The following is a 144,179-nucleotide window of genomic DNA, read 5'->3' on the forward strand; positions in this document are numbered from 1 at the left end:
GTTTGTATCACCAACGTAAGTCTGATGTTACTAACGCTCACATTGACATTACAGAGATGAAGCAATCACAATAGCAGGAACAGCTTTATCATTGTGATGATAACAGTGCCCGTTCACTGAAACAAATAGCGAACCAGTAATTTAAGGGTATTAAAATAAAACTTCAATTTGTCATTGCGCCTTTCACATTGGGAGGATGTCAATCTAACGAAAATAGAACATTTTAAAGCGATTACTGTGCTCACCCAGTCGCCGTTTTCATTCTAATCTCTTTGCAGGAGCCACTGACAAGAGTTACTCGTTGAGTGATCGTTAGTCCTGTGTAGCACTTGTAAGGCCCATCAATACTCTACCTTGTCGTGAGCAACCACGTCATTCATTACACTGCTGGCCCATATTCAGCTGAAAGAAAGACTCAGTTCAATGAGAGGCCAGTTTCCGAGAAGAATCCCACACGCACATACTTACGAAATAATCCTTGTGTTGCATATTACTTTAACTCAAAGCATATCATAGGGAATCGGTATCTGTGACTCTGTATTTGTAGATAATTGCAGCAGCCAATTTGTGCACAGCAAGGTTGATTAACTTGAAGTGAATGACCACTTTATCTGGAGGTTTGTAGACCACAGGACACCAGGAGCAACTCTGTTCTCTTTGTTGCAGTTCAGAGAGAGGACAGAAAGTTACGCCCGACATTTGTTCAACAACAACAGTAAAATTACTTCTGTAAAGCACCTTTCATATCAGGAGGGCATCCCAAGGCACTGAACAGTCAGGGATCTGGACCCGAGCGTGGCGGGCAGGTTTGGGATGAGGGAGGGCAGAGGGGGTAGGAGGGTACCTGAAGGCGCGGTCAAAAAGGAGGGTCTTGAGTCGTGCCTTGAAGGAGACAAGGGAGGGAGCGAGACAAAGGGATTGCGGAATGGAGTTCGAAAGAGTGGGGGCAGAGAGGCTGAAAGCTCAGCCGCTGATGGTAGGGCGGGTCGGGCGGGAGACCTGGAGCAGGCTGGAGGATTTTGAATTTTATACTCTGAGGGATGGGGAGTCAGTGGATCCGGGTGGGGGTGATGGGGTCACAGAACTTGGTGCGGGAGAGGACATGAGCTGCAGAGTTTTGGATGATCTGCAGCTTGTGGAGGGAAGAGTTGGAGAGGCCGACAAGGAGGAAGTTTCCGCAGTCGAGTCTTCAGTGTTATTACGAAAACATTTTAAAAATGGACTGTCTTGGAAAGCTAGCATTTCTTGGGAGTCACCATTGATTATTCTGTAAATCAATGTGTGCTCAGTAAATACTGAATGAATTGTAATAATTGCACAATTAAACAAACAAAAGTTTGGCCTCACACCAATAAGCCTCTTAAATAACAACTGTGGGCAGAAGAGTGGACGCAATAACAGTTGTATAATCTGCAAATTAAAATAACTCTGTCTCTAAACGCACATCAGTTTTTTAATTGCTTTCAAACGGTGTTGATAATCTCTGGAAACCAAATCAAAATCAGTTACTGAGGAATTGCTTGCTTGTTTTGAATTGCGTGATTCATATAATTGAGGTACTATACTGTGCATTTGAAACAGATGTTTACACTGAGTGCATTCCAAAGCAGCAAAGGACACTTGCCTAAAAAGTCACTCTGTTCTGTTTCTGACTACAGTTTACTCCTCAGAAAAACGTCTTAAATGAAATGTCTTAATGCTTCTTATTTATAGACAGCGTTTCAATTGTATCCATTTGGAATCTCCGTTTCATTCCGTTCATTTCATATTCATAGTCATATTTAACATAGATTCTCGTGTGGAGTATAAACATCAGCTGAACTGAACGGGCCAAATGTTTCTGAGCTGTACCCTCTATGAATCTATGCTTTTTATCCATAGTTTGGTATTTTCTGATAAATTACACACCAAGGTTAGATAAGTTAATGAGGATGAAATGAATGTACAATGGTATCATACAGTAGATTAACTTCAGTCGACAAAAGCCAAAATGTTAGTTTTAATACAAATAATATTAAATACTAAAATATTATTTTCAGAAAGAACTTGCATTTCATAGCCCCATATTATATTGAAATATGACAAAATACAACACAAGTAATTATTGTCAAGTGTAGGGACAGCTTAATAATTCAGAGATACCTGAATAAAGATTAGAGTTACGAAGTGCCATTCCAGGGCAGAAATCCAGAAGTTTTTCTTTACTCAGAGAGTACTTAATTTTCGGAACAGGTTGCCAGGAAGTGTGGTTGAGGCCAGAGCACTGGGATTTTTTTTGAAAAAAAAGCTTGAATTCAAGATGAGAGGACAGTAGGTGGGTATTCTGAAAGGATGAAAACAAAAGGGCCTTCTTCACCCAAACCACTGTTGAATACGTTAATGGTTTTATAGTGCTAATTTGTATCATTATTATAGATACTGTCACAGTAACCTTTACCTCAAGCATTGTACCTTTTGACTTTTTTTACTCAAAATGAATTGATAAAGAACTATTTAAATCTTTATATTTTTCGCCTCTTACAGGGTGGAATTTATGTGTTTACAATGTTGGACCAGTTTGCTGCAGGGACGTCTATCCTTTTTGGAGTATTAATAGAAGCCATTGGAGTCTCATGGTTTTACGGTATGTTTTATTTCATATTTCAATTGTAACCTGCCACAATATCCTTGCTTTATATTATGTTAAGAGGCTTGAAGTAACGTTTAAGTCTTGCACACTATTCCGAATTTGCAAGCATCTGTAATAGGTGAGTAGCAATGACTTCCTTGATCTCTAGCAATATAAATGGTGCCAGAAAAAGAATAGAAAAGGGTCTGTAATGATCTTGGTAATGCAGCATGAAATGCGGATGGAATAGATTTTTCAAGGAAAGCTCATTCCATGAACCATTTTTTTCTAAAATGGACTTTGACGTAAATGTGAATGCAGCAATGTTCAGAATCTCATTCCCTGAATCTAGTTGTTGTGCTCCTTGTGCCATTATTACTGTTACTGCGTTTCGAGTCACACAGTTGTATGCAGTTCTTAAAGTGATATTATGCAGCGGTGTCATTTGAGGCTGTTGATCAATGTTTTAACTGACAAGAGATGACCTGGTGAAAGACAGATGATATTGCATTGTAGCCCTTGGCTTTAATTAGAGTCTGCTGTTGATGTGATCTGGCATTTCTTCTTCCACCTCTTGACTGAGAATGGACCCTAGTAGTCTATCCAACCCAATGGGACTGTTGTCATGAGCCTCAAGGCATACATGACATTTAAAGAAAGTGAACGTTGTTGAGAGATTTGGATTTAAGCTAATCTTAATCATAAAAGTCATGTAGAATGAAACAGCCACAACTGCAAGTGTAAATATCACCTTGTGTGGATGTGAACGGAGCTGTGTGGAAAATCATCCGTTCACTAGGATCACTGGGAAGACAGTAATGTGTATTGCCAGGAATTTGAGCTGAGCTTTCAGTGAACAAGTCGTAAAAGAAAAATGTAGCATTTAAAACTTTCAGTAAAGGAATTGAAATCTGAATACACATCACCTGACTTAGCGCTTGTGATGCAGAACAGAAATGTTAACCGCATTGTTAACCTTCTTTGTAAATAAGCTTGTGGTTCATGCAATTTTAATATTTATATTGAAAAAGATATTTCTAATATTTATGAGTCTCTCTTCCAAATTATTGAGTAAAAGTTATTTTCTTTCAAAAAAAGCAAACAGTGTGAATTGGAAGAATTTATACTATTCAACTTCACCATTTTATGTTGCAAAAAAAAGCTACGATTCCAAAAGCGGAATTTGTGGTTTTAAACATAATATAAAAGTATTTCAATGGTTCAAATATCAAAAAAAATCATCTAAAAATTCATGCCAAAAGTTTAAACAGCTTATTTCTATCCATTCAAACTGCTGGCCTTTGTTTGGTTGAATGTTTTATAACTACCCTTTCAGTTAATGGTCAAATCAATCTTGAAATTGAGGAAACACATCTCAGCTTGCACTGAATATCAAGTTGCAATTATATAGCGCCTTTCGTGAAGGATGAACATCTCAAAAGCACTTCATAAAAGCAATGGAATCATCGCACCTGAAGGGCTTTGAAGTCGATCTGAAGGCATAAGTGGGATTTTGAAAGTAAGGAGAGAAGATCTAAGTTGAAGTTATTTTTGGGTTACTGTTAAGTTTAGGAGAGAGTTCCAGAGAGTGTGGGTATAGTGGTTGAAGTCTGGGTCACCGATGCTGGAAAGGAGGGAATGAAGAACAAGTATTAGACCATAGTTGGAAGAGTAGAGAACATGGACGGAAGAGAAGAACTTGATAGGTCGGGAAATACTGCTGAATTATAAAGAAAGAGAGAGACGAGATCATGAAGCAGTTTGAAATTCAGGGTGAGAATATTAAAGTGGATCTGCTGAGCATATGTTGATGAATCCTTTTAAGACCAGTTTTTTTAATACCCTTTTTTAAAGTTGGTTTCTGCATTTAGAGAAATTACAATGTCCATCTAGATTCCTTTTTTCTCTTGTGACTTGAAATAAAGTTCCCTAGTTTTTACCTGCAACTAAATTGAAAGGGAAGGTGAACTACCCACCAATGTTTCACCGATTCTCTTATTTGTTCTGTGTTTTTTCCCTTTTCTGTTAGGAGTTGACAGATTCAGTGAAGATATTGAGAGAATGATGGGTTCCAAACCGGGTCTCTATTGGAGAATCTGCTGGAAGTTTGTTAGCCCAGCATTTTTACTGGTAAGCAAACAGGAGGGTAACAATTTACTAACAATTGATCCCCAACCTCATTCAAATGTACACGAGTAAGGTCACTAAATGTATCAAAATAATATGCAGTGGTGTAACAATGGTGCAGTAGGTGGCAGAGAGGATAATTCTGTTTTTCAGAGATAAACTGGATTTATTCTAGATAACATAATTAGGAGGAGTAGCCAAGGGTCAAATCTCAAAGGCTACCTAACCACTGAAAGCTGCGAACCAACCCGTTTAGATTGTGTTTCATGAATGGCAACATGAAAAACCTCGAACCTTCACCGAGTTATAAGAACATAAGAAATAGGAGCAGGAGTAGGCCATTCAGCCCCTCGAGCCTGCCCCGCCATTTAATAAGATCATGGCTGATCTTCTAACCTAATTCCATTTACCCGCCTATTCCCATATCCCTTAATCTAATCGGTGCTACAGAACAGCCTCATTGCATGAACGGAACAAATCAGAACTTAGTCAACAGATTTAATTGGAAAATCTCATGTGGAATTTTGTGATTCCATCAAGAAGTATATGATCTGGATTGACGAGAACCTAACTCATTTGATACAGATGCAAATATTGTCAGTTACGTGTAGGTACAAATGATAATAGAAGATGACCTGCCAGAGCAAAGTAATGGTATATAACACTGATCCACTTCACTAAATAACCTTGCTTTAATACAATGGTTTCAATATTAAAACACTTTGCAGAAATTTGAATAAACATCTTTTATAACTCAAAACAAGCAATATAAGAACATGCAATAGGTGTGAAGAACAGGGCATTAGTAGATGTTTTATGACATTAAGACTTAAAATAAAATAGAAGTTAAGGAGCAAGCAAAGTCAGTGTGACACTATAAACTGAAATACTGAAAACCCGGCTTATTTTTATCAATTAACATATCTTGAATTGCATACATTTTATAAACAGAGAGATTAAATGTATCTGTAAGCAAATCAACAGAAAATTTTAGGGCAAATTTTGCACTTAAAAGAAATGGAAAGTATAAACAGAGCTGCATTTTACAAAGAGGATCTTGTAACCTTTCCTTAAGGTTATGAAATTGGTCGCATTTATTTAATCAGAAGCAACATGCTTTTGGCAGGAGCCTGGATGTGCAGCTGGTAGATGTCAGAATCAAATCATGAAGTTATGTTTCATGTGTCTTATTGAATTTAGTTGCATTGGCATTTCCCTGGCTACACCTTACCTCTTTGCAAGAGAATATGTGTAGCCTTTGACATTCAATTCTGCCAGTTCTGTTAGGTAACAAATTTCATATGACAGGGCTGGAAATTACATTGTGGTCGTTGGTGCACCAAGAAATGGAACAATTAGTGAACAATATGTGATATTCAAAAAGATATTGAAAATCCATACCGGACAAAAGTTTCTGCTCAAATCTGGATTCATGTTCTACATAGTATTTCAAAGGTAAACTGAGTGTACGACTAGCACATCCCTTGCCATCCAACTGGAAGAATGTAGGTTTGGCTCCCAGCACTATCTGCTTGTTAAATGTTCTCCTTCAGCAAGCCGACTCTGGCTGAGAATAACTAACTCAGCACGCACTAAGGAACCAGCTGGGGACTTTCCACCTCTCTACGACTCAGCTTCACTCTATGCATTGGGTTAATTAACTGAGCCATCAGCCAAACACTGAATCACTCATCATTGAAGCCATCGTACCACACTTTTATATACTTTATTTATTTTCAGACCTTCATACTACCAATGGCTGAGCCCCATCTTATTGCCCATGTCTTTTCCCCTTTCCCTGGATGCACTATACGTGCTTATTATTAGCATTTAATAAATGTTAATAATATTTGCATTTGGTTTAGCGCCTTTCACATCAGGAGGATATCACAACATGCTTCACAGGATTTACTGTGAAGTGTAATGGCTGTGTATTTTGTAGGCTGTAAATAATTCACAAATCACATGCCTGACTATTGAGACCTCTGTTACACTGACTTGTGCCTAGCTACATCCTACCCTCCTATCATATACTAGGTCCACCCCAGACTCCACCATCTCATTTACTTCACATAAACTTTATTTTGGAAGTCGGATCCCACACAGCCTCCCTTACAATCTCACTATCCTGCCAATTTCCTACAACATGGAAGCTATGACTTCTGATTGCTGCAATAAAAGTGCCAGATAGTTTTGACTAGATTGGAAGTTAATAAGTCAATTTCTGTCTTGTTCATTGGTGATGTAAATATCTAAGCTTTTGCGTGTGTATTGGTCAATCTTCATTCGAAAGCTACAATTTGTCTCATTTCATTCGCTACAGTACTACTTATTCAATCAACCAACTTCCAGACAAAGATTACCAGTATGAATAACCTGCTATGTTTTACTCTTTCAGTTTGTAGTGATTGTCAGCATCGTGAAGTTCAAGCCTCTAACCTATGATGAGTACGTATTTCCAAACTGGGCAAATCTTATTGGATGGGGAGTTGCAATGTCTTCAATGTTACTGGTGCCAGTCTATGCCATTTACAAACTGCTGTCGGTTCCTGGGACCTTAAAGGAGGTTAGTACCAGAATCAGCTCCCAGGCTTTAATAATCCAAGGTTTGCTTCTAGAGCTAAGTAATTCGATCTGGAATTTATCAACCATTTCCATTTCTGAGGAAATCCTGTATTATTATTATTATTAAGAATGATTTGACTTTATATAAGCTCCCTTCATGTAAAATAAATGCCTCAAAGCACTTTGTGAAATAAATTTGAATTAACCTAATATAATTTTTTGAAGAAGGCTGATGATGTGGAAATAAATAATAATGTATTTGTTATGCAACCAACATATGTCTAATTCAGGGGGTTAAATAATTATACTGATCCTTGAAAAAAATGTGGGATCATACTTTTAACTAAATTAGATTGATCTTTATCCAGAACAATGTCAATTAATAACCCTGTTTCTAGGTTCTAACAGATTAATAATCAACACAATTGTGAAACACTCACTATACCTGTCAGAGAAAGCGTTTGTAACTTTCAAAACCCGACAGTCTAGTCCAACATTCATCTAATTGTAAGAAAGGTGTTTTCTAAGAGATCATTAGCTAAAACATGTAAAGTGAGCAAATTCTAGAGAGTTTATTTTTTTACAAATGATTACAATGGATAATGTTTTTTCTCCCTTAGAGAATAGCCTACTGCGTCACTCCTGAAAATGAACATTATCTTGTCAAACAGGGGAAAGTGCGACAATTTAAAGTAAGTGAAACTGGTTATTCCTTCCACCTTCCTACCCATCCCCCCAAAATAGTTTAAATGAATCCAATTTCCATAGTTACTTAGAACTATGTCTGTGTCACTTTAGATAAATAATAATAAATTGGTCACTTCAATCCACGACTGTGTCTCGCCCACAAATACACAGTCAATTCACTTTACTGTTTATTCTGTGAAGTGCTTTGCGACGTCTAGAAGACGTGAAAAGCACTATATCAAACACAAGGATTATTATTATTAAGTAACGTTATCATTTGATCACTTCCTAGCTCAAGCATTGGCTCACGATATGACAGCTGAAAAAAAACTTTACAGGGGACTCACTGCAATGGGTGAAGAAACAACAAACTCCTGGATTTTGAACACTTTTTTTCTATTGAAGTGGCGGAGATGTCAGATTCCATTATCAATACAACTCAGTGGTGTGTCTGTCCTATAGCAGTGTGGCTGGCTTTTACCTCCTGACTTCTGTGGCTAATTGTACAGGAGTGTGGGGGATTGCTGCTGGCTATCTGCCACTGATTGTGTACCTTTGGATATCTCCACTTCTTTCCTTAGCAACATGCACACAGGGATTTGGTTTGGAATTCAAAAGCACCTGCGCGAGCAATATCACCTGGCACGCTTTCTTCTCATTGCATCGAAGGTTTAAAACAAAAAGAGTAGTTTGTTTGCATTAAAAAAACGTCCCACAGTTATGAGCTGGCCCAGAACTCCACTCCCTGGACTAACACTGCTTTGCCTACAAAGATATTCATCTATATCAACCAAATTATCTTCAGCTATATTATATATTCAAGTTCATAAGTGTATAAGAGGTCAGTTTCTCTCGCCTAACTGTGGCTCCTCACAAGACTAATTCCCTGGTGCATCCGAAGCCTTAAATTTTGCTAAATGTAGCTTCCACTTTTGAGTTGTCATGAGATATTTTGAAAGGAATTTTCCCCCCTCAATACCCACGCTACCTTCCTTCCGTCATAGCATCAAGCTGTTTTTCTTTAAAAGAGAGTGTTGCAGGAGGCACCTGTAAATATCACTTCCTGTGCACGCATTCCATGTGCAGGAAGCACCACTGAAGGCAGCCATTTAGTGGGACCTGGTTTATATCACTGAGTCTGGGGTATTGAACCCAGCCAATGAAGTTTTGTGATATTAGAAGAAAATGTCTCAACTTAGTTCCTATAGTTTCAATATAAGTGACAAATGTTAATGATACAAAAAGGCCTTCATGACAATAGTCTCAATCTGTGTATAAATATGGCTAAAAGTATTGCATTATTTAGTATTAATGGGTCTTATAAATACTTAAGAACTAAAATATCACTAATAAATAGGCTAGAACTAAGTGAGGGTGTAACATGGCCTTCCCCCTCACCCATTCTTCCAGTTGGAGGAAAGTCCTGAACAGATTACCCTTGAAATCCAAAGGTTCTCGAGCATCAACTGTAGAAATTTCATCCCTCCCTAAGTCTCCACTAGTCAGTGTGAAGTCGCTTTCTTCCACAGACTATCTTTCTGATCCCAGCAGCACTGTGTCCTGTGCAGTATTTCTCTCAGTCTCCACCTACCCCTCCGTACTTCAGTATTGTTCCAAGCAAGTATTTATCCATTTTTTAAAAAGAAGTTAATTTGACAGAGCATCGGCTGCATTTGTTGTGTAGGTGTGTGTGTGTGTACCATCTATGTGTGGGGGGAAAATAATGTATCCTAATCTTTAGCAATGAACTGTTTTCCGAATATGCCTCAAACCGCAATGAAAACATCAATGGAGTTAATTGAGGCATTTTCATTACCAGTGTCCTTTGCAGTTGCTTAAAGGTTGGAAATGTTGATAAGCATTTGGAACCGTTAGCGCGTCAGATTTTCTTCATAAATGTGTTTAGTTCCGTTTCTTGAACTATGTCCTTTCAAACAACACTTCAAGCTTTATCGTGTCAGCTAAACATTTTCCAAAGCAAACTGATGACCAAAAAAAAACACACGGATAATTTTACTGAGTAGTTTTCTTCCACTGTTTTTGTATATTTTTTTAAAAATAACTCATTGATTTTCTTAGGTTAGACAACTTTTAGCATTAAAATCTTATGCATTAAGATTTTTTAAAGCATCTTGTACATAATAGTTTCTAAATTGTAATCAGTTGTATGAAGTGAAGGAAAGAATATTAATCTGTCTGTATTAAAAATGAGTAGTATTCAAGTAACAGTAATGTTCTTCTTATAAAGATCATTGCAACTATTTCTGTGTTACATGTTTTCATATGTTAAATACACAAATGTATTTATCAGAAGTGTTTATAAAATGTGATTGTAAAATCTATATTTTATTGTATACCTACTGTTACATTTGGTCATGTGCTTTTGTGTAAATATGAACTGTTTGGAAGTGTATTATATTGAATTCCAAAATATTAAGATATAATATTGTGTACATTCCAAGTTCTGTTTAAAGTGAGTGAAAACTTATATACAGTAATGTAGTAAAATACGCACAATGTAACAATAAAGTGTATGCCCATCTGTTAAGCAAGTATCTCTGAAAGCAAATTCAACTGTATTCATCTTTATTACACCTCCCTTTGTTACTTAAACCAGTCCCAAGACATAAATGATCACTAATAACATTGCATTTTCATAAAACTTCAAAGCTCACTGAAACTTGCTGTAGCGCAAAGAACAATTTCATGAGTGTGTTATGCAATTTCCTCTCCAGGATTTAACATATAGTTTCAGCACAAGCACATGCTGATTGATGGCTGTAAATCTGAATACCAGAATATTAAGATAGAATTGTGTACATTCCAAGTGCTGTTTAAAGTGAGTGAAAACCTATATACAGTAATGTAATAAAATACGCACAATGTAACAATATGCCCATCTTATTATGCAAATATCTCTAGGTATGAAATTACACGTACGCTATCCTGGGCAAGAGCACAGTAAGATTGATTTCTCCTTAGATGTGGTGGTCATTTTCTACAAGCTATAGGACAACGTACAGTTTAGAGTATGCCTTCGAACACACTGGAATACACAAATCTCTAGAATATATGCAAATAGAATTATCTCAATCCATCCCAAATAGCCTGGGGCTAACATTGATGACGAGCCATAAACAGAGTCAATCCCAGCAACCAGACTTCTCGACCTTGATAGAGTGTGTCAGGAATAGGGTTTATTACAGAAAAGCACAGGTTTGAATACAACAGTTAAGGCACAATTGGCATCAGCAGCCCTGAGTTAGGAAAGGAAATTTGGGCAAAGCTCCCATTCCTGACTGGTCTAATAATCTGATTCAGTCCCAAACACTCTAGAGCAGAGGCCAACAGTGAAGCTTCACACACACCTTCCCTTGCCTATGAGTTTTCTCCCAGACAATGTTATACCCTTCAACCTTATTCCCTGTATGAAGCAGTTCAAATGTAATGTTAACCATCTGTGGTGAACCAGAGCTGCTGGAATATGACTTTGACTACAGGAAATCTGCATCAAGCCAATTGAAGGCACAGTGTAAGTTCTGTGCTCCCTGTAACCACTGAGTTTGGTTTGGTGAGTGATCTTGTTCATTATTTAAGCTGCCTCCAGCTATCGCTTTAACTTATGTAAAGATGGTCATCTTGACAGCATCCCGAGTCCGATGAAGGCACAGAGCAGTGAGTCAATAAGTGTTTAAAGAATTGCAGCATAGTAGTGAAGACAAAACTGATGTGTGGTGTTAAGGTTTTACACAGTTAAAGTCAGGGCTGACAAAAATGACTTGTCTATAGATTTACACCAATAATAATAATCCTTACATTTGATTCAGCACTTTTCATGTCAGAAGGACGTCTCAAAGCACTTCACAGGATTTATGGTAAAGTGTACAGACTGTGTATTTGTAGGGAATACAATTAACAATACTGTGAGTTAATAATTTTATAACTGGGCTTCTATTTGCGTATCCTTACAGGAGACATTGAAGGACTCTATAAATGCGTTGTTCGGAAGTGTAAAAGTCATGTTAGTTTCTGGATAGGCTTTTGAGCAAACCAAAGGAATTATTTTGCAGATAACTTTAACGTTCAAAATCCCCCAAGGTGTTACAGGTATCAAAGTGCAAAGGCAGACTGGAAAAATATCTGCAACAACAACAAATTACACTTGTATAGCGCCTTTCACGTAGGGAGGACCTCCCAAGGCACTGGATAGCAAGGGATTCGCACCTGAGTAGGGATTTGGTTTCAGGAGGGCAGGGAAGGTAGGAGTGGGAGGGTGACCTTAGAGGAGAATCTTGGGACGTGCCTCGAAGGAGGCAAGGGAGGAAGAATGACGAGGAGACTGTGGGTTGGAGACAGGAATTTACATAGCTATTTTCCCAGTGCCCTTTCAAATGTATGTTAAAGAAACTGTAATGAGAAGCTTGCCAACCTCTAGGTGAACTTTTCTAAAAACAAAGCACAGCTACTCACTCGTCACATGAAGTAGGTAGTTCTCATCATAGTGCGAATGTACACAATCTTAGAAGGCTTTCATAATATACGAAGAATCCTTGCATTATGTAAGGATTATGAAATCCAGATGCCATCTGCCACATAACATTGATATGATTCAGATCTTGCTGTAGAGTTAAACAAATTATTCTGTGCTGTCTAAACGAAGGAGTGCTTTGAATTCTAATACCTATTATTTCCAGCGTTACATAACCGTTCTGCTAGTTATCCTTTATCTGCATCTTTGATGTAGGAACAGATTTCTTTAAATATAAAAATAGTATTTTAACGGAAAAGCTTTCTACTTGGTGCCGCTTGTTCGGGCCATGCTGGGTGTCTGCCATATAACTGTGGCAATAACTTGCACTCTAATTCACTAAATAATAATAATAATCCTTGCATTTGATAGAGCGCTTTTCACGTCTTCTCAACGTCTCAAAGCGCTTCACAGAGTAGACTGTAAAGTGAATTGACTGTATATTTGTGGGCGAAATGCAGCAGCCAATTGTGCACAGCGGTGTCCCACAAACAGTCGTGGATTGAAAATGACCAATTTATTATTGTTTTGTTTTGGAGGGATTATTATTAGGGGTGTGGAGTAAGGAAACTCGCCCAAGGTTTCACCCTGCCTGGAATTGAACCCAGGTGTCTCGCTTGCAAGGCGAGTGCTCTAACCACTGAGCTACAGGACTCCACTAATATTGAATCTTAATGTAAGAAACAGCCTGCCAATGTTCTCACATTCGTGCAATAGAGTCTCTCTGGAGTTCAAGTCATGTTTCGGAGACACATTCAACCTTAGTACTTGTTACAATCCTTTCTGGCCCCTTACGAAGTTCAGACAGAGTACAAGGTTTAACATTATTCAAAACAAAAGCAAATTCTTTCCAAACTCAACAAAATGGTCTGCGCAATTGATGTGAATCCAATAGATAAATGCTGCATTGTGGACTATTCCTGCGCCACTTTTTCTATTCTAATTTTTTTCTCAACTCAGCTACTGAATGGATAAGACCATCAAGGAGTGCCCTAAGCAATGCCTTTATTCTACACATCCTCAGGGTTGTTTTCAAAAGTGCACAAGTATAGTACTGTATTGCTACACAGTTCAAGTACTGGGTGTTCGAGTTGGTATGGAGGAGCAGAGTAGAGATACATGAAAGTTAGCCTCTACTCTGACTAAGAGTACAGTTGAGTTATAATTTCTTCACTGAGATGTAAAATGTACAGTTTACACTGTAATCTAAATTTTAGATCTTTCCTAAGCATTGCGTATAAGGAGCAAATTCTTCATTAATTGTACGTTCCAACTGTTACCAAGTCAGTGACTACAAATCACACAGACTTGATGGGCCAAGTGACCTCTGACTATGCCAAAGATTTCTACGTTTCTATGATACTTTAGCTGAACTGTTGTAATCCTGGCTTTGCAGAATTTCTGATACGTTTTGTTGTAACACAATCCCATCATTAGGCCTTTCACCCGAAATGTTACTGTCCCTTCCTCCCCCTTTCAGACTCTGATTGACCTGTGGTATATATTTGGCATTTTCTGTTATTATTTCAGATTTCCATTCCTTTGAATTATTTTCATCGCAACTGAAGATCCAACTTATTTTTACAAAGCAGACAAGGACTCTATGCCACAGGGATTTGAACTCGCGAGCAGGACCAGTGCACATGGGTTCAAATTGGATGGTAAGATGTTAGCCAAAGGTCCCTTGTCAGATCTCTCTGTAGCTTATTAAAAATATTTGTACCGTTCCTAACTCTTTAGATGAGGCAGTGGTGTCACATGAAACAATTATATCATTATAATCAACTGGCTTGTCACATGAACAGGCTTTTTGGTTTTTAATATTGTGCAAGATATCAGGGGCAAGTTGACAATGGGAATCAATGAGAGCGAGTGCTTTGCTGTTCAATGCAAACTGGGTTCCGCAAGTCTCTATTTAAATCTTGCAATTCTCTGTGAATTTCTATGGCTTTTAAGCAGAAAATGCCTTAACAATATAGGCAATGTAAACTTCCTCAAGATTTGTCACCAACCCAGCCACAGGGTAATCAAAAGACTGTTAGAAATCCCTGGAGGTGAGTGTGGGGCCAGATAAGCTGGATGTGAACTTCTATTAACTCAGAGTATTTTCTTTGTCCCGTGCCAGGAACCACCGCAGTGTAGATATCTTGACCCAAAGCCCCTAGTTGCACTTTACAGCTGGGCTACTGAGAAGGTCAGAAGAGACCATTCACTTCTCCGCACAGGGAGCCAAGATCAATAATAACCCTGTGCTGTGCTGAACCCTGGCTGTCAACCAACACCCCCCCCTCCCTCCCCCCAACCAACACATGTTTCCAACAATTAGATTGGAGTTTTTTTGTGCACATGACCTGCAAAACATTTGATATTTTGGGGATTGTTTCAAATTCAGTTTATTATCAAGGCAGAGAAAAATGGTTGTGGCTTACTAAATGGTATTCCAAATAGGAAAGAAAAGCATTCGCAAAGCAGAAAGCATTGTTTGCTATGTTGTTTTTAATTGATGGTTAAGGCACGTGCTTTAATATTTTTCGAAAAGACACTGGAATGCCATTTAAAAGTACTTCAACTGACATTTCCGCAGTTCATTAATGGTTACCTGAGGTTTTCTAAACTCAATGTTGAACCTGTAAGTACAGCCCATAAGGTAATGTGTTCCAGCATCAAGATAACCCACAGCAGTGTGAATGGTGCAGAAGCTCTTACGAATCTTAAATCTCCACCGTAGGGGTATGAAACGCAGGCGGTCATTCACCAGCACTATTTTGCACAAGGGTTAATTTGTGACTTTGCTGAATCAAGTGGCTTGGTTCAATGATGCTTTCACTTTGGCTCATGAGAACATCAGCTGTAAAATAGTTAAGTGTGATAACATTTGAGCAAGTATCCAAAGCTGCAAGTAAGAGGATAAAGAAAGCTTGGAATCAGAACGGTTCATCAAGCCATCTCAATACGCAAGCAATGGAAAATCTCAGTTCTCTGAGAAGGAGAGGAAAAAAAGATGAGTTTGCAGGGTTATATAATCATGGGCTAACTATTTTGTGAGAAAAATAAACAAGGTGAAGAAAGGACAACATGGTTTAAAATGTCAGAGGATGAACTTCAGTGGAGGAATGAAGAACAGTCATGTTCTGTTGTTTTACAAGATCTGAGCCAAGTAAAATGACTTCAGTTTATTGTGGAAAGATTGTACCATCCCGTTTATGCAATAAGGTCAACATGTGTTTATTCTAAATGGTTTCCTGCAGAACGTCAGAAAAGTGTGCTGTTGCAGTCTGGGAACTTTTCTTGCATGAAATCGCATCAGAATGAACATCAAACAACCACTCCAGTTAATAGACGTATCATAATATTTTGAGTGTACCAGTCAGCCATTGATCTATCAGTTATTTATACTTTATTAATAATGATAATAAATCCTTGCACTTGATATCAAATCACTGAGTTGTCTCAAAGCAGAATTTACTGTGAATTGTTTTGTAAAAGTGTAATTGAGTTGTATGTAGTAAGTAGTGAAATACTGCAATTTGTTTAATTGAAATACCTATCATGCTGTTTCAAACTAGATAATTTGGTGAACTTTATTCATGAGATAATGCATGGATAACGGTACTTTTGTTGAAGCTCCTACTTTAATAACAATTGTGAAGATTAAAGATAAAGCTATGCCTATACTCAGCATAACTCCCTTTATTGTACAGACTATAATTAATATGCACTGGTTCAAGTAGATGTGAATATGTTATAGTTAGTAGTGATTAGAAGGTTTCCTCTTCATAAACTGGTTAGCACACATCTATAATGTTGGAGGTTAACAGTAGGGTTACTATAAGAATTGCCTTTTTTTTATTCCTTACGAGCAATGTTGTCTGTCCAGGTAAGGACAAAACTCAATCCACTTAAACTCTCCAACAATCTCTTGCTTTGTGCTTTATCATAACACAGCTTGTTGATTTTATTTCCCTATCTCGATCCAATTTTTCCAATTAATTCTACTTTTCTCTTGCTGTTTCGCTCTTGTGTAACGCGCCATTTTGTGGCCAAGAGGTCAGACAGATATCTTGATCTGAAGCCTCAGCCACCACTGCTATTGAGACAGCAACAGATGCCTTTGATTTTCCATCTGCTCTGCTGATGGAGAAGAGCCTGGGGCATCTCACAACTTTAGGAACTCACACTGTTCAGAGGAACTTTAAGGAAAAGCAACACTCACTAACAGATATTTTTTTCCTTTCCCCACTAAATATTCGTCAATTTTATGCTCATCAAAATAAAGTCCTTCCTGAAAAGTCTTCCCCAGGTGTGGCACCCATTCTGAATATGGAGACGGCCAGATCTTGTACAGCACAAGTTGATGTCAAGTGAAATTCACTTGATCCCAATGAAGTAACTCAGCAGAGTGTCCTTTACTGCAGCACAGTTCTACAGTCACACCAGTTGTCCTTGAACTCTCCGATAAAAACAGCAGATATCAGTGCTGAATCGGCAGCAGTGTTGCACATTTGACTCACACCAATTCCAGCCATCAAAAAGAGGAGAATTTTATCCTATCAGTTTGGAGCACGTTCAAACCTAGATTCCAGAATAGTAGTCTAGCCTTCTGCATCACCCATTCCCCAGTGAAGGTTTTCTTCCTGATGTAGAGGATTTAATCTTTTGGAAAAAACAGTGAAGTCCTGAATGTGGATAAGTCCAGTGAAGCTTCTTTTCTATGACATTGAGTGTGAAAGTGTGTTCTAACTTTTTACCTCATGATTGCATGAAGGAATGTGAGTTCATTAAACTTGTTGGGCTGATACAAGAACAAGCAATAAAAAAGCATAAGGAATCTTGAAGAACAAATAAGCTGATTTAAGTGGTCTACAGCAGGATGATACAAAAAGAGGTTAGTAAACTTTTGTTTTTTCTTTCCTCAAATGGGATGTTCTTCTATATTTGATGAAAGTACTCAGCCTCTGATGTCAGTGTTAAGTGCACAAAGTTCAGTGAGTTTGCAATCTGGTAATTCAAGTGCAAGATAAGATCTACATATGGGAAATGCTTGTGAAATGTATAATAATAATAAATCCTTACATGTGGTATAGCGCCTTCAGGTCGAGAGGATGTCTCAAAGCAGTGGCTGTATGNTTTTTTGTGGACAAATGTGGCAGCTAATTTGCGCACAGCAATGTCCCACAAACAGCCATGGATACTTCATTAAAGGAAGCCTATTCTGATTGGGAAGAGATGCACAACATTATAAATCATCATCCATTTCTGCCATTTCTGCTTTTGCAGGAAATGGGATATTCGTATAGTGCGTCTGTTTTATTTGTAATATGCAGCATTTCATTCGGTAAGTTTTAAATCACTTGTTCACTGTTGGTGCTTTGTACAACGATACAAGGAATGCAAAAGAAAATGGACAACCGTGGGGTGAGAGCTGCAATATATCATAACTGATTTGATGTGATTATTACACAGAATGTGCAGCAGATTCACTATAGATCGAATCTGTTATGAAATGTCAGTTTTCACTTCCTTATCGCAGTGAATCAGATTGCATTTAATCCATCCATGTTGACATCCCATTAAACCTATGTCAGAATTTTACTATCAATATCCTCTGCTGAATCGTTGTATTAGTTGTATTATATTCAACAGTGTGACAGGTGTACAGCACTCCTAATTACAGTAGCTTGCCCTTCAGGGAGAAGGTCCACCATGGACTAGATTTACTTTATTTTCATAGCATTTCGGAGCGTCCAGAAATTGCCAAATTGATGAATTCTGTCTTAACTCTTAAGCTGTTTTTTCTGTAGTTCTTCAAAGAAACTTATAAAAGCTTGGCTTCAAAACTAAAGCAGTATTTAAAAATCTGTCAAGTTCGTGATACTCGGAAATGGTAAGAAAATATAATAATACTTATTATGGAAATAATAATCCTTGCATTGGATATAACCAATGCTGATATGCTAATCTGCAATTAGTTGTTGGGAAGCAACATGTCTCTGATCACCTCCCTTCCTGCAGCCAAAGTGTCTGGCATCTAATTCTGGATGGTGTATCTAAGACCGAGATTTCACCATGCAGAGAGTAACAAGTATGAACCTGTGTCCTGAACTCCCGGCACACTGTAATTCAGTTTGTGTATAATAATAATAATAATCCTTGCATTTATCACGTCTTTGGGACATTTCAAAGTGCTTCACAGAATATACTGTAAATTAATTAATTGACTGTATATTTTGTGGGCGAAGCACAGAAGCCAATTGCGCACAGCAGTGCTGCACAAAGGGTCGTGGACTGAGTGACCAAATTATTATTTTTTTTGGATAAAATTGGTCATTCACTTCATGGCTGCTTGTGGGATATTGCTGTATAGATATAGCCTGCCACATTCGACTATGAATACAGTCATTGCCCTTTACAGGATAATCTATGAAACGCTTTGAGATGTCCTCCTGACATGAAAGGAATTAAGAATTATTATTTTTGTATTCAGCATTCACACCATTTATTCCAAGTTCCAATCTCTAGCAGAAGGTCTTTTTATCTTTATTTCCAACTGTACTTTGAATGACAATTCAATTCCTGTTAACAAAAGAACAGCAAAACAATTTGTGAAAAAACTCTGAGAGAACTCAACACATAAAGTTTGGAAACTGAACAAATTACCCTATCTTTTGATCTGAAACCATTGGCAAGGCCATCAAGGCAACAGTTGTATCCAAGTTTGCCATGTTATATAAAGTACACAATCTATCAGTTTGTCAGAGTGTATGAAAGGCACAATCCATCATTTTGCATGGCAAAATAATTTTGGAAGTTTGTAGCTTTTACCTGCGCTTCTTTGGTCATCTCACAAAATGATCTGTCCGCAGCCTCACTTTTCAATAAATACGTATTAATGTGAAACTCGCAGTATGCTAGCAGAAGATCAAACTTGGTTTAGGTTGAAAATAATTTCTAGTGATTTGGGACTCTCAGAATTGCCCTGAAGCTGAGTGAGTGTTACCATGATTGTATGCGGCAATGCAACCTGACTTTCATTAGACTGTATGCATGTGCATCCACACAAACAAATAATCCATTGGATCCTCTGTAACAAAAGGAGCTGAATGAAATACTATAGAATTACTGCAGTCAAAGCTGTGTCTTCCTGAATACATTCCATTCACTAATTAATGAAAAGAATGTGTTTAGGAATACCGCAATTTTGGCATCATTCCCTTCTGGATTTGAGCCTAAAAAATGTAAAACTGTTTGTTGTGGCGTTTGTTGTGGTACCTATATGACTAAGGTTACTGTATTTATAAAGTCTCCTTAAACTCTTGAAGAAGTGGACTAACTGTAGTTAAAACTCACCACAAAGGGGAAGTGTAATTTTTCCATTTTATAATCTGAAAGCATTCCAGTAATTACTGCAGGATTTCAACATAGTTGTAATAGCATCATTAAGTCAGAGAGATCATAGAATGGTGCAAATGAGAAGGGCATTCAATCCATCATGCTATTACTGCCACAAAGATTTGTTTTAATAATAATAATCCTTACATTTGTAATGTTTGTTTTTTTAAAATATAACCATTTTTTTGTCTCATCTGAAGGAGAAAATGTCCTGTAGGAGAACATCTCAAAGTGCTTCACAGGCTATACTGTAAAGTGAAGTGACTGTGTATTGTTGTGAGTCCCTATTTCGTACCCGATGTGACTATTTTTCTTTACCCATCTGAAACATATATCTTCTTAATCCCTCATGGATCAGGAATTGATCCCAATTTCCATTTGAATGAACTTTCAACGGAATCAGGATTCACTGCACTTGGTGGCAGTCTTTTCCATAAATGAAGAACTTGAAGCACAAAAAAAGTTATTGCTTAGGATTTTAGCCTGTGCCTCGTTCAGCTCTTTTGGCTTGGAGTTCCATAAAAGGTAGTGAGGAATCTCTGGTTTACCTCTGGAATATCTGGTTCTCGTGATAACTCTGGGAACTCTTTATCCGCGTTTTACAAAAAGGGCTAATTATTTTGCATTGCCTTTTAGTGACTCATAGCTGTGGACAGTTGTGTCATCACTGTAAGCTGAGTTGAAGTGTTCTACATGCTAGTTTTAAGTCTGGTCTGTTAATGTGCTATTCGTGGAAGGATCAATATTCTGTTTAAAATCAGACAAGGCTCCTGATTGCTCTCCAGTGGTGGCTAATGGAAAGTGCACACATCTAGGTAATGTAGTAATAATAATAATAATAATAGTACCAGGAGGAGGCCATTCAGTCCATCGAGCCTGTTCCTCTATTGTATTAGATCATGGCTGCACTGTGAGGCTTCACGTTGGTCAACTAGTTCTGACAAAGCTCGCTGTCTAGTTCTACAAGGGCAGAGTGGCCACTTGTGTGAGATAACGTAGGGTATTTGGTGTCAATGAGACCGCACCTCAAAATGGGGCAATACCTTTAGAAATGGAGGAAAGAAAATAGGAGTGTGTGTGGGGGATATAGGATGGTTACTCAAATCTTAATTAAGCAGAGTCAATTTAATGTGATCAAAGAAGAGAAAGTTTAACCAGGTTGATTTTGTGTGGCTTAGGAACTCCTGCAGATTGATACAGTCAGTATTCTTTGGTCCAGCAGCTAACTGTTTCGAGACTTGTTTAGACACTCTTGCATCAACATAAATCTTCTGCCAAATATTACGGAACAATTTTTTTCAGTCTTACACATAGCGACAATTGTTTCTCCATATCCTTGGCTTGGTAGGGCTGAACTAATCAGCAGGACATTTTTAACATCTTGTATAAGATTATCAGCTTCACAGGGTGCAGAATAATTTTACAGCTGACTTGCTTTGCTGTCAAAATACTGCACAATTTTTTTGTGTTGTGCTATCAAAGGATGAAGTCGAACAGTAAGCGGTCAAAATTCAAGACAATTATTTTGCAGAAACTTTACGAGGAAAATGACGTTTGTGGAAATTTTTACTCTTCGAATCCAAGAACCATAAAAGCACACAGCAAAATATGATAGTGAACTTTGACAAGGAGTGAGGAAGCCTGAAGTGGAAAAATACCAGTGGTGGACTATAGGAAACATTTTAAAGCTGCAATCCATTGTGCCTTTGTCCAAGCCTACACTTTGCGTCCTCTGCTATATTATTTTCCTGTCTAAAAGGACCAACCACAGAACACAATAAGCCCCACAGACTTATTGGTCTGTGTTACATGGCCAATTTGTTTTAAATACTGTAGTTTAAAAACTTCCACTGTGAAGCACTCCGGGTCGCTACCCCACATGAAGGACGCTATATAAATGCAAGTTGTTGCTGCAGTTTACTTTCTTTGGAAAAAAATGATTTATCGACCTCAGCAATAGAGACTAAGGCAACTGCTCATTATTTTTAGAGAATATCTAAAGTACAGCTTATGAATATATTGGGGGTTGGAGAAGTTCAGAGAACGTAGAAAGGAAACTTGAATTGAACTTACAAATGTAAGCAATGTCAGCCTGGCTCAGTTGGTAGCATTCTTGACTCTGAGTCAGAAGATTATGGGTTCAAGCTCCATGTCAGGACTTGGAATTCATATAGTCTAAGGTAACACTCCAGTGCAGTGTTGAGGTGGGCTACATTGTTGGAGGTTCCGTCCTTCAGATCTGTTAAGTGCTGTTAAGGTTAAAAGTCAATTCATTCCAATGTAAAGATGAACATATGAACTGATTTACAGTTGGCAGTTGTACTAAAGAAACCATTTGAATTCAATTCTTTTTGCCTGAAATAGCAAAAACGATACATGTTCCAGAACTTAAGAAAAATCCATTAACGAGCTCAAGTAGTTTACTTTCAAGGTAAAGTAAATGATGTGGTGTTAACAGATCTGAATGCATATGTATCACTTGAACTCATTTTATTCAAATTCTATTCTATCCAAATCAATCATCTCAACTGGTGTGCAGTGCTGCTTAGCTCATTATAAAGGCATTCACTTTGACCCTGGGTCAATCTCTGGAGTCATAAGTACAAACCAATCTTAGCATGTTATGCAGAGATTGTTAGTAACTTTTATGAAGAGCTGTAAGCTGTCTTGCTGCCTTGCAGATAGAAGCCAAAAGAAATAAAATACATAATTTTTAAAAGCAAGAAATTCACATGCATCGTGAGAATTGTTGATTTTATTTGTAAGATATTTTGGACTGAAATTTACTTTAGTTTAGTCTTAATAGGAGGCAATATACTTTCTAAGAACTTTCCATCCCCAATTCGTAAACAGCTTCAAAATGATTTATGAAGGTCAAGTGATGAAACTCCAAATAGTTTTTTCATAAACCAGTGTTATTTAATATTTTCTAAACTCTTCTAAATTTTGCGTCATTTAAAGGTCAATTGTCTAGGGCATGTTTTGAGTCCTAGTTTTCGTGCGTATATGCTAATCGACTAAACCTTTCTTGTGAAAAATAAATAATTATTCGAAGAGTGCTTGATTCATTTCCTCCCCACTACTCGGAAATCTGCCAGTGACACACTTGAACCACGGTTGTTAATAAATCAAGGCCTAATGTGAATGCCCCCCCCCCCACCCAAGTTTCCCTTCTTGGTGAAGCTCTGCTTGGAACTTCATTCAATGATTTGAAGGGGAGATGGCTTGCAATGTCGGAAGCTCATGTCCCACTTTTGTATGAAACTGATGTAGATTGTTCTGCAGTTTCCAACATGGAACTATTCAAAAACAATGCCATCCATAAATGTTGAAGCATTTTTTGCTTCCAATGTCCCAAATTATCCCTCAAATCTACTGGGCAGCAAATCCGTGAACTGAGTTTTTTGTCACCAGTGAAATAAACTGACTCTTGCAGTCTGTTTCGAACCCTCTGTTTCATTTACGTTTCATTAAGTTCTCCCATGTATGCTGTTCAATATGGATGGTGCATTCATCATTCTACTGTTTGACAATGAGATTTGTTTTGGAGAGGGAGGGGTGTAAAAGCAAAGGATGGGCAGGATCAAGAGAAGCATTTCAAGCAAACCAAATCTTTTAATCCAACCAACGTGCAACGTGTATCTAGAATTATTTCAAATCAACCAGGTATGCTCAGCCCTGCACTGGAGAGGGAGTGCAAGAGCTGAACTGGAGAGTGAGGTAGTCTCGCAATTCAACCGACCTGCTTGTAACTTGTTCCAGTGAAGAAAGAACAGAATATTAACTCTCCTTCGAAGTTTGGTTTTCAGACCCCTCCTAAAGGGCAATGTTTAATTTCTGTCCCTACTGAGGGAACAAAGGTGGTGCAATTATTATCATCTATATTGATTCATAACTTTGTACAAGCAATATGAGCCCTTCTCTTGACATGAAAGGTTCTGTATAAATGGAAATTGTATTCTCAACACAACTTCAGCCTGAAGAGTCTTAAAACATGATTCTCAAGTCACGGCATTGAATTTAGTTTTTGCTTGTGATACAATGTATATTTGAAGTGGAAATTACATGCCTCACTCCATTCAATTACTTCAACTTGTCTCTCATTCAGACATAGCTCAAATGCGTTATGTATCAAATCTCACTTTCTGATCATTGATAACAAAGGTTTGATGAATTCTGAATCAAACAAACGTTATATAAGTAAGTAAAAAGTAAACCTTGGATTTGATATATTGTTTTTCAACTTGTAAGAACCTCTCAAAGCACTTCACAAGACTTACTGTCGCGTGTAGACTGTGTTTTGCAGGTGAAAGCAGCAGCCAATTTGCCACAAGAAATGTCCCACCAAAAGCAATAACTGGACAGATTAAATCCTGCAATTTGAAAGAAATATTTATCTGATTAAAATTAATTTTATTGTCAGTGGAAAATTTTCCTATCTAACCTATCAGAGATTACGTAACCAGATTTGCTTATATAAACACTCAGTATTCACTGCATCATTGAGTTTATGGAATTTGATTTCCTCTGTGCTCCAAATTGGCGGTCATCAGTCATTGCTGGGATGAAATATTGCTTCCTTTACATCTCCTCAACCTTTTAAAGCAAGCCCTCAACTCCCACATGGGTCGTCTGTTCCCAATAGCAGCTCATAAGTTTCTTTTCTCTAAACACCAGTTTTTTTTAAGTGGAACATTATTTTAGAAGTTTTAGTTTGAGAAATCACATGGAGAGTTAAGGAAAATTCATTGATGGACTCAAGAAGACCTTGGATATAGAAATCTCTAAGCGCATCTCTGAACTTGTACGTGAATGAAGCAATTCATTATTGCTGAGTTGTGTATGTTATCCCTACACACGCAAACAAGGCTATAAGACCTTTGTGCTTTCAAAATTAACACCACTTTACATTGGGTTCAAGTAACCATGTAAACCAGCATTAAAGCATCTTTTTTTACAATCTATTCTAAACCCATATGTTTAATATTATTAAAGATCCCATGGCACAATTTGGAAACCGAGGGAAGTTTCTCCCAGTGTTTTGGCCAACAATCCCCAAATAAAATTGTTCATTTACGTCACGGCTGTTTGTGAGATTGGCAAACGAGACATTGGTTTAATGTCTCATCCAAATGACGTCGCCTCTGGCAATGCAGCATACCCCAGCACTGCATTGAATTTTCATCTTATACTAGGATTTCAAATGCTGACGTGGGGTTTGAACCCACAACCTTCTGACTCAGAGACGAGAGAGCTAACACTGCGGCAGGCTGACACACGTTTCATATTTCATATCCAATAACCGTCTGTGTAAATAGGCCTTTTTTTTTACCCAGACTTGTGCAGCTTTAGTTTTTGGAGTTTGTAGTTTTGATTCTGAAACAAGGAGTTAAGTTTGTTTGAAGCACCAGCAGACACTTCTCTCGATCAGCCTTTCTTCCTGCAGCCTTCAGCCGTTTCACATCAGGCTTGGTGTTTACTGCACACTAACATTTCATCTTTCTTTGCTAACCTTTGCGACCTTGGTGATGTATTGCTCTGTGGGCCTTGACCTACTCTTTCCTAGGTTCTCACTAAAAAAATAAAATCTCAGTAGGAAGCCTCTACTCCAGGCAAGAACACACATGTTCCAACATTGCAGGCATTTGTCGTTTGGACTTTAATGGCCGATCCACCAGATAACTTTGTGATTCACTTTGTGCCTGTTTGTGGGACCCTGCTGTGCAGAAATTGGCTGCTACGTTTGCCTAAACATACAGACACCGCTCTTGACCACAATTTCCTGTGAAATGCTTTGAGATGTTTTCTCATTTAGGTGCTGTATCAAATGGGAAGATTACGAATCGCCTACAAAAACAGCCATTACATTGCACAGTAAAATCTTGTGCAGCTATCTGAGACGTGTCGCTGACGGGATCGAGTGCTATATCAAAAGCAAGTTCTACTCTAGGGTTTAATTAACTCCCTCCCTCACCTCATTCCAGGTCAAAATCTACCTCTTTAACGATGCCTTTGATCAGCTGTCCTCTCCCCACCCGCCTTAGCTCCCACTCCAGCTACAGTGTTTAGCCAGCTTTATGAATGCTATTGGACGTCTGATGTCCCCTTACGTCAAAGGCACTACATAAGTGTAAATTTGTATTTAATGTAGGATCTTAAAACATGATCGCCAGGATTTACTGGCTACTGGCTCATCAGTTGGATTCTTTCTATTTGTGATCAATGTCGCTCTTTGCAGATATTGTTATTAGAGACAGGGCAACTAATTGTTTGGTATTTTTCTTTCAAATATATTTGCTGGACAGGTTTAAGTATGAAGCCCACCCTTTGATGAGCTAAATAAGGTGTAATTTGATGCAATGACAATCTAGTGTTATGCGAAGGTTTGTTGACTAAAGCTGTTCAATGTTTGAGTGACATGAAAGGTTTTATGCTGCTTAGCTTTACCTCCACCAGAATCAAATTGCATGTTATATGGGAATAGCACCGCTTTAGGTAGCATTAGGTAGTAGACTGCTCGTGGTCGTAGATGGTAAAACTGCTACTTGAACATAATTAGTCTGGCTCTACAGTATAATCTCTGGACGTTTGCTTGCAAAATCAGTCACTATACTTGACAAGAATTACTTGTGAAGTACTTTGAGATGCTTTCTCATAATAAAGTGCTATAAAATGCAACATTTCTTTTCTTTATCTTTGCTGTGATCTACCCATAGTCAGGTGCAAAACCATAGAATGATGCGAAAGGGGATTAGGTATTTTTCAGTTCTAAATAATGAACATTTACAGAAATTACATCAACCCATTTGTTTTGTGCTTACATTGGCCAAATTGACTAATGCTACATAAGGTTATGGTAGATGTGGGTATTGTTGAGACTTATGCCCATAAAGTGCTATTTTGGTCACCGCAGATAAATTTGTGCACACTCAGGAAAAACTATCTGATCAAAGGGCTGATTACTCTGAAGGTATATTGATTGCAGCTATTGACAGGGTATATGCTATCCCATTTGTTCCTTACAGAATAGTACTGTGGTTTATATTGGAAGCTTCCCTCTGGTTTCCATGCAATGGAAATCCAATGAACCTGTTAAACTTAACGTGCCCTTATTCATCCTGAAAAATAATTATTGAAAAACTAAACTGAAGCTTGTAGGCACCCAATTCTGCTAAACTACAGGGAAAAAAAATCATTGCTTCAGCATATGTCTCAGGTTCTTCACACCTGAAGCAGTCTTATGATTGTGCTCACTAGAAAGAATCATCTACTCATTCCTCTCTTGCATAACTCTTGGACACTCTTGTGTAACTGGCTATAGATCGCAGTGGCAAGGCCTTGGGAAAAAAGAACTTGGCTGCCTCTGTGAAAATAGCACTTGGCACAGCATGGAAAATTTTACTGCATTTCACTTCTCACATTTTATAGACTTATTGAGACTGACATGTTATGTTGCAAGGCATCTTTTGTAAGTACCAGCATTGTCTCCCCTCTGATAAACATTTCAAATCACACAGGAGAACAATTTCAGGGCAAACGCCAGGAAGTATTTCTTTATAACAGAGGATAATCAATGACTAGAATGGTGGCGTCCTGTAGCTCAGTGCTGTGGAGTCCTGTAGCTCAGTAATTAGAACACTCGCCTCGCAAGCGAGAGACCTGGGTTCGATTCCCAGCAGGGCGAAACCTTGGGCAAGTTTCCTTACTCCACACGCCTGATAATAATCTCTCAAGAAAAAAAACAATAATAATCTGGTCACTTTAATCCACGATTGTTTGTGGGACATGACTGTGCGCAATTGGCTGCTGCATTTCGCCCACAAATATACAGTCAATTCACTTTACTGTATATTCTGTGAAGCGCTTTGAGACGTTTAGAAGACGTGAAAAGCGCTATATCAAATGTAAGAATTATTATTGTTGAGGCCAGGACATTGAATTTGTATGAAAAAACAGTTTGATGCTGTAATGGAAGGATGGTAAGGTGGGTGTTCTGGAAGTATGAGATCAAATGGGCTGAAGGTCCTTCTTCATCTGAACCCCTCTTTTGTGAGTCAGTCTCTCTTCAAAGACGATATCAGGTAGGTATATATAGCAATCACAGTGCAAGTTAACAATCACAGCACCATATATAAACTGGAATTGTGGTGATCAATGAATAGGATAAAGTAGAATTTTGAGAAAATTACTTTGGGCAATGACATTTTTTTAATGTGTTTTGAAGATGTAATGATAAGAATTTAACCATCAGATAATCTTTAAAGATTGGAAAGTCTAAGGGGGTGAATTTCCACCTGGATCTAGATTTACTCTGTTTTTTTAGCATTTCAGATTGTGTGGAAGTTTAGCAAATTGTTGAATTAACTTTGTAGCCATTTCTCTGTAGTTCTTAAAGGAAGATCCCAAAAGCCAGCATGAAAAATTAAGGCTGCATTTAAGAATTTGCACAGCTCTGGATATTCTGAAATGTCAACAAATATCGAGTAAATCTAGACCCAGGTGAATTTCCTCCCCTAAGTATTTCTGAATCTGTGAGGCAAACCAACTGAGGGACTGGTGCGTATTAACCTCATTAATTTGTCTCATAATTTAGCATCGTAGGAAAAGCTAATTGGACTGGCTTGCTGTGAAGAGACAAGAGCTGCAATTACAACACTATCAATAGAACTAATAACCTACAGCTGTGGCCATAGAAAACTCCAAAGGGTTCAATTAATAATCCTCCTGATATGGTGAATGACAATTACTTTATTTTTAAAAAATACAGTATATAAGACTGGCATAAAATGCATTGACGCTCACGCATAGTTCCAAATGACTTCCTTTTCGTTTAATCTGGAGATGAATAGTTTTTTTTGTTTAAAACTATTAAATCGAGGCATCATCTAAACAACCGTTAGCCTTGTTCTTCATTCTCATGGGGTTTTTTTGAGCAAACAAAATATAGTGCATTGCAGGGCAAATCGCATACCATTGTCAAAAATTGGTCTGCAAATTGAAAATCAATTTTAAATGTTTCAATACACAATATAATAGGAAGAATAATCCTTGCTTTACCACATCCTCGAAAGGTCAAAGCACTTCACAGGATTTATTGTAGAGTGGAGTGACTGTATTTCACAGTATTTTTAAACTGTAGTAGATACATGGAACAGTAGGACTGGTTTAGTATAAGTATGGGAAGGTCGTTTCAATGAATGATTTGAGATAATGGGAGATGGAGACCAGCTCTGTCTGTTGACAATGACCTTTGGAAAATGGTTGAATTCATATTAGGAATAAATTTACTGTAGTATAACAGAGGATTTTAACAGAGGAGATTAAAACTGGGTTTACTAGCTGAAGGTGAGCTCTTCACTTACAGCAGTTTTGCATTTCTTTAGATGTTAGATAAACATGAGGCTTGACGTTCAGGAGCATATCCTTTAATGGTTAGGGTGATTGGATTAAGCACATTTCATAATAGTCTCAGAAAATAATTAATCTTTGATGACTTGTGACACAAGTTGTTTTGTCTTGTGAGTCTTATTTGTTTTATATTGATATCTTGCTTGTTACAGTTACAATATTTGGAGACGTTCTTAACTCATATCATTCATCGAGTTACAAAGGAAGATTGTGGATCTGATATTTTGATAAGCTGAAGCTTGAAAGGGAAATAGATATGCCAGACTGTGCTATTCACATTATCACAAGAAGTCCCAGGTCAGAAGAGCTGCAAAATTAACTTACAGCTGCCAATATACAATATGAGTCAGATCTTTTATAGACTGAGTAAATAAGATTAATTCTTCTTCAAAAAAGACAGTAATCTTTCCTCTCATCCTAAACCTGTTTTATTCTTACTTACAATGCTTCCTCTTGTGTGTCAGCTTGACTCGTGGTAGCATCTCGCCACTGAGCAGCAGGTCAGGATTTGAACTCACGTAGTCTAAACTGATGCTCCGATGCAGTGCTTGGGGTGTGTTGCATTGTTGGAGGTGACTATTTGAAAAGAGAAGGATGTTTCTCCCATTGTCCTGACCAACAATCCCCCAAATAAAATTGGTCGCTTGTTTCATGGCTGTTTGTGAGACACTGCAGTGCACAATTCTGCTGCCACATTTGCCTCCACAGTGTCTGATACAAATGACACAATCTATTTTATAGTTAGAATATATTTTATAGTTAAATAAGCACACTTTGGGGAGGACAGGGTTTGCAGGGCTATGGGGAGAGAGCGGTGGAGTGGGATCGAATTGGATAGCTCTTTTCAAAGAGCCCGAAAGGCCTTCTTCTGTGCTGGAATAACTCCATAGAATATATTTTATGGTTAAGCATGTCTTGTAAATGAAAGCAAAATGGACCAATGCATTGCTGCTACTGTATAACCATACTCTTCCTATGAAATTAGTTGATAAATTGCACACACTCCATTATTTCATTTAGTGTCTTTAGCTTCTGGCAATATAATCTATTCAAACTTATTTTTTTCACCTCCTCCCCCCTCCCTCCCTCTCCACTTTCAACTCCCACCTTAAGACTTAATTATTTGATTGCACTTTTGGGCATTCCCTCCTCCTGCCTCCCTACCCCCGCCCCTGGCCCAGCCAGCTGTACAGCACTTTAAGACATCCTCCCAGTGTGAAAGCTGCTATATAACTGTAAATGTTATTGTACCACGGATTATAATACTAAATAATCACTGCATTTGATATAACAGCTTTCATATCAGACAGACTCTTCGAAACATTTCATGAGATTTACGTTAATGTGGAGTCACTACATTTTTGAGGTGAGTGGAATTCCACACATAGCTGGCTCTTCTGAAATGATTCTTTATTCTGATCCATGTTGATCACTTTCATCAGGCTTGAAAATCTCCAGGACTTCAGGAATAATACAGCTCTAGAAGGTGTTAGGCATGCTGAGGGTCATGGAGAAAAGGCAGGCACGTGGGACTGAATGGGTTGCTCTTTCAAAGAGGCAGCACAGACACGATGGGCCGAAAGGCTTTCTCCGCTGGGAATTTTTCTAGGACACAATTTGAGACAGTCAGGGAACACCCTTACCCATGATGCTAGTTAATGAAACTGAGGTTTAAGGAAACTCAGAACAGTCAATGATTATTGTTTTTGTAGTAATAATAATAATCCTTGCATTTGATATAGCTCCTTATTACTTCTTCTCTGTGTCTCAAAGCGCTTCACAGAATATACTGTAAAGTGAATCGACTGTATATTTTGTGGGCGAATTTTGTATAAGACACTGCTGTATTTCAGACCCACGAGAATGGTAAAAGTGCCACAAAATCACCGTAATGGATTGTGTTTTTAAGGAAAGGACACAAGACGTGGATGACAACTGCAGACCAACACCCTGAACTATGCAACAGCTTGCGTTCTGATGCCAAAAGAAACCCATGATTTACAGACGTATTTTGCAAATGGTGCTGCCCATATTTTGTCTTCTGGTTGGCTGCCAAAAGAAAGTAGACTTTGTTCCAGAAGTTTCAAAACACATTCTCTTGATATAAACCAACAGGGTGCTGGCTCTCCTGTTTGTGCAGCTGTGCAGCTGGGATGTCGTGGCTCAGGGACACGTATTAAGGTGTTTGTTTTCACTTCTCAAACTCCTGTGGGTGATTTCTTTTGTCATTTGCTCATCAGAGCAGCCCGCATTTTCCTAGAAATAAGTCACATTTCAGCCAGCGTCTGACACGAAACACTTAATTTGACTTAAAAAGATTGTGGCAGCTGAGTATTACTTGTCTGTCTAATTGTCAAAAGACTTCCCCCCCACCCCCTCCCCTCCCATCTAAATCACGTAAAAATGAAATTAGGAAGGAACAAGATGAGCCAAGACACTTGGTAAATAACAGCCTGCAAGCAAAAAGATCAATCTTTGTAAATTAGAGGTTTCAGTTGCTTGGAGCTAGGACCTTTAGTAAGCAGATAAAGTGAGGGTAATGAGTTATTCATCTTGTGGAAATGGTCAACGGCATCTATGTGCTTGCCTGAGGTGCTCAGCTGTCACTGGGCTTTTGAAAATTTCGCTGAGAATGTATTTGATGCCATCCATTTATTATTTAAAACTTAGCAAAACACCCACAATTGTATCGTGATGAATAGGCGATGAAAATGGTAGAATGCCACTGTTTATCTAATGCAGACTTGGATCTGACCTTCAAGTGGAAAATGATATTTTATGTTCATGAGTGGAAACAAACGACTGAATTATACCATTATTGTTTCCATACCCACAGAGGAGCGTGTACTTAGGAGATTTTACTGCCGTATTCAAGTTCCGACATTGCCTATTCATGCTCTAAATGATAATAATCGCCAGGAAAGCTTATTGTATAATAATAATAATAATGCTTGCATTTATCATATCGCTGAGACGTCTCCAAGAGTTTCAGAGAATATATTGCAAAGTGAATTGACTGTGTATTTTGTGGACAAAACTCGACAACCAACTGCGCACAGCAGTGTCCCACAAACAGTCGTGGATTGAGTGACCCAATGTATTTTGGGGAGAGGGATTATTACCTCTGGAAAGCAATCTGTCAATTGACTAACAACTGGGTTCCTAATTCCTGCTAGGTAATTGTGGAGTAAAGAAACTTACCTAAGGTTTCACCCTACCCAGGAATCAAACCAAGGTCCTTTCACTTGCAAAGCGAGCGCACGAACCATTAAGATGCAGGACTCTAAAGTTTTATCTCTGATCCAGTTAGATGGGTTAAAGAAAAGGATCTTAAAATTATTGTGAAATGTGGGAGAATAAGAAAGTTTGTACATACTCATGGAAATCTGGGAATCAAATTCCACAGGGATGTGAAATATTTGTTTATATCACTATCACTCTAACAACCTCTTAGGTTTAGGAAGTAGTAATGAAGATTACGAGTAGAGTGAAGGAAATTGTTGAAATAGTTCAAGAACGTCAAATTATCGTCACTCAAACTTTTGTTTTTGAAGTCTTAGAATCCTATATTAAGGCAGAGGTCACAGCACAGAAGAAGGCCATTTGATCTAGTCCAGAAAAACATCCCTAATCTCCTCTTCCTGTTCCTCGGGCTTCTCCATCCATTCTGCTACATTCCCTTTGATACCATGGCCTTAATGTTCACTTATGAAGCAAAATAGGATTGAAAGTCAATTTAGAAGCAAAAACAAGATTGTGAAATAAAAAGACCGCAAACGTTATTGCATGTTAGATTATGAGACAAATTTGTTACTCTCCTGATTCCTAACTTGCACAAGTATAACATTTTATCTAGGTATCATTGGGTAAAATCATTAATCTCTATTATCTGCTCAAGTTAAAATCTCAGTTACAATGAATGATATGAGTTACTGAAAATGCACAACTTCTCTACAAGATCTTGTATGTTCTATTTCATTCAATTACACCCACAGAAGTTATATGTTTAGTTTTAGAATACTTTGAAAAAAGAACTTGTATGTTTAAGAGGCCTTAAAATGTTACTTTACAGTACTTACTGATCCCATGATGAATTATGTGAAGAATGACCAATTTTTCTGGAGGACTGTCATGTCAACAAAAATGTCCTCTTTTTGAATATTTGCATTAGATCTCCAATGGCCACCTGCAGAGAAGGCAGATGGGAGCTCAGTTTAATGTCTCACATGAATTGTTCAGACCTGGAATGCACTGCCTGAAAGGATGGTGGAAGCAGATTCAATAACAACTTTCAAGAGAGAAGTGGATAGATATTTGGTGAGGACAAACTTGCAGGGAGAGAGTTTGACAGCTCTTTCAAAGAGCCGGCACAGGCACGATGGACCGAATGGCCTCCTTCTGTGTTGCATAATTCTATGATTCTATGAAAAACAATCTAACGTTCCCCTAGTGCTGAACTGCAATGGCATCCTGGACTATAAGCCAAAGCCCTAATATGGTGAACCTATTAACTTCTGACACAGAGGCAGGAGTGATACAAACTGAGTCAAGCTGACATTATCCTGTATTCAACCAAATGCTTGTGAATCTAAGACAAATGTGACCAATAGACTTATATTGTAATGTGGATATAAACTTATTGTTGTTCTCCATAGGAGAGTTTATAATACCATTTACAATGAGTTTTAATCTTTGTAAACGATCACACTCATTAAAGTGAGTGGATCTGGCAGTTGGACTCGGCAGCTGCATTTCAATTATTCCAATTTGCTTTTTTACTCAACTGTAAGACGTGAGATGTTTGCTGTCACCACTGATGAGTTCATACGGGGTTGGGTTCCAAATTGTAGCTTTCAACAATAAAGCAACCGGCAGCTGTGCCAATGAGCCTTATGGATGACCACTTCTTCTCACTCACTCAGAAAGAGAGAGAAAGAGAGCGAGAGAAAAAGTGGGAGAGAGAAGATCAGCTTACCAGCACATTACATGATGATCAGGTTTTGACACAGCAAGTGCCAGTCGGATGGAACGGCCTGCTGTTTATACAAAGTCTTTCTCTTGCATAATTAGAACGTTGGACTCCTCTGACAAAGAAACGATTAAAAGTTTGGTGTAAATATCGAATTAGATGCAGCTGCAGGAATTTAACCTTTTCATCACAAGGATATTGCAGTAATTATGTCCCCGCTCTCAGGATCCCTCCAACTCGCTCCCTCCCTCCCTCTCTCCCTCCCTCCGTCCCCGTGTTCTTTGATTGTGCGTACGGTCACTTTTCCCCACCTCACCCTCTTTGGCTTCCCCTCAGTTGTGTACCCAGTCAGCAGCGTGAAATTCTTTAAGATGAGCCACCCGATATGAAAGTGCTATATAAATGTAAACTGTTTCTTATTGTATCAAAAAAACTTCCTGTTTTATCATTTGTTACAGTGCCTTTCTAAAAGACACTCAAAGCACTTCACAGAATATACCGCACACAGCAATGTTCCACAAAAGCCAAGAAGTGTACAATGAGGTCGAGATGGCCTCAGCAATACGATGTCCTACCTCTCCTGTCTATGACTACCTTAAAAATAGTTTCAAATACACTGGGTAGTAGGGTTTGCTTTGAGGTGTTCCTGAAAGGGTTGGGAAGTGACTGCCATTCAACTTGTGGTATTCATAAAACGGCTATTTGTGATTTCGTTGATTGTTTTGCTCTTCCCTCTAACTTTGATAGCTTTCAGACATCACAATCAACTGTTTTGCCTATATCAAAGGTTACAAATATTTGTTTTTCATCTTTGGATGAGATGTTAAACTGAGGTCCCATCTGGCTATTCAAGTGGATGTCAAAGATCCCGTGCCATTATTCGAAAAGATTAGGGAGTATCTTCCCAGTGCCCCGACTAACAATGGCTGTTTGTGAGACATCGCTGTGTGCAAATCAGCTGCTGCGTTTACGTACAAAATGTCAGCTTTGTTATGTCCTCCTGACATGAAAGGCACCACATCAAATGCAAAGATTATTTTTTCAACAGGACTTTCTGGCTTGACGTCGCAGACCCTTTAATTTGAGATGCTGCCAAGGAAAACAATGGCAATTTGTTGTTGGAAAATTACAATGTTGCCATAACCACAGAAACATCTGATTAGCCAAAATAAAATGTGAATTCCACACTGCTGATTAACCACAGCCCAACACACGTGAGTCGAAATAACCAACTCCGTTAATTAAATCATTTTTGCTTTCAGGATTATTTAATGAATAGTTACTTGTGTTTGTGAATGAGGTGCTATCGGCAAACAGGCAATATAGAGATTGCATTTGTGACAAAAAGTGTTTGTGTTATTTTTGCTTCACTGTGGAGTTTCATACATATATATATGTATATACAAATCTGCCTTTAGGGAAAAACATTGAGTTCTGTTATGTCCTACACTGTGTCATTATCTACTTCAAGTCACATTCTCTAAATGTCGTTTTTTATAAACTGAAACAATGAACAAAACTATGAAGACTACATTAGATCTGTTATCTATTTGCAGATGGGAGACCTTTGTAAAACTGATTTTTGATTTATGAGCTCTCTGATCGCATTCCATATCAGTCGAGTTCTGTCAGGTTTTCTTTGGTTTAGTAATCCTTGCATTTGATACTCGCGCTTTATCACATCGAAGTGCTTCGCAGGATTTTTTAGTGACTGTGTATTTTGTGGGTGACACTGCAGCCAATTTGTGCACAGCAACATCCCACAACAGCCTTGGAGTGGGTGACCTTTTTTTTTATTTGGACGATTGTTGGCCAGGATACCAACATGTTGTTTCTCTAAGGACTACCAACTTTTTAAAGCTGTCACAAAAATATCTTGTCAGATTGAGTTAATTTCTTCTATAAATCACGGCAAAGATTAAATTGAAACACTTTGATAAACCAGCCAAATGAGGAGAGATTCCTATTCTGCAACACATATCATCACCGACAGCAAATTTGCCAACAAGTTGCGACTGATGCCAATATTTCCCGATGAGAGTAAGTGAGTGAAGGCAATGATCATATGCTTTGGCAGCAACTACAATACAATACAAGCTCTCATTTATTCTGGCTTTCAGGAGGCTTTTGTGAAATATTCAGCATTTTATTTAGTAGTGATTATAACTTATCCAACGCTTAGCCCCCAGCGCAGTGGAATTAAAGCAAGCATCAACAGCTGAGGGAACTTTTATGCAGGGATTACTATGGCTTTCTTTTTTGTAAAGTATCTGAATATAAATCTGCGAAATGTCATACATTATTACTATAATAAGATTACGCCTGACTGAAGACTGGGACTGATACCAGTGACACAATGATCAGGATATAAACTGTCTGAATACGTAAGGCAAAATAATACTTGAAAGGATATATAGCAGAGCTCATTATGTTAATATTATGAAAGGATCTAAATCAGACGCATTATGAGTGTTGTGATATTATGTCCACAAATTTCAGAAATGTTCTTTTCAATGGGTCTTACTGTGATTTAAGATAATGTGAAGACTGTTTGAGTTGCACAGATTGTTCTTAAAAACTCCCCGTTTACCCTTCAAATTAATTATTATTAATATTAAATTCAGCATAATAATAATACTAATTCTAGTAATTCTTAGATTTTATATAGCATCTTATCAGTTTGTTGAAATGCCTCAAATTGCTTTCACATGGTTTACTTTAGAGTGGTATGGCTCAGTATTTTGTTGACAAATGCAACAACATCAACAACCGTGAAATGAGTGACCGATATTACTTGGGGGATTATTGACCAGGACATTGGGAGAATCTCCCTCCTCCTTTCAAATAGTGCCACAGGATTCTTATCAGGCCTCAGTTTAACAAAATAAATGTTATGAATAAATTTAACAAATCTATAAGACTTTAGCAATAAGTAGCTGTAATTGCTTTTATCTGTAATGCAATGTACCCAGTTGAATATGTTTCCTTCCAAATTCCTCTTTAGTATTGGAGATAAATTCTATTAAGTCCTTTCCTTGTGTTAGCTACATGATGAGACTCATATGACAACCAAACAGAATCAGAATGTTCCCCATATTATTCAAAAGGTGTTAAGCCAATCGATTTATGTGGTTCTTGCATGCTTGAATCATATTGCTTATCCTACATCGTTAGATAAATCGTGTTAGTTTATAACAGTTGAAATTTATCATATTATCTGTTTTGAAATGCCACAATTTTCACTCCATTATCAATAAGATATTGCCTGATAAACACTGCAGGTATCTTGCCTATTGGTTGATTCAGTGAAGACGCTGCCTGATTAGTGTGCATTCTGCAAGGTGCAGATGGTAAAAAAAAGGCGACATTAATCTTTTTTAATTTGCGCAAAATAAAGTTGAAGATGTGGATCTTGTGCCATATATGACTTTGAACAATGCAAGAATGAAATCTTAGCTTGAAGCAGTTGTAAAAGAGTTTAGCATCCTAAATCACAAAGCTGTTGTAACTTCAAAAATACATGGGACTGTCTTTGTTTAGTTTAGTTCCTTATCTGAGAAACCAGGAAAAATATAGGCTTTTCCAGCTTGTTGCAGCGAAGGCTGGGTGATTTGTGAAGGGGATGATTGATTGATTTTTTAATCTTTATCACACTCTCTGGGAACATATGGATTGCTAAAAAGATTACTTTTCCCTGGGCTGGGCTTTTCATCATTCTGAGGTGTATTTAACCAGTTGATGGATGTGTTGCCGAATGGGTGAGATAGTTGTTCTTGTTGATGTTGGCCGTATTTGCTGTGCTCGTTGACGCTCTGGGATATAGCTGAATGCGGTTGCCAGTTCAAATGAAGTGTTAAAGGCCAATTGAGCAGTAAATGGTCCCAAAGGCCTCGGGATCATACAGATTCTCTGAAACCTCTAACCAAACAAAATCTGTGCTATTGGTTCCATCTCTTTCCTTTTCCATCCTGGAGTCCTTAAAATTCATCCCCTTCCCTTGCCTCCTTCAGGGTCCATCTCAAGACCTTCCTCTTCGACTGCACCTTCAGTCAACTTTCCCCCATCACACCCAGCTCCATGTACCTCAGCCCCCACCCTCCTCAGCTCCCACTGCCAGGTAGGGCACAAAACCTGGACTGTCCAGGACCTTGGGACATCTTCCCGAAGTGAAAGGCACTATAAAAATGTAAATTTGGTGATGTTGTTGTAAACCCACAGCATCCAAGGTCAATCAATTACTGACAGGAGAGTCAGTAATTTATTGACCCACTACCCCCACGACTTAACCCTAAATACCTCAGTGGCACTGTGTGAAGTTTTCCAAATTTCCATTCCCAGTCGATGAAGTTATTAAGGGATTATAAAACATATTAGAAACCGTAGGAAATATGACCTTTCCTTCAAGAGTAATTTGTTTTCTGATGTAGAAATGCACACGTTTATTAAAAACATTAAATCTTTAATCTCTCTTTTATTATCCATCTCTGGCTGCAATACCAACAAAGTGTTCTGTGATAATATTTTCCAGAAAGGATGATACTGTGGTTTGTAAAACTTAGTAATGAATCTTGCTCACTGTTTCAGCAACTGTAGCTCTGCCAAGGGCTTAATTAAACTTTAAGCAATGGTTGGAGATTAGAAAGAACAGCAGGTCTTTTCCTGTTTTATAATTTAAGTATGGTTTCGAATGATAAGGGCAATTTTGATTCTATTGTAAATTTGTATTTTCTGTAAAGGCATTATGTGTTTATTTGTTAACGGTGAATTTACAGTATTTCCTCTGCTCAGCAGGAATGCATTGCCAGGAAGGCTGGTTGTATCTAGGATACTGAACCTGATACTGTAATGGAAAGACAGTAATGCTGATGTTCTTCAGGGTTTGGGCTACAAATAGGCTATAGAGTCTTTCTCATCCACCCTGCTGTGGGACAATGCTGTGCGCAAATTGCTATTCCCCTACAAAATATATACTGTGAATCCGATGAGACGTTTTGAGACATTCTCACGACATAAAAGGTGCTATATCAAATCTGAGGTTATGATTATTGTTATTAAGTGGTTCAGTGGTTAGAGCACTCGCTTTGCAAGTGAGAGACCTGAGTTCAATTCCAGGCAGGGTGAAACCTTGGGCAAGTTTCCTTACTCCACACGCCTAATAATAATTCCTCCAAAAGAACAAAACAATAACAAATTGGTCCTTTTCAATCCATGACTGTTTGTGGGACATTGCTGTGCGCAATTGGCTGCCGCGTTCATCTACAAATATACAGTCAATTCACTTTACCGTATATTCTGTGAAGCGTTTTGGGACTCTAGAAGACGTGAAAAGTGCTATATCAAATGCAAGGATTATTATTATTATTAAATTGTTCCACAAACAGCCATGAATGACCATTTTTGTTAAGAGTGGAGAGCTGGTAACTGTTACAAATGTTGAATACAACAAATTAGCCGTTACCTTAAGTCACAAGACCAGGTTGGATGAGGAAGGCTCTATAGCCATATATATATAGCATCTTGTTCAATGGGAGGATGTCTCAAAGCATTTCACGCAGCTTTACAGTGTTTGTCTATCTAAACCTATCCTAACCATAGCCTTGTTGCTTTAAACCTGTCCTAACGTTGCCTTGTGGGATCAAGGATATATTAGGGAGAAGAGAATTGATATTTGTAAACCCCATTATAAACATGTAACAAACTGATTGCTGGTGTTAGTAATCACTGTGTGATCATTGTCTCATTAACACTGTTAAGCAGATAAGCTTATCTGCTATTGTGTGATCATTCAGTACTTTGGGCAAACCATAAAGGTGCCTGCGATAGGGCCCATTCTAATTTTCCATTTGAAAGAAGTGAGATAAGTAGGTGGAAAAAGTCAAGAAATACCAGAGAATGTTTTAAGCCAACTCAATGTGTTGTTTTAGTTGAAAATACCACAACCTCAGGATATTGAAAGTTGGCAGGACACAATAGTAAGAATGCTACCAGGAATTTTGCTTTGTATAAATCTGTCAGATGTAAACCAATTACTCAAAGAAAGACGCATTGGTGTTAAACCTCACTTCAAACTTCCAGGTGAAATCAAAACAGTTTCGGACAGTTGCCTGCTCACAGATACAAGATCTAACTGCAGGAGAACATATTTTGTTTTGTCCACAAAAAATCCAGTCAATTCACTTTACAGTGAAGCACTTCTGTGAAGTGCTTTGAGATGTCTCAAAGACGTGATAAGGCGCTATATCAAATGCAAGGATTATTATTATTAAAATAAGCTAATAGTACTGTCCCAATTAGAATGGCCCTTTACATACTATTCATTAACCTGTGTTCATATTAGAGATTATGTTATTAATAATAATAATAATACTTACATTTGATAAAGGACCTTTCATGTCAGGAGGACATCTCACAGTGCTTGTAAAGTGTACTTTACACCTTGTTGTAAATTGTAAAGTTTAGTCACCGCATATGTTCTAGGTGAATGCCGCAGCGAATTTGCACTCAGTAATGCCCCACAGCCTTCCATGAATAAACAAACAATTGTATTTTGAGAGGGGTTGGGAGTAGTGGGTGGGAGTAGGCAGAGAGGATTGTCTGCCAAGACAACAACAACGACAACAAGATTACATTTGTATAGTGCCTTTCACATAGGGAGGACGTCCCAAGGACAGTGTTCAGCATTTCAGTCAATGGGAGAAATTAACATCCACCTGAAAAGGCAGATGGGACCTCGGCTTAACGGCTCCATCCATAACCTCTTTCTGGAAGGGAAACACAAAAATATTGCGTATGCGGCCCGTGAACATTTCTCAAATAGGGTATCCAGCCGTCAGCAGCCATGTCTGACACATGCAGAAACCTATCATCATGCTAAAGAGTATTGAAACCAAACCGAGAGTTCCATACATCCCACCTACACCTGAAAATTCCACATATTGGAATAGAATACACACTCTCTCCCTTCCGACTCAAGGACAAAACTGCTACCAATTGAGCTAGGCTGACAGACCATATCTGGAAAGAAAACTCCCAGTGCACCTAGTTTTCCACCCAAATGTTTGGTGTCACTTTTATTTACAGAAGAAAAGAGACAGAAAGAAAGAAACATTTATCAGCAGAGGGCAGATGAACAACAGAGCTGGAGAAATATTGCAGTAGAGTTATTGAGGAATGGTAAGATGAACACTTTGGTCAGGGCTGTTTGAACTAATGGCAGGTGTTACATTCCATAGACTTGATCTTAGTGAGCTCCGCTGACCTATGCTGATGTAACTGATTGAGTTTTAATGGGAAATGCCAACTTGAGAAGTAATTGGAATAGAACTGCATGTATAATACAAAGGTTGAGGTGTTGCTGTGTATTAAATTCACATTAGTTGTGGCTTCTTCAGGTAATAAACTTATTAAGAAATAAAACCAAATGTGTTTCATTGAATAGACTAGAAAGTAGGTTGATATTTTCAAATACTGTAATAATTAAGTTATAAAAGGCTATTAGGTTTGCCTACAAATACACAGTCACCACGCTTCACAGTGAAAATCCTTTGAAGCTCTTTGAGACGTTCAATCAAGTGTTAGGGTGCTATACCAAATGCAAGAAACATTATTATTTTTGTTAAATACATTAAATAGCAAGGAGCAAGCTACCAGTCTTGAACTGCATTGAGAGACTGAGAATCAAATGCCCAGCAGTCTGGATTGATAAAGCTACTGAACATTTGGTTCTCAATTTACAACGGGACACTCCTCTATCAGCTAAAAGTGTAGAACAAAAGGTTTGCAAGCACTAACACACAGGTTAAACCAACATGGCAAAGTGCAACAGTGCAGTTCAATCAGTTTACGATGATATCTTCATTGACCAGTTAATCTCACATTGCATGGACCTTTCAGTGTATTAAAATCTACTGAGAAAAAAATCGATAAAGAAAATTGTCAAGCGTAATGTCAGATTTATAAGCACAGGAACTCATTTCTTAAGTGGTGTCATTTTTGATCTCTTGTTCTTAAGACTAAGCTCATCTCCCCTATTTCACAGATCATTTGGTTGGATAAAATGATTGATATAACTGGCTATGCTTTTATGGAATAAGCTCGGCTGCAATCTACGAAAGATCTTCCTTCATCACTTCTTATAAACCTGTCTCCCCCATATTAACAAGTGGCTCTTGTTTGCTGGGCAAAATAGGATGCTGGACTTTTTTTTCTTTGAAATCATGTCCATGCCCCGAATCTGTTGCCTAGTGTTTCCATGTATTGGTTTCTGCCAGTGTACTTCAGTTACGCCTGTGAATAATCATGGGCAAACATTGGGTCATCCATCACAGTTACAGACAGTATCCTGAGAGGAAAATCAGATAAGTAAAAAAGAGATATTTCAGCAAACTTTATCCTGCAAGTGTAGAAAATATCGTTAAGATTCTTTTCCTAATAAGGGCTCGTGGCTTGTCATATTTTCCTGAAATATATTGCAATTTTGAATCAAAGGAACAGCATGATCTATGTTAGATTTCTACTTGCTCAGGAATTGAGGACTTGGGGCAAGGGTTCACACACACAAAAAAAATCATGAGTCACGGTTAAAGAATGAAAGAATGATGTTGGATGTGAAAAAGGTCTATATTAACATTCCTACCAAGTAAAAGGCCATAACCTCTGTTTGCAAAATGTTGCTTAGCATGCCAAACATGGGCAGATTCAATTTACTTGGACAGTTTTCAGATGTAGCCTTGAAACTTCCTGTCTTGCAATGTTAGTAATTAACAGGTACTTTAAGCCGTTGAGATTACGTAAATGTATTGCTTACCTAACTTGGCCTCTGATTATCCCTTCCTTCCTGAGACTAAGTTACAGAATCCTATTCCAGCTGGATAGGTTGTCACAGCTGGTCCTGAAATATGTCTCTAACATAACCAATCAGAGGCTCATAGTGCAAAGCCTCATGTTGTGATCTAATGCGTAAACAGTTTACAGAAGCTAGTGATGGCATTGGAGTTAACATCTGGACTTTAGAAACCCAAAGTGCCATGAACTAACTTTTCCATTTGGTCCACCTCATCTCTCTCTCAATCCCCTGCACTGTGGGCCCTTGCCTTGCACTTAAGCTTCTCAAAAAACCTTACAGGCACCAGAAGAAACTATGGGTTCTGAAGTTGCTCATGCACAAGAGAACGAACCACAATACTGCCAACAATGCTGATCTAGCAATCCATCAAATTCCAATGTACAACCACTTTCTTCCCTTCCATTGAACTGAAGTTCACATCCAAGAGCCGCTCTCAGCCTTCAGTTCAAGCAAATAGCAGTTTCCAAAACTTTGCATGTTACTTACGATCGATCCCCTGCCAGCTTTCACTGAGAGACGGGAGCTCATATTAAGCAGCTAATCACAGTTGTGCTTCTGTTAAGTGCTTTTTCATTAGAACGAATTGCTGAGTGAATGATTCAAATGGGCTGTGGTACAAAACTGCCTGTTACCCTCTGGAATGTAGATAAATCCTGATGTACTTATGTAATGTAGTATTTCTGAACTGTACATTTACCAGGATTTAACTGTAACACACTGCCCTCGGCACGATATAATGTATAGTTTGTCACTCAACATACAGGGCTTTTCTGTTCTGAATGACAGACAAACCTCATTCATCAATGGATTTCTCTCACCACCCCTTTCCCCCTTCCCTCTCCCACTTTACCTCTCCTCCCCCACCCCCCCCACCCCCACACACACACCAGCTCAAAACAGACCAAACCCATTTAGATAGCATTCAGCTTGAATTTTTTTTTTAAAAAAACTTGCATTTAGTAACCAGCCGCTATTGGTACTAAAAATAGGCAGTAAAACAGCCTTAGAACGTATAGTGGTTTTGCCTGTCAGTAGTAGTGACCAGCAGGTAGAACCATTTGTATTGCCTTATTCTGTGTCCCCATGAATTGGGGAATCTGAGCCGAGGTAATAGAATTCTTGCCCTCGTCCTAACTTCCCACAGGGAGGTAACCCTTGCTAGAACATCAACAAATTATTTTCATTTCAAATGGTCTTCTGTTGAGCATGGCTGAGGTTTGTGTTCTCAGCAGAGCAAAACTGGAACATTTTTTCACACCTACTCACACACACGCAAGTTAAAGTTTTTCCACCCAGTTTTGCAATTTGGAAAGCTGGACAGGTTTGCCCTGCACATGTTTCCGTTGATGCTGTCCCATCATTTTCCTCCTTGCTGAATCCACTGCTATATTTACATATTTCAGACAATTTAATCCCCAAGAGAAGGCTTCACAGCTGTTTGTGGAAAATGTATTGTGTTGAGTAAATTTGTATTTGCCCACAAATGCACAATCACTGCATTTCACAGTAATATCTTGTGAAAATACTTTGTGGTGTCTCAAATTCCGTGATAAGGCACTATGTCAAATACAACTATTATGAGAAGAATCGTTATTATTGATCAATACACAGCCTTACAGATCAGCAACTACACCTATAATGGTGAGAAAACAGAAAAAAATTGATTAAAAAGAATAGTAAAAATAAATATTTCAATGAAACACAACACATACCATCAACGTATCAGCAGAATCCCTTAAGTGAATGATTAGTGCAGGATTATTAGCTTTTAACTTTAACGGAACATTAACCGAAGTATAGTAGGCTGGGTATTTGGGAAGGTTGAGATGAAATGAACTCAAGGGCCTTATTCACCTGAAGCTCCTATAATCTTGGGTGTCATCCTGGCTCAGTTGGTACCACTCTTGCCTTTGAAATAGAAGATTGTGGGTTCAAGCCACATGTCAGGACTTTGAACTCATCGCCTTGGCTAACACTCCAATACAATGCTGGGGGAGCAATGCACTGATAGAGATGTCGTCATTTGAATAAGATGTTAAAACCAAGATCTTATTTACCTGTTTAAATAAACAGAACAAATGGCATTGTTCGGGAAGAGAAGTTTCTCATGGTGTCCCAGTCAGCAATCCCCCAGATAAAATTGTCCTGTACTTCATCGTTGCTTGTGGGACATTTCTGTGCACAAATTGACCACCATGTTCACCTACAAGTAAATCCTGTGAAGCACTTTGAGACGTCCTCCTGAAGATGTTATAAAAAATGTAAAGATAAATATTATCCTGTGGATTTTGTTTCCTGTGGAAAGGCAACGTGGAGCCCATTATCTTTCCGGTCTTGTACATTCTTATGTTCCAAATATCATCACGAAAGCAAAGCTTAAACAGGGTGTCAAAATCCCAAGGCTGAATTTTAGTTTTCAGCTTACCTCCCTCGCATTTATTTTTCTGTTACATAAAAGTACATTTAAATTTTTTCTTGAATCCACCTTTTGCTTGGTTTATTACCATTATAGGCAGAGGCACTGATGGCAATCTATAAGATAACATGTACACCGTCAGAAAAAGCACAGAGTGTGATTTGCTTACTTTGACGTTTAGACTTATCTTGGTATCTTGTAGCTGCAACAACAAAACAAGTGGGAACAAAATTTATGTAAAGTTATTTCTTTGTTACTGACAGAGAAAGGCTTCTAACCCTATCTGGCATTGAGATGGATTACAACCCGATCTCCTAACAATCAAGCTGGTTGCACAGCAGACATAATTGCCTTTGCTTGCCTTTTGCCAGGGAAACCAATGCCAACAGTACAGGATCATCCAAATGTGGATAGATAATAATAATAATAATAATAATCCTTGCAATTGATATAGCGCTTTTCACGTCTGGAGGACATCCCAAAGTGCTTCACAGAACACACTGTAAAGTGAATTGACTGTATATTTGTGGGCGAACGCGGCAGCCAATTGCGCACAGCAATGTCCCACAAACAGTCGCAGATTGAAAATGACCAATTTTATTATTGTTTTTGGAGGGATTATTATTAGGCTCTGTGTGGAGTAAGGAAACTTGCCCAAGGTTTCGCCCTCTGCCTGGAATTGAACTCAGGTCTCTCGCTTGCAAAGCGAGTGCTCTAACCACTGAGCTACAGGACTTAGATATTTGTTAGGTAAGGGTATCAAGGGATGTGGGGCAAGGGCAGGTAATTGGAGTTGAGCTACAGATCAGCCACCATCTTATAGAATGATGGAACAGGCTTGAGGGGCTGAATGGCCTACTCCTGTTTCTATGTGGTGGATGGGGATGAGTTTAATAGAGAATGCTGCCACCTGCAGGAACCCATGGGTGTCTGACTCTAATGTCACTGAGTATCAAGGGCAAGACCTGGATTCTTAATCGGCTGAAGGAATGGAAGCAGAGAGTAATTGTTAGGAAAATTAGGTCAAAATGGCGGAGGTATTAAGTCGGGTGACTCAGAGATCGGTATTGGGACTCCTCTTGTTACAAAGAGAGCTTGATAGAGTATACGCATTGGCTGATGACTGGCAGATGAAGTTTAATACAGATAAACTGGCAGATGAAGTTTAATACAGATACAGCCTTGCTCAGTTGGCAGCACTCTCATCTCTGAGTCAGAAGGTCATGGCTTTAAGCCCTATGTTGGAACTTGGGAACACATTCTAGTCTAAGCTGACACTCTAATGCAGCGCTGGGGTTGCTGGAGGTGTTGTCCTTTGGATGAGACATTAAACCGAGGTCCTGTCCTTTAAAGATCCCGTGGCACTATTTGAAAAGAGAAGGGAGTTCCTCCTGGTGACCTGGCCAACAAATCCCCCAAATAAAATTGGTGACTCACTTCATGGCTGTTTGTGGGACATTGCTGTACACAACTGGCTGCTGCATTTTATTTACAAATATACAGTCAATCCACTTTACAGTAGATCCTGTGAAGTACCTTGAGATGTCTCGACGATGTGAAAGGCACTATATCAAACTCAAGGATTAGTATTTCATGCACGGTTATTCCATGTAAGAAGTAAAACTTCAAGATACATGTAATAATAATAATAATACTTGGACTTGATATAGCACCTTATCACAGCATTGAGACATCTCAAAGCAGCCAATTTTGCATCCAACAATGTCCCACAAATAACCATGAAGTGAATGAGCACTGTTATCTGGGCAATCTTTGACCAGGACACCAGGAGAAACTCCCTTGCTTTTTGGATAGTGTCATGGGATCTTTAACGTCTACTTGAACAGGCAGACACAAGCTTGGTTTAAAATCTCATTTGAAGGATGAGACCTCTGGCAATGTAACAAAGCAGACCACCAGCAGAGCACTGGAGTGTCAGTCTAGACAATGTGAGTTATGCTTTTACTACCCAACATGTCACCAGTCTATCCTGAACTTAATGAATTAATGAATCATCGCATTAAAGCTCACTGTATCTTATGTTTCCAACAAATAAAGCCTTATTATTGCTTAAGGACCAGTTCTGGCCAAATTTTTGCTTCCTTCAAATCTTTGCCCAGTATCTTTGATATCTATTGTGACCAGGGCAGAAATCTCTTGGAAATGACTTTGCTGTTGCTTGATGAAGTTGTAATGGATTATCTCATATTCTAAAGGATGCTACAGCTATCCTAGTTCAAAAAGCAATCATTAAGTCTCCATCTAAACCTTTGTGTACAAGGGACACCGATCCAAGCAATGACACTGTCTGGGAGAAAGTTGGTATGCTGTTTTGCTGCTGGTTATTTAATGCAAACATTTTGGCTTGACAAAGTTATACTTATACGGACCAAACTCCGTACCCACATTTCACCGGTTCTGGCCCAGGCTCCACTGGCTCCCCATCAATGAACGTATCAACTTCAAGATCCTTACACTCGTGTTCAAATCCCTTCACTCTCTGGCACCTCAATACCTCTCACCAATCCACCACCCACCTCTGCTCGATTGGCATTGGCTTCCTGCTTGTCCCTCTCACCCCCCACCCCACCATCGGAGGTCGCACTTTCAGCCACTATGCCCCAAAACTCTGGAATACTCTCCCTCAATCCCTCCGCCTTGCCCCCGACCCCCTTCCCCTTTTTCAAGTCCCACCTGAAAACCTTCTTCTTTAACCATGCTTACGGCCACCTCACCCCCTCCCCCCACCCGCCCCGGGGTCGGAGTCAGGCTGTTAAGCGCTCTGAGACTCTACCCTGTGTGGAGGGTGCTATATAAGCGCAAGTTGTTGTTTTTGCCTTTTTTTATAATTGTTGTAATTATAAAAAAACATAAAATTGATTTAACATTAAATAAGTGGAGTTCGGAAAGCAGTTATGCTTTGTCAGTCTGTTTTTTTGTAGTAGAATGTTGGAGTTGTAACTTGTGCTGCTACACAGTGGTGGGATGCAAATGTTATTTCCCCCACTTGATGATGTTGAAATCCAGATGCATCATATTGGACTATAATTGCATTGTGTTGAAATGCAGTTCTTGATATCAACATGGAAGTGTTGGCTCAAGTGTTACATTAATTGTTACAAAGAGCTGAGAGTGGGATCGCTTAAATATTGTGGAAGAGTGGATTATGTGATGGGGAAGGTCGCCCTCATCAAGCCCATTGGTTAGAAAGCAATTTGCTTTGAATCACGTTTAAAAAGAAATGTTCTTCCATTGAGCTTGAGGAACTCTGTTTCCTTAGGTGAGGCAAACAGCATGATTTTGGCCAGGTATTGGAGTCACATTGCTCTTGTTCATGTTTCTCGTAGGCCATCTGACTTATTCATGAAAGTTGAAAGGTACTTAATTATTTATTGGACAAAACCCAATTGTGGATTAAATGTACTTTGGCATGCTATCCCACCCAGCTACTGTTCTATATTTAATATCAAGAATGTAACATTTAATGACTTGATTGCAGCTTTACCAGAATTTCCATTCTTTTTGCAAGGCATACTTGAAATTTTAGCTTTGCTTTGTAAAATTATCTTAAACCCAGTTGTAATTAAATTAAAAAAAAACATAAACTGATTGAACATTAAATAAGTGGAGTTCGGAAAGCAGTTATGCATTGTCAGTCTTCACTCGTTTTTTTCTGTAACAGAATGTTGGAGCTCTAACTTGTGCTGCCACTCAGTGGTGGGATGCAGATGTGATTTCTTCACTTGATATCAGTCTGATTGCTGTAAAGCAGCACCCAACTAGGTCAGGTGCCTCTCTACACAGCAGTCATCTATAATCAACATTGATGGAGGAAAACATCTCTGTAGTCTCAGCTGTAGTCAAGGTCTGACTGAGCAATATTGGTAGGTGGAGGGATGTCTACCCTCAAAATGCAGCATGAGATACTTTCACCCAAAATCTCTTGAACCAGGTCAACATTCTGGACCACATAATCTACCCCTATAATAAACTCACAAGCTATAACAAGTATTCTATTGATGTTATTTGGTAACACAGTTTCTGGAAATATTAAAGAAATTAATCAGCTTGTCTCATGTGGTTGATCACTTGCCTGTGATCAGGAAGGTTATGGGTTTGAGTCATGTGTTTAGGACTTTTGAGCCTGTGGTCTCGGCTAATACTCCGAGTTTTGGGGGAGCACTGTCCGCGGTGCTTCCCTTCAGGTGAGACATTGGACCAAAGTTTTGTCTGCCTGTTCAGTGACACATGGCACGATTCAAAAACAGAAGGGAGTGCCTCTCAGTGTTGGCACATATCCCAGCAAGACTGGGAAGAAAATTACCTTTACCCCCTCAAAAATGTCATATTTAGTGAGCATTCATTAGCAATGATCTGTAAAAGTATCTGTATTAGTTCCACTCCCATTATCAATAATACAGCAGCACAAATAAAACCTTTGAAATCTTTGGTCATACAGCACCCTCTGGTGGCATTGCATCAAGTGTGTATCCCATAATGTTGATGTTATATGTAAAATAAAATGTATCAGACTGAAGTTTTGTAGTTTAAATGCCACGAAAATGCAACAAATGACAACTAAACACCTGATGAGGACTGTAATTCTCAGAAAAGTAGCAATAACATGTTTCCATCTTTATTTTCAATGTTAAATTCAACTTTCATATGTATGCAGATGAAACCCAATTCTATCTTTCTGCCTCCACCCTCAACTCCAGGACCACTGCTGTCCTGACTGACTGCCTGTCGGTCATCAAGTCCTGGATGAGGGCAAACTTCCTGAACAAGACTGAGGCCCTCCTGATCGGCTCGCGCCAGCACCTCTGCACCTCAGGCTCTGGTAGCATCAACCTGAATAGTTGCACACTACAACTCACCAAGCCGGTCAGGAACCTGGGTGTCTTGTTCGACCATCAACTGTCTTTTCTTCCCCACATTCAAGCCATGACCCGCTCTGCCTTCCTCACCTCCTTAACTCGCCCGACTTCACCACTACCTCACCCCTCAGACCGCTGAAACTCTTGTTCATGCCTTCATCACCTCCAGGCCTGCTTGTCGGTCTTCCCAACTCCTCTCTCCACAGGCTGCAGATAATCCAGAACTCTGCAGCCCGTGTCCTCTCCCGCACCAAACTCCGCGACCCCATCTCCCCCATTCTTGCCCGACTCCACTGGCTCCCTGTCCTTCAGAGGATCCAGTTCAAGATCCTGGTCCTCACCTACAAAGCCCCCAATGGCCTCTCCCCACCCTACCTCTGTGACCTCCTAACCCCCCCTACCAACCCGCCCGCTCCCTCCGCTCAGCCGGCTCCGGCCGGCTCCACGTCCCCCGACCCACCCGCCCCACCATTGGCGGGAGAGCCTTCAGCCACTCTGCCCCCAACCTCTGGAACTCCATCCCCCCCCCATGAGCGAGGGACCAGGCGGACCTGCAGTATGGGCAGCTCACGTGGTTCGGCTCTTTAAATTTTCCCGCGGTCGGAGGGCGGGGCGGGGCTGTGACGTAAGACGCCGCGTGAATGGACGGGAGGAGTACAACGGCCAAGCGCGCGTCATGCGCACATCACGCGCATGCGCACGTCGGATCAGCTCAGCGCGGGCGAAGCGGCGGGAAGGCGAGGGGTGACGTGAGCCAACGGTTTTTATTTCAAAATGTAATGACGGCGACATGAGGAAAGGCTCGCGGCCGCCGGGAAAGGCCCTCCCGGAGCCACCGGGTCGAGATAACGGAAGCCAGAGGGAGGGAGGAAGGGCGTTGGGTTAACGTTATGGTTTAATTCGACGCCCCCTCACCCCCCCCCACCCCCCCCCTTTACTGAGCGCGTGAAGGCGGCCGCGAGCCACTGTTCACACTCCCCACCGACCCCACCCCCACCACCCGGGGACAGGCCGCGGGGGAGGGAGAATGTCGGAGAGCTTCCTCATGACTTTCATCAAAGGGAAATGCGAAGGGAGGCCGAGGAAATCCGACACCGTGATCGAGAAGGAAGAGGAGGAGGAGGAAAAGAAGCGCGAGGAAACGAAAACTAAGGAAAAGGGAAGCCAGGGGACCTCCGGCGCCCCGCCCCAGCCTGGGCCAGGTAGGCATCACTTTTTGCATCACTTTTATTCGAGAAGAGGGAGGGAGAGGGGTGGGGGGGGTTGTCTCCCCCCCCCCCCCGTGTCCTGGCCAGACAAGTCTCCGAATTAAATTGGGTCACTTCACTCACGCCGCTGTTTGCCGGAGAGTGCTGTTCTGAGCGCTCTGAGACGCCGTCCGGCGTGGAGGGCGCTGTGTAAAACCAAGTTGTTGTTGTTGTTGTTGTTCTTGTTCGCAATTGGCTGCCGCGTTTCGCCTGCGAAACACACAGCCGATCCACTCGACAGCAATATCCTGTGAGACGCTTCCCGACGTGTTGACGATGTGACAAGGCACTATATCAAATGCAAGGATTAGTGCTATCATCATTATTATTACTTTGAGCCAGTGAGTGTTATGTGCTGGATTCCCCTTCGCCCCTCCCTCCCACCTGCCTTTGGTTTATTTCCAGGCAGAGGGCGAAACTTTCCTTACTCCACACAGAGCCTAATAATAATCCCTCCAAAAAACAAAAACAATAATTAAATTGGTCATTTTCAATCTACGACTGTTTGTGGGACATTGCTGTGCGCAATTGGCTGCCGCGTTCGCCCACAAATATACAGTCAATTCACTTTACAGTGTGTTCTGTGAAGCGCTTTGGGACGTCCTCCCGACGTGAAAAGCGCTATATCAAATGCAAGGATTATTATTATTATTATGTGTCCCTACAAAATGTAATTTTGCATTGTACCTGATCTCTTTTCCTGGTGTCTGTCCGGCTGGATTCTCGGGTTACCATTGAAATGAGTGTGAACAGAGAGAGGGTGGCGAGGATGTGGTACTCGCTGCCGGAAGCTTCGGTTGAAGCAAACAAGCGTCGACGTATTTAACAGGAAACTCGATGCACAGGGAGAAGGGAAGACAAAACGCAAAATACTGCCGATGCTGGACTCTGGAACAAAAACAGAGGGAGCTGGGAAAACTCAGCAGGTCAGGCAGCATCTATAGAGAAAGGAAAGCGAGTCAACGTTTCGGGTCCACGACCCTTCATCAAGGAAGACAATTGGGTTAGGAGCGGTGGAACTGTTGTCTGAGGACAGATCAATCATTTCTCTATTTTATCTGTTCAAATTATCGAATCTTTAAGTTATGTGTTTGTTGGATGTCTGGAAAAGAATTCCCAATCCACTTTTACTCATTTTTAGAATTCCAACGGATATCAGAGTTGCGTATTATATATTGCTTCGTTTGGTATCTTTTGAAATATTCAATGGCTCAAACTCAAAAATTTCCTCTAGCCTAAATGCTGTGTTGATAATGCATGTATGCATTTCCTGCTCGACCGTCCCATTGCCTCCCTCTGCTCCAGCATGCAAATTCTCCGTTGGGCCCACCGTGGGAGTCGCCGCTGGTTGTCTACCAGAAGCCATTCTAACTACCTTATCTCCTACTCTCGCCGCAGAGCTCACCGGTCCCCGACCACAGAGGCCAACCTCTCCTCCCTGATCCACATCCCTCCCCTCCTCAGAACCACCCCCCCCCCCGCCTTACCCCTCACTTTCTGCTACCAACTGTCCCCTCCGCATCGGTCTACAAAATGTCTGTTCCCTCTTCAACAAAACACACATCATCCAAGACTCATCGTTGATGAACACATCGACATGCTCGTCCTCACTGAAACCTGGATCACTCCAGGTGATACCTTCTTCCTGAATGAAGCCACGCCGCCCGGCTATACCTTCCATCACACCCCTCGGCCTAACCCCCGTGGTGGCAGCGGTGGCTCTCATCTTCCGGTCCCCGCTCGGCCTATCCCCATATTCCTCTAGAACCTTTCCTCCTTTGAGCACCTTACCCTCTATCACCCCTCCAACCTTTCCCTCAAAATTATCCTCATCTACCGCCCCCCCAAGCCCTCCCCCACCTTCATTCCTGACATCTCCACCCTTCTATCTTCCCTCTCCCTTTGCTCTGAACGCCTCCTCATTATGACGATTTCAACCTTCAGCCCCTCCTGCTCTACCTCTGCTGACTTTTCCTCCTTTATCTCCTCCTTCAATCTCTCCCTCCACATCCACTCTGCCACTACTTCCGCAGTCACCCCCTTGACCTTGACTCGGGGCCTCACCGTCTCGGACCTCACTATCATCAACAAAGCGATCTCGGACCATCACTTCATCTCCCTTAACTCCTCAATCCCTCTCCCCACTGCCACCAACCCACCTCCATCTCATACCACCCTGGAAACAAATCTCCCCCCTACTCCCTCTCGGCTGCCTGGAGTCATCTGAACTCTTCCCCTCTGGGCGTCCTCCCACACTGACCTATCCTCGCTCACCCTTCTTCACAGCTCCCTCTCCTCTATTCTTGATTCCCTCGCTCCCCTCTCTTCCCGAACCGTCTCCTACTCATGCAAGTCACCCTGGTACACCAGTCACTTCCGCTCCCTTAAAGCCCAGGTGCGTTTTACTGAGCGAACCTGGCTTAAATCAAACCTAACTGTCCACCGGCAGATTTGGCTGGACCATGTCGAATCCTACCGCTTCGCCCTCGCAACCGCGAAATCGTTGTTCTATTCCAAGACAATCTTGGAGGCTAAGGACAATCCTAGGCTCCTCTTCTCCATCTCGAACCAACTCCTCCACCCACCCTCTCACATCTCACCCATCCTCACCTCAAATGCCAACTGCGAGATGATATTGGACTTACTTGAATCTAAAGTTGAGGAAATCCGCTCAACTGCCTCTGCCACTACAACTAGTACCCCTCCCCATCTCCTCCTCCCACCCCAGCCCCTACCCACCCCTCCCTCGACACCTTTGAACTTGTCTCCCCCTCCTCTCTCATCACCACCATAACCCGTAGGACACCCACCACCTGCTCCCTGGATCCCATCCCTACCCTCTCCTTATCTTCCAGCTCCACCTCCTTGCCCCTCTACACACTGACATTGTTAAACCTCCGTGTCCTCTGGTACTGTTTCCACCCCTTTAAAAACTGCTGTCATCATTCCTATCCTTAAAAAAACCCTCCCTGGACCCTTCTCTGTCCTTGGGACGGCCTCCCGATGTGACAGGCGCTATACAACTGCAATCTTGCTGTTGTTTTCTACTCTCTAACTACCGCTCCATCTCCAACCTCCCCTTCCTCCCCAAGGTCCTGGAACGAGTTGTTGCTTCTCAGCTTCACTCCTTCCCCTTCACGAACCCCTCCAATCGGGTTTCCATGTCGCCCACAGCACAGAAACCACCCTGGTCAAAGTGACAAATGACAATCTGCCACATCTGCAACCAGGGCTCCCTCTGCCTCCTTGTCCTCCTTGATCTCTCTGCTGCTTTCGACACCGTCGACCACTCTAGCCTCAGCCACCGCCTCTCTCACCTCAACCTCCACGGCGCTGTTCTTGATTGGTTCAGATTGTACCTCTCAAACCGCCTGCACTTCATCTCCTCAAATGGCTTTTCCTCTAGCCCCCGGACTGTCTCCTGCAGCATTCCTCAGTGCTCTGTCCTTGGTCTCCTCCTCTTCAACATCTATGTGCTCCCCCTTCTTGACATCATCCACAGACATGGAGTCAACTTCTACGTGACACTCAACTCTACCTCTCTGCCTTCATCTGTGACTCTAGGCTTGTCGGCCTCCCCAGCTCCTCCCTCCACAGGCTGCAGATCATCCAGAACTCTGCAGCCCTCTCCCACACCAGGCTCCGTGACCTTATCACCCCCATCCTTGCCCAACTCCACTGGCTTCCCATCACACAGAGGATACAGTTCAAGATCCTGGTACTCACCTTCAAAGTCCTCCATTGTCTTGCTCCCCTCTGCCTCACCGACCGCCTCACCCCCTACCATCTTGTTTTCTCCCTCTGCTCAGTGGGCTCTGGCCTGCCTTGTTCGCCCCACTATCGGCGGGCAGGCCTTCCGCCACTCTGCACCCAACCTCTGGAACTCCATCCAGCAGTCCCTCCTTCTCGCCCCCTCCCTCGCCACCTTCAGGACCCACCTCAAGACACTCCTCTTTGACCATGCTTTCGATCTCCCTACTTCCTCCTCTGCCAACCCCCAACCCTCAGCTCGGGTCCGAAACTGTCTGTCCAGTGCCTTGGGATGTCCTACCGATGTGAAAGGCGCTATATAAATGTAATGTTGTATGTTGGTTTGACAAACGTGCAGTGAAAATGGAAGTTAAGTCACTGGAAATTACACACTGTGGAGTAGGTGGGATGCAGCAGTCTGCTCTATTTGCTCATGATCTGATGAAACTGAGATGGATAATTTTTTTAATGCTATTAAAGAGCCTACAGTATTAAAAATAACACAGATCATTAATGTTTGTGGGATGTGATTGTGGGAGGAAAGTATAATCAGACCACTCATTCTAATTTACTTTGCTCCCGGCAGTATAAAATGAATAGGCGTTCCTGAGTGAGAAAGCGACTTGACTTGTTGACTTTCAGCTGAACTGAGTTTCGGTAAAAACCATAGACTGCTGTAGTCATTTGGCATCTTAATTTGTTTGCCATTTTATTAAATTGTGGTTGCCTTCCCCCCAGGAGAATGTGCATTTCATTCCAGCAATCTATCTATGGGATTTCCATGTGTAGGTGGGATGCATGGAGATCTCAGCTTGGTTTGGATAAGCTTAAGCAATTGTGATGAGTTTCCACATATGGCTGACCAAAAAAAATTAGATTGATAGCAGATCTTTTAATCTTGTTCCCCATCTTTTCTTCATATCCCTTAAAACCTTTATTTCCTAAGTAGCTTGATTATTACTGTTTGCGTCAACACTTAACTAAATTTTTACAGCTGTAGATTATGTTTATATGTCTAGACTTCAAAACTTCTGCAAAAGGGTTGGTTATTGCCTCATTAAATATTAGGCAGTTTTAGAGAATTGTATTTAATGCAACCATTCAATTTTAGAGGGAAATGTTTTTTTTGCAAATTACTTGAACATTGAATAATTTGTCAATTATTTAGGTGTATTTGGTGGCTAGGACGTGCCAAGTACCTATGAAGTGTTAAGCCACCAACAGAAAAATGAATAGAAATAGTTTAAAAGTTCTAGCTTCAGTTTGTAATGAACAATTCATCTGGCATTGTGTAGCTAAAACCAATGTGATTTCAATAATGATGAACTTGTATCGCTGTGATATTAACCAAACTGGATTGCTTGTAAGTATAATACAGTTGACATTTCTGTATTCTTTCCTTCTCATTTCTTCTCTGTTCATGAGGATGAAAGGTACTGCTCTTCAAATGATACAGCATAGGAAATTTGTACTGCATTCTGTCTCTTTAGAAACTTTGTTGAGCTCTGTGTAGCACTGAAGAAACACTCTAATACATAAACTGAGAGAACACCTCAGCATTTACCAGGCTTTTGTTCTTGGTCGTGTGCTCCCTTTTACATTTCTAATCTGATGCCGGAACATCTGGTCACTTAAAATCAGCAATTGTTTATTCATCAATCTGATTTTTTTTAATATTCCCTGAACATACTTTGCTGTTTGGGCACGTTAGCATTTTTGGTTTTCTTAATTGGGCTGAGTTTGCTTTTCACACTGACGTAAGCTTCACATTGCATGCAAATTCTTGACTCTATTTGAATGTTTCTATTTTAATCTGCATACTGCCAATCAGTTTTGCAAATGTTCTTGTAGTTTCTAGGTGTATTTACATCAGATCCTGCTGCTGTGTATATACAACATTCTTTGAGTTTGTTCATAATGAGCTTTACTGACTTCCACCTATATTAAGGGTTAGTGTGCCAAATTAAAATTTTGCACATAAGCTTTATTTATGAAACGTATGTGCAGAATTCACTTAACATGTCTGCCATTTCATGACCTGAAATGCTTCCAACCAATTTAATGCACTCTGCTCATTCATTTTGTCATTTACCCTGGCTAAGTAATGAAGACTGGGTGAAAAGTAAGTTAAAAACAAAATAATTTGAACAATTAGCATGGATAACTTTTGAAAAGTTTCTTAATGTTGCAGGAGAAAACTCACTGGAAAAAATCTCATAAAATTCTTTTTGCTGTTGCACTGACTGTGTTGCAGTTGCATGAGAGTCAAAAAACAGTGAAGCAAATAATGGACAAAGACCATTCGCTCTTGCTAGCACATGCTTGTCAGGTTTGACATTTAAATATAGATTATTCTCTTTGTTGGTTTGTAAACTCAGGGCATTTTTTAAACTTTGATGTGAGGCATTTCTCACAATGAATTAATTCTGTTGAAGATAAGATATTAGAAAACTTAATTCCATTAAATAGGAATCTACAGATGTGTATGTTCTACTTGCTGATTTCTATAGAATTGGTATTAAATTGATTTTTAAAAAAGGATCCCATCAGAAGATTTAAGAAATGTATTTTCAAAGTTGTGCTTTTGTAACTGAGTAGATATGCAAAACCTTTAAATTAGTTGCTTTTGAGAATTTGCTATTTTATCCTTTTTTGATATTTTTTCCTATTTCTGGTGACGCTTTAGCCATTTACTGTTTAATCTTCTGCTTTTTTGACTGTATTTCTGCTTATGTTCAATTTGATCACTACTTGTTCCTCAGTTTACCGTCTGGTAATTTGTTAGCCTTGGCTATCTGCCTATTTTACTACCGCAATGATAGAGAAACATGGATATATAAATACATGAAGATTTATTTTAATTAACAATTTGTTGTGTGAGAAATTATAGATGAGATCAGTTTTTTACAGAAAGGATATATTTCTTAGTGTATTGGCAATGCAATTTTGGTAAGTACACTTAAATTCACTTAGAACTTGGTGTCTGTATATCGTTGGGGCTGGAAAAAAAGATTGGCCACTAGTTGCGTTAGACAGATGTTTGCTGAATAGGGGTGGTTTTTATTAAGGAGAATCGGTCGGGACTGTTCCAAGATAGTTGTTGACAGCAGGTGGTTGCTGAATATAGATGGTTGCTTGACAGGTTTGACTGTATTAGGTTCAGCTAAAGCTGCAAAAGGTATTCATTGCAGCATGTATTTGCATTGATCATTTTTGTCAGATACTGATAGATATAGAAAACCTAACCTGAAACTTCAGTGTCAGTTACTGTGAACTCTTATTTGTAAACCACTGTAAATTTTCAAATAAAAAGTGGTACCTTGGCAGGTCATAATACTAAAACCAAATAAACATTCAACTGGAAATCTACATGGCAGAGAGCTGGGAGGGGGAGAGGTGATGGGATTTCAGAAGAGTTCTAGTGGATAAATTGCTGAAAGCTTGCCTGCCAAAGCCAGAATGGCATGACGTTGGGGGAGCAGAAGGAACACAGAGGTACAGTGGAGCAAGGCCCTGAAAGCATTGAAGGAAGGAAGAGGATCAGAAAGTTGCTCCATATGGGCCCTTGGAGCCCCGCCTCGCCTCCTGTATGGCTTCCTATCCCCAGAAGATTTAATTTAAAATCTTTGTCCTTTCCTTCAAATGTCTACACAGCTTTTCACCACCCTACTTTAGATCTCCTGTAAGGCTAATTCCCCAACTACTCCCAACGTTTTGCTAACTCTGCCCTGTTTGATTTAATCCACACCACCATCAGCAAGTGAGCTTTCAGCCACTTTGCTTCTGCCCTCTGGAATTTGTCTGAAATTTCACCTCCTTGCCCCTTCCTCTTCTATACAAATGTAATCTTGTTGTTGCTTTCAAAACCTGTTTAAAGACAGGTTGTCTCATAGGTCACTTCCCCTGTATCCGCCCACCTCCCTCCCAGCCTGGACTACCAGTCATTCTTTGTAAAGCACTGTTGTTGTAGATGACTATTTTGATAATATAGTATGTAGATTTCTGGTTGAAGTTGCATTTGTTTTTAATATTTAGATCTGCAAGATAATTCTTTAAGTAACTGACACTGAAGCTTACGGTTGAATTTTCTTTCCCATCTCTGTGTGATCTGTTTTTATTTGTTGTTGTGTGAACCATCAGCAAATCGTTCCAGTGCTTTTAGTAGATTACCAGCCACATCTTTGCACAGAGTACGACCAACAACATTTTTATCTAGAGTGCTGAAATACTACTATATGCAATGTAGCAATGTTGCATTCTTCTTTATATACAACTTGTTGCAGCTACACTTGCAACCAAAGGATCAGCTGTAACTGCAACAAAAAACACAAAACTGAAATGCATTTTAGATCATAACTCATGAACGATAGGAGATGCCCAAAAACAAATATGCCCTTGTCACGCCTGGATGCAAGACTTTTTTGATGAGGTATAAATCATGTCTCTACGTCAATCGTTTATTGAAATCCTATTCTGTGGATTTTATATTCTGTGAAGTGCTTTCAGACATCCAGAAGACGTGAAAATCACGATATCAAATGCAAGGATTATTATTATATTATTATGGAAGCACAGACAGACGTTGCTGTTTTATTAGTATAGACGAGAGAGAAATACCTGTTGCAGCTTCGCTTGCAACCAAAGGATCCCATATGGAATGTAGATTGACCGACATTTTATCTTTATCTATACTCAGCTGGGAAGACTTCTTTTGGGAGGACTCCTTAAAGCTACGCTAACCGAATGGGTTTATTGTGTTTGTGTGATCTGGCAGGTCCTCGAGTTATTGCAAGACAACAGAACTGCCATATATTTGTTGCTGAATATATTAGTATCGATGTATCTCTTTAGAGGGATGTGTGCTTTCCTCTGTGGCTACTTTGTTGCAGAAGCCATGCATACCTCATATTTTGGGGCTAAATTAAAGCATTTTTTAAATATAGCTCATCAGCAATAGGAGATTCCCCGCCCCCCCCCAAAAAAAATGCCTGTGACATTCGCATGCAAGATCTTTCCGATGAGGTATAAATCATGTCTCTACGGCAATCGGTTATTGCGTTATTGGTGGATACAAAACCGATACACAGACACTTTGTCTTTATTAGTATAAGCTTTGTCTTCCCAACTCCTCCCTCCACAGGCTGCAGATAATCCAGAACTCTGCAGCCCGTGTCCTCTCCCGCACCAAATTCCGCGACCCCATCTCCCCCATTCTTTCCCAACTTCATTGGCTCCCTATCCTTCAGAGGATCCAGTTCAAGATCCTGGTCCTCACTTACAAAGCCCCCCATGGCCTCTCTCCACTCTACCTCTGCGACCTCCTAACCCCCCTACTAACTGCCCGCTTACTCCGCTCAGCTGGCTCCGGCCTGCTCCACATCCCCCCACCCACCCATCCTACCATTGGCGGGAGATCCTTCTGTCACTCTATCCCCAACCTCTGGAATTCCATCCCCCAATCACTCCCCCTCCTTAGCCTCCTTCAAGTCCGGCCTCAAAACCTCCTCTTCGACCATGCCATCGCTCACACCCCCTTTCCCTCCCTTCCTCTCCCTGAGCCCAGCTCGGGTCTGAAATGCTGTACACTGTCCAGCGCCTTGGGAAGTCCTCCCGACATGAAAGGCGCTATACAAATGTAATCTTGTTATTGTTGTAGTATAGATAAGGTTTAGGGTCAGGGCGAGAGATTTGAATCTATTTACAATGAGATGCCATTTATATGAGCAGGGACAGAAATGCTCCTGATAAGTCTGGAAATTCGGGTGATTGATTAATTGTCAAGGCCACTGGTTTTCTGGGGTCACAGAGAAACGTATGAAATTATGGATTGTGGTTGGCTGCGCAGGATATAAATTTACTGATAGTGGGGCCTAGTCATTCAGTATTAATCAGCCTAAATTGTTACCAATAAGTAGATCTGATTTTTTTATCTTAGGAAGATGAGCCACTTTTTTTTACTAAAAAGTTTTATTTTTGTTCCTTTTCTCCTGATATGAAAGCATGTTATGGCTAATGTTTAACATTGAAAAGAACAGCAGTTTATTTTGTGATAATTGCTTCTTGCTACGCTCTTTTTGGCTTGCTTAGTCCATAAACTTTTCCTGAAGTTAGTATCAACTGATAAGATGTGAGTAGTTTTTCACCAGCATTTTGGCTTATTTACTGACACAGACGATGGGTGGAGTTCCCAAATGTAGTAATTTCCTTTCAGAGGAAGTGACCACACTGTACTGGTATGCATTCTGAGCAAGAGAGCCCCAGCTGTTCAGCTGAGGAAGAAGGAGCACCGAGTTTGGGCTGTGAAAATGCCTCATTTTACTGTGGTGCCAGTAGAAGACCAGAAATCAGATTATGATAGTTTGGAAGGAATCACCTGGGTTGATTACAGAGAGCCTGGACAGAGTTCAGCAGACCCTGATGATACAGTGAGCTTTGATGGTACGTTGTTAAAAAAAGTTTTGTAAATTCTCTTCAACTATTTTCTCCTAACCATATTCTCTTTTCTTTTAAAAAAGCAGCTAAACTGTCTAAAAAGTATGCTTAACTGCCTTGATGTAGTTTGAATACAGTTTCCCATGATTTAGCACTTCAACTAAGAATCACTACAGAAAGTTTTGTTGGTATGCTGGAAGTGGTTTGGTTTACTGTGCTTTTCAGACAGTGGTTTATTGTGCAATCTGCAGTGCTACCAGGAATTCTGATGTAAGGATGAATTAAAGTGGGAATGGCATACTTTCTAAGTCAGGCAGACTGAAGCAGCAATTTGAGATGTCTGAGTAGTGAAAGTAAATCTGATCTTAAGAAGCGAGAGAGATTTTAAAGTATTTCCGTTTGTGCAAGTAATGGTATTTTTTGTATTGTTTATTTTTTTAAATAGTTCAAATTTTGATTTGAATACGCTATACCGTTTGTAAGCTCAGAATATTAAGGTATAAAAGGAAATGTCTGTTTGGATCACTGTATTGTTCAATAATGTATTAACTAAAACACAGAGCTATTGTATTTCATTTTAAAGTTTAACTTTTTAAAAATGTATACATATTTTAGGATTTTTCAGACTGATTGAGCGATTGGCTGGTGTAGCTTTGTTAATGTATTTTGCATGTATTATCACATTTTTCTAAGCAATGAAATGTCAATTATTTCTGACATTTTTCGCAATCGTATGTTTTCAAGTCATCCTAAAGCATCACAAAAATTCAATGCAGAAGGCCAGCCTTCCTGGTGCAGGAGAGGACATGGGCTGCAGAGTTCTGGGTGATCTGCAGCCTACGGAGGGAGGAGTCAGGAATGCCGACAAGCAGAGTCAAGCCTCGATGTAATGAAAGCGTGTATGAGGGTTTCGGCGGCCTGCAGTGTGAGACAGTGTCAGAGTCGGGCAATGTTGCAGAGGTGGGGGAAGACAGAGCGGATCATGTCGCAGATGTGGAGTAGAAAGGATAGTTGAGGGTCAAACAAGAAGCCAAATTCCGGACTGGCTTAGTAAGGTAGAGTATGCAACCATGGATGATAATACTCCCCAGAAATGTGGAGGTGCTGTCTGGAGCCAATCAGGAGAGCCTCGGACTTGTTGATGTTCAACTGAAGAAAATTAGTTCTCATCCAGGACTTGATGTCTGACAGACATTCTGTCAGGACAGCAATGGTCCTGGAGTCAAGGGTGTAGGCAGAGAAGTACAGTTGGGTGTCATCCAACTGGATGACATGATCCAACATGTGGAAGTTGATCCCATTTCTGTGGATGATGTCATCAAGAGGGAGCATATAGCTATTGCAGAGGAGGGGACCAAGGACAGAGCCCTGCGGAATGCCGCACAAGATTGTGTGGAGGCTAGAGGAGAAACCATTTGTGGAGATGAAGTGAAATGGCGTGAGAGGTGCGATCTGAACCAGTGAAGGAGAGCCGTGAAGGTTGAGAGAAGACGTGGTGGCTGAGGATAGAGTGGTCAACGGTGTCAAAGGCAGCAGAGAGGACAAGGAGGTAGAGGGAGCCCTGGTCTCAGATGGACAGAATGTCATTTCTCACTTTGACCAGGGCTGTTTCTATTCTGTTGGCAGCACGGAAACTGGACTGGAGGGGTTCGTGAAGGGAGTGGTGGGAGAGGAAGCAGCGAACCTGGGAAGCAACAACTCATTCCAGGACCTTGGAGAGGAAAGGGAGGTTGGAGATGGGGCAGTAGTTTGAGAGTAGAGATAGGTCCAGGGAGGATTTTTTAAGGGTAGGAGTGATGACGGCGGTTTTTAATGGGGTGGGAAAAGTATCAGTGGACAGGGAGAGGTTTATGATGTCTGTGAGTAGAGAGGTAAAGAGGTGTAGCTGGCAGGTAAGGAAAGGGGTGGGGATAGGGTCGAATGAGCATATGGTCAGTTTCATGCAGGTTCTAGTGGTGAGAGAGGAGTGGGAGATAGGTTCAAAGGTGTAGAGGGAGCAGTGGGAGGGGAAGATGGGGAGGGTGTAGCATACGGAATGGCAGAGGGAGCTGAGCGGATCCCCTCGGTTTTGGATCCGAGGAAGTCCAGCATCGCCTCACAGTTGGCATTTGAGGTGAGAATGGGCGAGGTGTGAGAGGGTGGGTGGAGGAACCGGTTGTTTGGTGATGGAGAAGAGGAGGCTGGGGTTGTCCTTGGACTCCAAGATTGTCTTGGAATAGACCGAGAATTTAGCGGAGGCATGGGCGGAACTGTAAGATTTGATAAGGTCCAGCTAGATCTGCCAATGGACCGTTAAATTTGATTTAAACCAGGTTAGGGTAATCTCAGCCTAATGACTCACACCAGACTACTACCAACTGAATAAAACTGCTCATGTACTCATGGCGCTCCTAACGGCTGCCAAAAGCTAGTTAATTTTTAAAGTTATTAAAGAACTGAGAGTGCAGCTGGCTCCCTAAGAGTAATACAAACTTAGGCAATCCAATAAATCACCTATAAATTCTTAACCTTGCATATTTTAATCTTCCAAAGTTGGCTTTGCCTTGATTGCAGCGAGGTGGGATTTGAGGTTACAACTGTCTTCCAATTCTAATCTGGAACCACCTGAGGTGTATTAATTGATTGATGACAGTTCCTTCATCTCAAACAACACATCTACATCATTTTCAGTTTTGATTTGAAACGTGCATCTAATCAACCAAAATATGTAGTGTAGGCTTTGCCTTTAATCTTGTGTCCTCTTCCCCCCCACACACCCCATTTCTTTCCCATGCATAAATCATTCCCAGCATTGGGTTAAATTCATTTTTTGGCCCTGATATTAACTGTAATTTTTGCTTATTTCTGAAAAGTGAAATGGAAAATCACTCTGAGTGAATTTGGAAAGAGCTTAAAGGGGCGTCTCCAGTTATTTCTGTTATGCTTAAACATGGACACTAGCAAAAGTATAGAGAGCCTTTGGATGGGGATGATTATGATGACTCATTTGGGAAGAGTTGCAGGCCTGGAGGAGCATTTTCAATGAGTTGCAGGATGCTCTTTCTTGTTTACAGTGTTGCTGGACACATTGTTTAAATCTAACAACTGAGTGATATTCAATTTTCATTGGTAAATAGGGAAAAGATGATTTTAGTCTCAATGGGAAATGCACACAGTTTTTAACTCAGAATGTTAGGAGAAGTGCGAATGCAGTAGATCCATAAAGGTTAAAATGTTAAAAGGACTTGTTTAAATGCTTTTGTGTTTATCCAAGGAAGAATTTGAAAGAAAACAAATGTAATGTTGAAATGAGAATTAGTTGGTAAAGACATGAAAATAAAAGGCATTGGCATAACATAAGTAGGAAATTTCTTAATTTTGTTTAAAAAAGATAAACATATTAAAGAAGACGGATTGGTATTATTGGTAAGGAAAGGATGACGAATCATCTGAGTAGGTAAACATAACACAGAAAGTGCGCTGAGTATGCACATGGATAATAGCCCAAGCATGCGAGTAATTAACACATACTATTGATTGGCAACTCAAGAAAGGCATTTGCAAGTAATTGGAATAATTATCAAAGGAGATCTCAATAACCCAGAGTAATTTTCCAGAGGTAATCAGTCTGTCCTCAACACAACATAAAGATTGATTCTAAAGAAGGCACTACATTAGATTTAGATTTTTTTGAATATTTAGAAACCTAGACAGGTTGTGTGAATAGTGAACATTATGCAGTATTTCATACTGCAGCTATTTTGAAAAAAAATTGTGTAAAGCTTGCGAAAGGTAACTTTGGAGTTTTGTTCAAATCCAACAATTTTTTGAATATAACTAAACACTACAGTATGGTTTCAAATAAATTCTTTACTTATAGAGGTATTTAACTATCTGGGTTTCTTTTGATGTGCTTAACTGATGGCTCCAGGGTATATTTTTATTATCCCTAAATAGCATTAACAGGACTCCAGTTATGATAAAGTATGTCTAGTTACGACTTGCTTTGCGCACTGTACTGTTTGATATCTCTTCAGCTGTTTAGTTGTTTGGGTTAGGTATGTGGGCATGTTGCAGGCTAGTCAAAAGTTTTGTGTGAAGTTCTGACCTAGCAGGCATATTATTTTCAGAATTTTATTAAAACAACATTGACGTAAAGATAAAATTAATATCTACACATTTGATACATGCACTATTAATTCTAGTATCATCTACTAGATCTTGCTCTAAAATGTTGACTGTTAATAGCTATTTACCTAATGTAAGTAGCTATTGAGTAACCTTGGTCACTCAATCCACGACTGATTGTGGGCAGTGTTGTGTGCAATTGGCTGTCGTGTTTCACCTACAAAACATAGAATCAATTCACTTCATAGTATATTCTGTGAAGCACTTTGAGATATCTCAAAGATGTGATAATGCACCAAATCAAATGGAAGGATAATTATTGTTGTATACAATATTTAAATTACGCATTAATTAAAATGTACTTCCAATACCGTTTGCAGTAGATATTTCAAAAACATTTTTGAATCATATTTGTAGCTTAATTAGGCAATGATGAGTGAAGCATGAAACTGCTTAGTTGAAGTCTTGATTCTTAGTGTAACTTGATCTTTAATTACATGTTGCGGAATAAATGGTGCATTCACTGCAGTTGGTCTTTTTTTGGAGCTTGTTGGAAGCACAGGATACTTTTTTTTTAGACAAATGAATGCAGCTCAGTGTAGATGTTCCCAGGCTAATCTGCGCTTTTTGTTTGAATCGAAAGACACTTAATATTTAGATAATTTGGTGAAAGTTTGGTGCGTTTAATCGACATTTGCTTCTGAATACATTTTAGGTATCTAAACTTTTTTTTACAAGTACATGTAGCAGCATTTTTCTCAGCCACGAGCTGTGTAACTTTTAACATGTAGACTTTTTACAGACATGTATTAATTTGTTTACACAGTATTTGGTTTGTTGGCAACCATTTCCATTTCCTACAAAGTAGTTTATTTCATTAAAGTGTAAAGAAAAGTTTGAAAATCGAGCAGCAGCTCTTGAAAATACGGTGTTAGAAAAGTTGGGATAAAAAATGGTTATTCAGTTCACCGAAGCTCATCCCTTTAGTTTCAAGTCCTTCTGGCTTATATAGATTATATACTTGAGCTCTGTAATTGCTTTAATCTTAAATGTATTGTAGTCACTGTATTTAAAATGTTATCAAAGTTTCTCTGGAATACTCATACTTTGTGTTACAACTTGTCTGCAGTATAAATTTGTTTTGGGACTTGGACATTTTTTGGCTTTCCACCTCTCTTGATTCCAACCCCTAGCTCGGGTCTGCAGCCTTCACTGTCCAATGCCTTCGGACATCTTCCCAATGTGAAGGCCGGTAAATAAATGCAATTTTTTGTTGTTGTTAACAACATTGGTACTTTCAATGTCAACCACGGTTTCCGGCAGTGAATTCCATATTCTCCCACCCTCTGCACAGTGAAGTCCTTTTAAACATCCTCTAATAGATCCATTTTAGATCTTGGAGTGGGGACTACAGCAACAACAACAACTTGGATTTATATAGCGACCTCCACGCCGGACGGCATCTCAGAGCGCTTCACAGAACCGAATGTGGGAGAGGAAGGACAATTGGGGGTCGAACCTGACACCAAGGTTGCGTATGGGTTCAGAGAGTTTTAGGGGGAGGTCAGGTAGGTGGAGGAGGTGAGAGCCATGGGATTTGAGACGTTGACGAGAGCCAAAAAGTCTTGTCGACGTTCAGTTGAAGGAAATTTGCGCTCATCCAGCTCCTGAGGTCTGACAGGCAGGCTGACAGAACATCAGGGGACTGGGGGTTGCAAAGAGAGGTGGAAAAATAGAGTTGGGTGTCGTCCGCATACATGTGGAAATCTACCCCATGTCTGCGGATGACATCCCCAAGAGGAACCGTGTAGATCAGAAAGAGGGGGGGCCAAGGATGGATCCTTGGGGTACCCCGCAGGTAACCGGGTGAAAGTGGGAGGAGAAGCCGTTTGTGCAGATGTACTAAAATATGTTTGTCCCCATTGGTTTGCTGGGTAACTCATTTCATACACTTGCAGTTCTTTAAATGACTAAATTATTGTCGGAAGTAAGAAAGCAATAGGAAAGTACAATTAAGTAACTTTAATGATTAGAAATCAGGAATAATGAGTGAATTGCTGAATGAAGAAAAAGTAGTGTTCAACTGTTAACGAATATGATACAACATTTGTGTAAATCATTACATTACAATTGATCAATTTTATAGAAGCTCTATAAGTAATAATGATGTTGTTCTTTCTTATGAAGCCTTTGCGATTTGGTATGGTGCAATTACTGAAGACACACTAATTGGTGTTAATCATTTTCAACATACCTACTGTTCCCTGTGAATGATTCATACAAGGCACTTTTCTTCAGCTCTCAAACATGTTTTCCAAAGGGAGAAAAATAAAGTAATGTTTAAAATTCCAATGCTAAATTTAATGACTCCTCTTTATCAGTAACTCCAGTTAAATTTCAATTAATTTAACAGATTTTAAAGCTCTTGAATCAACAAATAATGTCTAAATGGACAGTTGTGGCAATAAACATTTAAAAGGAAGTGCAACAGGCATTACTTTTGAGTAAATTCCAAACTCACATGAGCAGCATCTGATACCGAGAGCTGCTGAGGTGTAACATTTGACTGCGAGAGGCTGTATAATCATAAGCTGACAAGCAGCAGTCATCTAAGGAAGTAGCTAAACTGGGAAATCCATTGCTTACTGAGATTTTCTTTAGAGATTCCATTTGATGTGTTTTACCTGAAGGGAGTTATATAAATGCAAGCTCTCTGCTTCATTTACTGTGCATGTCATAATTTCCTTATAATATGGCTTCTTGGGAATCTGTCATTGCAATCCACCTGGATTCCCAAGTTTACTCGGAGATCAGGTAGATTTCTGCTGACAAGATACATTTCAGCATGTTAACTAAGGACATCCCGGGCAGCTCAGTTATCTGACTATCTGCAAATTTGGGACTAGAAAAGTTTTTTTTTACATCCAATTGGATTCACTCAGCACTTCACCTCTTTGGGGATGATAAAATAAAAGATAAGCCAGGTAGCTCTGTAGCAGTCCTTGGCACTGTTGATAGTTGGCCAGGCCTGTCTGACATCTGTCTGCAGCAATTTGTCCCAGCATCCTTTTGCTCAGGAGGGAAAGAAATTAGCCACAAAGTACCAGTATTCAGGAAGTCCTTGTACGTTGTTTTTTTAAAATCCCTGATAAGAAACAACTTTATCCTGATTTTCAACACTTTTATTTTCTAATGATAATACAATACAAACTTACATTTACATAGCGGCTTTCAACTCGGGAAGATATCTCAAATTACCTACTATATTTGGATTTGGTGCTTGAGTTTATATTGCAAATAATGAATTGAATTTGTTGACATCATCCGAACAGTATTCTAATGATCGTAACGATAATCAAGTAATGATGTTCTTTTATTGAATTTATTTTATCACAAAAAAATTGAGCTAGGTGACCTGGAAGTTGTTTCTCATTTTATAATGTTATAATGCATTTAGTGTGAAACAAGATTTAAATAGATCTACATATTGTTGGTAATTTTACATATATCATTTAATGGTAAATTTGCTGTGATTTAATTTAAAATGGAGTTTTATTCATGTTGTTAACTTGAAAAGTCGATTAACAACCAATATCTAGGTTGTGGCATGTATCCTAAAATGTTATGACACTTAAGTCTTCTTTTAAGCTTTGCAATGTAGAATGAATAAATAGGTGCCAGCGTTAAGAGAGTGGATGCTTATTCCACCGTGAAATAATGTTAGCGCTGTATGTATTAATCGAAACGGCAGTAAAGCCTGCCATACAAACTCCTTCTGGCATTTAATTCAAAATTGGATGACTGACAGAAATCCTAGTTGGAAAGTAAATGCAAAGCAAAGGGATGTGGACGTGAGTTTCTTTTAGTCAAACAATAAAGTGACATAAACTGTACAAATCATATGGTTCATTCGAAAAAGAAAATGTTGCTTGTACAAAACCATGGGCAGACTTAATTTGGAGTAACATCTCTGATTTAACAGCTTGCCTCAGCACTGCAGTGTAGTTCTTGCATGCTAATACCCAAACGAAGTGGACTTGACTTGAAATACATTAATTGATTGTATCAGTTGGCTCTAATAAAACTGAAATGTCAACAGTGAAAGATGTATTTTAAAAAGTTTGCAATACGACAGATGTATTCTGTCCAATCCACATCACTTTCAATTGGAAAAAAAACTTCTGATTTGACTGGTACTTTTTTTTGTGCTAATAACAAAATCAATCCTTATTATTAAAAATATTCCATTGATAATTTAAATAATTTAAAGTTCCAAGACATTTATACTGTTTGGGTAAGAATTGCATCTTTCTCGATGCCAATTTGTATTGCCTAAAAGCATGCTTGCATTGCATACTTGGCGACCCACCATGGTCAAAAGCACAGCAATTCACTGCCAAATGTGCAGTATGAATGTAGTGTTTAATGCTTTAGGGGCAGACTCCAGGAACTGAAATGTCAGCTGTTAGTATAAATTCAGGCTTAAATTTAATTGAATATTCTGTAAAACTAATTTTACCAGAAGTACTTTTCTATGACCGTTAACTATATTTAAGTTGTATTTTTTGTTAATAAATGCTAAGTATGTCAATCTAAAGAGACCAATTTAATCGGGCATTGAGATAATCAATGTTAATATGAATGAGTAATTTGAAATGACCCTTCTGTCCCCATAATCGCCTTGAGGAACCCTTTGTAGCAGAGAAAACTAGATCAATCCTGCATGATGCATGTGTCCATTGTGTGTACGTTACAGTTCACCACCCATTGAAAGGCTTACACTTCTATTCTCCTCTAATTTCAATTTAAATAGGAATATGTACTGCAGTCATTTAGAGAGGGTAAGAAGAATGGTAAACCAACTAATTGACAATGTGGAGGTAGCATTTACAGCAGGTAAGTAATACAGATGGAGAGTGATGTTAGTGTATTATACAAGATAGTGTTGTATCTGGGTAGTACTGTTTGATCTTAAGTTGGCTGAACAGTAGTACTGCGGATCCTGTCCAACCCTGCATTGAAAAATGTGCATGCAATATTTTTATACAAACGAGCAGAGTGCTAGTTGTAGTGTTTGATAGGCATAGTGATCAAATGGAATCATTGGCATTCCGCTCATAATATTTCTATTGTCCATTTTACAATTACTAGTTTTGCACATCAATTGTACACCTTAGTTCATATTGAAGGTTGTTAATGGATTTGGATCAAGAAGAATAGCAGTTTGTGTTATGTGAAATGAAGTTTTAAAACATGCAGTTTGGCTACGTTCAGCTCATGTAGGTTTTTTTTCTCAAATCTTGACGGGTTAGAGCAGAAATATGAAACGTTTTCAGTACTTTTTAAAATTATTTTGGGGTGAAGTTTAATGTTGTCTCACTGAGTTCAAAGAACATTCCAGTTCATGCTTATTCGTTTTCACAGGAGGTGAGGTTCTTGTAGTTAATTTTAATATTTTTAAAAATGTTGCTATTGAATAATCATGCCCTTCTAGTTATACTATCTTAACAGTATTTACATTTACAGTGTACAATACTGCTGTGCTTCGTTTATAACTGCTTTATAATTTGTTTCAATACACCATTTCTTAAAAAAAACATTTCATCTGGAACTTGCATTAGTCATTTGCAATTGGAATACATTGACATATTCATGTTACTTTTAAGGATGAACAAGATATTGATAATTTAAACTAAATATGACGAAAACATTTTTTAACAATTCAGAGGATTTTGTAGCAATAGCCATATAAAACATTTTGTGGATTAATTTATTTGACTTTAGTTTATCTTAGATTATTTATAAGGAAATGAACTGTTTTATTACAACCCAAAACGTATCTGTAAGCAACTTCTCTTATGAATCAAATGCTGGGGAGAAGGTTTGCTTGAATGCCCTTTGGTCTATTGGTCTCATCCTTCCACTGCTCCCATTAGTTTGTTCATTAACACATTGTCATTGTTCAATAAACTGCATAACAGTTGATGTCAGATAGAAAAGCAGCCAGGTAGTGCAGTGGGTTAGGCATGCAACTGTAAAACGTGGGTTGAAATCCAGATGAGATGAAATTCTCCTGCCTTTAATTTTCCTATGTGAAATTAGTCATGCAGTCTCATGCCAGTTCAAAGTGGGTGTGGGTTCAAAGCACAAAGCTGGTGGTAAAATAGCACCATGATGCAATATACCCAGTGGTGACTTCTGAAGCTGGTATTAAACACATTGTTGGGAAGACTGTAGGGAAATTTATTGTGTAACTGGCTGAGCTCACCATCCTGAGAGCACTCACTGTTGATCCAAATACCGAAGTGGAAGAGTGTTCTGTTCCATAGAACTGACATTCTTCATATCAATAAGCACAGCAATTCTCCAAAACATACTTCCCCACAAATATTTCAATTAGTTTACCTTACATTATACTGCCTTGTCCATGGAAGAAATATGCTCATTCACGAATGCCATTCATGAACTGACTAATAAGAATATGAAAATGGTCTTTCAGTTATCTTCATACCAATTCTTCCCACTTTGTTCAAATTCTGGAATGCAAAGTTGGGTTATTCTTCTTGTTAGTCCATAATGTACAGCTGATACTTTAACTAATATGTTCTGTAACTGAATGCCACAGGGAGTGTATTTAACATGCAAACCCTCCATTTTTTTATTTGTCTGATATCCGTAACAATTCGTATACTTTTTATAGAAAACCACAAAGAAAACAGCCCTTTCCTAAACAACACGGATACTGTAAAAGGAAATGAATACTACGACAGAAATCTGGCCTTATTTGAGGTAAGAATTCTTATTGCACAATTCAGTATGCAGTTTTCTCCATCACTTTGAGTTGAGCACATTTTNAAAAAAACAATTGCATTTTTAATTTCTGCCTGTGCAACAGTTTCAGAGATTCAAAATCTTAAATGTAACTGATGAAATGCCATTTTTGGGTTTGATATCTTTACTAACTCCACCAGATCTGGCATCCTTTCAAGAAAAAAGCTAAATCATGGGATGTGTGAAATAGTTGATGCTTTACTGCTCTTTCAACATATTGAAAGTGAAATGTACAGGTATATTGCAATGCTATGCAGCAGATAGAAAAGCAACAACTGATTAAGGGTCAGTCCACAAATTTTTACTTAGAAGCCATTAATTAGAGTATTTATATACTTTTACCAAACGTGTGCCACAAAATATACAATCAATTCACTTTACAGTATATTGTGAAGTGCTTTGAGATGTCTCAAAGACGTGAAAAGGTGCTATATCAATTGCAAGGATTATTATTAAAGCTATGAATGCCTATACCTTATTACATTATGCCAATGTTTTGTCAAACTGTTCTATTCCCGCGTACTACAGAGTCAATCTCCACTGGAACAAGGGAAATATTGTAGTGAAGAATAAAAATTAGATTAGTCATACAAAAATCCCACCCTCTGTACGCTCTGAAGGCATACACTGTAAATAGCTGTTAATTGATGCTGTTCTGTTATTGTGTGTTCAGTCATCTGCTTCTTCTGGGAAAAGAACTGGTCAGCCCAGAGGAGGAGTCTTTATGTGGTTTAGTAAAACTGTAGTCACAAATCTACAATGTTTTTTAAAGGTACTGTGTCCTCTTTTTTTTCTCTCTCTTTCTTGTGTCCTGCCCCATCGTCATACTGCAGTGCATCAAGGACACTTTCATTTGAATAAGGCAGACTTAAAAATCTGAATCAAAATGTTTAAGTTCTTTCAGACACCTCATTTCTGAATAGTAATTGGGAACCTGTTGCAACAATCACAGTCACATATTTGGCTCTAAAACTGCAAAAAATGCACTTATATGTTCATCATTCAGAATGTGTATTAATAGCTAGAAGAATGTTAAATATGCTGAGTATTTTTCACATTTTTTAAGGAAGGGAGGAGAGAGATTGTAAAGTACTCTGGTAGAATGATCCTTGGTCCCATTTATAGTGTTTCTGCTTGCTACGTGACAGTGATGTATTATAGTTCAGAAATTTTAACAATGTTTGTTAGTTGAGATCTTCTTTATTTTCGTTATTGTATAAACAAACAACTTTACTCCTTGCACTACAATACCTTTCGTATTTTGTCACTCACACCCACCCATACCCAGAAAAACATCCTTTTAGTGTAAATCAGTGGTAGCCAATCTTTTTGGTCAGCCAACCAAATACATTTTCCTTTATTGAATTTTTATTAATTTGTGGCCAAGCCATGGGTATTGTGGCTCAGTAGCTACTGGAAATAAGGTATTGTTTTTTGTGCGGACTTGCCTGGGCTGGTGTGTATGTTGGGCAAGCCACTTCTTGATGGACCAAAAGTCCAGCCAAGTCCGTGCCAACCTTGTTTTCAGCAGCTACTGAGCCCTGATACCCATGACCAAAAAGATTGGCCACCACTGCTATCAAGGGTTGTTATTGCACCTGGTGGTTAGATGCCTGTGAATTATTTTCATTGATACATCATTCACACCCCACATTTGTTGTGTTCTGCAGGAGGAACTGGACATTCGACCAAAGGTGTCTTCCCTCCTCAACAGGTTGGCCAATTATACAAACATCACTCAGGGAGCAAAGGAACATGAGGAATCAGAGAGTGGAGACAATGCCAAGAAGAAAGTATTTAAGGTAATTATTATCTGGTTTGAGATGAATTTCTTGTCTAGCTGTTCAACACAGTCCTGCCTCAATACTACATGACAGCCGGTCTGTTTATTGTTATTGAAATTGAATACAGTTTTGACTCTGCGTCTGGCAATGTGATATTGTGACATGAATCATGAATGACAGTCCGATGAATTGTTCGTACTGTTGGCATTTAATTCAGACTACTCAGGGCAATGTACATTATTTAACTGTTCAACTTTACATAAATTTATATTAAATATTTATACTGGCCCTCTATGCATTCTAGGAAAAATATTCAGTGTTTATTCCTCAAAAAATAACAAACTACAATTGTAATAAATTTGACAAAACCGGTAACCTGCAGTCAAGACAGATATGCCTTTTCACTTTGTACCATATTGGTAAATAAGTGAGGACTAGTTTAATATTCTTCAGAATTTTAACTATGAATTTATTGCAATGAAGCATAATTTAAAAAAACTAAATGCTCCTGCATATCTGGTTCATATTATTATATGCAAATCTGTGCATATAAGATGACAACATCTTTTGAATATGTGATCTGTGAGATTTCAAGAAATGACCTTGTGAAGCATCTTAGGTTACTGTCAAAATGGAAGGTTGATCAACTCCTGAGTATTTCTAGGGTAACTACTACTCAGCTGTTTTGGGAATGGGCCAATGCCTGGCCAATTGCTTCTTCAACAGAGTAGGAATGGCAAACTTCTGTAGTGTGTAGTGATGAGTTGATCAAATAAATATTGCATGTGGGACTTGAACCTCCAGCTAAAACTATGTGAAACAATGTCCCAAAGTACTTGACTACATCCTCAGAGCGATTTGTTGTTCCTTTGGATATGATGTGTTTACAGCCACAGATGGAAGTATTGTGCACAAAATGTAATTGCAAAACTTAAAATCAAAATGAATAATTGGCCACACAGCAAGCATTGGTTTTGTCCTGTTCCTTTGTTTGGCGCAAAAGGTGGTATGGCTATGGCAAAATGAGTGATCCCCTTTTTTAATAGGATTAACGTTCAGTTTAGCATTGCCTGCAATGCCTTTGGCAATGTCTGCCCTTAATGGGATTTCCCACAATGCCGAACATAATTTTTATGCATAGAAATCTTAAGAAAAAGGAAAAATAGGGTGATGGTTGGGATGATTATCAATCAGACCCCGGTTGCATGGCATAAAAGTAGCTTACTAACATTGAATACTTCGAGTATTAATCCTTTTAGTCTTCTATCCTTTCCCCACATATATTCAGTTGGGCATTACAAAGTTGGAAGCCAATAATTCGTAACAGGAAATAGAGCTAAATAAGGAGCGTTCATTTATCATAATTTATATTGTGATGACAAGCCAACTGCACAATAAGTACAGTTCTTGCGTAATGTTAACTGGAAGGGTCAATGACTGATAGTACCTTACCCGCTAATTTCTTTCCTCGTTTTCTAGCGGATCAAAAATTGTGGTCTAACTTCTATGCGCTTCATGCTGAATTCTGATAAAGTTCCTTGTTACACAGTTAGCAGAAATGGCGAGTGTTATTTAGGTTGACTAGCAAATCCTTGAATTTGAATAGAACTAATTGTAAGCTTGTACTAGTTTGTGAAAGATTTCTTTTGCAATACTCACTATAAAAATATTTTAGTTTTATTTTGATTCTACTTTATAGAGTTGGAAAGTTTCCATTCAGCTCTGCTTTTCCAGAGAAGTTTAACAAGTACAATCAAAGAAATATGCACTAGCTCATTTTCACATGCAGTAAGCATACTGAACTGGATAAGTAAACCTGAAGTAGGCTGAATGTCTACTCTAGGATCACAAGGCATTAATCCAATCGAGGGGCTCAAATGGGGTCTAAACCACAGCATTCAACTCCAGCTTTTTTTTTCCGACGTGTGAAATTTAAGATTGGATTGCGGCCAGTATTCACCTGACAAACGTCCAGTATGTTTTTGGAAGCACTGTGGCTGTTTTTAATGTCACTGATTAGAGCTGTGATATATGACAGATTAGTTTGGATTCTGAATTTACCATCTTTCATATAATATGCTGTACCTGTAAAGGGTTTGCCATTGATATGAAGTTATTTAACTTTGTCAACTTTTAATATCAGACACCTATTTATATATTGCAGCCTTGCAGGCATTTTCTCAAATAACAGTGATGGGATATTTGGCTTTCAGTGATTTAGTAAACAAAGGGAGATTGACCTTCAAAATTTGATCTTTGCACATGTACTGATATTGATCAGAAATAAAATGTAAATATAGCCCTACAGGAAATTAGGTATCCTGATGTGCAATAAATATGATTGTGTGTGACTATGATTGTTGATTATCGGTTGTAAGGTTCTGCATGGTTTTTTTGGGCCTGTATATTAATTATTCTAAGGTACATGGAGCTTTCAAAAGTACAAAGAAATAATTAGTATAAATTAAAAAGAATATTAATGTTGCTTTCAGTTTTAAATTGAGGGGAAAATTCCACATGTCTTCCTGTTACAATGATACAAAAGAGAACGTGATTACGATAAGATGAAGATTTCAAAGATCATGATTCCAAAGATCCATCCTTCTGTCAAGGTTATAAATTGCCTCTGGCCGTTTAACATAGTATTTTTGGCAACTGTCATTTAAATCCAGTTTGCCTTGATTATTTCCCTCAAAATGGGTGCTGAATGATCCAGTAATAACTTGTTACTGCTTTCTGCTGCTTGAAGGCATAGACGCCATGCTGTTAACTGCTGATCCATAACACATCCATTTTGGACGGGGTAGTTTCAGTTGAGGGTGATTTAAATAATGGAATCCAATGGCATTTGCTATAAACAAGGAAATTACTTTTTGGAAAGTTTAACTTAGTATTTCTGATTTATATCTCACATTTTACAAACGATTTTTCATTCATTTTGCTTTTTGTTTGAATTCCATTGGTCAAAAGAACAGCATCTGTAGGAGATGCATGATGAATGTGAAAATTGCTATATAAGATAAAACCAAGCTTTAATCTGCAAATTACCTTAATAGTTTTTAATTTTATTTTCCTATTTAGTCTCCCAGTATGGGAACCCTGATGGGAGTTTACCTACCCTGCCTACAAAATATTTTTGGAGTGATTCTTTTTCTCCGACTGACATGGCTTGTAGGAGCGGCAGGAGTCTTGCAGTCTTTCTGTATTGTCTTCATGTGCTGCTGCTGTGTAAGTACCCAAAATGTTACTGGACTAGCTTTGCTAAATGTATAGACTGAATGTTTGTCCATTTAATCTAAAAATAAGTTATGCATGTGTAGTAATATTTGCGCTATCCAACAAAGAACAAGAATTCAGTTTCAAAGGTGGATTACTAGGATATATATTTCATATTCCAAAATGCCATATTCTGGGGGAAATATTCACCAGGAGGCTTCAAATGCTTCAAAGCAATTGTTCGTTTAAGATTGATATCAATGAGTGCTATTGCAACATTCAGAATAGCAACCAAGCTTTTTTCTGCAATTTATTTTAGGAGAATGATTTGTACAGCATGTTCACAAAGACTTGGCTTGCTTTCTTGATATTGTGTTTTTCAGACCATGCTAACAGCTATATCAATGAGTGCTATCGCAACAAATGGAGTGGTACCAGGTAATGAACATCTTATGAACAAAATTTCCAAATCATTGGCTGCCAGTTTTATCCATATACCTGCTGAATGTTTTGAGGCAATGCCTTGCAGTTGCATTGAAACTATTTTAACGGGTTGTCTTTCTAAGGTTGGATGCTGGGAGACAGTTGCTATAAAAAAATCCAACTCCACAGGCTGGAATCCACCTTTAGAATTCCTTTGTCTCATGATGTATTTACTTTTCTAATCAAACTGTTTGTCTTGGCCATTTTGTTTTGCAGCTGGAGGCTCTTATTTCATGATTTCAAGGTCACTTGGTCCTGAATTCGGTGGTGCGGTTGGTCTGTGCTTTTATCTTGGAACTACTTTTGCAGGAGCCATGTATATACTTGGTGCCATTGAAATCTTATTGGTAAGTTGATGCAAAGTAACTCTTCCTTTGAATTTCCTTTTTTTTCATTGTGTGCACATACCCTTGTTCCAATATTCCTTACATTTATCTACGTTAAAATTCATCTACCACTAATTACATTATTGCATTTGGTCCAGATGTTCCTGAATTATTATTTTTCTTCCTCAAAGGCAAATCATATATTATTATAAGAAGTGGTCCCCACCAATCATTTTTAAGAATACATTGAACCTGTTATTAAAATGGTGGCCCATAAAATGCAACTCCACATTATACATGATGTGCTATAAAAGTGGTACACATGAAGTGTAAGCGGATCTGCATTATATATCAAAATGTGTTTTAATGGGGTCTGATTTTAATGTGAACAAAAGAAGACCAATTCCTGTTTTGACTGGAGGTTACACTCTGAGCTTGATTATACAGCATGGTTATTTCTTGTGGATTGAATCTTTTAAAGTTTAAAGGAAACCTCGGCATGTGTCACTGTTACCCACTCTGAAACCGCGTCAATTTTTGGCTGATCATAGAACAGTAGAGATGTTCTGCATGTTAATACATGTACACTGACCTAACCTGAATGAAGGAGGAAAGTACTGGAAGGGTCTGTTATGGTAAGAATTAAGATTGCATGTCTCAGCAGGACAGTCATTTATGCAGCAGGGAAAAAGAGCAGATGTCGAAAAAGATTAGGAAGTTATAGCTTAAATCACTCAAGGCAATGAAAACTCCTCCACAGCATAAAGACTTTCATTTAAAAAACAAAAAGCTAGAGTGGTGATATCCTGATTTTAATGATTAACTTGCAATCCTCTCTACCTCTGCTTCTTGGCACAGGAATGACGTTTGATGTGCTGTCAAGTTATTAGATAAATTGACTGAGGCACTCGCCTCAAAGTATTGTTTTCAAAACAGTCTTGCACACTGGCCTTTAAATGGGCCCCGACTACAAGTAACTTTCTCAGGGCATAGCCTGAACAGCTCGAAGCTGCGACTGCAGACAATTTTAAACCTTTGTTAGGCAAATTGGCTCAACACAACAGGGACTTTGAACATCCTGTCTCTATCCCTGTGGGCTACTGCTGAAATAATCAGGTGTTGATTGTACACACAGTGGATTTTCAACATTTCTATTTTTATTTCAGTTCTTAGCAAAATTCTTCCTGATTTTTACTGTGTACATTTTTTTCTGCCTTTGGGTTTACAAAGCAGCATATGATACAAGTGTGAATAAAAATATTAATTGGGGAATGCTGTACTTACAATATTTGAAACATTTACATTAACCTCTTGGAATGCATTGTAATTCACTTTTAAGAGGTAAAGCTGTAGGACAATATTCTCCTATGAGTAAAATGAGATTTTTGGTTTAAGTGTAAAGAGAAAAAATACAGTCAAACCTGTTCAACAGAGCTTTTTTAAAAAAAGAGTGGCAACTGGTTGGATTAGACAGTTGGTTGCTGCATAGGGGTGGTATATTATAGAAAATCGGTCAGTACTGTTCCAGAGCGATTGTTGACAGCAGGTGGTTGCTTTAACAGATTTGATTATTGAAGGAGAATAATTTGTTGAGCTGTTAATGACACATTACTTGCTTTTCTTTTAAGCTGCAGTTACTAGTTACAAATAATGCATGTTCCCCTTTGCAGCGTGAACATTTCAAATGGTTATATATTTGTGCTTTTTGATTTTGTTCCTATTTGGTATAATTTCTAATGGATCCTAATTCCCTTTACTTTCAGACCTACATTGTCCCTGCAGCAGCGGTATTCAAACCTGTTGACTCAAATGAGTCTGGTGCTATGCTGAACAACATGAGACTCTATGGGACAATTTTCCTTGCTTTTATGGGCTTAGTTGTCTTCATAGGAGTCCGATATGTTAATAAATTTGCCTCCTTATTTTTGGTCTGTGTGATAATATCCATCTTGTCCATTTATGTGGGTGTCATTAAAACAGCAGTCCATCCTCCAGAATTTAAGTAAGTGATATCTTTGCTGTGTTAGCCATTGCTTCTGTGTTTTTTTAAAAAAGACTACAATTTGTAACAGTTAAATTGTTGGAAAAATAGCTAGTGTTTGAGTAAGGCTTCCCTTATTATTCCAAAAACCTTAATATAAGCAACAGTATGCAACATCACTCATAATGTGCCCAATCTATTGTTACAAGCTCTGTAGAAAGAAAATGTATGGTTATGTGTTACTAATGGAAAAGTAAGACATTTGTTAGCATTCTCTTGATTGCTGGTAGTATTTCTACATACTGCTGTCAGCCAGAGCACTTATAGAGAAAATGGTTTTCGACATAACAATACCCATTCATGTTTATTTCTTAGAATTTGTATGTTAGGAAATCGAACACTTTCCAGAGGTTTGTTTGATGTTTGTGCCAAGACCACTATTGAAAACAATGAAACCGTGGCAACCCAGCTGTGGGAATTTTTCTGCAACAGTAAAAATCTAACCACGGATGATTGTGACGAGTATTTTGTTCACAATAATGTGTCTGAAATCCAAGGGATTCCTGGTGTGGCAAGTGGCATTATATACGGTTTGTACAAAATGCATATTATTTTGTTGTTTTTATTACTAATGTGATTTGTTTAAGTGTTATTGAATTACATAGCTTGCTGGGTTCTATATTGGATTCAGCAATAGAAAACTGCATGCACATTTACTTTTCTATTTAACAAAAGTTTGTAGTTTCCCAATTCCTGTTCTGAATTGGTTTGAATACAAATGTTCAATCATTGGTGGCCATCTTCATGTTTACTAAATGTGCAAGTTTCAGCATACTGGATGGTTAAAGGACCAGACGTATTTGGGGAAACTCCATCTAGTTCCTGGATGGCTAACGTACATAGTCCATGTACTCTTCGTACTTAATTGGCCCAAAAATAAAATTTGAGCATTGAGTGGGATGTTCTTATCTGAACTGATGTGCACTTTACAAGAAGCTGATCTGTCAGATGTATGTGCCGTTGAAAATGCCTTTCATTTACACATAACTCTTGTGAGAAGGAGATTGCACCAGAATGTTCATTTTTCACTTGTTCTTAGCAGCCATCCAAGTATTCACAGATGTTGTGTTGAAGTGCCAAATAATAATAATAAAATAATAATCCTTGCATTTGATATAGTGCTTTTCACGTCTTCTAGATGTCTCAAAGCGCTTCACAGAATATGCTGTAAAGTGAATTGACCATATATTTGTGGGCGAAACACGGCAGCCAATTGCGCACAGCAGTGTCTGACAAACAGTCGTGGATTAAAAATGATCAATTTATTATTGTTACAAATAAGAACTCGAGTTGAATTCTTTGTATCAACTGATATTTTTTATTGTGTTTCCACTTGCGAATTTTTCAGTTTTGAAAGATGGAGGGAAATTTGAGAAAATGGTTGGTGAGGAGTACCATTTTAGGATTACTAGTGGGTTTTCAGTCGTTGATATTAGGGTATCGGTCAAAGAGTTTCAGATTTGCACATTTTAATAACTTTAGCAGCTTTGACACTTAGATCATATTCATCCTTCCTAACTATGGGTGTTTGTTTGGATTATTTTCTTGGAAACTTGCCAAAATGGAAGTTGTTTATTAAACCAAAGCTTGTTCAATTTTGTTGCAGAAAACCTGTGGAGCAGGTACATGACCAAGGGGGAGATACTCGAAAAGCAAACGTTGCAATCGGTTGAAACTTCTGGGCCAAAAAAGTATATACCCATCTATGTTCTTGCAGACATAACCACTACTTTTACCATGCTGGTTGGCATCTTCTTTCCTTCAGTAACTGGTGAGAACACTTTGAATATTCATTGATACATGAGAAAAAACATTTTCACTCTGTTGCTATAAATAGCATTTCTGCTATACTCTTCCTCTCCCCTCCCTTCCAGTTCAACATTTTGTTTGGCACCTCGTTTAGGCTATTTTTCCCCCACTCCCATTGACATGTGCCAAATATTATTAGGCAGGCAACCAACCTGCTCCAAGACACTGCTTAGAATTGGTTGTTGGAATAAGTGAAGCTTAATATAATTTTCCCATTATTTTTGCCTTCTGTAGGGAAGTTTCTAACATTTATTTATTTTGGTTCAGGTTCTCTTTGTTGCTTTGCATTTTTTAAACTTGCATTTTTAAATTTTTATTTGTCCATCCCAGTTTGTGCCTTGGTTTTATTTAAACTGTGGTATTATAATAGCATTGATTTACTGCTTCTTGGAATAAAGTACCTTTGATCTTTTGGTAGAGAAAAGGCAATGGTCCTTATCATAAGCTTTATTTGGAAATGTGTTTACAATTTTCCATTTTCATTTCTTTATACTGTAGGCTTTCAATTGTACTCATTCTTGTGTTTACTGAATATTTTTAGAAAAAAGAGGGAAAGCAATTAGTTAATAAAATTAAAATACAGCATTAGTTAAATAGTTAGTCTCTTATTGATGTTTTTAATGTTCTTTGCTTTTTACCTTCCAGGTATCATGGCTGGTTCAAATCGATCTGGAGACCTGAAGGATGCACAAAAGTCGATTCCTGTTGGTACAATATTGGCTATTGCTACAACTTCACTAGTTTGTATCCTTTTTACACTTCAGAAAGTGGTTAGTTATTGATCATTCAAAGTTGAAACCAGAATGAGTAAGCTAACTGCTCCAATGGCCAGATGTTGTGATTCCCAACCAGAAGGTTCACAAGTTTGAGTCAGTCTCTTGCTTGTTCTGCTGTATGTCTTGCTAATTATCAGCCTTCCACTAGATGGCATCAAGTGAACAGAGTACTGTGTCTGAAAGGAGAAAGCAAGGCAGACCAGTGTTGAACATGGGTTCCAACTCTTATCAATTAGCAAAAGTTGTATACTGACTCACGCTGAATGTAAACGGTTGATTCCAGTGAAACCCAATTTCCCTCTTCCACCAATATATAATCATTGAACTTTGGTTCATCCCTTGGTGTCCAGTGAAGATACCATAGACGGTAATCGAGGAAAGGGGACCGATATGAAATAATTTTATCCTGTCAAAGTAATTTATTGAACTGACTTTTACTTTGCTTTAACTGAAACTCCAGACCTGAGTAGTGTGGTGTTATTTGGCGCCTGTGTCGAAGGTGTTGTCCTTCGCGATAAGTAAGTATTGCATTATTTTTAATAACCTGAAGCGCTTTATTTAAATTGCCCAGTTGCAAAATATTCTGCATAATATTTTTCAATTCCATTATGTGTGCAATTGGCTACCGCATTTCACCCACAAAATATACAATCAATACACTTTACAGTATAACCTGTGAAGCGCTTTGAGACGTCTCGAAGACTTGATAAAGTGCTATATCAAATGCAAGGATTATTATTATAAAAATGTTAATTAAAGCATGTCTATTTGGTCAATGGTGTTTTGCTCCACATCCCCCGCCCCAACCGCCCTACCATCGGTGGCCGGGCCTTCAGCCTCTCAGCCCCTAGGCTCTGGAACTCCATCCCCCAGTGCCTTCACCTTGTTTCCTCCCTTTCCTCCTTCCAAGGTCGGTCTCAAGACCTTTCTCTTTGACCGTGCCTTCAGCTCCCCTCTCGTTCGCTCCCTCCCTTCGCCCCACCCTGACCATTTCCCCCCTGCTCGGGTCCTGACTCAACTGTCCAGCGCCTTGGGACGTCCTCAGGACGTGAAAGGCGCTCTAAATGAAATCTTGTTGTTGTTGTCAAAGCTATACTAAGATCCAAATATAATATCTATTATTTTTAAATAGAACACCTAGATTAATCAGGCCTTCTTCTCTTCCACAAACTCATGGGGACTCCCCTTTAAGCTACTGTATCAGATTGGGTGCAACCTTCAGATGTCCTATCTATGATTGTCCACCTATCAGATTCTTTCTATGATTTGTTTCTTTGATGCTTTATTGTCATAGAGATCTGCTAGTTGTGTTATCTAGAATTTGATGGTGTTTTTTTTTCTTTCTCTAGATACGGTGATGCTGTTAATAAGAATTTAGTTGTGGGAACTCTAGCTTGGCCTTCTCCCTGGGTTATTGTGGTTGGTTCCTTTTTCTCTACATGTGGAGCCGGTTTACAAAGCTTAACTGGGGCTCCCCGATTGCTACAAGCAATTGCTAAGGACAATATCATTCCTTTCTTACGGGTCAGTACAAACTTAATTGCTTTGTTAAACACCCCTATTGTTGTTCATCTAAATGTGATCATCAACAACAAGATTACATTTGTGTAGCGCCTTTCACGTCGGGAGGATGTCCCAAGGCACTGGACAGAGTACAGCATTTCAGACCCGGGTTGGGGGGGGAAAGGGGGGTGCTGATGGCATAGTCAAAGAGGAGGGTCTTGAGATGGGACTTGAAAGAGGCTAAGGAAGGGGCGAGTAAAGATGAATTAACAATTAAATATTTATTTCACATTTACAGCATTAGGAAGTACAGATTTTTTTGATCTTTTAAGATCCTGACTGTATTTTGAAATGCAAATCTATGTGTAGGTGTTTGGACATGGAAAAGCAAATGGTGAACCAACTTGGGCTCTTCTTCTGACGGCTATAATAGCTGAACTCGGAATACTGATCGCCTCACTTGATATGGTGGCTCCCATTCTCTCAATGTAAGTAGACGTTTTTGTAACGATTTTTTAAATTAAAAAAATTGAGTGGATCATATTTTTAATTCATGATTTAAAAAAAATCTTTTTAAAAGAATAATCAATTAGAATACAACTCCAAATTTCGTTCAGTGAGATACAAATCCTAACTATGTTCCATGGATTATGCGTATCATGTGGATTAATAAAGATCCAGACTGTAGGTATATCTTTGTGCATTATCCTTAGTATCTATCTTAAGCTATTATGTAATGATGAAATCTGCTGGATACATTTGCCATTCATATTTTACAGGTTTTTCTTAATGTGCTATTTGTTTGTTAACCTGGCTTGTGCAGTACAAACACTTCTGCGAACTCCCAACTGGCGTCCCAGATTTAAATACTACCATTGGTAAGTGCCTGTATATAAAGGGCTTGATGACTTGTCTAATTGTCCTAATATTTCATTTTAAAATTGTGCAACAAATTAGAAGATTATTAAGCTTGTTCCGATTTTGAATGTTTAAATGGAAGCAATTTAAAATTTTGATGTTGTACCTAAGAGGCTTCAAATTCAGAAATGTGTAAAACAAAATTATTTTATTTATTTTTTTTACTTTCTGTAGGGCTTTATCATTTTTAGGCATGAGCACATGCCTTGCTCTAATGTTCATTTCTTCATGGTATTACGCTCTTGTCGCTATGCTTATCGCAGGCATGATTTACAAGTATATTGAGTACCAAGGGTAAGTTTAAAAAAAAGTTAATTTTTTTTGCAGATTACAGTTTTGTTTTCATGACTAATGTTTGACCCAGTTAAAATATGTTTTTTTCCTTTCTCTGAAAATAACTGATTCATGATACCTTGCTCAAATTTGTTAAACAGCTGGTTTCTGAGCAACTAGCTGTTTTTAAAGATGCTGAACAAAGAAGTGATTAAGGAATCTCATGTATCTTAACTTTTAAACACATAAGGAGCATGTTAGATTTACTGAATAGGGTTTTATCTGGAACTCCATCCCACAGTCCCTCCGTCTCGCTCGCCACTTTCAAGACCCACCTCAAGACCCTCCTCTTCAACCGTGCTTTCGATCTCCCTGCTTCACCCCCCCTGCCCTCCACCCTCTCCCACCCCAACCCCCAGCTTGGTCCATAACTGTGTCTGTCCAGCGCCTTGGGACGTCTTCCCAACATGAAAGGCTCTATACAAATGTAATTTTGTTGTTCTTTTATGTTCCTATTAGCACTTGATTTTGTTTACCCTGGTATTTGTTCTAAAATACATCAGGATTGTCATCTCGCATAATCGGGATTAGTAGCAAACTGGGAGAAAAGTACAAGCAAATAGCGCAGCATTAGATCTATTGCATAAATGAGCACTGACTTTGTACAAAGAGTTCAACCATCTTAATTGGCAGTATTCATTTGATTTTAATTATAGCAGAGAATTCTGTGCCATGGTTTTATTTGGGAAATTTGGCAGTTGCTTTGTTCTCTAACAAAGTGAAAACTAGCAAGTAGGTTCTCGTAGTGAGATGCCCTCATTGATGAGCTTGGGATTTTGTTCCCCATTGCTTTCAAGTGTGGAAAAGCACTGTAAAAGTAGCTTAAATATTGTGTTACACTCAATGCTACAAGGCGAGGTTAAACTATATTGAAACTGCTGTCATCATTAATAAATTTCCAATCGCTCCTGCCTTGACAATTATTTCAATAATGCTGATCAATATGATATTAACAGGCTTAATTTTGTCTGATTTCTGCAGTGCAGAAAAAGAGTGGGGTGATGGTATTCGGGGTCTGTCTCTGAGCGCAGCTCGTTATGCTTTGCTGAGGCTGGAAGAAGGTCCTCCTCATACTAAGAACTGGAGGTAAGTTTAGAGTTGATTTGGAGATTATATCTATGTTATTATTCAGGGTTTGCAGTAACATACTCAAATCTAATATGTTGATCAGTTCTTCATTTCTTTCATATTTCCTACCTGAAGGAGGTTTTCTTCTAGTCCAATCATCCATTAGAAGTGTTCTAAATATTGTAGTCCACTCCTTTGTATTGATAGACAGACATTGTATGTAATGGATCTTTTTCAGAGTGCACATTACCCCAAATGGTGCACTCTTGGGAAAAAAAAAGTTGTTGAATTATTGCACTAAATTGTGAATGCTTTTTTCCCTAGGCCTCAGTTGCTGGTACTGCTGAAACTAGATGAAGATTTACATGTGAAACATCCCAGATTGCTAACATTTGCATCTCAGCTAAAAGCTGGCAAAGGTTTAACTATCGTTGGCTCAGTCATTCAAGGGAATTTTCTAGAAAACTACGGAGAAGCACAAGCCGCTGAACAAGTATGGCTTAAATGTTACATTTTTTTGAGATGAGGTGCCTTCTCATCCTCATTAAGGTTAAGGCAGTGAGTATTGGGGAATGGAATACATTACCATTATTGTCACCTGGCCTAGAATTTAGACTTAACTGCAGCTGTGGCATCTTATTTTATTTGTCACTTAACACTGAGTTCAGATACAAAATGAATTTGACATCAACAAAATCTACTTGTACAGTTTTACCAAAAGTGAATGGAGAGTGCTCAAACCTGTGCTTGTCAGAAGGCTAATAACCAACTAATAACTATCCTGATTGGGGAGGGAGGGGAAGGGAGAGAGAGGAAAAAGTAAGTGGGGGGTCTCTTTGGGGCTGGTGATGCACCGAACAATGGAAGATTGGAATTGAGTTGATTTCTCCGTTGCAGTCTCATAGCCTTTTGCCTGAGCCAGTCAGGTCTGTCGTATTATTGACAGCACTTGGAGAAACAAACCAGTCACTGGAGGCTGGAATTCTTCCCACTTGAATTATGTATAGTTTGATTATTGTTACATGTATAATTTTCTTTTCTTCATTCTAGACAATTAAAAGCATGATGGCCATAGAGAAGGTGAAAGGGTTTACTCAATTGGTGGTTTCTTCCAAGGTTCGAGAAGGCATTGCACATTTAATTCAATCTTGTGGACTTGGTGGAATGAAACACAATTCAGTAGTTATGGGTTGGCCTTATGGCTGGAGACAGAGTGAGGATCCCAGAGCCTGGAAAACTTTCATTGGTAAGATTTACTCAAGAGTGGAATTTTTTTTAAAATAAACTGAATACTGACCGTATGATTACAATATCACAATCTCTATGTGAATGCCATCATGCACCTGTGGTTGCTACTTTCTCAACAGCTCAACTGTTTATTTCCCAGAGAGGTTGAGGCAATGCTGTTATTTGGCAGGTTTGCTCATCAATTTTTTTTGTAGGCTGATAGCAAGTCAGTGCACGGCATATTTAATCACAGATCTATTAAATCTATAATGTTCTTGGTGTACTGACTGTAGATAACTTGCAGGTTTTGTGATTTACAATTAACCACAGTGTCTATAAATCAATGGTTTTCAATGTTTACTTACTGAAAGTCTTGGTGATTGCAACAAAGCTAATTTGTGAATAGCACAATTGTATTTCTTCCACCCCAGATTCAAGTTTTCAGCAGTTAGCTTATTTGATTCATATTCCAGTGTGTCTTGTTAGTAAGAAAATGCCACTCCCAAAATAACACTGATCCTATTTCCAGACACTGTAAGAGTCACCACAGCTGGTCACCTTGCTCTGTTGGTGCCCAAGAACGTCTCCCTCTATCCAAGTAATCATGAACGCTTTACTGAGGGCCGCATTGATGTTTGGTGGATTGTGCACGATGGGGGCATGTTGATGCTGCTCCCTTTCCTCCTCCGACAACACAAGGTACAAACTAAGTAACGTGAACTGTAGTAGTTTTGAAATTTTTTTTCAGTGTTAGAAATTTCAAATATACATGGCAATGTCCCATCTGTAATAGCTGGAATTTATTGCTGGGTGTCCAATTTTGATAGTTTGCAGTTAACAGTCACGCTTCATATTTAATTCATGATGAAAACTAAAAAATTGTAATTGTTTAAATCAGAAGACTGGTTCGGTTGGGGAAGGTACAATGAATGACTGTGCCTCCCATTTCTTTTAAATGGCACTGGTAGCACAAATTTGCAACTCTTGGTTGAGAGAACTGATTCTGAAACTTGTCACGTACCATGGCTTTGCACAAGACAACTAAACAAATGCAATAACTCTTTGTTTCTCTAGATTGGAGCAACAATAAAAGCTTTTTAATAAGTCCATCTGCAAGGCAACTTTAAATAATTAAATGTTTTGTTTATTTCTAAAGTCATTTATAAAGGTGGGGGGAGGAATTTAAAGGATTTGCTGTTATTTTGGAAGAGTAACTACATGCAGTGGACCAAGATGTAAATGGAACAGGCTAATGAGTAAGCTACAGGGATAAGGGGAAAAGGCAGGTCAATGGGACTGAAATGATTGCTCTTAAAAGAGCCAGCACAGACGAGATGGGCAAAATGCCTATGCTTTGAATTTCTATGGTTCTAAGGTCTACCAGCTGGGCAATAAATCCATATCAGCTGATAGTAACATTTTATTTTTTTCCTCTTTGTTGGAAGTCATGATCAAATTGTTTGTTTGTATTTAGTGTGGTTTTACTTTAGCAGCTTCTGACCGTAAATGGAAATTTAACACAAACTGTTCCTGCGCAGGTCTGGAAAAAATGCACGATGCGCATTTTCACTGTTGCACAAATGGATGATAACAGCATTCAGATGAAAAAGGACCTTGCAACTTTCCTTTACCACCTCCGAATTGAGGCAGAAGTTGAAGTAGTTGAGATGGTGAGAAATGGTGAAACCTAAAGTATGTTTTAGCAACATTTTTATTGGAGATATAATTTCTTATAATAATGTCATCAAATTCTGTTCTCAGCACGGCAGTGATATTTCAGCTTATACATACGAAAGAACTCTGATGATGGAGCAGCGGTCACAAATGTTGAGGCAGATGAGGCTATCCAAGACTGAGAGGGAAAGAGAGGTATGATGGAATACAATTTAAATATTCTGCATTATTTGATTTTATTTATTTGTTGGTATTGATATCTAATGGAATGAGCACTCTCTGAAAGGACGCATCATGCTTATCTCATTCTGGAGAGTATTTGGTCTAGGCTCACAAGAGCCAAGTCTCAAGGACCCCAGAATGTGTGTTGGAGTACTGTTTGGTTTAACCAGCTAAAACCAAATAGCTTACCACTGAAAGTACTACTAGCAAGCGTTCCCACTGCTTTTTCAGTTTGGACCACCCTATCTGTTAGGGCTTTGGCTTGCAGGATTAATGGGATTTTCGTGAGAAGCATCCTTGTCCCCAGTGCCCTGGAGTACAGTGTGGAGCTTGAGTACCAGCTCCTTAGCTCTTTGCACACCATCCTTCCATTGTAGTACCAACCTGTTTTAAATTGTTTCCAGCATCCTGGCCTCAACACCACTTACTTCCTGGTCATCTGTTCCTGGCAATCTGTACCCTCTGGGTAAATAAATAATTCTTGATATCTGTTCTGAAATTGCAACCCTAAACTTGTGTCCTCTTCTGCTGTCTCAGTGCATCTGAAAGCATTGTTCGGAGTTTACTTTCTCATCTCTGTTTAAAATCTGATTTGGATATTTTTATTGCCTACTTGGATCTCTGCATGCTCCCCCTTGGTGACATCATCCACAGACATGGGGTAAATTTCCACATGGAGGTGGATGACACCCAACTCTGTCTCTCTGCCTCCACCCTCAACTCTAGGACTGCTAGCGTCCCGACCGACTGCCTGTCCGACATCAAGTCCTGGACGAGGGACAACTTTCTCCAATTGAACGACAGCAGGACCGAGGTCCTCCTGATTGGCTCATGCCAGCGTCTCCACATCTCAGGCGCTGGCAGCATCAGCCTCCACGGCTGCACACTCAACCTCACTAAGCCAGTCAGGAACCTGGGTGCTTTGTTTGACCCTGAACTGTCCTTTCTCCCCCACATCCGCGCCATGACCGGCACTGCCTACCACCACCTCCGCAACATTGCCAGACTCTGCCACTGCCTCACCCCTCAGGCTGCCGAAATCCTCACGCACGCATTGCCCCCTCCTACCTCTGACCTGCTTACTCCCTACCAACCTGCCCGCTCCCTCCATTCAGCGGGCTCCGGCCTGCTCCGTCTCCCGCCCTACCATTGGTGGCCAGACTTTCAGCCTCTCTGCCCCTACACTCTGGAACTCCATCCCACAGTCCCTTCGCCTCCCTTACCTCCTTCAAGGCCGGTCTCAAGACCCTCCTCTTCGATTGTGCCTTCAGTCGCCCTCCTACCTCTGTGCCTTCCCTCACTCCTACCCCACCCCTCCCCATGCTTGGGTACTGATCCCTGACTGTCCAGTGTCTTGGGACGTTCTCCCGACGTGAAAGGTGGTCTATAAATGTAATTTTGTTGTTGTTGTATCTGTGCTGATGTTGATATTCCATTCTCATGATTTGTTTCGTCAGCTCAAGCTTTGTTTTTTCCAAGTTGTCTATTACCTCTATTGGTTTGATGAGAAAAGCAGGGAATAGGTATTAACAATAATAGAACACAGAGTTCAGTCTACTGTTAAATATTTTACTTTCTGGCACTTGTTCATAATCAACGTATTCTTATAGTACAAGGTGTTTTAGTGTTTCTTTGCTTTCTTCAGGCTCAGTTGGTAAAAGACAGGAATTCAATGATTCGTCAAGAAAGCATATACTCTGATGAAGAGGAAGAGCTACATGTTTCTCCTGACAAAGTACAGATGACCTGGACAAAAGAGAAATATGAATCTGAGCGAAACCGTTGTAAGATGCATACCCCGAACAGCTTCAGGGAATTGATCAGTATTAAACCGTAAGTGTCTACTCTCCTGAAAACACCTGCAAATAATCATTACAAAATGTTCTCCTTGGTCGTTTTACTGAACTGTGCTTTTTTTTTACCTGGCTATTCTATTGCACAAATAAAAATGAAATCTGTTTTAAGGCCAAGACCCAATGGAAAATATTATAATAGTTTTACGCTCCGAATAATTGTTTCAGTAGTATCTGATTGTATAGTATCTATAGTATCTGATTGTCCTTACTTTATATTGAATGAGTATAATTGGCAGGACCTATTCTTATTTATCCCTGATTGTCCAGCGCCTTGGGAAGTCCACCCTACGTGAAAGGAACTATACAAATGTAATTTGTTGTTGTTGTCATATTTTGCCATCGTTTGTGTGAAACATCTGAGCAATTATTCTTCACGGTTTAATATCAATATTGATGGAGCCGTTGATGATCCAAAAAAAGTGTTGTACTTAAACAATTTGATTCTTTTACAGAATAGGTCATTTAATGCCTGGAAAAAAAGTAATCATTATTAAATGGTGGTAACTCCATTTTTTAAAAAAATTGTAAATACAGTCCTCCACTAAGGCTGCTTATGCATTTAGTTTCTCTTAAAATCAGCCTTGGATTAAAAGCTTCAGTACAATATTGTCAATGTAAAATATCTAAAATGTGTGGGGGGGGAAATGAGTTTCTCAAAACAATGTGCAAAAAACAATCTGCCATCCAAATATTTAGACCAATTACTCAGCAGTTAAGTAGCAAAAGAATTTTCCTTCATTTAAGTTGGTAAGGATACAAATCTGTTCAAAAATAAACGAAGTACAAGCCTTCCCAAAGACTTCCCAAAATGATACGTACAGCATATAACTTTTCCAATGCAGACTAAACGTTACCAGATTACAAAATCTATTCTGATCATGTTTCGTTAAATGCTTTAATTATTCTTCGCCTAACCTCCTCTTTTTCACACTTTCTTCAATCTATATGTATTCAGAGAATGGGAGACTCTGTAAGTATTAAATGTTTTGTGATTTGGCTAGTGTTTTATTTTAAATGTTATTATTTTTAAAACAAATAGTTCTAGTAAAAGGTCATTTCTCAATTTTTTTAAAAAACCTGTAAAATGCTCATGAAGTTTGCTCTTCATTACTATTAGTTATGCTTAGAGCAAATCTACTTGAAGGCCATCTTTCTACAACAATGTGGATGAGTGAAGATAACCAATGTTTTCAGTGTTTGTGTGCTTTGGAGCTTGTGAACTCGGATGTTTGTAAAGACAAAAATAAATTCCAATGTCACAAGTCAATACCAGAATCTCCTTAGATCAGTAATGCTCATTATATAGTCTAATAGTCCTTTGTAGATTTTTTTTCAAACTGTGTCTCTTGGCTGACTTGCTGTTGTGAATGCCTCTGGCCTCATCAGGATGCAGATTGAACTGTGGAAGAGGGAGGTTGGGGGAACTATAGCTGGTCCTTATCTTCTTGCTGTCAAATAACGGAGAGGTCATGCTGGTAGTTGATAGGACTACCCTGATTTCAATAATGCAAATGATAAAGCTAAACTATTGGTCTCATTTTCCCATCCATTTACCGCCTTCCTGTTCCGCCTGTTGGGCAAATGCCTGGGCTCGACTTGCCAGCTGATTTGGTAATGTGTTGCTGCATTGATTAAAGCAGCTATTAAGCAAGAGATTGTTGATTGTATTATTCAGTAAAAAAAACCTTCTGCTTTAGATCTTTATGGACACTCTTCCGCTTCTCACATCCTACCCCTCCCTCACCCCATTCTAAAAAATATATTCCTCTGATTAAGGAAGTAGCCTAAAAGCTCTATATACACATTTTATAAAACAAAAGGAAACAAAGTGATGTATAAGGTTCCTATAAAAAGCCATTGAGATTAATTAAATAAAATATTAAAAGGATGAGAGAGTAAAAGAGAAGCAGATTGCAGATGACAGTAAGTGGGATCTGAAAAAACACTTTGTGCTGTGAGCAGTAAGATTATATGAACCACATAGGCATTTAAGGAATCGCATTTGGATGAGATGTGGAGGATCAAGAGATGCCGGATGCGTTATATTGATCCTTTACATGCTAAAAGCCAGCTGAATCATTCTGCAAAATATGATGCAGTTTCCTATATGCTTTTAATCCTGTCAACATTTTACTTGCTTGTGAAACATATCCCACATATCTCAATGAGTTGAGTGTTATGGGCACATTCTGTCTTTCTTCCCCCCCACCACATTAAAGTGTAACAAAGCATTTCTAGAAAGCCAGTCAGTAACTTAACAGCTGATTCAATCTGCTTAAAACCTTAATGGGTTTTGTTTGTACCCACTTATTATCCTAATGTGGTTATAATTATTTTTTTTAAACGTTCCCTCCTTTTCAGAGACCAGTCCAATGTAAGGAGAATGCATACAGCGGTCAAGCTAAATGAAGTCATTGTAAATAGGTCTCATGATGCCAAGCTGGTTTTGCTGAACATGCCTGGACCACCAAAGAACCAGGATGGCGATGAAAACTGTATCCTTTATACAATGCATAACTCTAAAGAGATTTGTATGGGTAAATTTGCACCCATAGAGCTCCAGGTGAGCTGATATTTTTTGTCCATGATCCTTGACCTAGTATTTCCAGACATGGAATTTTTGGAAGTACTTACAGAAGGTTTGGAGAGAGTACTTCTGGTCCGAGGTGGTGGTTGTGAAGTCATCACTATTTATTCTTGACACCCCACTTATACGTGGGGTCTTTAGAGGAGACATTTTGGAGTCTGATGTGATTTAAACCTGATCTCAGAAAACATTCCAAAATCCCTTCTGTTCTAACGAGTACTCCCTTTATTAGTTCACCTTTCAGACAACGATTCCCACGGCTCATCTTCCAAGCTCTACGTCATTGATGCATTAAGTGCTTTCCAACATCAACTCTGCAGTTGCCTTCAGAATACTGCACACATATCTAGAACATGATATAAAATAATACATTGACAGTATTATAAATGTGGCAAGTCTGAAGAAAGTGGACTTTGTAAAGATGTACCTCATATTCTTTAACTTTACTGGGAATATGCTTGGATTTGGGGCTCATGTCTGGTGAGTTAGTATTAAGCTTTTTGCTTTTTAAGTTAGAGAATGCATTTACATAACTTTGCTGCATTGACAGCTTTACTGTAATGCAGGTGTAAGATTGTTTTATCGAAGGAAGCAGCTGGCAGTTGCTTTGTGGCTTCTCCAACACGACAACCCCAGTATTGAAAGACATTTGATAAGTTTGGCTGTTCACGAATGGATAGCTTTTAAGTTTTATTTTCACGATAGGCACTAATTATGAAGTTGAGGGATCCAAACTCTTTAGCTGCATCTTCCAAGGCTTGTGATTGTGTAATTGGCAAAGAAAGATTCCTATTTATTTTGGTATTTATATTTTTAGGAATTGTCCAGAACAAAAAGCCACTGTATTGTTTATTTCTGTAGTGTGTACTAAAAATAATTAGGGCCATCAATGAGTGGTCCACATTTTCGAATGAACTGCAGTCAGTTGTGACTTCTATGCAGTGTACAATATTGTTTGTCCAGTGATGGTAAAGCTTGTAATTGCACAAGAAAAGGAGCTGCTATGAGTTAGGCTAAAAATATTTTGCAAAACTTTTCTGTTGGCTGTTAAATTATTGTAGTATTTCAGAACTTTTCTTTATACCATACTAAATGTAAAAAGTCAACCAAATGTTATTTTTTCTCAATAAAGCACTATATCAAGTTGTTTATTGAAAAAAAGGAGGTTTTTTCTCCCCACTCCTACTTCAGTTCACTGGTAATCTCAAGGTACAGATATTGGTTGCTTATCTGAGTGCCAGTATTCGCTCACGTTCAATACAGTCAAATTACATTTGGATAGAGCTTTTCACGTCTGGAGGACATTCCAAGGTGCTGGACAATCAGCAATTTTATTATTTTTTCAATCCTATCACAATTTGGTCTCTGATCATCTCTTAAAGCTCCATAATTACATGTTTTACTTGATGATCGTAATACTGCACAGTATTGATGAAATGATTCCGTAGGCCCCTGCTTCCTTGTTCCAAATTTATATCTATCTACTGTGACATTGTTATATCCACAGCATCTTTCACGTATGACCTTTATCATCTTATCTAATGGCATGTCCATATCTTTCTCCGTAATTGCAAAGTAACCCTCGCTTCTTCTCCTGCCACATTTAGGAAAATAGCCGACTGCTGTATTTTTGACAATTCCTTCACATTTGAAGCTAGGGCAAATATCTCAAAATCCCGTTAAAACCTTTGCCAATTATTTCTTGTTACCTTCTAGCCTTAATGATCGCGGTATTTGCAGATATCTTGTCCCTACATCCAGCTCTGCTGCTCCAGCACTCATTTTGTCCCTCGTTCTCTTCCCTGTTTAATCTTATAGTCTTTTCAAAATCCGTTCAGTTTTACTTCTGACACCATGTTACGTTCTCAACAATGTGTAGAACACTCTTATTTTAGGTCTCCAGTTACACAATACAACAGTCACACCCAACACCCTCCACTCAGTTCTCCCTCCTTCCTGCTTTCTCTCCGTCCTGATCTCATTCCATTGGTCCTAATCAATGGGTCCTTATTTATTAATTAGTATCCAGCAACTCTATGTATCTTACAATACAACACAAAATTACATTTGTATAGCACCTTTCACGTTGGGAAGACGTCCCAAGGCGCTGCCCAGTCAGCAATTTGGACCCGGGTGGGGGGTTTGGGATAAAGGAGGGTGGCCGAAGGCACAGTCAGAAGAAGAGGGTCTTGAGACCTGCAGGAGGCGAGGGAGTTCCAAAGAGGGGACCGGGAGAGACTGAAGGCTTGACCACCGACGGTGGGGCAGGACGGGCGGGGGGATATGGAGCAGGCCTGTTGAGCAGAAAAAGCAGACAAGTCAATAAGAGGTTAGCAGGTTACATGTAGAAAGGGGCAAGGCTGTGAAGGGCTTTGAAGGTGAGGATGAGGATTTTTAACTATCCTCTGTGGAATGGGGAGCCAGTGGAGCCGGGCGACGTTAATGGGGTCACAGAGTCTGTTGTGGGATAGGACACGAGTTGCAGAGTTCTGGATGATCTACAGCTTGAAGGGGGAAGACTTGGGAAGGATGACAAGCAGGGAGTTGGCATAGTTGAGGCTACCCCATCCTCGCTCCCTCCCCTCACCCTGACCATTTCTCCCCTGCTCGAGTCCCGATCCAATTGTCCAGCGCCTTGGGACGTCCTCCCAACGTGAAAGGCGCTCTATAAATGAAATGTTGTTGTAGATGTGATGAACGTGTGAATGAGGGGTGAGGCAGTGGCGGAGCCGTAGTTCTGTGAAAATTTATTTCAAAATGTTTAACAATCTTGCTAATAATTCTGTCGTGATTTGTAAATTCTATTTTTCTAACTACCAATTTGTTGTGGGGTTTTCTTCATTTTCTTACATGTCTTCTTTCAATCAGCTTTGCAGATACAGAATCTTACACTGGATTCACTATCCAGTTAAAATGTACAGATATGGTATAATAATAACTGTGCACAAAATAGTAAGATTAGGAGCTGTTATCCGGCTTTGTGAATTTAGTACGTTTGACATTGTCCTGGCGATTTTCTTGAGGTCTAGGTGACAGTCGTGATTAACATTCTCAAAAGCGATCTCCACCTCACTGGGTTGTACATCCTGCAATGTATCCCTCACCTGTGGAGAAGAAGACATTTATTAGCAATTTAAAATACAATACCTTATTTCTTATCTTCAATTTTTTTTAAAAAAATGTAGGTCTCCCACTCATTCTTTGGGTGATTCGTCGAACCGATTCTACTGAATCAGATGGACATTAAAGATGCCTTGGTATTTTAAAGAATAAGGAGGTCTCCCAGTTTCCTGGGCAATATTGCTTCTCTTAAATTCACCAACTGTGATTAATTAGCCACTCATCTCATTGATATTCAGGGGATATCACTGGTGCAAATTAGCTGCTGCATTTGCTGGAAAAAAATAGACACCATATTTCAAAGAAGTATGAAGTGCTTTGAAATATTTTGATGTAATAAAGCAGTATTACAAATCCAAATATTTATTGCAATCCACCATTTCAGTTAGATATTTCAGAGGTTTTGTTACTAATATATTTTGATTGAAATATGCATTTAAATGACTCTAGAAGATAAGATTTCAGTGGGTAGAAGCCCGTTTGCACCAATTGTATATACATTAATACAGGTATGCCATGATTTTCTGTTCTTCAGCAGCAACAAGCAGTTATGCAGTCAATGCACTCACTACATGCTCTGTTTAATTATAGCCTGTGTTCAGCAAATATCATTGGAGCAAGAACAGTGATTAACAAAAACTCAAGACAGTTTGGAAAATGACATCAATGTTGGATAGATAAGAACAAAACTCCCCTGGGATTTTCTTAAGTAATTTCACTAGAACAGAATTAACCAGCTGCATATGCCTCATACTGGCAATGGAGGAGCTCTTTGAATTTAATGTGCTTTCCTCTATGTTCCGTGAAACTTTGAAAGAAATTTTAATTAAAAGTCCTTTAATTATAGCGGGGGGGGGGCTGGAGGAGAGGTGTTAACCCAATTGCATAGGTGCATGAACAGGAGTTATTACATGTCACTCATGCAATGGAAGGAAAATAAAGCTGCAGCATCTTACTATAGTGAATGCACAATGGAAATTAATGAGTTGTAAAAGCAACAAACCTGGCACTGTCTTTAGCTGACAGTCTCATCTGCACAGTACTGACATGGGTCACTGAATTGTGACTTTCCCAACCTGGAAAGGTTAAGGCCAGCTAAATCTGCACGTACTGGTATTAACATTGGTAACCTACTCCTGTCTCCTACTCCCGCTCCTCCCCCTGGTACACCACCCACCTCCGCTCACTGAAAAGCCAGGTGCGGGCCGCTGAACGCACCTGTGTCAAATCTGGCCTAACGGTCCACCGACAAATCTGGCTGGACCTCCTCAAAATTTACCGCTCCACTCTAGCCTCGGCCAAGTCGTCCTTCTACTCCAGGATAATCCTGGAGGCGAAGAACAACCCCAGGCTACTGTTTTCCACCACAACCCGACTCCTCCGTCCCCCCCGCCACCCCGCGCAGGTCATCTCCTCCAACCTTCACTGCGAGGAGATGCTGGATTTCCTTGAATCCAAGATCAAGGGAATTCGCTCCGCGGTCACTTCCCCTCCAACATCCACCAACCCCCCACCCCCTCACTCCCACACTCCGACTGCTACCCATCCTCCCCTACTCACTTTTGTACCCGTTTCCCCACCCTCTGTCACCAAACTCATCCTATCCCTAAAACCAACCACCTGCTCCCTTGACCCCATCCCCACTCCACTCCTTATCTCCCAGCTCCACTTTCTTGCCCCACATATCACCGACATCATCAACCTGTCCCTCTCCTCTGGCTCTGTCCCCATTCCCTTAAAAACTGCCACCATCACGCCCACCCTGAAAAAACCCTCCCTTGATGCGTCGCAGCTATCAAGCTACCGGCCCATCTCCAACCTCCCCTTTCTCTCCAAGGTCCTGGAAAGAGTTGTCGCCTCCCAACTGCGCTCTTTCCTTTCCACCCATTCACTTTTCGAACCCCTTCAGTCAGGTTTCCGTGCTGCCCATAGCACAGAAACTGCCCTGGTCAAGGTCACCAATGATATCCTGACCATCTGTGACCAGGGCTCCCTCTGTCTCCTCGTCCTCCTCGACCTATCGGCAGCATTCGATACGGTCGACCACGCTATCCTACTCCACCGCTTGTCCTCCCACCTCAACCTTCAAGGCACTGTCCTTGAGTGGTTTAGGTCGTACCTTTCTCACCGTCTTCACTTTGTCTCGACGAATGGCTTCTCCTCCACCCCCCGCACTGTCTCATGTGGTGTCCCTCAGGGCTCTGTCCTCGGTCCCCTCCTCTTCACCCTCTATATGCTCCCCCTTGGTGACATCATCCGCAGACATGGAGTTAACTTCCACATGTATGCGGATGACACCCAACTCTACCTTTCCTCCTCTACTCTCAACTCCACGACCACCGATGTCCTGACAGCTGCCTGTCCGACATCGAGTCCTGGACGAGAGACAACTTTCTTCAGCTCAACGTGCGAAAAACCGAGGCCCTCCTGATTGGCTCACGTCAGCGCCTCCGCACCTCAGGCGCTGACACCATCAGCATCCAAGGCTGCACTCTCCACCTCTCAAAGCCAGTCAGGAACCTCGGCGTTTTGTTCGACCCTGAGCTGTCCTTTCTCCCTCACATCCGCACCACAACTGGCACCGCCTTCCATCACCTCCGGAACATCGCCAGACTACGGCACTACCTCACCCCTCACGCTGCTGAAACCCTGGTTCACGCCTTTGTCACCTCAAGGCTGGACTATGGGAACTCTCTCCTCGCCGGCCTTCCCGCCACCTCCCTCCACAAGCTGCAGGTCATTCAGAACTCTGCAGCTCGTGTACTGTCCCGCACCAGGCTTCGGACCACATCACTCCCACCCTCGCTCGCCTCCACTGGCTCCCCATCCCCCAGAGGATTGATTTCAAGATCCTCATCCTCACCTACAAGGCCATTCACGGCCTTGCTCCCTCCTACCTCTCCAACCTACTATCCCCCTACCTACCTGCCCGTACCCTCCGTTCCTCTGGCTCCGGTCTGCTCCACGTCCCCCGCCCCAACCGCCCTACCATCGGTGGTCGGGCCTTCAGCCCCGAGGCTCTGGAACTCTATCCCCCAGTGCCTTCGCCGCTTCCTCCCTTTCCTCCTTCAAGGCCGGTCTCAAAACCTTTCTCTTTGACCGAGCCTTCAGCTCCCCTCTCGACTCTCGTTGCCTCTTCAGCTCCCCTCTCGACTCTCTTCCCCCTCTCGCTCCCTCCCTTCCCTCCCCTCACCTGACCTCTCCTTCCCCCCCTCCTCCCTCCCCTCCCTCCCTTCCCTCCCCTCACCCTGACCATTTCCCCAATGCTCGGGTCATGACCCAACTGTGCAGCGCCTTGGGACGTCCTCCTGACGTGAAAGGCGCTTTATAAATGGAATCTTGTTGTTGTTGTTGTTGTAACCTTGAGGTTTGTGTGCTTTAGTACTATACCTGCTGATGTATTTACTCATTATTTGATAAGACAAATTGTAACTTCTATTTTATTTGAAACACATCTTAGCTGTAACCTTATTGAAAATATTTACTGAGCTTCTATTATACATTCATGAGTAGATTTACTGATCACAGAGCATAAAATAAATTTTCAGATTGCCAGAAAGTGCCTAAAAGACAACTTTAACATCGCCATTTAATTTTTTAAAATCTGGATATGAGGGGACTTTGACAAATTTGTTTTATTTGTTAAAACTTTAATTTTAAGCAAATATTTAACTCGTAGTCTTTGAACTCAGTCGACTCAATATAGTGTTGAGAGAGTGCTGAACTATTGGAGGTAGATTCATTTGGATGAGATATTAAACCATGGTCCTGTCTGCCTGTTTAGGTTGAAGACCCCAAAACTGTATTTGAAAAGTGAAGGGAGTTTGTTGCCACGTTTGCCTCAAAATACACAGTCACTACAATTTACAGTAAATCCTGTGAAGAGCTTTGAGATGTCCTTTTGAACTAAAAGATGGTATGCAAAATGAAACTTATTATTTGATATTTTATGCTCTTCTTACCTCTTCCACTTTCTGAAAAACACGAAGGAAGTTATTTCGTAATACAGCTTTTATTTCTTTCTCTGTCCACTTGCGCCTCAGTAGTTCCTCAATCAATGCAGGATATTTTGACACATCCTCAAGGCCTTTGGGATACCTGGAACATGTCATCCATTTGATCAGATATTTAGTAGCAACATGGAACAGGAAATGATCAAGATATATTGCATTTCCCAAGTTTTTAGCATATAAGATCCATGGTGCCAAACAGTCCTCCCTTATGGATCCGAGCTCCTGGGGATACACCGGATCAAGCAGTGAGGTGGATTTGTGGCAAACACAGGAAGCCACTGAAGGTCAGTGTAGGCCTGTTGTTAGCACCCTGTAGGCAGAGGAGGCTTCACAACGGGTACTTCTACTTAATAATCCTTGCATTTAATATAGCGCCTTATCACATCTGTGAGATGTTGAAGTGCTTCACCGAATATACTGTAATAATAATAATCTTTGCATTTGATGATATAGCGCTTTTCACGTCGGGAGGACGCCCCAAAGCGCTTCACAGAACACACTGTAAAGTGAATTGACTGTATATTTGTGGGCGAACGCGGCAGCCAATTGCGCACTGCAATGCCCACAAACAGTCGTAGACTGAAAATGACCTATTTATTATTGTTTTTGGTTTTGGAGGGATTATTATTAGGCGTGTGGAGTAAGGAAACTTGCCCAAGGTTTCTCCCTGCCGGGAATTGAACTCAGGTCAATGTGAACTGACTGTATATTTTGTGGGCGAAACACGGTAGCCAATTGCCAACCTGCATCTCAAACTTTCTGTAATTAGGTAAGCAGGTTGCGTGCATCCAGGAGAGAGTGCATTCCATTTTAATAAATATCTCTGGAATTTCTATGTATCAGTGGGATGCATGGAACTCTGGTTTGGGTACTCTTAAGCATGGTGACGGGTTTCCGCGTGTGTCAGACACCCATCTGACCAAAACAAATTACACTGCATTACAAACCTCCGTGCACCATCAAAGTCAGCACCTATTCCAATCGATTCATATCCAATAGTCTTTTTAATGTGGTCGAAATGATCTGTAACATCAAGTACAAAATTGTAACACCTTTCCAAAGCACGCCTCAATGGACTCAAATGTACTTTTTCCTCCGATACATTAAAAATGTCGGTGTAAAATTAAATCTTTAATAAATAAATTTTAAATCAAGCATAATTAATGTTTCAACAAATATGTACCGCTTTTAAAGTGAATTAATGAGCTTTTGGCTAGATAGATTCTTGAATTGTTTCTATTGATCACAACTATATAATTCACAAACTTACAGGGATCCCATTCAACATTCATTTGAAGGATAGTCACTGCCAAGCTATTCTGTTTTACTTAAATGGTTTACCTGCAACATTGATAACATTAGTAGGAACATCAGCCTTGGTCACTAACATAGAGGCAAAATTCACCATTATTATACCATTTTTCTCTTTCTGCAAAAAAAAACACAACATTGAATCAGTAGAAATGTTAACATAAGGAAGCATCAGCCATGTTACAATGGCCTTGCACTTTCTGTATCAGAGGACTTGTGGATTGCTTTGTCCCAGACTATTCTCTGAGCTGTTGAAGTGTTCTCCAAGAGCTGCCTGTGGCGAGAACATAACTAACTGTTAGATTATAAATGTTGTAGTTTAATGAGAATGAAACATTAAACGAATGTAGTTAACGAATGAATTGAACAGGAAACCGTGGCAAACATGAGATTGGACACATTTGGTTTTCTCTGAGTAATAAGACAGCCTTGGAAAAGGGTAGGAGGTCACCACTTATCAGTAAATAACAACAAGCCCCACAGAGATAAAGGTCCAAGGTACCGGGATCTCGACTTAGCAAAAAGTCGCTAGATTCTGACAGGGCCTGCCAAGCGAGAAAAGGCAACCCTCAAGAATAGCAACTATTGAGCAAGTTGTTTAAACTAGAGGACTTTGGTACCATCCCAGGATACTGATAAGAAATATCCAGTCACTTAAAAGGAATGTACCAATGATCCCACATAACAAAATAATAAGCACCAGATACAGCCCTAAACTGATCAATCTCCTATCTTAGACAGGACAAATGGAAGACCATGTGGAGACTCAGTCAGGCTGGCACCAAGCCAAATGGTTGATTAACCTGAGTACGTGACTGTATCAGAAGTGGGTAGAGGGGCCCTAGGAAGGACACTTGGAGAAAGGGTATAACTATGGCACTCTAGGTGAGAACGCTTAGAAGAACAGGAAGGCTCCAGAGAGAGAGAGACCAGTGTGGAGAGGTCCCTTTAAGAATCACAAGGAAGGTGTTCCATGATGTGTGACTGTCTTCAAAAATTGGTAGTATAACTTGTCAGACATTTGTAGTAACTTATTAATGCATATTGTGTTCACTCTTGTCACAATAAACCTTGCTACACCGTATTTGGATTGTCGAGTCATATTTCAAACTACGGAAATCCTAACATATCCTCCAGTCATGGTCTCCCACAGTAACTAAAGTCAGAACCATTCTATGACTATTAATATTTCTTCAAATACTTAAGGCTCTTTTAAATTGACATAGTTTCTCATTTACTATTTACACAGAAACTTTCAATAAAAAACAAACGCAAGAGTTTTGAGTGGAGGTTTGGGTTCAAAACTGCCAGAACACTGTTAAGCACCAAATAATTTACTTCTTGTTTTCAGTTCTTAGTAAGTGTTACCTGCGTTTCCTGGAGATCCCAAAGCTGTTGCTCAAAGCAAAAAAAAGAAACATTAAAAAAGGGTAAGTGCTTGCCTCCTCCTCTAAAGTGTTTTCTCAGTCATAATTTTACAGCTGGTTCCTGTTGAAGAGGTGCTCTGAGGAGCCTGACGGTAATTTGTTTGATGCAAACATTCAAGCTGCAGGAAATTGCTATGGAGTGTTTCCACTTGCCATAGTCTGCAACTTTTAAATAATAATAATAATCCATGCATTTTATATAGCGCCTTATCACGTCTTCGAGACGTCTCAAATGCATTTACAGGATATACCGTTAAGTGAATTTTGCGGGCGAAACGCAGCAGTCAATTACACACAGCAGTGTCCCACAAACAGTTTTCATGTTTTAAATGTGTTTCGCTGGTACACAAGACTGAATAATTGCAAACCATTTAAGGGAAAACATCACTGTAAAAGTTAGTCTTTTGCTTCACTTTACATCTTGGTCATGCATGTGTCCCCCCTGACGTGAAAGGCGCTCTACAAATGTAATTTTCTTCTTGTTGTTGCCCCATAGTGGTGAAACTTAGTAATTCACACCCTTACCCCTTATCACCTCCTCTCTCTGTTCCCCAAACTAGACTGACTGCAGGCAGCTGACTCCTGAGTCTCAGTCAATGTTATTATGCGCTGGCCATTAATGCAAATGTTAGGAGTGATTAGTCTTTCCCCACAGTGCCGGTTTATTTATGTTCAGATGTCCCCCGATCAAGTTTCAAGGTGTAATTTTTCCAAACCGCCCATCGTGTTGAGGCTCTTTTAAGCTCAGCACTTCAATTTTCACCAAAAGAATTTAATCCAAATGCTAATCGTTTTTGTTTTATAATGTTACCAAAGTATATTTTTTTAAATAAATAAACAAAGTCTATTGAAAAGACCAAGAAATATAAGGGACTGTTTCTGAGCAGAAGGCAAATTAATTTGCGCTGTTATATAAATTACTTACAATTATTTTAAGGACTTTATCAGGAACATTCCTCGGGTGGTTGCAGATGGCAGAGGCAGAGGAATGGCTGAATATCACTGGTGCCTTGGAAATGGAAAGTACAGTTTCTGCCGTCTCCAAAGAAGCATGTGATAGATCTATCATCATTCCAAGTCGGTTCATCTCCTGCACTATTTCCTGTAAGTGAAAATAAATTGATAGAAATTGAGGCACAAAAGGAAGCTCTTTGTTTTCAACACATTGAGCCATTGCTGCTGCTACACCCTCTGTTGGAGCTACAACAAGATTACATTTGTATAGCACCTTTCACGTCGGGAGGAGTCCCAAGGTACTGGACAGTACATAGCATTTCAGACCCGAGCTGGGGTCAAGGGGGTGGGAGAAGGGAGGGGAGGGGAAGGGAAGGGGGTGACCAATGGCATGGTTGAAGAGCAGGGTTTTAAGGTGGGACATGGAGTTCCAGAGATTGGGGGAGAGTGGCTAAAGGCTCTCCCGCCAATGGTGGAGTGGGTGGGTCAGGGGACGTGGAGCAGGCCGGAGCCGGCTGAGTGGAGGGAGTTAGGAGGTCACAGAGGTAGGGTGGGGCGAGGCCATGGAGGGCTTTGTAGGTGAGGACCAGGATTTTGAACTGGATCCTCTGAAGGATAGGGAGCCAATGGAGTCGGGCGAGAATGGGGGAGATAGGGTCACGGAGTTTGGTGCGGGAGAGGACACGGGCTGCAGAGTTCTGGATTATCTGCAGCCTGTGGAGGGAGGAGTTCAGAAGACCGACAAGCAGAGCGTTTGCATAGTCGAGCCTGGAGGTGATGAAGGCATGAACAAGAGTTTCAGCGGCCTGAGGGGTGAGGTAGTGGCGGAGTCGGGCGATGTTACGGAGATGAGGGAAGGCAGAGCGGGTCATGGCTTGGATGTGGGAAAGAAAAGACAGTTGATGGTCGAACAAGACACCTAGGTTCCTGACCAGCTTGGTGAGTTGTGTGCAACTATGGAGGTTGATGCTGCCAGAGCCTGAGGTGCAGAGGTGCTGGCGTGAGCCGATCAGGAGGGCCTCAATCTTGTTCACATTCAACTGTAGGAAGTTTGCCCAGGACTTGATGGCTGACAGGCAGTCTGTCAGGACAACAGTGGTCCTGGAGTTGAGGGTGGAGGCAGAAAGATAAGAGTTGGGTGTCATCCACATACATATGGAAGTTGACTCCATGTCTGCAGATGATGTCACCAAGAGCTACATACATTAGTCCATAAACCCTTTCTTTTTCCCTGCACTTTTATATAGTTTATCTTCAAATACTCATCCAATTCTGTCTTAAATCTCATTGACTTCATTTCATAGAATTATACAGCACAGAAGGAGGCTTTTGGCCCATCGTGTCCATGTTGGCTCTTTGAAAGAGCTGTCCAAATTCAACACACTCCCCCGTTCTCTCCCTACAGCTCTGCAAATTTGTCCTCCCCAAATATCTATCGATTTCTCGCTTGAAAGTTGTTATAGAATCGGTTTCCACCACCCTTTCAGGCAATGCATTCCAGATCCGAACAATTTGCTGCGTGAAAAAAATTCTCCGCATCTGCCCTCTTTTTTTTGGCAACCATTTTAAATCAGTGATAAAACATGTTCTAGTCGTCCCCTAATCTAGTAAAAATTAGTTTGTGGTGTACCAACAGAATGAAAATCTGCAGCCAGAAATAGTGATGAGAGTCATCTCTCAATAACCAGCTCCAGTGAGAAAGGGACACGTTGCCTATTTGTGTAAATATCAGCAAGAAATCTGCCAGCCCCTCATCAGCGTAAAAATATACTGTCGCTAACTGGTCAGGAGCCCAAACAAGAGCAGTTTGGAAAATAAAACAATGTGTTTTAGGAAGTTAGAAAAAAGGATAGATGTAAGTATTATAATCAGACGAGCATGTAAATAAAACACAAAATACTGCAGTTGCTGGAAATCTGAAACAAAAACAGAGAGAGCTGGGAAAACGCAGTAGGTCAGGCAGCATCTATGGAGAAAGGAAAGTGAGTCAACGTTTTGGGTCCACAACAACAAGATTGCATTTATAGAGCGCCTTTCACGTCGGGAGGACGTCCCAAGGCGCTGGACAATTGGGTCAGGACCCGAGCAGGGGGGAAATGGTCAGGGTGAGGGGAGGAAAGGGAGGGAGCGAGGAGGGGAGGGGAGGGAAGGGAGGGAGCGAGGAGTGCGTAGAGAGTCGAGAGGGGAGATGAAGGCAGGGTGTTGAGTTGAATGTTGAGTTCTGACGAAGGGTCGTGGACCCAAAATGTTGAATCACTTTTCTTTATCCATACACGCTGCCAGACCTGCTGAGTTTTCCCAGCTCTCTCTGTTTTTGTTCAAGCATGTAAATAACATCATGGAACAAATTCCACCCGCATAGTGTTAGAGGATATGTTGTACCTGGCCTTTATTCTAATCAGCATGGAGAGTGAGGCAGAAAACCACACCTGCTTTGCTGCTGAACACAAAATCTTTTACAGTGAGACAGATAGTTAGATACTTTTTACTTAGCACTCGCCCAATGTTACACATTAACGTTTGCACGAGTGTAAGCGTTGCTGTTACACAGCTGCCTTGCCAGAGCCCTGGACGTAGGATGTTAATCCCAAAGAGGATAAGTTTCAAAAATAAAATCTTACCTTGCCAAAATCCGTTAAATTAGTAATTAATGGGTATTCATTATTGGGCTCCCTCACAGCACTCTTAGCCCTGGAATGGTAAATAATGTGGATCATTATTTCAGATCAATCAGCACATAACAGAAAATCAGGATAATCACAAATAATTGTACAAGCAATGATTGCTACTTAATGACTTGCTCGTTTGTGACCACATCCTCATCCTATCACTGCACACGAGTGCTGCCTTTACAGCATAAAGAACAAGTGAAAGGATCCTTTCAGATTGAGTGAAAAGTTGAGATATTTTACGACAAAATGATCATAGTTTACTACAAAGTCTCACAATTTGTCCCCGGTTCTCTGTTAACCAAATCCATCTCATTCCTGCAGCAGCACCTCAGGCTTGAACACAAAGAGATACAAAGGGAGCTGACAGTGACATGATTATTTTAGATAATAATAATCTTCATTTGATTATAGTGTCTTATTAAGAGGATGTCTCAAAACACTTCATAGGATGTACTGTAACGGGTCGTTTTTTTTTTGGCAAATGTCTTTCCTAGGATTGCAAGGCTTGGAACAGAAATAATTTTGTAAAGATTACTGATGATTGAGTAGGTTAGATTGCGATAAAGTGTATGTATGACTCATAGTTGACAACACTTTAGGGAACTGCTCAAGCCCTGTGTTATGACTTGAAGCTGATATTCCATGTTGATACTCAGTCCATTGAGGTGTTTAAAGAGCCCCACCTGGTTGGTGTTATCATACTTTAAATAAGACATTGAAGCGAGGTCCTGATTGCTTGTTCGTGTGGACATTAAAGATTCATAAAGAGATGCTGGTTTATCCAGTGTCCTAACCAAAAACCCTCCAGATGGATAGGTCACTTACTTTGTCACTATTTGTGGGCCATTACTGTGATTCCTACAATTAGACAGTTTCTACACTTTACAGGTATTACAGGTAGCTTGAGTTTGCCATTATCAGTGCTATATCATATAAAAGGCATAAAATTCAGCTCCTCCTCTACTACCTCCCCCACGGGAAAAAAAATATCTTGACAATGTATTTCACAGAGAACAGTCCTTACCATGGAGTGTTGCAGTTGTGTGTCAAGGACATATAGCGCACTCCAAGTTCATAAAACATCCTTAGCGCTGCCAAACTGCTGTCAATAGAGAATCCACCTTCAATACCAATAAGACAGGCTATCTTTTGAGTTGTTTTAATGCCTAAATAAACAAAATGTGAGGAATAAGAATTCTTATCCAGATTGTTTTTGTTACAATCAGAAACACAAAAGTGACAAACAAGATTGAGTTATGTACTGTGAACTGGTACCATCTGATGATGTGACAAACTCAAAGTCTGGATACGCTTTGCACATGCGCTTGATGATATCTATCTGTTCCAGTGTCAAACGTACAGCATCCTTGTTTTGAGACACACACATTACGTATACAGACCAGAACTGTAAAGAAAAGCAGACATTCGAATATGTACCAAGTGAATTCAGGATAGGGGCGAAATGTCCCATATGATGTCTAGTGTAGCGGTTGTGATTGTGTGATTGGAATTTTATTATCCCTCACAGTCTTGGACTACGAAGGTTATTATGACTAGTAGCAATATGACAATATCTTCCCACATTAAAAGGTGAAATTAATTCCATTTTAGAATATTGTAAAAGGAGGAAATTTCTCCCCCCCTCCCCCACCACCAATTTCAGGGTAAAAACTGATCATTCACTTTGTGGCTGTTTGTGGGACATCGTTGCCACATTTGCCCAAACAATTACACAGCCATTTACAGAAAACAATCTGCGAAGCGCTTTGAGAGACCTGGATGTGCTAATGCACTATATGAAATACAAGAATTTTTGCTAAGAGAAACTTTGAGAAAACAAACGCTATACCTGGGCTCCCACTTTTCCTTTCTTCAGTTTTTCAATATTTGTGCATGTTCCTGTCATATTATACAAATTGGCCTTATTCACGCCTTTGTACAATCTTCTCAGCTGCAGAGGCAAATCATTGTGGCTAAAAGAACAGTGAAAAACGTTGAATTTATTTCAAATCCTGCTGCTCTTACATTAAATTGGTATGAATTAAGTCTGTTAACCATAAAACATACTCTTGAGTGCTGCCGTTGATCTTAAATTGCAAGATATAATACTTAGACTTTTGCTCATAGAACTAAATATTCCTAAATCTAGACGTTTTAAATCGGTTAATAGCCCAAGGCCAGCAAACAACAGTACAATCCTCTCCTTAGAAAAGCCTGACCAAAATCTTATCTCATGTGGCTCATTGAAGGAACCTGCACTGCCTCAGTAGTTTTGCCTTCACTACAGTATTTGGTTCACTTCAAATTATATTTGTGTGGATTATTCATGAGAAATGTTCAGTTGCAAGAAGTTCATTTCTAAACTGAAGTTAAAATTAATCTTATGCAAGAATTCCACACACTCACACCCCTCATTTGTTTTGGATTGCCAACTTCCTTTCTGACACAAAACAGGATTGTGCAATGCAGTTGTAAAAACAAATTGAAATTAGCTGTACATTAAAGCTACATGCAGTAATCAAGAGTTTTCTATTATTATTCATCTGGTGCTTAGTTTTACATATTCAGGGGTTCTGCAAATAAAGAGGCGTTCAATTAGGTGATTTTCAAGTAAACAGCACACCTTATTTAGAAACTGTAGCTCAATAGATTCAATACAAATCAGTAAACATTGATCCTTGTGTTCTGCGATGTTCCACAATTTGGTGTCGATAGATTTTTATCATAGAAACAACCAGGTTCCTACTTACTGCTAGGTAAATAGAGATGTTTGGAGTACGGAAATTTGCCTAATGTTTCACCCCGCTCAGGAATCGAACCTGGGTCTTCTCGCTTGCGAGGCGAGTGCTCTAATCACTACACTACAGGACTCCAACATCTCACACAATTTATCTGAGTAAGGAATACGAAAATCTTTCTTATTTTGCTCTCTCTTATTTTAAAACAGCGAATGGTCTAAAATGGAATAAAATGGAAAGCATACCCATCAATCAAAGGTGCTTGCTCCATTATTTGCAAAGCTTTTCTTCCTTCATCGGTCGAGGACACCAACTTGGTAGAAAGCACCAGGAGTAGAAATGATCCCAAGAATGCCTTTCTCCACTTGAAAGTCAATTTCAAATGGAACCGTGTCCAGGAAATCATTTTTCTTCAGGAAACCTTGCCCAGAATTAGTATTCTTTGATTTTTATCTCACTGCTAAGAATAGAAATGACAGCCACTCAGTAATTGACTGCTGGATGAGAGCATTTTCACCATTCAATTCTATTTCTCTTTGCTTCAAACAAGAATCCAATTAACCAGTCGATGACAACACACAATACTTATCCCTTAAAACCCTTATCATCTTTGGTTTTAGACTCAGAAATCCAGTCTGTACCTCACTTATCTGACCACTCTTCAGCTATGAGTCTAGACAGTGGGAGTCAGTCAGTAAGTTACAGCAAGTGTGGGATCTCATCTGACAGCTGCACATTTTCTCTTTGGCTGAAGTCACAGGATAGTGACCTAAACAACTGAGTTGATTTATTTTTCACCCTAAATTGAGGGGAAGGGGTGGGGGAGGGGGGGATCTGAAGTTCAGCTATTACCACCCAAGTGCTAGTTCTCCCCTGAGCTCAGCTCTGACCCCCAGCCCCCCCACCCCTGATCTGCATTGGTCAGTTGTATACACTTGGCACCGACTTTTCCAGCTGAGTTGGGAAAGTGACAAATGATAATTCGAACGACAAATGAACCTCCTGCCAGACAGGAAAAATCTGATTCCTTGTATGGGTCGCTCAAAAATGTAAAGAGCTAAATGACTGCTTTCCCCTTCACTTTCTGCTGCTCTTCCAGGGCTTGCTACTAAATACCTTGTTGTGATGGATGCTGTGCTGCTGTCCTCCAGCTGGGACAGTCGGTCAGTCAGTCACTGTCTGTCTGTCTGTCTGTCTGTAAGTCAGTTGTGCTGTGTTGCTTCTCTGCTGTGTGAGCAAAGGGGAAGGACGGAGCCTTGGGTTGATGGTTGGCAGATTGCGTTGAATAACGCCCAATTAGGGGTGTATTTGTTGCACTGCGTGGTGGAAACATGGGTTTGAACGGGTGCCAATTTTTTTTAACATATTTTTTCAATATAAACCTGCAAAAACGTATTTCTCTCTCTCTCTCTCTGTCTCCCACCCAACCCATCCTTTTGAAGACCTTTCTTTTTTTTACACACACACACAGATTCCAATGCACCAACTTAAATTAGCCACAGTTAGACGACCCATCATATTGGACTACTCTTAGGCTAGTATTTGCCTAACTTTCAACCACAAACTTGACATCATTTCCACCCCCCCCCCCCCCCCACCCCCCACCCCCTCCCCCACGGTGAATTGACAGTAGAACACCCACAACATCCTCCACGTCAGCCCCACAATATAACTCAGCCAAAATAAAACAATGTATGACTTGCAGACTTCAGTTAAATGCAACAGATCTTTAATGAAAACTAGTTTCGCAAAGTCATCTGCAAGTACGCACCTCATGATTTTGCTGATTGTGAAACCCGGAATCTATAAAGCGTAGTTTTGCGTAAACTCTTAAACTAATGTTGTGCATTCCTCTGAATTTTGTAGGACAAATTTGCAGAACAAACACATTTCACTGTCTAGTGAAATCGTCAGCTGTTTAATATTTAATCATTTCATAATGAATTAATGACAATGTTGTCTCAAAGTGCTTCACAGGATTTTACTTAAAGTGGAGTCACTGTGCATGGTTTACACGTGACATTCAAGGGGCGCAAACGATTAGCTCCTCTTTCTGTTGGTTGGGCTCCAACCTTATTGCATGAGAAAACAATTTTATTTCAGTAAACTAAGGTACACCTATTCCAATACGTTGGAACTTACTTGTCTTCTGGTGAGCAATCATTGTCAAGAAAGTTAACTTAATCTATTATTCAGCTGCATTTCAACATTCTGTCATTTTTCCTCTGCAAGTTAAAACTTTTATTTGCCTGTTTTTCGTTTATCATCTTTGTTTTAGGACATCCCAGGGCAAGAGCATTGGGACGTCATCCCAACTTGAAAGGCGCTATACAAATGTGATTTGTTGTCTTTGTCTGTTTGTTGTTTCATTTCATTCCTCCCTTTTCATCTCACGAAATGAACCTTGATCCTTGGCAGAGAAGGCGAGAGACTGCTAATAGCAACAATAACAACAACAATCAGCAAACGCAGACTGCCTCATGTCCCCGTCCAACCTGACCCACCAATGGTGGGCAAACTTTCATTGATTCTACCCTGCCCTTTTGGGATTCCATCCTGCAGTCTCTCTGTGATCAGTTTCAAAAGATGTTTCTAAATGCAAAGGTTGCAGGAGCTTATAGTTGCATCATGGAAGCTAAAAGCTCCAGCCGTGTATGCAGTGTAGCTTCTTGGCTCAGTGACAGAAGTCCTATTCGTGTTGGTACATGAAACCAAACGAGAAATACGGGGCAGTTTTTCCATTGGGGACAAACCTGACAACAGTATTCACAATGTTTCCTGTCAGCGTCTTTCCTGCCTTTGACATTTACTCCTCGAAAAACAACTGTTCCGGTCAATTGTACACATCATTACTTCCTCACCCACTCTTGCAACCCATAAGCTACAAGAGGAAATTAGGCAAGCATTTCACATCACTTAATAATAATAATAATAATAATCCTTGCATTTGATATAGCGCTTTTCACGTCGGGAGGACGTCCCAAAGCGCTTCACAGAATATACTGTAAAGTGAATTGACTGTATATTTGTGGGCGAACGCGGCAGCCAATTGCGCACAGCAATGTCCCACAAACAGTCATAGATTGAAAATGACCAATTTAATTATTGTTTTTGTTTTTTGGAGGGATTATTATTAGACGTGTGGAGTAAGGAAACTTGCCCAAGGTTTCGCCCTGCCTGGAATTGAACTCAGGTCTCTCGCTTGCAAAACGAGTGCTCTAACCACTGAGCTACAGGACTCCACAATTTTTCCAGGAATTAGGATCTAACTGACTGGACATATTGGAAGTGTTTGGTCCTGTTAGGAAAGTGATTCAGTGAACATACAGTTATCTTATTTTTGCTGCAATAATGTAATGTGTGCTTTTGCCAATCATTCTGAATCCTGAATTAATTCAAGGTTTTTTTTCACACAAGTCTCACCACAGTGGATATTTCACTGATCCGTCTCCAGGGCAAGTCAGGGGTGGCAGCATTCTAGATCTGGTCATGACAGTTCAGGATGACACGATACAGTGCGGTGGCATTCCAGTGTATTGTACCACAGGTGGGGCACAAGGGAGTAGGAAATAGAGATGTATGGGAGCAGGGATAAGGAGGGGTAGGGAGTTTATGTGGAGTATAAACACAAGCACTCACTAGCTTGGCCAAATGGCATGTTTCCTTGCAGTAGCAGATGAACAATCACATAGAATTACGGAGGAAAATATACAGATTACATGAAAGGTTATGTAAATTCATAATTCCCTGCAAAGCACATGATTTCAGCTTTGCTATCGTACATTTCTTTATAAGGCCTGAGAGACTCTGTGGGTCAGACAATCAAAGCTATTTCTGACTACCTCCTGGGAGCTGGCCAAACAGGATTTCATGTGGACACCTGCTCTGTGTTCTACAGAGTCAAATAGACATGATGTAGAATAGGATTGTGAGCAGCCCTTACTGGCAGTAAACATCTCAGTGGAGCACATGGTATTGTTTAAGGCTCCGTTACTCACACAAAAGTCATATAAGCACCTTCTGTAAACATACCCTATGCTAAACTATTTCTGTAATGCTCTCAAACATTCTTTATGGAGTAGGTCTCCATTTATCTATCTGCAAATAATGACATTGTTTCTGTACATGCCTCTCGGCAGTTTCAGGACATCTTTTCCACTGAGTTATTAGCCTTTACCAAGAGATGCCTTTCCTTCAGCCAGTACAAACAGTGCTCAGCAATTTATAAATTCCAGAATTGATATCCAGATTAATGCGCTATATCAAATCCAAGGTTGTTATTATTGTTTTATTTTAATGAAAGAAACTTTCTCCTGACCATCTCTTCTACTGTTATCTCTCTCTCTTTTTCTACTCCAAGCATTGCCATTTTTTTCCCAAGGAATGATATAGGATGTGGGAGAAACTAAAGACGAGGAATGGATATAATGTTACAGCACTTGAGAGGTGTAGGAAGCAACAACAACAACAAAATTACATTTGTATTAGGAGGACATCCCAACGCGCTGGACAATCAGTGTTTTGGACCTGAGCTGGGGGTCGGGATTGAGGAGTGTGGAGAGCAGGGGGTGAAGGAGGGTGACCGAAGACACGGTCAAAGAGGAGGGTCTTGAGACTGGTCTTGAAGGAGGCAAGGGAGGTGGCGAGGTAGAGGGACTGTGGATGGAGTTCCAGAGGGTGGGGGTAGAGTAGCTGAAGGCCCGCCCGCCAATGGTGGGACAGGCAAGGTGGGGAACATAAAGCAGGCTGGAGCCTTCTGAGCGGAGGGAGCAGGTAGGTGGGTAGGGGTTAGATTTCAGAGATAGGGGAGAGCAAGACCATGGAGGGTTTTGAAAGTGAGTACCAGGATCTTGAACTGTATTCTCTGTGTGATGGGAAACCAGAGGAGTCGGGCGAGGATGGGGGTGATCGAGTCGCAGAGCCTGGTGTGGGAGAGGACATGGGCTGCAGAGTTCTGGATGATCTGCAACCCATGGAGAAAGGAATTGGGGAGGCCGACAAGCAAAGATTTTGCGTAGTCAATCCTGGATGTTATGAATGCATGTATGAGGGTCTTGGTGGCCTGCAGTGTGAGACAGTGGCGGAGCTGGGTGATGTTGCGGAGGTGGGGGAAGCAGAGCAGGTCATGGCACTGTGTGGGGTAGGAAGGACAGTTGGGGGTCAAACAAGACGCCAAGGTTCTGGACTGGCTCAGTGAGGTGGAGTGTGCATCCTTGGATGGTGATGCTGTCAGTGCCTGAGGTGTGGAGGCACTGACCGGAGCCAATCAGGAGGGCTTTGGTCTTGATGTTCAGCTGTAAATGTTAGCTTTCATCCCAGGATCTGATGTCTGACAGTATTGTCTGCAACAATAACAACTTGCATTTAACAATAACAACCGCCTTTCATGCAGATTAGCATCTCAGAGCGCTTAACAATAGCGTAGTTTGATACCAGAAAGGGGAGGTGACCATGAGCATGGTAGAAGAGGAAAGTCTTCAGACGGACAAAGAGGGGGCAAGGAGGAGGAATTGAGGCAGAGACTACCAAAGGGTCAGGCATTGTGCCTGATTAAAAAGGGCCCCTTAAGTTAGCACAACCAGATGTTATTCTACAACATTGCAGTCAAAGTTATCACATGGTTGGATTGATTGCACATAAGTAATACAACAACAACTTGAATTTATATAGCACCCTTCATGTGGGTTAGCATCTCAGAGGGCTCGAAAGAACAAAGAAACATAGGAAAACAGGGATAGAACACCATTTAGCCCACCCATCCTGTTCCACCAATTTATTAGATCTTGATTTTTATTAAATATGTTCCTTTAGCAATCAAGCCTTAGAGTTTGCCTTAGAATAAAACAATCAAGTCCTGCCGACGTGAAAGGCGCTCTATAAGTGCAATCTTGTTGTTGTTGTTGTAGAGTTATGTAACTCTGTTTTCAAATTATATAAACCTATCGTGGAGTCCTGTAGCTCAGTGGTTAGAGCACTCACCTCGCAAGCGAGAGATCTGGGTTTGATTCGTGGCAGGGCGAAACCTTGGGCAAGTTTCCTTACTCCACACATCTGATAATAATTCGTCAAGAGAAAAAAATTACAATAAATTGGTCACTTCAATCCACGATTGTTTGTGGGACATTGCTGTGCGCAATTGACTGCTGTGTTTCACCCACAAATATACTTTCAACTCACTTGACAGTATATTCTGTGAAGCGCTTTGAGACGTCTTGAAGATGTAAAAAGTGTTACATCAAATGCAAGGAAGGAATCAACAATGATTAATTTGAAATGATTTCCCTTGTTTAAAAAATATCCAAACTACCACATGGGAATGTTAACATCAATCAGGAGAAGGTGAAAGCAGTAATATGGCATTAAAGCATTATTTATCATAGTTTCAATCAAAAGATCCATACCGGCTTCAAGACGCTGTGACCACAAGCTGTTAACTGAAGAACAACTGTTTCTAAATTAAGATGGCATTTAAAACTTTTCCAACAATAACTTGTATTTATATAGTGCTGTTCATGTAGGGTAGCATCTCAGAGTACTTAACGATGTCGTAGTTTGATGTGGAGAAAGGGGAGGTGACCATAGGCAAGGTGGAAGATTTGCGTGGTCTGAAATGTTTAAACCAGGCCTCTGGAGTGAAAACCTTGGGTCATTTTTCATTTGTGAAACAGAGGCAGCAAGATCAATCATGCTTCCCGGTTCAGATGAGTTAATTGCGATTCGATTTCCTCACGATTCAACCATTCTACACTGTAGCTCTGTACCAGTATTATTACTCTACACAAGCCCCACCCCTCCTGTTCTCCTCTCCTAAGCCTCTTCATAGTATTTGCTTCTCACTCATGTGTGCACCAAATTTCTTTTTAAACACTGTTGCTTTTGGTTTCAAGCTTAGAACCTGGCAGTGAGTTTCACAACTTTCTCTGTGGTCTTCTGTCATGTTTGATTTCAGTTCTGCTTTTCTGCACGGAATAAAATAAACAAACAAACCCCTGACGCCAGCTCCTGTCTGAAATGCTGTACTCTGTCCAGCGCCTTGAGACAGCCTCCCGATGTGAAAGGCGCTATACAAATATAATCTTCTTGTTGTTTTGGGTTCTGTTGTTTTCCAAATTACTTCTTGCTTTGGGCTCTATCAGACGTCAATCGCTAACACGGGCAAATTTTGCGTTGTGTGATCTTTGTAAAAACTGATTTGGTATTAAATTAACTTTTTTGTGTGTGTAAAACTACATTTAAGTTTTTTTTAATGGTGAGCGAGGTTAGGCCCTGCTCACCCCCTTTAACTGAATTAGGCCAAATCACGTTCCACTAGGGAATGAGGGTTGTCCCTGCAGAACAAGCCCTTATACCCCCGAAACTCTCTTGGCCCCAAATTGTCAAAGGACAATGTGGACCTGTTACTGGTCATCACGACCACCTGAGCAAGTCAGGTCATGACTACCTGGGCTAGTCCAGTCTGAGCCTAGTGGCCAAGTGCTCACACAAGCTTTGTATTCCAGTATCTCTGCCTTCTCAGAACAGAGGTACTGATATACCAATCTCAGTCAACAGAAGGATGAAGGCAAAGCTGTTGCCAGGAGCTCAATCCTTCCTCCTTCCTTATAAGTGATAACAACAACAACAACAACAAGATTCCATTTATTGAGCGCCTTTCACGTCGGGAGGACATCCCAAGGCGCTGTACAGTTGGGTCAGGACCCGAGCAGGGGGGAAATGGTCAGGGTGAGGGGAGGGAAGGGAGGGAGCGAGGAGTGGGGAAATGGTCAGGGTGAGGGGAGGGAAGGGAGGGAGCGAGGAGGGGGGAAATGGTCAGGGTGAGGGGAGGGAAGGGAGGGAGTGAGGAGGGGGTAGAGAGTCGAGAGGGGAGCTGAAGGCACGGTCAAAGAGAAAGGTCTTCAGACCGGCCTTGAAGGAGGAAAGGGAGGAAGCGGCGAAGGCACTGGGGGATAGAGTTCCAGAGCCTCGGGGCTGAGAGGCTGAAGACCCGGCCACCAATGGTAGGGCGGTTGGGGCGGCGGATGTGGAGCAGACCGGAGCCAGAGGAACGGAGGGTACGGGCGGGTAGGTAGGGGGATAGTAGGTCGGAGAGGTAGGAGGGAGCGAGGCCGTGAATGGCCTTGTAGGTGAGGATGAGGATCTTGAATTCGATCCTCTGGGGGATGGGGAGCCAGTGGAGGCGAGCGAGGGTGGGAGTGATGTGGTCACGAAGCCTGGTGCGGGACAGTACACGAGCTGCAGAGTTCTGAATGACCTGCAGCTTGTGGAGGGAGGTGCCGGGAAGGCCGACGAGGAGAGAGTTCCCATTGTCCAGCCTTGAGGTGATAAAGGTGTGGACCAGAGTTTCAGCAGCGTGAGGGGTGAGGTAGTGCCGTAGTCTTGTGACATTCCGGAGGTGATGGAAGTCGATGCCAGTTGTGGCGCGGATATGAGGAAGAAAGGACAGCTCAGGGTCGAATAGAACCCCGAAGTTCCTGACTGGCTTTGAGAGGTTGAGAGTGCAGCCTTGGATGCTGATGGTGTCAGCGCCTGAGGTGCGGAGGCGCTGACGTGAGCCAATCAGGAGGGCCTCAGTTTTACGCACGTTGAGCTGGAGGAAGTTATCTCTCGTCCAGGACTCGATGTCGGACAGGCAGCTGTCAGGACATCGGTGGTCGTGGAGTTGAGGGTAGAGGAGGAAAGGTAGAGTTGGGTGTCATCCGCATACATGTGGAAGTTAACCCCATGTCTGCGGATGATGTCACCGAGGGGGAGCATATAGAGGGTGAAGAGGAGGGACCGAGGACAGAGCCTTGAGGGACACCGCACGAGACAGTGTGGGGCCGGAGGAAAAACCATTTGTGGAGACAAAGTGAAGACGGTGGGAGAGGTACGACCTAAACACTCAAGGACAGGGCCTTGAAGGTTTAGGTGGGAGGACAAGCGGTGGAGGAGGATAGCGTGGTCGACCGTATCGAATGCTGCCGATAGGTCGAGGAGGCAGAGGGAGCCCTGGTCACAGATGGGCAGGATGTCATTGGTGACCTTGACCAGGGCAGTTTCTGTGCTGTGGGCAGCACGGAAACCCGACTGAAGAGGTTCGAATAATGAATGGTTGGAGAGGAAAGAGCGCAGTTGGGAGGCGACAACTCGTTCCAGGACCTTGGACAGGAAGGGGAGGTTGGAGATGGGCCAATAGCTTGATAGCTGCGACGCATCAAGGGAGGGTTTTTTCAAGGTGGGTGTGATGGTGGCAGTTTTTAAGGGAATGGGAACAGAGCCAGAGGAGAGGGACAGGTTGATGATGTCTGTGATATGTGGGGCAAGGAGGTGGAGCTGAGAGATAAGGAGTGGAGTGGGGATGGGGTCAAGGGAGCAGGTGATGGGTTTCAGGGATAGGATGAGTTTGGTGACAGAGGGTGGGGAAACGGGTACGAAAGTGTGTAGGGGAGGATGGGTAGGAGTCGGAGTGTGGGAGGGAAGGAGTGGGGGGTGGGTGGATGTTGGAGGGGAAGTGACCGCGGAGCGAATTCCCTTGATTTTGTATTCAAGGAAATCCAGCATCTCCTCGCAGTGAAGGTTGGAGGAGATGACCTGCGCGGGGTGGCGGGGGGACGGAGGAGTCGGGATGTGGTAGAGAACAGTAGCCTGGGGTTGTCCTTCGCCTCCAGGATTATCCTGGAGTAGAAGAACGATTTGGTGCTATAAGGTGCTATATTAAATGTGAAATGTAAATGTTATTACTCCCATAAGGCCTCTACTTTGTCTGGACTAGTTCCTGATTCAGGCTCCATCATGCACTAATGCAAGCAAACTTTTGGTTTTGTAATTTAAGCGCATAATATAAACAGCTCAGGGACCTAAAGCTGCATTTATGTACAACTGCATTTACCAAGATGCCTTGCAATCTCCATGTGTAGAAAATGGTGACTTCTTACAAAATAATGGACAAACCCAATCAACATTAGGCAGCCCTCTCTTTCAACCACAGGTGAATTTATGGGATCAGTCATAATATTAATATGCATGAGAAATGGTTAATGTCTAAGTGCTCCAGCGTGAAGGGTGCTTTATAAATGCAAGTTGTTGTTTGGAATGTGCTATGATAAAAGCACCCTTCAAGCATCATGTTAAATATTTATTCTTTGCTGCAATAAATTCAACTGTCTCTTTCAGTATTCAGTTCCAGATTAGTACCTCATCAATGGAACCCTCTTCCCTCAGCCCCCCCAGTCCTTCACTGGAGGGTCATCCCCGACTGCAAGTCAAGTTCTGACATGGGCCTTCAACCCACAACCTTTTGACCCAGAGGTAAGAGCGTTAACTATTCAGCAACTGACTTTTAATACTACTCTGAAGTACTCTTCCACTGTTTTTGCTAACTTTGAGCCGTTTATATTAGAAATCCCTTTAAAAAGCAGTTGTGCGTCATGAGTCGTATTTGGAAATCATTCTTAATGATTAAACCTGTTGCTGTGTAACCTTTTATGGAAATTGATGTGTGGAGCACAGCATGGAGACTGAGGTCAGGGTAGCCTAGGTCACGTATTGTTCTGCGACAAAGGGTAGCTCTCTCTATGCAGATGTATTCTGCTTAATGGTATCTGATTGCTAGTTTTAGTTATGGGGAGCTCAGTTGGTTCCAGCTGCTCTACTCAATCTGAGCCGCATTGTAGATAAAAGGATGGTAGATCGGGAACGAGCCCCACCGTGGAACCGCACCCTGTGAATAAAATGCAAGCAGAACTGCTCCTGCCCCCTATTACCTCTATCACCAGTCAGAAGCTGGCGATTTATCATCACACCAACTTCCAACAGTTGCAGAGGTAATGGAAGTAACGTCGTTGAGACGTCTCATAGAACTTCACAAAACATACTGCAAATTGTGAGCTAACTGTGTATTTTGTGGGTGAAACGCAGCAGCCAATTGTGCACAGCGGTGTCCCACATCTGATCCACTGAATGTTTTCCCATAGTCCATCTAAAAAACAAAATCCTTGCATTTGATATAGCGCTTTTCACGTCGGGGGGACGGCCCAAAGCGCTTCACAGAACATACTGCCAAGTGAATTGACTGTATATTTGTGGGCGAACGCGGCAGCCAATTGCGCACAGCAATGTCCCACAAACAGTCGTAGATTGAAAATGACCAATTTATTATTGTTTTTGGTTTTTGGAGGGATTATTATTAGGCTCTGTGTGGAGTAAGGAAACTTGCCCAAGGTTTCGCCCTCTGCCTGGAATTGAACTCAGGTCTCTCACTTGCAAAGCAAGTGCTCTAACCACTGAGCTACAGGACTCCAATACTCTATACTCTATAAGCGCCTTTTCTTTAATGAACTTGCGGAATTACTGTCTGAAAGTGCAGCAGCAGGTGCAAAATGATTATAATCATTTTTCAGCTTGATGCGTAGTGTTGTGGTTTGCATTCGTAAGAATAAAGGGAAGTTTGCAAGATATAAAGATTGGGGCTGCAGGCAGCTCTTAACAACAATGTTGTTTAAAGCTACAGTACCACAATAAACAGATACCTTTGGGATGTTCCTATTATTTACTGCTGTGACATGTTAATTTGAGAGCTTTTGATTTCACTTTCTGGGGTCTTCTAGCGTCAAGGATTATTATTACTTCTGATACTTTTTATTTCACCCAAAAAGGCAATCACATTAACATGACATTCCCTAGATCCTCTCAGCAGGAGGGCATGGGTATAAATGTGTCGCTACTTTAGAATGATAATCTTAGTACAGCAGATCCAGACTTTTTAAGCGCCTCTTTTCGTCTTTAATGAACTTGCGGAATTAATAAGACAGAGACGAGGATGGATCAGGAACCTCGGCACAAAACAGCTCAGGATCGCCACCAACATGCACACGGCAGTACCACAGCTGCTCGTATTACATAGTGGAGCAATGCAAAGATTTACAAATAATAATAATAATAATAATAATCCTTGCATTTGATATAGCGCTTTTCACGTCGGGAGGACGTCCCAAAGCGCTTCACAGAATATACTGTAAAGTGAATTGACTGTATATTTGTGGGCGAACGCGGCAGCCAATTGCGCACAGCAATGTCCCACAAACAGTCGTAGATTGAAAATGACCAATTTATTATTGTTTGGGGTTTTGGAGGGATTATTATTAGGCGTGTGGAGTAAGGAAACTTGCCCAAGGTTTCGCCCTGCCTGGAATTGAACCCAGGTGTCTTGCTTGCAAAGCAAGTGCTCTAACCACTGAGCTACAGGACTCCACTTATGTTTTAAGGTGACAACGTTTTTCTCTCCACGCTGCTATTAACATCATCAAACTGGTCCTTTAGTAAGACTCCAAAAACTGCTCCTTTGGTACAGGAGTGAAGAGCAGACACCTGGCTCATTTTTCTCCTCCTACTCCCACAGCATAGACTAATTATCAATGACTAATTCTACACAGACCAAGGATCAAATCTACAACCTTCTTGTCTGTGTGGCTCAATTGTATTGGTCCATTTGACCCCTGAGCTACAAAGAATCTACATCATGGAAAACAAGGCATCAGATCCAACCAGTCTGTGCTGGTGTTTATACTCCACATGAGTCTAAAAAATAAAAGGCATGGAAACCAGGCATTTGGCCCAACTAGTCTGTGACAGTGTTTATACTCCACCCTTCCAATTTCCCTCTCCGGTATCCACTTATTCCCTTCTCACTCGTTTGTTCGTCAACTTTCCTCTTAAATAAATTGACGTTCCCTCCGCTCAGCGGGCACTGGCCTACTCCATGTCTCCCGACCTTCCCACTCCACCACTTGTGGACGGGCCTTCAGCTTTTCTGTTCCCACCTCCAGAACATCATCCCGGATTCGATCCCTCCACCACACCCCCTCCCTTGCTTCCTTCAAAGCCCATCTCAAGACCTTCCTCTTTGACCTTGCCTTCAGCCACTCTCCCCGCTCTTGATTCCAACCCACGCAAACTCTTGTCCAGCACCTTGGGACGTCCTTGCAACATGAAAGATGTAAAAATGCAATTTGTTGTTGTTATCGTTGTTGAAACAAAGAGGATGCAGAGGCGATAAGGAGATAGCAAAGATGAGGAGAGTCCTCTTTCCTCCACTTCTCAATCTTGGAGGTGAAGCTCTTCACCCATCTTTCACTTGGGTTTCTCAACAACACCAGTTTAAAACCAGGTTGGCACTAGGTATGAAGAGTAAAGGATGCTGTTACACTGACACCAGGGCACAGCGTTGTACACCTTCTTTACAAACCTTTTAAAACAGGATGTGAGTCATATTCTGTAAAGCATAATGCTTTTAATAAAAAAAACTAGTCCGGGGTCTGGGTGGGATCAGGAATGAAGTGTAAACAAGATACCCAAATAATCTGTGAATGTTATATGTGGACCACAGCCAACCAGAGTGGCAAGTATACACAATAACGTCCAGTTAGCGTCTTCTAATTTCCATCGAATTATCTGGAGGTATCAAAGAACAATTTAATTGGGCTGTTTTTAAGACCTGTAGCTATTGACTTCCCGTGGAAGGAAGTTTAAATAAAACAAGGGGAATGAATGACAGTATAAAGTTTACATGGTTTGTTCTGTTGCTGAGTTACCTAGTCACTTTCCATATTTTGTTGTTCTCTTCTGATCACGCTTGCACCAAAAGTGCTGATATTGTTTTCCCTTTTCTCTTCTTTCAAGAAGCAGATGGCAGGTATCTGCTTCTGCTTCTTGCAGGTATTTTCCACACAATACCCATAAAACCTGTATCATCCGATTTGGCGTTATGTTTTGACTATATGGAGTTCTGTACTGGTGTTGGTTGGAGCACTCACCTCGCAAGCGAGAGGTCCCGGATTCGATTCCCGGGCAGAAAGTAGAAATCGATTTGTTAGTTGATGGATGGATCACTTCTCCGGTGGTAATAATCACATAAAATCACATATAATTTAAAAAATTATAATTGGGTCATTCAATCCACGACTGTTTGTGGGTCACTGCTGTGCACAATTGTCGCATTTCTCCCACAAAATATAGTCAATTCACTTCACAGTTATATTCTGTGAAGCGCTTTGAACCGTCTCAATGATATGATAAGGCACTATATCAAATGTAAGGATTATTATCATTATTTAAGACTGGCCCTCCTTGTTAAGTGATTTTTAGATGGGGTTTAATTTATCATTGTTGGAGGTTTAGGATGTTGAGAACCATATACTGACTGCAGTGGCTCTGGATCTGATTTCAGGAAAGAGTGATTTAGAGCTTTAAATGTATTGTAGAACTGGCATTTCAAAGCCATGATAATTACAGCTTTACGACTCTCTCTACTCTCCATGTTACTTTAAGTCACTGAACACATTATGTGCTCTTGTGTGATGTTTATAATTAATTGTACCATTCTGTAAACAAAGTAAATAAATAACTCTTCCCCCCTCCACCCCCACAAATAAAGCAAACAATAAGCCAAGTAGTAATGTTGCTTGTTACTATATGTACATAAGGTTCAATCTGATGCATCAGAAGGAAATGACATAAATGTGACTGCTGAAATGGTTACTCAATCTGCCATTATAAAACCATCTTATGCATTCTCTGCTTCAAAATTGCATTCACTTCTTTTAAGCAAAAGCTTTTCTGATATAATGATGCCATAATCCTCAGAAGTCTCCCAAACTTGTTAATATTGATAATGATAGTTCTGGTATTGAGGGAAATATAATAATATAATGATGTGTTTAATAGCCTGTGTCATTTCATATATACATTTAGAACAAAATTGAGATTTTAAATGCAATTTCCAAAGTCAAGGTTAGATTAATGAAGTCCATTTTATCAAAGCCATCTTCAGTTTTCTTCGAATATCAAGGGAACATTTTGCTGTTGCTGATTGAGTAAATGAGATTGAATAATGTTTTTTTGGAGGGAGGGGGAATGTTGTAGTCATCAAAGTAGGGAATGTAATACTTTGTTATTTCAGACCTCAGTCTAAGCAACACACACGCATTCCTAAGATCAATATTATGTGTAAAATAGCCAACTGTAGAGTGAGGCTACAGTCTACTCCAACAATGGGCTGAATCTCTCTCTGATTGATAAATGTAGTGAAAAATTAGACTTGAGTAACAATGTCACTATTACTCAAATTAGACTTGAATTATTTCTGTTTATTGCTGTGTGGAGCATTGCACCACTCCCCCCACCGAACATAGTTTACCAAACCTAATAAAACATTTATGGGACCTTTCAAATACCCACATGGGACATCTCAGGAGTCAGACACTTTGCTCATACATCACTCCAGGTAACTGAAGCCTTCCATCAACAAACGTGTCATGGATTTAAACTCATATAATCTTGGCTGACACTCCAATGGAGGCCGGGAGGATGTGCTGAATTGCCAGAAGTGCCGTCCTTCGGATGAGATGTTTAAAAGAATGTCCCATCTACCTATTCAGGTGGACGTTAAAAATCCCGTAACACTATATGAAAAGAAAATGGAGTTTCTTTTGGTGTCCTGGCCAAGAATCTCTCAAATAAAATTGATCATTTCCCTTCATGGTTGTCTGTGGGACATTGCTATGCACAAATGGGCAGCCGCATTCACCAACAAATACACAGTCACTCCACTTTAATAATAAAATAATAATCCTTGCATTTGATATAGCACCTTATCACGTCTTCAATACTTCTCAAAGCGCTTCACAGAATATACTGTCAAGTGAATTAACTGTTTATTTTGTGGGCGAAACGAAACAAAACAAAATCTTGTGAAGTGCTTTGAGATGGCCTCTGACGTGAAAGGTGCTATACCAAATGCAAGGATGATAATGATGATGATTTATTCCTATCAACAGCTGTTCTATAAATTCTGCACAAAAGGAGACCAGAGAGAGAGAGAGAGGTATGGTCATGAAAGCAGGAACAATTAAGAAATGGAAGTTACTTTGACACCACAGGCCATAGTCAATACAGTACAGTTCCTGTTCCTTTTTTAACGGTACCTAATAAAACTTGTGATTTTCTTTTCCATATAAGGTCAGTTTGATTGAATCGAAGTGTGTTATGCTCTGGGCAGGCCGTCTGATAGGAGTCTGATGGTAAATGGAGTTGCAAAATAATGGTGTCTATAAGCAAACTCATAGGAATCACAGAATAAAGGTAGAACAGGTACGATTTTGAGGTCAATCTTATTGTTTCCTTCAAAATGCATCTTGTGTTCCCATCACACGTTGCACAGAGGTCACAGGGAGGTCTTGCCATTAAATCGATAGCCCCATTGTACAATGTGATAAGGTCCTATATCAGATGCAAAGGTTATTAATATTATTGTACCTGAGATTGTGGGTTCAGTTTTTCTGCGAGTCTCTGGTGGTCAAGAGTAACTGCAGAACAGACCCCAAAGGATTGAGCTTTGTAAAGGTTCTGGGGGACTTTTGGTAGTAAATATAGGTGGATTGCTGAATTAGCACTGTCCCTCAAAACGGTACTTCTATTCACTGAAAATTAACCCATCAAATCCAAATAGGTTGATAGTATCTCCTTGTAGGAGTATAACAGATTTGACCTCTACGAGTTGCCATATGTTCAATATAAATGGCAAAAGCTTGAATTGCTTTGAATTGTTGTGTGGTAGCTAATATTCTACAGATACTAAAATGCAATTAATCTAAGCAACACACCCACTCAATTCAGATTACCTTTGGTGGAGGGAGATTTACACTGTGTGGTATGGGTTCTTTTCCCTCTTTACCCTGTAAAGACACGTCTCAAAACACAGCTTATTTCACAGCAGATCAGAGAGATTTGCAGAAGATTGGAATAAAGCTGGAAGTAAAAAAAAAACTAAACAGATAAAAACTGTGCTGTTTTTCTGTGATCTATATAGAAAAGACCCTCATTATCTGAAAGAGAATGGGAATGAATGACTCACTCCTGTCTCAAAAAGGTAATCTGATTACACTGTTGCATTATTAACTTGCTTTCATCAGATCATGAATCCCAGGCCAGTGGTGCAGCCTTTCATAAAATTTGTGAACCAACAGAAATAAAATCTGATAATAAATTCACCTTCACCATTGGCAGACATGCCTCATTAGTGCCCATTTGTAATAATGTCCATGCTCTGTTCACTCTTAATATCTGTATGAGGTTTCCTTGTGGGTATATTGCTGTATATTTGGTTCTGTTGAGATCATTGTGGTTTTTGGATAATCATACTTCTGCAAGTAACAGGGCTAACCTTACTTCTGGAAATTCAACGGTTAGTGGTTTCCCCCTATTTTAATCAAGTTTATGTTCCCAAAGTGTGACTATGGCCCACCCACTATGATGCCCATCCATTATAGTGATTGAGAAAACGTTATGGATAACCGCAGGGTAAAACTAATTTCAGTAAATATTAGTTTGTACATTACCAAAATGTGTGTATGTGGTGGTTGGGTGAGGGGGGGTGGGGGGGTGTCATCCATCACTTTGTAACTGTACGAATACCTCATGTAAATAGGCTGTTAGATCCATGGGCTATAATTCTATTGAGATGGTGCTCTGTAAAGTGTTGGTGAGCATCATATGTAGGAGAAGGCAGAACAGCAATGATGATTACATGTTATAGACGACTGAATGACGATCCAAATTCATAATGCGGTTACATTAACTGTTAATACAGTATGGTGAATGATAGTCATTCATACAGTAATATCTTTTTCCTTGAGGTTATGATATGAAATAAGGCACTATTCCCATTAGAGTGAATGAAAAATAGTCGTCTTAATAATAATGAGCTGATCTGTAGCACAGCATTAAGTTCCGTCTCATTCAATGTCTGGCTCTGTTTCCTCGCTTTTTACTCACCTGGAATCGGTTTGAACAAATAATAAAAGTGGAGGCACGTTGTCATGGTAAGTAATGCACAAAAAATGTTGTGTTTTTTATTGGATAAAAAGTGTTTAACCTCTTGAGTGCTGAATTACTACATCAGTGTAACAACTAAATACGAAATGAATGGCCCAGCACAGTGAATGTATAGCACTGCCTTTTTGTTGGTCATTGAAGTCACAAATGTCATTGCTGGGCTACTGATGCTATAAGTAATGCTCCCATCTTTTATCTCCCATATTTTTTAAATTTTCTTGTACGTTGATTATTTTCCCTTCCGTCCCAGCAGAATTTTTCTTTATGCTCACAACTGCCGACAAGAAAGATATACAAAAACATGGAAACTGTTTTCATGCTTTTTATTTAAAAAAAGTGTCTGATTTGGGCGAAAGTACAGTTTATTTTAAAACGCAAGATTATAATCTCACATTTCTTTCTCCATCTGTCTTCCCTCTTTGTATTTCTTTGCCTTGTCCAAGTGAGAATGTTAAATTGAAATGCGAACCCCTTTATTTTGAAATAATCAGAGTGGTGCAGATTTGTGAAGGTTTGGAGTGACTGAATTAGCTTAACTTGCTGCTTGGGGCGTCTCACAATACTGAGAGGAAGAGGGATACAATTAAATTATAATGTCACAATTTCAAGTTGGTTTTGGGCAATTTGTCAAAAAAAACAGTTTGCCAGACCTCCATTCTCCACAATATTTATGTCATACATCACATTTAGCATCAAATTTACTTTAGTTCAATAATATTTCCTCAGATGACTGGAAAGTTGTAATTATTTATAAACGTGTTACCAGGCGCTATCAATCACTGAGCACGTAAGGGGTTTATCCATGATGTGTGGTATTTGTGGGGAAAAAAAACTTATCTGTCACCTTCTGCTTTATTTTACCCAAACGGAACAATTAAAGTGCCATTAGAGGCAATTGATTTTTAAATAAATTATTACAGTTAATTTGCTTGCAAGTACATTCACTGCCTGTTGAGTGCATTGAGACGTTTTAGCTATATAATAATAATCCTTGCATTTGATGTAGCGCCGTATCACATCATCTCAAAGCGCTTCATGGAATATATTGTAAAGTGAATTGGCTGTGTATTTTGTGACGCAGCACAGCCAATTGCACACAGCAGTGTTCCACATACAGTCGTAGATTGAGTGACCATATTTTTTTTGAGGGATTATTATAATAAGGTGCTATATTAAGTGCAAGGATTATTATAATTAAGGGTACCAGGCGCTATCAATCACTTTAGGAGTTCCCCAGCTACTACCACCCTATCATAGAGATTGAGGACCTGTCTGCAGCTCCAACTGTGGCCTTGGATTACTACAGAAGACAACAACAACAACAAACGGCACTTGTATCGTGCCCTTCACATAAGAAAGACGTCCTAGGGTGCCTGACACTCAGGGTTTTTTGGTTTACAGGTGTGTCTCTTCAGAGCTGTTTCCTCTTTAATAGGAAGACTCGTTGAGTCCTGTAGCTCAGTGGTTAGAGCACTCGCTTTGCAAGCGAGAGACCTGAGTTCAATTCCAGGCAGAGGGCGAAACCTTGGGCAAGTTTCCTTACTCCACACAGAGCCTAATAATAATCCCTCCAAAAAACAGAAACAATAATTAAATTGGTCATTTTCAATCTACGACTGTTTGTGGGACATTGCTGTGCGCAATTGGCTGCCGCGTTCGCCCACAAATATACAGTCAATTCACTTTACAGTGTGTTCTGTGAAGCGCTTTGGGACGTCCTCCTGACGTGAAAAGCGCTATATCAAATGCAAGGATTATTATTATTATTATTAAGACTCCATTCAACCACACTTAGCTTCTCTCTTACCCGTCCCCCAACCACCCCAGCAAACGTGGAGGAAATTTTATTACCCTCAAAAGGATGAAGGGTTGAATGGATCCTCCATGTTCAGAACTTGGAAGCCTCTGGCTGGAAGTCCAGTGCATTAACTTTTCATCCTGGAACCTGTGTGCCTAGTTTCTTCAACTTTATTGTATAGCTGAATTGACAAAACTGGTTGATATTTTCTGAATGAAATAAAAAAGTTAGATGACAAGATTGCTTTCAAAATCCATAGAATTATGAAAGTGCTGGGGACCGATTGTATAATTAGAAAGCTATTGAAAGATCATTATTGGTCTTTGAAAAATGAGGAATCTTCCTGGTGATTGCAGAAAATATTGACATCTCTTTTTATTGAATAATGATAGAAGGAGCTTATTATCTGAGGGCTCTGGTTGTAGATGGTAGATAAGATAACATGGCTTAATTACGCTACTGGTGTCATCTCCCGAAAGGTAAAATGAAGAAGGTAAAAATAGTGTATAATGTGATGTGAAGGAATATTCCTTCCTGGATGTATTCAATACAATTACAGCCCAATGTACATTTATATAGCTCCTTTCAAGTCAGGTGGACATCTCAAAGCGTTTCATATATGTTCAATTTGTCCCGGTTTATTTCCTGGAAGGTATCTGATGTGAAATCTTGGTAANTTTTTTAAAAATAATTTGAAGAAATTATTTGGGCTACAATGCCTGTATCAAATTATTTAAAGTGCTCTATAAAGTGTGGCACGATCTTGGAAATGGGAATCTTGTCATAGATGTTTACATAGATTGTAAGACACGGATGTTCGGCTGCGCTAGTCCACACCAGTGTTTATACATTACGCGAGTGCTAAATAATTTGCATCGGCCGGGAATCGAACCCGGGTCTCCCACGTGGCAGGCGAGAATTTTACCATTGAACCCCCGATGCACATGTGTTAAGTGAGAATCACAGTTCACAAATTCGGATTTACAGGAATTGAGTGATGTTAGGCAACAGCTATGATTATTGTTATATTGAAAGATGTTATTGTAAAAGTATTACATTTTATATTTTAAAAAATCAATACAATACCATACATTTATACAGTATGAAATGTCAGGAGGACATCCCGAGTTACTGAACAATCCTGCCTTGGAACTGAGCTGGGGGTGGGAGCCAAGGGGCGAGGGGTTGAGAGGGGAAAGATGACCAAAAGCTTGGTCAAAGAGGTAGATCTTCAGACGGCCCTTGAAAGAGGTGAGGGAGCGAGTCAGAGGGACTCCAGGACTTCCAGAGAATCAGCAGGAAACTGATATTAAATCTTCTCAATTGACCAGCTCATCACAAGCATCCTGGTAGCCTTTGTCCTGACCGACACTGACTGATTGTCAGATCAATGCTTTCAACAACCGCACAATTAGGAATCTGCCTCGTCGCGCCCTCAAAACCTCCAGTCCTTCAAGTGACATTTTGTTACCAGCATGTGGAGGCAATTACTGCACAATAAATGCACAGAGATCTTTAAACAAGCTTGCAAGCAGAAATAAGTTAAAACTCGCACAGCCAGCTGGAATTGAAATACATTTAGGTGCACCCGTGAATCTAACCTGGCTCGGTCCCGGGATCCGTTACTGTAAAGCGCTCTAAGACGCCATCCGGCGTGGAGGGCGCTATATAAATCCAAGTTGTTATTTTATATATATATTCAGAATGTTGGCTTTGTTTTTCTGTAATCTGTGAGCAATTCCTTTGAGCCACTGAGCTAATCATCTTCTTACTGCCTGTGCTGCACTTTCTAACAAGCTGCATGGTGTGCTTATAGAGGTAGACTCCGTTTGAGAAAATAGCTCAGATTGGATAATGAATGTAACATTAGCAAGGTTTTTCAGGATGCTTCATTGGTGATTTGAAAGTGTGTGATTCCTTGGATCATCTGTTGTGTGACACCACAGTGTAGCAGGACGCAGTTAGCCTATAAAATACACAGTCACTACTCTTTACAGTAAATCCTGTGAAGCGCTTTGAGACGTCCTCCTGAAGTGGAAGGTGCTATATCAAATACAAGGATTATTTTAAGGTTCAGCATAGGATATATGGACCTGCATATTACGCTCAAAGTAATATATTGAGAGTTGATTAACAAACAATCTGTTTGCTGTGAATGTTCTGTGGATACATACATGTCTCTCATTTCTATCACCTATCCATTTCAAAAGTAAGAAATTATTCTCCAAATATTGTCTAACCAAACATTGAAATTATTAATTCCACATTTCACTCAAAAAGGTAATCTATTTAGTATTTGGTTTCTGAAGCTCATTATAATGACAATAAAGGTAAATGTTCTTTCCAGAACCTGCTCCTCTCTGATCAAAAGCTTATTTGAATGAACTACAAGAACAAATGCAGATGGCTGTTTAAACTTACCATTCATTACATTGTTCGACCCATAGTTGTCAACACTCTCTAGTAATGTTTTATGTTGTTGAAGGTTGGCAGGTAAAATACCGTATGTTCACCTTTAGCTCTCAAACCAGAACTATCTTCATTCCCCGCCTAATTATTAATTTCATGCACAAGACATGACTGCCCATGCTCTACAACACACCTTAATGCCTGCTTCTCTGCATTTAATTACTTTAAGAAATTTAGCTTAGATTGTTCTGTCTTATTGCATTAACAAAACACAAGCAGATTCCTCTACTTCTCCAATTAAGTATTTTAAAGGGCTCCTGATACCAATTTCTTTAAATCACTAATCGACTTGTAGAAAAGGTTGACACGTTTGCCTGACTTACTAATGGAAGGGTAGAGTTGTCACTGAAATCATGGTTCTACTCACTTGGCTCCTAATAAGCCTTGGAACTGGCAAGTGTCACAGTTTAAGATGGTTGAATTCTAGGAATATACCAATGGAGCACCATGATGCCTTCTCTTCCACCAAGCTGTGTCCTCAAAGTTTGCAAATGGAGCTTTGTCCCTCAAGGAGAGACTGAGCTTAACAAAATTGGCAAATGGAAATTCTGCTCTTGTGAATTTTCGTGAGCTGAACCGAAGCCTCTTAACCACAGCAATGAGTTTCTAAGTGTGTTATAAATCTGACTGACACAACAGTAATTGCTGACAACGAATTGTGTATTTGGAAGCTCCGTTTTGAACCTTTAAATAATATTGATGTTAATTATGCTGGCTCTAGCCAACTCCCCTCTCCCTGACGATTTTCCAAAGATTAATTATAAAACACATGAATGTTGTCCTCTTGTCTCTAAATAAATGTTCTGTTCTTTGCAATAAATAGGTATTTAATAAATAAATGTAATATTTTTATAAGTAAATAAATGCTCCACATTTATTGAGATACAACATTAAATTTAAACCATTTTGGAGAAATAATTCAGACATTTTACTACAATCCCAACCATGAATGTTTGAAAAGAGCCCAGTGAATTTTCGATGGGAGAGAGACATCTAGCAGTGTGGATCCTCTAGTCAACAGAGCAAGTGGGAATGAGGAAGCAACCTTTTAAATTCACAGAATCCTATCTTTGGGTTTATTTCCTCAGAGCTATTGCACACGGTGATGTCTTGACATTCAAAAGGCTTTGTTTGTCCTTTGCTCCAAAATTGCTATTTCATGCTCATCAGTGACTTGTTTCTTGTAGCTCAATGAGAACATTTGAGTTGATTATTTCAGAGCACGAGACTCAAGAATAATGGAATAAAACTGAATAATTTATTCAGCACCAGGGAACAATTTATGCACAAGATTTGAGGAAATGTCACATGCAATTAGTCTTTTTCCTCCATATTTTCACACATGTTAAGAGAACACTTTACAATTTAAAAGGTGAACTGTGGACCTGATAATAAATTACTATTTTTAAAAACCTGACATTTAAAAACTTTTTAACAATAGAGTACTACTGTTCACCTCAGAAAACCCATATTCAGAGCCAGATCAAACTTAATTGAATGTCTTCTCTCATTACTTGCTACAGTCTGACTATGGCTTGTTATCCTCTAATATTTCAGTTATTTAAAAATCATATATTGGCAGCAAGTGGGGAGGAAGAAAAATTAGTCAATATAAATCATAATTCAATCAATTGTGTAGTAAAATGTATTGGGAATCATTCAGTGAAGTTATATGCTTTCTTCAATAACAGAAAACTCTCAAACTAGTTCCTGGTAATGTCACTTTGAGTGTAACCTATACTGTGAAGATTTTATTTTTCATCATTTGTGGTGATTGGAAGTGTTCCAACTGGAGGAAAATGATAGCGACTCTATTTTCACCTATCAAAAGGAGAGCTGCACTTTCTTCAGCTTGTGAAATGTCATTAAAATCTTACTTAAAGAAGCGTTGTTGGAAAATCTCATTATCTGTATTGCAAAAGGCTTGTGATCAGACACTAGTTCTTCATTTTGATTAGATGAGGTTATATTCCTATAAATAGGTTCAAAATGTCCTTCAGAATTCACCTTAAAAGAGAACTGGCAAGATATTTTGGCAAGATATTTTCAGTAAATGAAAAGCATAATAAAATAATCCTTGCATTTGATATAGTGTTTTTCAAGTATTCTAGACATCTCAAAGCGCTTCACAGAATAACCATAAAGTGAATTGACTGTATATTTGTGGGTAAAACGCGGCAGCCAATTGTACAAGGCAGTGTCTCACAAACAGTCATGGATTGAAGTGACCAATTTATTATTTTTTTTTCTTGAGGGATTATTATCAGCCGTGTGGAGTAAGGAAACTTGCCCACGGTTTGGCCCGGCTGGGAATCGAACCCAGGTCTCTCGCTTGCGAGGCGAGTGCTCTAACCACTGAGCTACAGGACTCCACTGACACCATCATATCTATTAGGAAGATGTGTTTCTTTTGACTAGTGTATTTTTAAAGGTTCATCATAAGAAATGTCAAATCTTCTGCTTTGCTGATGAAGAATTACACAAGCATTTTTAACAAAACGACTAGAAAAGAAACAAGGGTTAAATGTAATAATTGCAAACATGTGGCGTTTCACGTGTCAGATTTGCAGCCTCTAGCTTATCACTTCAGTGATTGTGGAGTCTAGAATATAAAAAGCTGAAAATGTAAACCATTGCATGGAAAGAATAACTAGGATAGCAGCTAGCTTTGCAGCAAGGTGAGATGCTAAGTACCTAAGAAAAGCATTGGGCAATGGTCTTTCGTGTTAATAATGTGTTGACAGCATTGATGATAAATGCAATATCTGGAATGGGAGGCCCTTTCACAGTGAAAAGTGAAGCAGTGTTGAAAGCATCTCAGCAACATAATGCATTAAATTAGGTGAAATGAGAGGCTCTCGATTTGAATTGATTTGAACACTGGATTTGAACACTGCTCTTTCATGCCTTGGACATGCATTCAGAATTGTCACCTTTTCTCTCTCACTCTAATAGTTTATAATGGTTCTAACTGAGAAAATTCAGTACAGCTCTACGTGAGCAGGAGCCTGAGTCTGCTAATTAATGCTCTCACTCAGAGACAATAAATGATGGCTGTTGCAAGAAATGGAAACTTGTTATAGTGGTGCAGTGTGTGTGAGCTTTACCCTATGTCTAAAGAGAAACGACGCAGCAAATAAGTAAAATGATTCCTAGTTTCAAAAGTTGGCATTACATCCAACATGTTAAAAGATACTACATTCGAAGAGATGGTTGATTCTTTCTCAAAAGTTTGCCTGTAATATAAGTTATCTCACGTTAACTGGTCTGGAGGAGGAGTGTTCATAGCATCATAATGATCATCCTTGTGGTCAATCTGGCATCATGCAGGTTTCTGAGTCAGAAGGTTGTGGGTTCAAGTCCCACGTCGGGGTTTTGAGCTCACAGTCTAAGCTGACATTCCAATGCAGTGCAACGGGAGGCACCGTCCCTCATGTAAGACGCTATAACAAATGGAGATTGTCACAATGGTATTAAGCCAATCCACCCAAATGATAATGGAGTTGAAGTATGCAAATAGTGGCAGAATATCAGGAGAGCATGCTAATGGATAAATGATCTATATTTAGTCTATTCTCAGCATTCCTATCATTGAAAAACCGAGATCAAATTGCAAAACCAGAGAGGGAACGGTCCATTTAGGAGCACCTAGAAAGGTACGTAGAAGGTCTTACTGTATATTCATTTTCCCTAATATCCATGATTCCACTGGATTTCTACATTATTATGAATATCTGTCAGAAAGGTTTTTGGGGGAGGCACATGTCATAAACAACTTGAACTTTCCCTTATACACATGTATGTTCTGCCCAATGTGCAGCAAAACAAATGCTTGTCTTAATATTGTTTTCCAGGTCCTTTGTGGTACACTGATGGTGGTGATAGCATGCTATCCATCTCCTTAGCACATTAGAGAAGATATTGCCCTCCACAAATAATATCATAGAATCAAAGAAATTTATTGTGCAGGAGGCAATGTTACCCATCCAGTCTGCACAAGTTTTCAGAGTAAGGTGTTCATTCAATCCCAGTACAGTACCTTACCATATAATAATAATAATCCTTGCATTTGATATAGCACCTTATCACGTCTTCGAGACGTCTCAGAGCGTTTCACAGAATATATTGTAAAGTGAATTGACTGTATATTTTGTGGGTGAAACACGTCAGCCAATTACACACAGCAGTGTCCCCCAAACAGTCGTGGATTGAGTGAACAAATTAATTTTTTTTGAAGGAATTATTTACCCCCGGAAAAGCGATCTGCCAATCGACTATATCTCCAGCCGCCCCCTCCACCTTCAAATCTCTATCTTTTATATTCCTACTTATTTCCCACTTGAAACCCATAACAGTCTCTGCCTCTAACACCTTACCTGACTGGGCAATTCACAGCCCAACAACTCTGACCTCTATCAGACCACCATGTACAGTTTACTTCAGATTTCCAGCGCCTACAGTTTTTTAAAAATCTGTTGCCAATATTGATTCACTTAAACCTTTCAGAAGGACTTTGAACACATGTGGCTGACCCCAGGATTTAGTGGAATGATTGGTGCAAAGCAACCACAAAGCAATCTATAGAAATCAGTTGCCTCGCTGGTAATACATAAAGGCTTAATGAGAAAAGATTTGAGCGCAGCGAAAAAAAGGATCTCGATATCAGCAGCTCGAGGCTTTATTTTCCAGATCACATGGAAGGTAGGAAGGAGGAAGGTAAAAGGTGTGAATAAAGAATTATAGGATTCCAATTCTCAATCAGAACAATAGTGTACAACAGATTTCTTGGATTTTATTCATGTTGGCAGATTTATATCTGTATATAACTACGTGAACACTGGAATCCCATAGTCAAGCTAAAGAAACAGATAATAATCTTTACATTTGATATAGTGTCTCTTACGTCAGGAGGATACTTCAAAGTGGTTCACAGGATATACTGTAAAATGCAATAACTTTGTATTTTGGGGGAGCTAATTTGTGCATCGCAACGTCCCACAAACAGCCATGAAGTGAAAAACCACTTACTTAACACTTGCAAAATCAATGTTTCTAGGAAATAGGGACTCAATGTTTCTACCATGTGTGGGGTTGCAAGGTTGGTCTTGTTGGCCAGACATTCATAAACGTACTAGGTCTCTCCTTAAGTAAGGGGCCCAGCTGAACCAACGTGCCAGGATTTGTTTGGGCTGTATTGCAGCTTAGTGGTTAGAGCACTCGCCTCGCAAGCGAGAGGAACCAGGTTCAATTTCTGGGCAGGGCGACACATTGGGCAAGTTTCCTTACTCTAGTCAATTCCTTTTACAGTATATGCTTTGAAGCGCTTTGAGACGTTTTGAAGATATATCAAACGCAAGGATTATTATTGGTTTAAAGGTACATTACGCCAGCTGCTGTGCAGCAACATTACTTTCCACTCTGCACCTTTGCTAAGTTTATGACCCATTTCTTTGCAGTGTGATTGCAAATGTATTGACAATTCTGAGTTCATCAAAGCATGTGACATGCGAGCGCAGCCAAATGTGTGATAAAGAGCTAATGAGAAGACATTGACGAGAATTGCTCAGACGTTAGATAACTATGTTTGTTCACTTTAGGTCTGCAAACACACAATGGTGCAGCTGTGCCACCTACCAATTGTTTTATGTCATTCATTCAGTTCGTCCAAACCCAGCGATTAGCAAAGAAAAAAGCCGCTCAAAGTGTGCAATTTGGAGATTAATTCTCCCCCCTCAGATCTAGTTTTTTTTTAAAAAACGTCGGCTAACGTCTCACACCCATCGCCGTGCTTAGAAATATCCAAACCAGATTGAGAGTTCCATGCATCCCACCTGCACACACCGGAAATTCACACCGGAAATTCATGTGGTTTGGGATGGAATGCGCACAATGTCCTCAGAGAGAGGGGGTTCTTATCAAATTCCGGAGAGTATTAGGCAGTAGGTGTGCTGCTGGAGTTTCACCGGCTAAAGCCACGTAGCTTATCCTTGAGAGCGCCGTTTGATTAACAGTTGTTTATTTCTCTGTAATTATCAATTTAATCAGATAATAATAATAATAAAAATAAAACAAAGAGCACGCTCGCCTCTTGAGTCCGAAGTTTGATTCCAGACCACATCGAAATTTTGAGCTCAAAGTCCAGGCTAACACGCTAATGTTCTGTGATCTGTGTTCGTCAATATCATTGGCGTCTGTGTTTCGTGGAGTAATTTGGACCCATAAAACGATCAAAAGCTAAACCAAATGACCACACCTCTCGTTTACATCAGCGAACCACTGTCGAACCGAGGGATTCCCAAGGCATGAGCGCTTGTAAAACTGTACATGGAAACAATTTATCCTCTGCAATTGCAAACCAATGCAAATTCAGAGTTAAAGGTTAGAAAGTCAGAGTGTTTGTCTTTGTCAAAGCCACGATTCTGAATGCGCACTGCGTTGAACTTTTAGCTCTGAATTTGCATTGGAGTGAATTCAACGCAGAACGAGCTCCGACGCTCAACATTCACTTTGAAGTTGGTGATTTCCAGTCGAGGGCTTGTCGTTTTCCCCTGTGTTGCGACGTAAGGCAGCGAAGGGGGGGGGGGGGGGGGGTTGGTAAATAAAGTTAATAGTAAGCCTTGCATTTGATAAGAGAGCCTTATCACGTCGTGGAGACGTCTCAAAGCCCCTGGTGGTGCGCACAGTCCTGTGAAGTGGGTGTGTGGGACTGTGTATTTGGGGTGGGGGGGGGGGGGGGGGAGACTGTGTATTGGGGGTGGGGTGGTGGAGGGAGGGGGGGGACTGTGTATTGGGGGTGGGGTGGTGGAGGGAGGGGGGGACTGTGTATTGGGGTGGGGTGGTGGAGGGAGGGGGGGGACTGTGTATTGGGGGGTGGGGTGGTGGAGGGAGGGGGGGGACTGTGTATTGGGGGGTGGGGTGGTGGAGGGAGGGGGGGGACTGTGTATTGGGGGTGGGGTGGGAAGGGGAGGGAGGGGGGGGGACTGTGCATTGGGGGGTGGGGTGGTGGAGGGAGGGGGGGGGACTGTGTATTGGGGGTGGGGGAGGGGGGACTGTGTATTTTTTTTTGTGCAACGAATTGTGGTCCAGTGAGTTCCACTCCTCCTTTGGGCACAGGGTGGGAAGGAGGAGGAGGAAGGGGTGGGGTGGGGGGGGGGGGGTGAGGGGGGGGGGGGTTCCTGGCTCTTTGGAAAGGCTTTAAAGAAGATGCAACTGTGCGCAGCGCCTCCTCTGAGAAAGGAACCGGAGTGTGAGCTGAGCGGTTGCGGTGAACGCGGATAAACGCGGAGACCACTCTCCCTCCTCCAGCGCCGACCCAACACTGACAGCAGTCGATCGCACACACACCCCCCCCCACCCCACCCCAAACACCCCCCCACACACACACACCCTCACACACACACACACACACCCCCCCCCCAACACACACCCTCACACACACCCTCACCCACACACACACCCTCACCCCCACACACACACACACCCTCACCCCCACACACACACACCCCCCCCCAACACACACCCTCACACACACACCCTCACACACACCCTCACACACACCCCCCCCCCCCCCAAACACCCCCCCACACACACACCCTCACACACCCCACACACACACACACCCACACACCCCCCCCCCACCCCAAACACCCCCCCCACACACACACACCCTCACACACACACACACACACCCACACCCTCACACACACCCCCCCCACCCCAAACACCCCCACACACACACACCCTCACACACACACACACACACACACCCACACCCTCACACACACCCCCCCCACCCCAAACACCCCCCCCACACACACACCCTCACACACACCACACACACACACACCCTCACACACACACCCCACACACACCCACACACCACACCCCCACCCCACACACACAACCCTCACCCCCACACACACAAACCCTCACCCCCACACACACAAACCCTCACCCCCACACACACACACCCACCACCACCCAAACACCCCCCCCACACACACACCCTCACACACACCCCCACACACACACCCCCACCCCAAACACCCCCCCACACACCCCCCCACACACACCCTCACACCTCCCCCTCCCCCTCCCCCCCCCCCCGCCCTCACACCGACCGAAGAGGAAGGAAGAGGAGAAGACCATCGGGGGCCGCGACCCGCGACCTTCCTCCCCTCCCAACCCCAACCCATTACGCCTCCACCCCTCGACCGGAGGGCGGGAGGGATGGAGACCGAGAGCCGCTGCCCCTCACACGAGCTCGCGGGGGCGGGAGGAGGAGGAGGAGGAGGAGGTGCGGGAGGAGAGGCGGCGGCGGCGGCGGCGAACGGCAGCTCGGGCGGGACGCCCCGCCGGGCGGACCGAGGCGTCGGGGCCGGGGTCGGGGGCCCCGAGGCCATGATCGTGCCGGTGGCCTTCGGGCTGGTCTTCGTGCTCGGGCTGGTGGGCAACGGGCTGGTGCTGGCCGTGCTGGGCCGGGCCAAGCCCGGGCGGGCGCGCAGCGTCACCAACGTGCTGGTGCTGAACCTGAGCCTGGCCGACCTGTCCTTCCTGGTGCTGTGCGTCCCGTTCCAGGCCACCATCTACACGCTGCCCGAGTGGGTCTTCGGCGCGCTCCTGTGCAAGTGGGTGCACTACTTCGTGACGGTGACCATGCTGGTCAGCGTCTTCACCCTGGGCGCCATGGCCGTGGACCGCTACCTGGCCGTGGTCCGCGCCCGCCGCTCGCAGGGGGTCAGGAACACCCGCAACGCCGCCCTGGGGGTGGCCGCCATCTGGGGCCTCTCGCTCCTGCTGGCGGTGCCGGTGCCGTGGCACCAGGCGCTGCTGACCGGCGTCCAGCAGGCGCCCAACCGGACCTTCTGCTGGGAGCAGTGGGCCGACCGGACCCACAAGCAGGTCTACAAGGCCACCGTCCTGGTGGTCGGGTACCTCCTGCCTTTGGCGCTCATCTGCTGCTGTTACGCGAAGGTGAGTCCCCGAGTCCGATCCTCTCCTCTCTTCCCTCCCGACTCTCTCCCCTCCCGACTCTCTCCCCTCCGACTCTCTCCCCTCCCGACTCTCTCCCCTCCTCTCCTCCCCTCCCGACTCTCTCCCCTCCCGACTCTCTCCCCTCCCGACTCTCTCCCCCCCTCTCCTCCCGACTCTCTCCCCTCCCGACTCTCTCCCCCCTCTCCTCCCTCCCCCCTCCCGACTCTCTCCCCCCCTCTCCTCCCCTCCCAACTCTCTCCCCCTCCTCTCCTCCCCCCGCTCTCCTCCCCTCCCGACTCTCTCCCCTCCCTCCTGGGATTTTTTGTTTGTTTGGGGGGGGGTCGGTTCCTACCGATCCCCACAGCCGACCGTTCGATGGCAAAAGGCGGTGGGGTTCCCTCTCGGACCAATTCGTTCACAGAGGGATTGGGGGGAAGAGGGGTTGAGGGGTTGGAGGGAGAGGGGTTGGGGGTTGGGGGAGAGAGCTGCGCACCTCAGGGGGGAACTCACGCAACACGTTTGCGGAATTCGCAGTGGTTTAGGGCTTCTCGTGGAAGGGGTCGTTTCCCCAATACAGTGCGTTTTTGTGCGTGTGGTGCGCGTTGTGTGTGTCTGTTTATGTGTGTATGTGTTGTGTGTGTATGTTTATGTGTGTTGTGTGTGTGTGTATGTGTTGTGTGTGTATGTGTTGTGTGTGTGTTGTGTGTGTTTATGTGTGTTGTGTGTGTATGTGTTGTGTTATGTGTGTTGTGTGTTGTGTGTGTACGCGCGTAAAACGCACACAAATCCTTTCCCATCATTTCGGAACGGAACGGAACGAAACGAAACGAAATGAAATGCGCTGTCGGGCGTTTTGACACTTTCCAGGGTCCGGCACTGCCGACAGTGCGTCACGTTGTGTGTCCGCTCTCTCTGGTCAAACCCCATCCCTCAAGAAAACCTGGTCCTTAAGAAATGCACTCCACAACTTACTTACTTTTTAAAAGCACGTTGTCCCGATTCCTAACCCACCTTCCACACCTCCTGGTCTGCCCTCTCCCTCTCTCTCTCCCCACCCCACCACCCCCCCATCTCACCCCCCACCACCCCCCCATCTCACCCCCCCAGCAGTTGGGAGGAAGAGTTGAGATGCATTGCATTTGCACAACAGGTTGCAAAAACTTAACACACCCTTATTAACCGACTGGGTCTTCCTGCCTTAGGTTTTATTTCACCTGCACAGAAAGATAAAGAACATATCGAAGAAATCCAGGAGATCCAAGAAAAAGGTAAGGACTTGTTCAGCACAAGTACCGACCTCCGCGCGTTACCCCCTTCCTCCTTCCTCATCCATCTCCCTCACCTCACCTGTCCCCGAATCGTGTACGTTTTAATTACTTATTTGCTCTTGAAAAGCACTGGGACCTGGAGATCTGGTGCGCATACAGTATTGTACTCTCCGCAAAAGTCGAGACATTAAGCATTATTTCACCCAGCTACTGTGTCTTCAGGAGTGGAGCAGTATAGGGAAACTCGGCTCCTCTTCTGTGCTTCTTATTTTTAACTTGTTTATCTACCAGGAACAAGTGGGTTTGTAAATGTTCTTAACAGTGGAGCCAAATAATGCCATTCGAGGCGTCAGGTCGGTTTGCTTTCATTTACAATTGTTGGTAAACACACGTGAAAAGGAACACGGGTACAGTATCAAACGAGCTGGAGGCAATTGGCAGTTTTAATGGTGTGTAAATGCGGTTATACTGTTCAATAAATATAATTCCAAACAACAAGGTTAAATGTGCATTTGTAGCTGTAAGCTTGACTGGACTGTTACTACTGTGGCTCTATGAAGGATAAAATGCTTCAGCTTCAACTTTATCTTAAGTGCCACCTGCCCAGCAATGATTATATTCAGATTGTGATATATTAGTTTTGGAAACTATTTTCTTATGTCGTGCATTAACTTCACCTTTGGGATCCAAACAGGTTTGAGAGTTATTTCCATATTCAGAAGCCACAGTTTGTGTGCTCCCCTGCGGGTAGCTGGTTTCAGCAGCTTAATTCCCCTTATTCAATCTTTGTCCTTTACAAGCTTGTTTAATTTCTGACACCAAGTGGAATTTTCTTTCCTGGCCTCAATCCAATCTTAATTCCTCTCATCGTTCTCTCTCGCGCTCTCTGAGATCTTGGAGTATCGGCGCCAGCCGCTCTCCAGTACTTCAGTCAGTGCCCATTCTTCATGTGTGAGCTC

The 144,179-nt window shown here is 40.6% G+C and overlaps 4 protein-coding genes and 1 non-coding gene across 7 annotated transcripts in view; 3 read left to right on the forward strand and 2 right to left on the reverse strand.

Moving 5' to 3' along the window:
- The window catches only part of slc6a2 (solute carrier family 6 member 2), a 39,762-nt gene extending 29,227 nt beyond the window's left edge, over positions 1 to 10,535 (forward strand). Inside the window, exons 9-14 of the mRNA XM_007889489.2 lie at positions 1 to 15; positions 2,524 to 2,623; positions 4,638 to 4,738; positions 7,134 to 7,301; positions 7,921 to 7,992; positions 8,280 to 10,535. The exon at positions 1 to 15 is cut by the window's left edge and continues 114 nt beyond it. Of these exons, the coding sequence (XP_007887680.1) occupies positions 1 to 15; positions 2,524 to 2,623; positions 4,638 to 4,738; positions 7,134 to 7,301; positions 7,921 to 7,992; positions 8,280 to 8,303 (480 nt within the window). The 3' untranslated portion in view covers positions 8,304 to 10,535. The remainder of the gene's footprint in view (positions 16 to 2,523; positions 2,624 to 4,637; positions 4,739 to 7,133; positions 7,302 to 7,920; positions 7,993 to 8,279) is intronic.
- Positions 10,536 to 51,417: 40,882 nt separating this feature from the next.
- Positions 51,418 to 95,755, forward strand: slc12a4 (solute carrier family 12 member 4). Of its 2 annotated transcripts, none has more exons than XM_042340226.1 (24): positions 51,418 to 51,621; positions 72,656 to 72,744; positions 74,457 to 74,588; positions 77,652 to 77,798; positions 78,170 to 78,224; positions 78,486 to 78,616; positions 80,359 to 80,597; positions 80,952 to 81,166; positions 82,243 to 82,407; positions 83,091 to 83,189; positions 83,682 to 83,739; positions 84,571 to 84,745; positions 85,094 to 85,212; positions 85,504 to 85,602; positions 85,817 to 85,936; positions 86,957 to 87,061; positions 87,368 to 87,536; positions 88,094 to 88,289; positions 88,800 to 88,969; positions 89,809 to 89,940; positions 90,032 to 90,139; positions 91,812 to 91,999; positions 94,384 to 94,517; positions 94,632 to 95,755. In XM_042340226.1, the coding sequence occupies exons 1-24, from the start codon at positions 51,447 to 51,449 to the stop codon at positions 94,721 to 94,723; spliced, it is 3,312 nt and encodes a 1,103-aa protein (XP_042196160.1). In that variant the 5' UTR covers positions 51,418 to 51,446; the 3' UTR covers positions 94,724 to 95,755. The 2 variants fall into 2 exon arrangements, with proteins under 2 accessions (XP_042196160.1, XP_042196161.1); XM_042340227.1 differs by lacking the exon at positions 51,418 to 51,621 and adding an exon at positions 61,660 to 61,854.
- A 1,570-nt stretch (positions 95,756 to 97,325) lies between these two features.
- Positions 97,326 to 112,029, reverse strand: dpep2 (dipeptidase 2). Of its 2 annotated transcripts, XM_007889493.2 has the most exons (11): positions 111,961 to 112,029; positions 111,090 to 111,304; positions 109,956 to 110,079; positions 109,382 to 109,511; positions 109,131 to 109,272; positions 108,056 to 108,125; positions 105,406 to 105,582; positions 103,084 to 103,171; positions 102,690 to 102,765; positions 101,692 to 101,827; positions 97,326 to 97,713 (listed from the first exon to the last, which is right to left on the reverse strand). In XM_007889493.2, exons 2-11 carry the CDS (start codon positions 111,248 to 111,250, stop codon positions 97,510 to 97,512), a joined length of 1,308 nt encoding a protein of 435 aa, XP_007887684.2. In that variant the 5' UTR covers positions 111,251 to 111,304; positions 111,961 to 112,029; the 3' UTR covers positions 97,326 to 97,509. The 2 variants fall into 2 exon arrangements, with proteins under 2 accessions (XP_007887684.2, XP_042196162.1); XM_042340228.1 differs by lacking the exon at positions 111,961 to 112,029 and having other exon boundaries at positions 111,090 to 111,353.
- Positions 112,030 to 131,381: 19,352 nt separating this feature from the next.
- Positions 131,382 to 131,452, reverse strand: trnag-gcc. The gene has a single exon. It is a non-coding gene; the product is annotated as a tRNA-Gly (tRNA).
- A 257-nt stretch (positions 131,453 to 131,709) lies between these two features.
- The window catches only part of LOC121850149 (galanin receptor type 1-like), a 16,553-nt gene continuing 4,083 nt past the window's right edge, over positions 131,710 to 144,179 (forward strand). The window contains exons 1-4 of the mRNA XM_042340402.1: positions 131,710 to 131,761; positions 139,507 to 139,576; positions 141,370 to 141,952; positions 143,155 to 143,220. Coding sequence (XP_042196336.1) covers positions 131,710 to 131,761; positions 139,507 to 139,576; positions 141,370 to 141,952; positions 143,155 to 143,220 — 771 coding nt within the window. The remainder of the gene's footprint in view (positions 131,762 to 139,506; positions 139,577 to 141,369; positions 141,953 to 143,154; positions 143,221 to 144,179) is intronic.

Source organism: Callorhinchus milii, unplaced genomic scaffold (genome assembly GCF_018977255.1).
Source record: "Callorhinchus milii isolate IMCB2004 unplaced genomic scaffold, IMCB_Cmil_1.0 Scaffold14, whole genome shotgun sequence".
NCBI classification, from domain to species: domain Eukaryota; kingdom Metazoa; phylum Chordata; class Chondrichthyes; order Chimaeriformes; family Callorhinchidae; genus Callorhinchus; species Callorhinchus milii.

What these genes read in the sequence shown, in the direction of transcription:
- slc12a4 (XM_042340226.1), top strand. Translation starts at nt 51,447, where the DNA reads ATGTCGGAGAGCTTCCTCATGACTTTCATCAAAGGGAAATGCGAAGGG. An exon ending in AACAAATGGAGTGGTACCAG is followed by an intron (nt 78,225 to 78,485) that starts GTAATGAACATC and finishes TTTGTTTTGCAG; the next exon opens with CTGGAGGCTCTTATTTCATG. An exon ending in CTTCTTTCCTTCAGTAACTG is followed by an intron (nt 82,408 to 83,090) that starts GTGAGAACACTT and finishes TTTACCTTCCAG; the next exon opens with GTATCATGGCTGGTTCAAAT.
- dpep2 (XM_007889493.2), bottom strand. Translation starts at nt 111,250, where the DNA reads ATGATTTCCTGGACACGGTTCCATTTGAAATTGACTTTCAAGTGGAGA. An exon ending in ATTTAACGGATTTTGGCAAG is followed by an intron (nt 105,583 to 108,055) that starts GTAAGATTTTAT and finishes TTTCACTTACAG; the next exon opens with GAAATAGTGCAGGAGATGAA. An exon ending in TAATGTTATCAATGTTGCAG is followed by an intron (nt 102,766 to 103,083) that starts GTAAACCATTTA and finishes TTGATGTTACAG; the next exon opens with ATCATTTCGACCACATTAAA.